Here is a 115,490-nt window from a genome sequence, read left to right on the forward strand (position 1 = left end):
TTAAAATGTGAATAATTTTTTTAATATAACACCGATTTCAATGAAACTTCTTCCATTAGATGGTGAGTAAGGTGGGCCAAAAATTGTTGCGCTACCATGTACCGTTTTGGCTGTAGTTCAGGAACAAACAAACAAGAGTTTTAGTATATTGAAGATGGATCAAAATTATAACGTGGAAACAAATCTCAAGTAGCAATTCTAGTTTCATAGAAACATAGAAACATATAAAATAGGTGCAGGAGTAGGCCATTCGGCCCTTCGAGCCTGCACCGCCATTCAATATGATCATGGCTGATCATCCAGCTCAGTAACGTGTACCTGCCTTCTCTCCATACCCCCTGATCCCTTTAGCCATAAGGGCCACATCTAACTCCCTCTTAAATATAGCCAATGAACTGGCCTCAACTACCTTCTGTGGCAGAGAATTCCACAGACTCACCACTCTCTGTGTGAAGAAATGTTTTCTCATCTCGGTCCTAAAAGACTTCCCCCTTATCCTTAAGCTGTGACCCCTGGTTCTGGACTTCCCCAACATCGGGAACAATCTTCCCGCATCTAGCCTCTCCAACCCCTTAAGAATTTTATATGTTTCAATAAGATCCCCTCTCAGTCTTCTAAATTCCAGCGAGTACAAGCCTAGTCTATCCAGTCTTTCTTCATATGAAAGTCCTGCCATCCCAGGGACCAATCTGGTGAACCTTCTCTGTACTCCCTCTAAGGCTAGAATGTCTTTCCTCAGATTAGGAGACCAAAACTATACACAATACTCCAGGTGCGGGCTCACCAAGGCCCTGTACAACTGCAGCAGAACCTCCCTGCTCCTATACTCAAATCCTCTTGCTATGAATGCTAACATACCATTCGCTTTTTTCACTGCCTGCTGCACCTGCACGCTTGCTTTCAATGACTGGTGCACCATGACACCCAGGTCACGTTGCATCTCCCTTTTTCCTAATTGGCCACCATTCAGGTAATACTCTGCTTTCCTTTATATATTCAGTTAATATATCAATGTAAAAATTTACATTTTGATCTTAAATTTCAATCAGTCAGAATATTGTCATGCAGCGTGGAAATAGGCCATTCAGCCCACAACTGAGTGCCCACAACGGGGGGAGGGGATAGAGGGAGGCTGCACAACTGAGTGCCAACCAATAGTCTACTCCGCCATTCAATCATGGCTGATCTATCTCTCTCTCCTGACCCCATTCTCCTGCCTTCTCCCCATAACGAGATTTACAAGCACCCAGATTTGCTATTATTCACCCTTTTTTGGAGATTGGTCTTGAAGTGGTCACTGAAAATCAACAGTGCTCTGAATATTCATATCAAACAATGGATTGAATCTATCCAAAAATATTAAGGGAACAGTAGCAGATATGGAATGTTGCCTGATTTGTTTTCCCCGCATGGCTCATTAAATACAGGGCTAATAACAAGAGATTTTAAGTTGGCAACTGTTGATCCAGTTTTTAAACAAGGTCAGGAGTGTAATCTTGGGAGTTATAGCTCAACGTTAAATCACTGAAAACACTGGTCTATTATAAAGGAAGCACTTAAAGTGCTAATAGCAAAGGTAAAGGTAATAATTCCTAGCTAGCATGAGGTTTCTAAAAGGCAGGATATGCCTCACAAATCTGGTGGAATCCATGTGGTTCAAAAGGTCTGCACTGGTCCAAGTGCAAAAATGTGCCGCAGATGCTAGAAATCAGAAATAAACCAAAAAATGAGCAAAAATGTCCACAGGTCAGATTATACAGTTTCTGTTGAGGGTGAAACGAAGTTAACGTATCAGGTTACATTAAGTCATTAATGGTTCAACGGTGCTTTATTTGTCACGTAAGCAACTGCACAGCAAAATTCTTTTGGATATGTTACACGTGCTGGTGCCGCCATTTGTGGTGCCATTATACAAAGTCCAAACTCCAGTCGGCCCGCACGAGCGATGCACAGGAGCAGTTCCTGCAAGCCGACGTCCCTCTCCTCTCCTGGTTAGGTAAACTGTGGTTACTTAACTGTGGTTAACTAAACATGTTATGTTAAAATGGAGTCATGGTGCCTCTGCCTCCGAAGGCAGTGGAGGCCAATTCTCTGAATGCATTCAAGAGAGAGCTAGATAGAGCTCTTAAGGATAGCGGAGTCAGGGGGTATGGGGAGAAGGCAGGAACGGGGTACTGATTGAGAATGATCAGCCATGATCACATTGAATGGCGGTGCTGGCTCGAAGGGCCGAATGGCCTCCTCCTGCACCTATTGTCTATTGATTTCCACAGGCTTTTAATAACATTTCTCATAAGATGTAAAGACTAAAGGACATTGTAGCTCTGTTGCATACTTGTGACCAGCTCTGTCCCGTGGAGTCAATCCTGCAATCAAAAAGCAAACAAAAACTGCTAACGCTAGAAATTTGAAAAATAAATATAAAGCACCAACAATATTCTAGAATTGATGAAAGACCGTTGACTTGAAACATTAATTTTGTTTTTTATCTCCAAGGGTACAGTGATACCTGCCTAGTATATCTAGCAATTTTTGTTTTTACGTCACTGATATTATCCAAGCTAAAATCTTAAATGGACAGTCACCAACATTATTTTGGAAGTATGGGAGAGATTGAAATAGAGTTGCAAACAAGTAAATTAGCAGAGATCAGTCAGCAGTTGTGGGAAGCTCACGTTAACACTTCACGTTGTTAATCTATGCTCAGATCAAAATATTCAAGGTTGACAAATATATAAATATTTCCAAGATCTTCCCCTGACCAACTTTTGACTTGCATTGATTGACCCAAGTTCCTCGGTCCTCATGTGTTTCATCACATTAAAAACAGAGGACAAATACTCACCGAGGACCTTACCCATCTCCTTTGGCTCCACACAGAGTTGCCCACTTGGGTCAGAGAGCCTTTTAAAGAGAAGGTTAGAGTTATCAGGTTTAGTTAGGGAGTTCCGATAAAGTCCAATTAAAGATAGTTCAAAGATCTCTAATGGGGTAGATGGGAGGACAGGACCGCACTCTAGCTAATGAGAGGACTGTTCAGTTGCCTGATAACAGCGGAGGCTCTGGGAGGTCGGTAGGCCCCATTGGTCGCATCCTCGCTGGTCCAGGAGTTGTTCCAGGAGATAATTTGGTCCCAGGAGTCGGAGAATCAACAAGTCTGAGAGGAGACACAAAAAGCTGGCATAACTCAGCAGGACAGGCAGCAACTCGGGAGAGAAGGAATGTGTCTGAAGAAGGGTCTCAACCTGAAACGTCACCCATTCCTTCTCTCCAGAGATGCTGCGTGTCCCGCTGAGTTACTCCAATGTTTTGTGTCTACCTTTGGTTTGAACCAGCATCTGCAGTTCCTTCCTACACAAGGCTGAGAAGAGATTATTTCCGCCCTGTGGTATCCTGGAATATTAAACTGCCAATCTTGTCCCTCCCGCCTCAAATGTTATATGTATTGTGAAGGGCAGGCCACATCAGTGGTGAGAGAAACAAAGAGTCAATGTTTTCAGTCAACCTTTGTTCATCAAAGCCTTCCTAAATTTAATAGTGCCGCTTCAGCTCTGGAACTCCTTGTCTAAACCTGTCTGCTTCACGTCCTCTTTGACCAAATGTATGATCTTCGTTGGTCATAAATGGTTCAATGTCAAATCCTATTTGGTAATGCTCCTGTAAAATGTCTTGCAAAATTGAACTAATTTGTCTGTGCAGACTGTTCTCATTGAAAGGTAATAGTTGATCACCATCAACATTGGGAAAAATGTTCCTAATACTGGGGGAGTCCAGAACCAGGGGCCACAGTCTAAGAATAAAGGGGAGCCCATTTATAACTGAGATGAGAAAAAACATTGTGAATTTGTGGAATTCTCTGCCACAGAAGGCAATAGAGGCCAGTTCACTGGAAGAATTTAAAAGAGAGTTAGATAGAGCTCTAGGGGCTCGCGGAATCAAGAGATATGGGGAGAAGGCAGGCACGGGTTATTGATTGTGGATGATCAGCCATGATCACAATGAATGGCGGTGCTGGCTTGAAGGGCCAAATGGCCTCCTCCTGCACCTATTTTCTATGTTTCTATGTTTCTATGTAATACAGAAAATACACAACAGACACTGGCTCTTCCACTGGCCAGCTTCCCACTATTCCAGGAGGGGGGAGGCAGGGGTTCCTCAAACTCCCAACATTTTGGTTAACATTTACATTTTACTTGAAATGGAAAAGGGGCCTTAAAGCCTTTAGTTCTGCATCTAATTTTTAGCTGGCTGTGTCCTTCTCAAAACCATTTTCAATAGTCCCTGTTGGCAGGGTGCAGACTCAGTAAGTAGGTCGTTGCTGGTACATAGCATACCCCAACTTAGATGCTTCACGAGCACCAGATATTGCAGTTAAAACGTGTAGGAAGGAACTGCAGATGCTGGTTTAAACTAAAGATAGACAGAAAAAGCTGGTGTAACTCAGCAGGTCAGACAGCAACTCTGGAGAAAAGGAATAGGCAGTTAGTCAGGTAATTAAAGCTGTAAGTGTATCATCATATTTAGTGCTCTGGGTGCCTCATGGAAAAAGATCCTCTGTGCTTATGAACATTTGATCAAAGGAAGTCTTCAAATCATCTTTGTCTGCAGATGCCAACTTCCTGATTTATATTTACATTAACTTCAATGCAAGCAATCCAAAATAAGCAAACAATTGCTTTCGGCCATTTTACACCTACCCCTATAGGTCCCTTGAAAATGTCAGTAATCTTTTTATAATTGTCTCAAAGTTGATACTGTAGATAATATTTGCATTAACTCTACAGGTCACTCTATTTGTGTATAATTACTTCTATTAATATTTTTTACAAAAGGTAAAGGATTTCTATAGTGTTTACACTGACCTGAGGGCTGATACCAGCATGTGAATAATGTTAGCAAGAACCAGGTCTTATCCCCTGACAACCATTTAAACGCAACCCACTGTGTAAGCCATTAAATGAATTCAATTCCTCTTGGGGTTTTTGACACTGATGTCTATCTCCCAGTAAGAAACACAACTGCACATTTCCTTCTTTGGCAAAATATTAACAAGCAATTCAAAGTCAAAGACATTCTCAGGTTAGGCTGTACAACCTGGTTAATAATTAAATAAATAGGAAAAAAATACATTCCCAGGGAGTAAATCGCTGTAAAGGTAATGACTTTAGTGCATTATCTTAGTCCTCAACATGGTGCTCCAGTCCGAGACAGAGATTAGCCTAAATAAATTGGCCTACGATGCACTCAAATTAACACATTTTAATTGAAGCAAGTTAATTGAAGCAAGTCTGAAGAAGGGTCTCGACCCGAAACATCACCCATTCCTTCTCTCCCGAGATTCTGCCTGACCTGCTGAGTTACTCCAGCATTTTGTGAATAAAAACCTTCGATTTGTACCAGCATCTGCAGTTATCTTCTTAAACATTTAGAAATATAGACACCTGCATGTAGGAGTTTAAATATAAGTTCACTGAAGTCCAAATTAATTTTCATCTTTTACTGTACAAGTCATCATCGGTTCAGTGCCCGGGCCTCATGGGTCGGAGGTGGAACCTCATGAGTCGACGAAGCCCACGGGTCGGCGCCACGGAGGGATCCGGAGAAGACCTGGCAGCGGTAGTGGAGAGGTCGGTGCTGCGGCCGATAATGAGGACGAACGAGGACGGACATGTGGAAGTGAGGACACTGCTGCCGGGAGAAGGAACAATGGAGGAACCGGCGTGCGGGGACTGCAGTGAGAGGGAGTGGGGAACAAAGAGGGACCTGGCACCAGGGTACTTTGCAACTTTGTAAGCTTCCTTTATGGGTGACTGTTTCCATACCTTGGGTATGCAGGCAAAGAATTTCACTGACTTGTCACATGTGACAATAAAGTATTCAATTCAACTCAATTCAAATAAGCTAATGTTATGCCTTTTGTATCCAGAGGGATATGCAGACGAAACTCACATTTAATACATTATCCTGAATTGCATTAACTGCAATTTGTAGCAAAGTGCACACCTCTGACCCACAAGCTACAAATGATTGAAAAAAATAACCGCTTGTCTGTGCATTCAATGATCTTAGGTGAGAAGAGATAGTTGGGAAGAACAACCTGCACATCTTGGAATAGTCCTGTGGAATTTCTAATATCTACCTATTGTGGCAGAGAGAGCTTTGGTTTAACACACCTTCATGGACATACTGTACTTGGAGGAAAGATTGGAAAAACTGGGCTTGTATTCACTGGAATTTAGAAGGATGAGAGGGGATCTCATAGAAACATATAAAATTATAAAAGTCCTGGATAAGCTAGATGCAGGAAAAATGTTCCCAATGTTGGGCGAGTCCAGAACCAGGGGCCACAATCTAAGAATAAAGGGGAGGCCATTTAAAACTGAGATGAGAGAGAAAAAAAATTCACCCAGAGTTGTGAATTTGTGAAATTCTCTGCCACAGAAGGCAGTGGGGGCCAATTCACTGGATGCATTTAAAAGAGTTAGATAGAGCTCTTGGGGCTAGCAGGCTAGCGGGGTATGGGGAGAAGGCAGGCACGGGTTACTGATTATGGATGATCAGCCATGATCACAATGAATGGCTCGAAGGGCTGAATGGCCTCCTCCTGCACCTATTTTCTATGTTTCTAAATATAAACAGGTTACACATTGCTTGTGTGTTTTAATAGGGTAGAGAAACAAAGGAATTTGCGAAAACTGGTCATTTAAGGTCATACAAGGTCATTTTTTTAAAAACAGTACTCGGCTTACTTAGTTTCTTCATGTGCGGAAGTTATATGGAAAGTTGGTTGGAGCATATTTAGGGTAATGTGAACTATTCTGGTTTCTTAATATTATAAAACTAAGGGAGGGGCATGGAACGAGGTAAAACTATTTGCGATAATGATACTAACAATGAGAGGCTACACACAAGTTTGGCCAGGCTGGTGTTTTCTCTCTAGGAATAATAGACGTACTGCACTCCACAAAATGTCTTGAAGATTATGAAAGAGCCAACATAAAATAAATGCTTTAACTTGTAGATGAGACTCGATTACCAGCTAAAAAATAATCAGAGTCCAATATGGAATTCAGAAGGTCATTTTTTATGTAGACAAATTAATTGAAGGCCTGGCACTGAAATAAACAGAGAAGCTGATGCATGGCTTGACAGAAGTAGTTGAATTGTACGAGTCATCCGTCAAAGGTCACTGTGGATTTTGCAGTACTTGACATTAACATGCATCTTTCACATCAAACATGCCAATAACGTATTCAGTACTTATCCTTGATGTGCCTGAGCAGTCTTATCAAAATGCATTACTCTCATTCTTAGTTCAAATGTTTCTGGGTCTTCAATCCGCCCCAGCTCCGTAATCTCGATCTTACAACTTCCTGCAATATCTGCACTCCTCAAACTCTGGGCTCTTGATCATTCCCAAATTGCTCTCACCATCAGTGGTTACTTCAGTTGAACTAGGTCGCAGACTTCGGATTTTCCTCTTGAACTTTTAACAAGCCCTTAAACCCTCTCCTGAACAAAGATTTGGTCACTTTTTCAAAAATCTTCATCAGAGCGTAGAAACAGGCCCTTCGGCCTAACTTGCCCACACCGATCAACATATCCCATCTGCACTAGTCCCACCCGTCTGCGTTTGGTCCATATCCCTCCAAACCCATCCTATCTATGTACCTGACTAATAAAAGAGGCAGAGGTGACATAGACAGTGGTAGGATAGACAAGACAGTAGACGAGACAGAGGTTCATGTGCACCTCCTCTAACCTCATCTGCTGCATTTGGTGCTCCCGACGTGACCACCTTTTCATCAGTGAAACCAAGCAGGCCTAAGTGACAGTTTTGTTAAACGCTTAGCTCACTCGCCAAGGTCCGCTGCATCTCCATGGGGTTGCTAACCATTTTAACTCCCCATTCCCATTCTGACCTTTCTGTCCTGGGCCTCCTCCACTGCCAGAGTGAAGCCACACACCAAGTGGACAAACAGCACCTCATATTAAGCTTGGGTAGTTTACAACCCAACAGTATGAATATTGAATTCACCTTATTAGGTAGCTAATTAACACCACTTTCTCCTTCCCCTTCCACCCAAATCCTCACCTCTGGCTTCACATTTCACACTTCTCTCCTTATAAGATCATAAGTTATCGGAGCAGAACTAGACCACTCCTATAAGATAGGCATATCTATCTTTTCCTCTCAACCCCATTCTCCTACCTTCTCCCCATAACCCCCGACACCCTTACTAATCACGAATCTGCAAACTCCGCCTTAAAAATATCTGTCGACTTGGCCTCCACAGCTGTCTGTGGCAATAAATTCTACAGATTCACCGTCCCCTGATGACAGAAATCCTTCTTCATCTCCTTTCCAAAGGTACGTCCTTTTATGCTGAGCCTTATGGCCTCTGGTCCTAGACTCTCCCAATAGTGGAAACATCCTCTCCACATCCACTCTATCCAGGCCTTTTCTTTCACGGCCTTTTCTCTTGTACCTATCTCTGGCCTTTGACTATCCATCTGCCAAGCTCAACCACCCCCACCCTTCCCCTCCACCGCATCCACTGATCATTTGACACACTTTGTCATGCCCCCACCTCTCTTCCAGCTTTCTCAAAGGAAGCAAGCATCAGGAGAGGTGGTGCACATCAGGATACAACAGCTTTTATTTTGCCGTGTTCAATTTCAGGTCGCCAAACTGGTCAAAATTATTCATTATTCTGTTGAAGAGTGAATATGGAAGAAATAACATATGAAGTCCTGGATGAATAGGACCTCATATTCAGCTTGGGTAGGTTACAACCTAATGTTGAATTCTCCATTTTAGGAAGAAAACCAACTACAGCACTTTCTCCTTAACCCTGAAATATGAATGAGGTCTAATTATAGTATCTTCCCTAAAATCCTTGTGCTAGAAAATAACTGAAAATTGCAAAGAAATTTGCTGCAGACCCAACAGAAGTATATACAAAATCATTTATTTTTCCAATGGTACAAGTTATAACATTTCATCACATTTTCATAATATCCAGCGTGCATGCATAAAAGAATGAGGGACTAGATATCCTTTCATAATGGAATTAAGCCTTAGATCTTCCATTTTTCCGTGCGAGCTTCGATGGACTTCACTAAACCAGCTCCAAGAATTTCAATGTCTTCAATAATAGCCTCCACATTGGGGATAATTTGAAGTCCATTTTCTCTTGTTTCCAACATCCTGGCATTAACGTGGGAGGTCTGTAATTGCAGAATGAAGTACTCATTGAGGCAAGATTTAATAATTTTACTTACATGTGAAAAAATAGCTGAACATGTTAGATATAAATGAGAGAGAAACAAAACAGTGCAGCACAGGAGTAGGCCCTTTGTTCAACGATATCTGTGCCAAACATGATGCCAAGTTAAATTAATCTCCTCTGCCTGCATATATCTCTCTTTTCTCAGCGTTTCCAGGTATCTATTCCAAAGTTTCTCCATTGTCCGAGGTGTGGACATGAGATTCTGTGGCGACAGCGAGACTCGAGGATGGTGTGTTGTCTCCCTGGTGCCAGGGTCCAAGACGACATCTCAGACCGACTTCAGAACATCCTCGAGAGGGAAGGTGAGCAGCCGGAAGTAGTTGTGCATGTAGGCGCAAATGACATGGGTGAGAAGAGGAAGGAGGTTCTGCAACGTGAGTATAGAGGACTAGGAAGGAGGCTGAAAAGCAGGATTCTAGGGTGGTTATCTCTGGGTTGCTTCCAGTACCTCGTGCTGGTGAGGGTGGGAACAAGGAGATAGGGGATCTGAATGTGTGGCTGAGGAGTTATTGCAGGGAGCAGGGATTTAGATTTCTAGATCACTGGAATGTCTTCTGGGGCAGGGATGACCTGTAGAAAAGGGACGGGTTGCACCTTAATTGGAGGAGGACCGACATTCTGGCAGGCAAGTTTGCTAGTGCTACACGGGTGGGTTTAAACTAAACGGGGGGGGGGGGGGGGGGTGGAGTCAACAATGTGGGAGCTAATAGGGCAGAGGGATGGGAACCAATGCAAGGAGACAGAGGGCCATAAAAGGAGGACAGAACCAAAGGGTAAAAGGGAGATAAGAAAAACAAACCTGAAAGCTTTGTCTTAATGCGAGGAGCATTCGTAATAAGGTGAATGAATTGAACGTGCAAGTTAGTAGCTAAGGAATATGATATAATTGGAATTATGGATACATGGCTCCAGGGTGACCAAGGCCGGAAGGTAAACATGCAGAGGTATTCGATATTCAGGAAGGATAGACAGAAAGGAAGAGGAGGTGGGGTGGCGTTGCTGGTTAAAGAGGAGATTAATGCAATAAGAGAGAGCAAGGAGAGACATTAGCTTGGATGCTGTAGAATCGGTATGGGTAGAACTGCGAAATAGTCAAGGGCAGAAAACGCTTCTTGGAGTTGTATACAGACCACCAAACAGCAGTAGGGAGGTTGGGGATAGCATCAAGCACGAAATTAGGGATACGTGTAGCAAAGGAACAGCAGTTATCATGGGTGACTTTAATCTACAAAAGATTGGGCCAACAAAATTGGTAACAGCGCTGAGGAGGAGGATTTCCTGGAATGTATACGGGATGGTTTTTTAAACCAATATGTAGAAGAACCAACTAGAGGGCAGGCCATCCTAGATTGAATATTGTGTAATGAGGAAGGATTAGCTAGCGATCTTGTTGTGCAGAGCCCCTTGGGCAACAGTGACCATACTATGGTGGAATTCTGCATTAGGATGGAGAGTGACACGGTTAATTCAAAGACTAGGGTCCTGAACTTGAAGAAAGGAGACTTTGATGGTTTGAGACAGGAATTGGCTAGGATAGACTGGCAAATTACACCTAAAGGGTTGGCAGTGGAGATGCAATAGCAAAGATTTAAAGACCGCATAGATGAACTCCCAAAATTGTTCATCCCTGTCTGGCGATAAAATAAAATGGGGAAGGTGGCTCAACCGTGGCTAATGAGGGAAATCAAGGTTAGTGTTAAATCCAAGGAAGAGGCATATAACTTGGCCAGAGGAAGCAGAAAACCAGAGGACTGGGAGAAATTTAGAACTCAACAGAGGACTAAGGGGTTAATCCGGAATCTTGGAATCATCCTTGATCAAACCCTCTCCTTCGACAAACACATCAAACACATCACAAAGACAGCCTTCTTCCACCTCAAAAACATTGCCCGTCTCCGTCCATCCCTCGCCTCCACAGCTGCAGAAACCCTCATCCACGCCTTCATCACCTCCCGTCTGGACTACTGCAACAGCCTCCTCTATGGCGCACCCTCAAAAATCATCAATAAACTTCAATACATTCAAAACTCCGCTGCCCGTCTACTCACACACACCTCGATCCGTGACCATATCACCCCCGTCCTTTATAAACTCCACTGGCTCCCCATCCCCCAGAGAATCCAGTACAAAATCCTCCTCATAACCTACAAAGCCCTCCATAACCTGGCCCCATCCTACCTGACCGACCTCCTCCACAGGCACACTCCCACCTGCACCCTCCGCTCTGCCGCTGCCAATCTCCTATCCCCCCACATCCGGACTAAACTCAGATCCTGGGGGGACAGGGCTTTCTCCATCGCTGCTCCCACCCTATGGAACTCACTACCCCAAACCGTTAGAGACTCCCCCACACTCACCACATTCAAAACATCGCTGAAGTCTCACCTGTTCAGTACTGCCTTCAACCACTGAAGGTCACCTCACCTACTGTCTCCTTTCTCTGTTCATTTATTTATTTACTTATTTATCTATTTATTAATTTCCCTATGTTCTCAAAATCTCTGTAAAGCGTCTTTGAGTATATGAAAAGCGCTATATAAATAAAATGTGTTATTATTATTATTAATTAAGACGGGGAAGAAAGAGTATGAAAGAAAGCTTGCAGGGAATATAAAAACAGACTCTAAAAGCTTCTGTAGATATGCAAAAAGGAAAAGATTAGTGAAGACAAATGTAGGTCCTTTACAATCAGAGACAGGTGAATTTATAATGGGAAACAAGGAAATGGCAGAACAGTTAAATGAGTACTTTGGTTCTGTCTTCACTCAGGAAGACACAAACAATCCCAGAAATACTAGGGGACCAAGGATCTAATGAGAGGGAGGCACTGAAGGGAATCCACATTAGTCAGGAAATGGTGTTCGGTAAACTGTTGGGACTGAAGGCAGATAAATCCCCAGGGCCTGATGGTCTTCATCCCAGAGTACTCAAGTAGGTGGCCCTAGAAATTGTGGATGCATTGGTGATCATTTTCCAATGTTCTCTCGACTCTGGATCAGTTCCTGTGGACTGGAGGGTGGCCAATGAAACTCCATTCCATTTCATTTCATTTTATTTTATTTCGAACATGTTAAAATACATCAATTAAAAAACAAAATAAACAAAAAACCAGAAGAAATAAGGAATTTCATCCATTACTTAACATGTGCAAAAAGGAGTAGGAAGAAGTGTGAACTTATTTAATCCTACCCCCATTCCCTAATCAATATTTATCAAGTATCAGATATTAATACAAAAATACTCATACACCCTTATATGTTCATATGGATATACTTATTTAAATAATAAACTTTTTAAGAAAGGGGGGAGAGAGAAAATGGGGGAAATTATAGATCAGTTAGCCTTACATCAGTAGTGGGGAAGATGCTTGAGTTGATTATTAAAGATGTTATAGCAGTGCATTTGGAAAACAGTAACAGGATCAGTCAAAGTCAGCATTGATTTATGATGGGGAAATCATGCATGACTAACCTTCTGGACTTTGAGGATGTAACAAGTAGAATGGATAAGGGAGAGCCAGTGGATGTGATGTACCTGGACTTTCAAAAAGCCTTTGCCAAGGTCCCACACAAAAGATTAGTGTGCAAAATTAGAGCACATAGTATTGGGGGTAGGGTATTGACATGGATAGAGAACAGGTTGGCAGAAGGAAGCAAAGAGTAGGAATTAACCGGTCACATCATGTCATATCATATATATACAGCGCGGAAACATGCCTTTTCGGCCCACCAAGTCCGCGCCGCCCAGCGATCCCCGCACACTAACACTATTAACACTATCCTACACACACTAGGGACAATTTTTACATTTACCCAGTCAATTAACCTACATACCTGTACGTCTTTGGAGTGTGGGAGGAAACCGAAGATCTCGGAGAAAACCCACGCAGGTCACGGGGAGAACGTACAAACTCCTTACAGTGCAGCACCCGTAGTCAGGATCGAACCTGAGTCTCCGGCGCTGGTCCTTTTCAGAATGGCAGGCAATGACTGGTGGGGTGCCGCAAGGCTCGGTGCTGGAACCCCAGTTATTTATAATATATATTAATAGACAATAGACAATAGGTGCAGGAGTAGGCCATTCAGCCCTTCGAGCCAGCACCGCCATTCAATGCGATCATGGCTGATCACTCTCAATCAGTACCCCGTTCCTGCCTTCTCCCCATACCACCTCACTCCGCTATCCTTAAGAGCTCTATCCAGCTCTCTCTTGAAAGCATCCAACGAACTGGCCTCCACTGCCTTCTGAGGCAGAATTCCACACCTTCACCACTCTCTGACTGAAAAAGTTCTTCCTCATCTCCGCTCTAAATGGCCTACCCCTTATTCTTAAACTGTGGCCCCTTGTTCTGGACTCCCCCAACATTGGGAACATGTTTCCTGCCTGTAATGTGTCCAATCCCCTAATTATCTTATATGTTTCAATAAGATCCCCTCTCATCCTTCTAAATTCCAGTGTATACAAGCCTAATTGCTCCAGCCTTTCAACATACGACAGTCCCGCCATTCCGGGAATCAACCTAGTGAACCTACGCTGCACGCCCTCAATAGCAAGAATATCCTTCCTCAAATTTGGAGACCAAAACTGCACACAGTACTCCAGGTGCGGTCTCACCAGGGCCCGGTACAACTGTAGAAGGACCTCTTTGCTCCTATACTCAACTCCTCTTGTTACGAAGGCCAACATTCCATTGGCTTTCTTCACTGCCTGCTGTACCTGCATGCTTCCTTTCAGTGACTAATGCACTAGGACACCCAGATCTCGTTGAACATCCCCTCTTCCTAACTTGACACCATTCAGATAATAATCTGCCTTTCTATTCTTACTTCCAATGATTTAGACGAGGGAATTAAATGTAACGTCTCTTAAGTTTGCGGATGACATAAAGCTGGGTGGCAGTGTGAGCTGCGAGGAGGATGCTATGAGGCTGCATGGTGACTTGGATAGGTTGGGTGAGTGGGCAGATGCATTATAATATGGATAAATGTGAGGTTATCCCCTTTGGTGGCAAGAACAGAACAGGTTATGTGCCATCATGCAGCAGACACAAGATGGAGATTAATCTCTGCCGGTAACTGCGTGAAAGGATGCTCCACACCTCCATTAAAGGCTTAGAATCAAAGGCTTTTGATTCTAAAATCGTCACACCTGGTGACTGGTGGTGCCCTCTGCATTTCCCTGGTGATGGCGCAGTCAAGATTCGACCCACTGTGACTCAAGATGATTTGGCGAATAGCTCTTGAGGAGACAGTCAATTAGCAAGTTGGCAATGACCTTTCCCACTTCAGACAGCAGAAACGTCTCTCAGTCACTGTATTTCAATGATTCAATTATACCTTATTTTCACATGTACGCAGGTGCAGTGAAATGCTTTGTTTCGCAAACATCCCAGTAAAATCATACAGCAGACCTCACCTGGGGGGGGGGCATTACACAAGAGTCGCCACGTTTCTGGGGCCGTTACATAAGTTCACCGAACAGTCCTATCCAATTCTATTTGCAGTCTTTTCTGGAAGATGGTTACAACTGTAGTGGCTGTGGTTTCCTAGCATTGCCTACAAAAATTAATCTCCATCTTGCATCTGCTGCAGGATAGAAGCAATTAAATAAATTCAAATAATTGAACAACAAAACCTCGGTGCTAACACTTAGCTGGATCCCTTGCAATGATTCTCCTTCACTAGATTAAGTGGTGGGGAACTTACTGTACTGGATGTAATCTAGCCCAAATTCCCAAGTCAATTCCCAGCTTCTGCCTGCAAGATCCATCCAATTGAATATAAACTGTACCAATACCAATGCTCAGGTAATTTGTTTCAGTATCATTCAATTATTCCAAAATCATACCTTGAAAGGTTGCGGAGCAAAAGCCTGAGGTTTCCAAAGTACACCGATCAATTTTCCTCCGTATGTATCATAGAAGAACAAAGCAAATTCCCCAAAGGCACTCTGTAATAGAGCAAATTATTGCAATTAATCAGGGTTTAGAAATATTTGCATAATGAAAGGCAAGAGATACAATTGGATTTCAAGTTGGAATTATAGCAGAAAATTACAGGATCAGAAATAAAGTCATGTAACCTAATGGCACTGAAATCCTCTGAGAACCAAACATCATCCCAAAACCATTACTCCAATTTTATGCACAAGATTCCACATTGTGCAAAATTTTGAAGAGCTGATGGTTTTGGTAAGGAAAGACACAAAATCCTGGAGAAACTCAACTGGTCAGAGAGCATCCCTATAAAACATGGATAGGTGACATTTCGTGTTGGGATCCTTCTTCAGACTGTCGAGACCCGATCCAAAAGGTCACCTATCCATGTTCTCCAGGATGCTGCGTGACCCACTGAGTAACTAATAATATATTGCTTTATTCGTCGCACACCGGGGAAATTTACAGTGTTACAGCAGCAAAGTGGATAGCAAGAGATCATTCATTATAAATAAAAAATACATAAATTGTCGTCGGTTTTCTGTGTGTTCTTAGCTGTTATTGTTGACTCGTCTGCTGGGGGCAGTGCTGGTTGTGAAGTCTCACAGCAGCGGGAAGGAAGGACCTCCTATATCTCTCCTTCACGCACTTGGGGTGTGACTGCAGCATTTTGTATCTTTCCTTGGTAACAAAGCATTTGCAGTTAGTCGAAACAAACAACTACAAATGCTGGTTAATATAACAAAGGGTATAAAGTGCTGTAGTAACTTAGCAAGTCAGCCAACATTTCTGCAGAACATGGATAGGTGATGTTTCTGGTCAAAAGGGTTTTGACCCGAAACGTCACCTGTCCATGTTCTCCAGAGATGTTGCCTGATCTGCTGAATTACTCCAGAACTTTGTATCCTTTTAAGCACCTACAATTCCTTGTTTCTGCATATTGACTGATGGTTTGGGTTATTGATGAACGTTAATGCAATACAAGGACCAATTAATCTTTGTTCACAAACCAACTTTTTTATCCTCTCATAGGATGTGGAGATTGCTGGGATGACTAGTATCAATTACCCATCCTCCACTGCTCTGACGTTGATGGGACCTATCCAACACCTTCAAACTTTGTGGATGATGCTATGCCAATTGTGAACAACGACTTGAAGCAGCAACAAAAGAACAATAAAATCTTCCAAAGTAAAATGGTGTATTACTTCATGGAGAATTTGCAAGTGGTGGCAGTCCTGTGAGTCATTCCACTTTTATCCTTCTCAAATGGGAGCGGTCACAGTCAAAGACGTGTTGGTGCATTGTTGCAGTGTAAGAACAGTAGACACTGCGAGAAAAGGCGGGATGGTACATAGGGGATGGTGGATGGGATGCCAATTAAGTAGGCGTCCATGTTCTGGATAGTCCAGTTTTCTTGACTATTCCTGAAATCAGTCACATAAGGAGATGCAGAGTCCTCCAGCACACTCCTGAAGAGTCCTGTGGACGGTGAAAAACCAAATTTGTTTTATGGTTGACAAGTGCGTGGGTGTGGGGACAGGTAGTGCTTGATTAGTCCTTGCAGAAGAATATCCAGCTTCTATGGTAACCAAAGCACGTAGATGAGTAGTTCATTTAAGTCTCTGATCGCTAGCAATCTCCCAAGGTGTTAATAATTTAGAATATAGCAGTGGTAGTGCAGTTGAATGTTACGAAACTGGACAGACTGGCATGAAAATAGTAACTTAGTAATTAAATATTAAATAAAATAGTACAGTAATCCTTAAATAGAAACACTCCTGAAAAGGCAGTTATGCAGCTGTAATCATGCTACTTACAAAATCCCACTTGTAGCCTCATGAGTGTAACACGTGAAGTGCAAGCTACACTATGAAAAATAAACCAATTCCATCAACAGCTAACAAGTTCTGACAAATATGCATTTTAAATTGAAAGCACTATTTCTGCAACTAATCCACAGAGATCTGACCTTATTGCTTTAGAGGCAGGGAATTCAAATCCCACCAAAGATATTTAAATTCAGATACCTTAATTATTTCTGAGATTAAAAGAAGGACTCAGTCAATGAAATCACAAAATCATAAGCCGTCATAAAATGCCACCGGGTGTCATGGAGTTGAAACATATTATTCTGTTTACTTTCAACACGTCATCTAATTTCATCTAATCTGCAAGTCAAATTGGTAGTAAGGAAGGCAAACACAATGCAGACATTTATTTCAAGTGTTAGAATACAAAACCAGGGTTGTGATGCTGAGGCTCTGTAAGGCGCTGGTCAGGCCGTAATTGGAGTATTGTGAGCAATTTTTGGCACCATATCTGAGGATGTACTGGCTCTGGAGAGGGTCCAGAGGAGGTTTACAAGAATGATCCCAGGAATGAATGGGTTAACATATGATGAGCTTTTGACGGCACAGGGCCTGTACTCGCTGGAGTTTAGAGGATGAGAGGGGACCTCATTGAAACTTACCGAATAGTGAAAGACCTGGAGAGAGTGGTGGTGGAAAGGATGTTTCTACTAGTGGTAGAGTCTAGGACTATCGGTTATAGCTTCAGAATTAAACGATGTTCCTTTGAGAAGGAGATGAGGAGGAATTTCTTTAGTCAGAGGGTGGCGAATCTGTGGAATTCATTGCCACAGAAGGCTGTGGAGGCCGTCAATGGATATTTTAAGGCAGAAATAGGTAGATTCTAGATTAGTACGGGTGTCAGGGGTTATGGGGAGAAGGCAGGAGAATATCATTAGGAGGGAGAGATAGATCAGCCATGATTGAATGTCGGAGTAGACTTGATGGGCCGAATGGCCAAATTCTGCTCCTATCACATGACCATATGATCTCCCTGAGACATACAGTAACATTAGTTTCTTTATTGTTAATTGATGTATTGCACTTCCAAAAGCATACCCAATAAGACAGTCATGCATATTTTCTAAGGAAACAGAGACTCTACACATTAGTGAGAATAATTACTTCCATTTGCATCATTAACATGAAGTACGTACCCTTAGCTCACGGAGATAACGCTGTACTGGGTCATAGTCCACCACCGGTAGTTTTAAGAACTTCACTGATGCATTACGTTTTAATGTCCCTCGGCAGTAGGTTACTTTTGGTGTATCAACTGCTTCGAGATACCTTGGTATATGTTTGGGGTTCAGGTGAATAACAACATCATAAATCTCCAGAGGAGGCCGGAATACCATCTAATGCAGGAAAAATTAAGAAAATCTTTCATTTCTAAGATATGAATTCTCTTTTCACATCAATAAAAGCTTCTAAACCATCAGCACCATGTTTATTTTGATAACTGACAGCGTCTTTCAGATTGAGTCCGAGTACAGAATGTGATCATGCTTACAGTGCCCACAGAAGCATTTGCAAACAACTGACTTTAACAACGCTCTCCAAAAGTGTCCTAGCAATTTTGGGTGAAGTCCTCATTAGTTTAATGGCATTTCAATTTAAAATATCTATTATAGCCTACTATTTATTGCCTAATAGTAGTGCAGCTGGTAATTTGGCAGCTAGAATGTGATCATGCTTACAGATTCTCACAAAAGCATTTGCAAACAACTGACATAAACAATCAATCGGATTGTATTCCAATACCAAATATTTTAAAATCACCAAACCATAAAAACAAAAATACAGTTGTTCTTTCTGTACTATCCACAAGTTTGAGTTCTGGGGAAATCATAGGATTACTGCAGATAATTGGGTGTACTTGCACTGACAATATACGATAATTGTAGACATCAAATGTGAATTAAGGCAGGATACATGCAGAAGCTGAAGGGAATGTTGCGAGATATATTCTTACTGTGACATGTCGGAGCTTGACAGCCTTAATCCCAGCATAGAACAGCCCCACCCGAACACCAATTACTTTAGGCTGTCAAATTCAATTGATTAAACATGGGATAACATGCAGATGAAGAATGATGTCCCACCATTCCGGGAATTAACCTAGTAAACCTATGCTGCACACCCTCAATAGCAAGAATATCCTTCCTCACATTTGGAGACCAAAACCGCACACAGTACTCCAGGTGCGGCCTCACTAGGGTGCATTGAATTGGTGGAGAAATTTTTTGTTTTTTAGCTAAATCAATGATGCATTGCAGATTGGAGATGTTTAGGACATCCCTTATGTAGTGCATGAAGGCTATTTTTGAAACATGCTTCAAAACTATTGAAATGAATAGTTTTGGTAACTTAAAAGGCAATTCATTAGCAGCTGGAATGCTGCTATTTGTGCGGCAAGGAAGCAATAAATAAAATAAATTAAAATAATCTTGTGGTCTAAGTCCATAACTCTCTGAAAGTAGCAACACAAATAGACAAAATGATAAAGGCGGACTATGGTATGCTTGGCCTATTGGTCGAGGCATTGAGTGTAAGAGTCAAGTAGTCACGATGCAGCTATATAGAAAGAACTTTGTTGAGGCTGCAGTTGGGAGTATTGCGTGCAGTTCTGGTCACCCCAATACAGGAAGGACAAAGCGGCTTTGGAAAGGGTGCAGAGTTTTACCAGAATGATGGCCAGATTAGAGGATATTAGCTGCAAAAAGAGGGTGGGCAGACTTGAAAATTTGCTTTAATGTCAGAGGTTGAGGGGAGACCAGATGAAAGTAAATAAGACTATTGCATAGATAGGGTAGACAATCAGAAAATAATCCCAGCGTAGAAATATCAAATACCAGAGGGCGTAGTTTTGTTAGAGGACCAACATTTAAAGGAGATGTGCGGGGTAAATTTTAATTTTATATATGGTGGGTGCCTGGAATGCGTCGCCAGGGATGGTGGATGAGTCAGATATGATAGTGGATGAAGACAGAAACATACCTGTTTTATGGCTTTATTTACCAGTGATCTCAGGTGAGGGAAATAAATGACAACGATAGATATTATATATGTACAGCACAGGATCAGGCCCTTTGGCCCACCATGCCTGCACAGACCATGATGTTAATCTAACTTAACCCACCTTAAGTTTAGAGGTACAGCGCAGAAACAGGCCCTTCGGCCCACTGAGTCAATGCCGATCAGTGATCCCCACACCTGCTTGCACATGGAGGAAGAAACTTATTTACCCGCCCCCATTTTTCAATATTCTCAGACATTTTTTTCATCTGCACTTTCTCTGCCATTGTAAGACTATATTCCGCACTCTATCTTTTTCTTTGTGCTACCTGGTGTACATATAAAGCTTGAATATGCCCCTGTATGGTATGACTTGACTGGATAGTACACAAAATAAGGGTTTTCACTGTGTCATACACTTAACAATAATAAAGCACAATTTCAGAATAATAAAGTATGATTTCTGTGGCTTTTTTTAAAAGAAAACTAGAATGCAACAACTTTTAAAAAATAACATAATTATTGCTGACAGGGAGATATTTTTCCAATGTTCAATAATTCACATCATTTAGAAGATTTGGCTCACATTATTAACATAGTTTATATAGCAAGATAACGGAAATGAATAATGTTTGCAATATTCAGACATTACCTTAAGATCATGGTTAACAGTGGGATCCTGCAGCTGGCTTTCCAGTATTTGCAATGAATGGCTTGCTAGCTCTATCAATCGTTGGAGAACCTGAAAATTAATATTAATTATGGATTGCATTGATCAAAATTAAAAAGTACCCAGTTTAACTTGCCCGTCCGTGCCTTGGGCAATTGGTCACATGCACTAGAGTGAACATTTAAATTAGGTTTACCAAAAATCAGTGGGTTAATGTCTTGACAAAAGTGTTTTAATGTTATATGTCACAGATAGAATAATGAAACTCTTACTTGCAGCAGCACAACAGAATAAGTAAACACAGTACACTGTAAACAATATAACAAACGAGAAAAATAGTTCACCGTGAACTCATCGTCTTTTAATCACAACCTCAAAAATCAAATTCTCGGCTAAACCACAAAACAATGGGGTAAAAATAGTGTCATGGGTTATGGGGAGAAGGCAAGAAAATGGGATTAGGGGGCTGAGATCAGCCAAGATTGAATAGCAGAGTCGACTCGATGGGCCAAATGGTCTAATTTTACTTCTATAACTTGTGAATCTGTGATAAACACAATTCTGTCCCATGGTAAGAATAGGAAGGCAGATTATTATCTGAATGGTGTCAAGTTGGGAAAAGGGGACGTACAATGAGATCTGGGTGTCCTAGTGCATCAGTCACTGAAAGGAAGCATGCAGGTACAACAGGCAGTGAAGAAAGCCAATGGAATGTTGGCCTTCATAACAAGAGGAGTTGAGTATAGGAGCAAAGAGGTCCTTCTGCAGTTGTGCAGGGCCCTGGTGAGACCGCACCTGGAGTACTGTGTGCAGTTTTGGTCTCCAAATTTGAGGAAGGATATTCTTGCTATTGAGGGAGTGCAGCGTAGGTTTACTAGGTTAATTCCCGGAATGGCGGGACTATCGTATGTTGAAAGACTGGAGCGACTAGGCTTGTATACACTGAAATGTAGAAGGATGAGAGGGGATCTTATTGAAACATATAAGATTATTAAGGGGTTGGACACATTAGAGGCAGGAAACATGTTCCCAATGTTGGGGGAGTCCAGAACCAGGGGCCACAGTTTAAGAATAAGGGGTAGGCCATTTAGAACGGAGATGAGGAAAAACCTTTTCAGTCAGAGAGTTGTAAATCTGTGGAATTCTCTGCCTCAGAAGGCAGTGAAGGCCAATTCTCTGAATGCTTTCAAGAGAGAGCTAGATAGAGCTCTTAAGGATAGTAGAGTCAGGGGGTATGGGGAGAAGGCAGGAACAGGGTACTGATTGAGAATGACCAGCCATGATCACATTGAATGGTGGTGCTGGCTCAAAGGGCCGAATGGCCTCCTCCTACACCTATTGTCTATTGTCTATGAACATGGGACCAAATTCTGCCCCCTGCGCATGCTTGAGAACATGTCGATATTTTCTTAAGTTAACTCCCAGTATTTGGGTGCTCACATTTATTGCCCATCTCCACCCAATTGCTCAATTTTCAGTTTGATACAAGTAGGCTTTGGGCCATTTTATCACATTGGTGCTTTGACCAGTGAGTATTTCCAGCATTTTCTGTTTTGGAGTTTTACAGAATTCACAAGGAAGGTGAGACACAATGAGGATTGGAGATTTCCTTCCCTTCAGCATGTTGGGTTTTCAACAGAAATTCACAGGTTAATAGGTCACAGTTAATGCAACCAACATTATATTTCCATGTGGTAGACACAAAAAGCTGGAGTAACTCAGCAGGTCAGGCAGCATCTCAGGTGAGAATGGGTGACATTTCAGGTCGAGACCCTTCTTCAGAATCGACCCGAAACGTCACCCATTCCTTTTCTCCCGAGATGCTGCCTTACTCCAGCTTTTTGTATCTACCTTCGATTTAAACCAGCATCTGCAGGTTTTTTTTCCTACTTATATTTCCATGCATTTTTTTAATTTTAATCAATTGCTATTAAGTCTTAAAATCCAACATGATGGCTAGGACACAAAATGCTGAAGTAATTCAACAGGTTTGGCAGAATCTCTGGAGAACATGGATAGGTGACATTTTGGGTCGAGGCCCTTCTTCAAACTGACTGTAGTGGGGGAGAAGAAAGCTGGAAAAGGGGAGAGGCAGGACAAAGTGTCTCAGGTAATCGGGGTGGGCAGATAATGACGACTTGGACTTGGTTGAGCACAGCGGGTGCTGAATCACTCATCAATTGCCATTGTTTGTCATGGGGTTGCCCTGAACTGTCGGCACTATAATTGCAACCCAAAGAAAATGCCTGCTCACCGGTGCTGACGGCCGCCTTTTGGTCCAGATTGAGGTTTTCCTCTCATTGGGGGTAGCGATAAACATAACAGGAAGCTGAATCCGTGCGGCACTAAAGTTGTTCTTAATCTCAGCATATTCAGTATCTGTAAAACATACCAAAGTTAGATAGTCTTTTCCCACAACACAGTATTCCTCACAAAGACAAGTCCAGTTTGTAAACAAACATATGGCAGGCAGACCAACTAATGGTGAAAGGCTTAGATAGAGTGGATAGAGTGGATATGTAGAGGATGTTTCCACTAGTGGAAGAATCTAGGACTAAAGGTCGTAGCCTCAGAATTAAAGGACGTTCCTTTAAGAAGGAGATGAGGAGAAATTTCTTTAGTCAGAGGGTGGTGAATCTGTGGAATTCTTTGCCACAGAAGGCTGTGGAGGCCATGTCAATGGATGTTTTAAAGACAGAGATTGATAGATTCTTGATTAGTACGGGTGTCATGGGTTATGGGGAGAAGGCAGGAGAATGGGGTTAGGATTGAGAGATAGATTAGCCATGATTGAATGGCGGAGTAGACTTGATGGGCCGCATGGACTAATTCTGCTCCTATCACTGATTACTTTATGATCTAATGGGCCAATTCTCTTTCTTGATAAAATTAAGCACAAGCTTCATCTAACAATATCCCTTGGGTTATCACTTTGTTGTCTTGATCATCTCCTTCCATCTCAAAGGAGCATATAAATTCTGTAGAGTGAAGAAATATCTAAAGATTATATGTACTGCAATCAGAAGATGAGTAGGGAAACAGATGGTACAGATAATGTGCTTTTTTTAACATTCATGATTGGATTGCAGATAAGGCTATGGACTTTTTTGCAAATACTTTCATCTACAACATTGCAACACCACGGGATGGATGTGACTGCACTGGAGTGGGTTCAGAGATAGAACACAATGCTGCTTGGCTGCAATGTTTCAGTTCTTTGGAGAGATAAGATGTAGACACAAGGAACTGCCGATGCTAGTTTACAACAAAAAAAGTGCTGGAGTAATTTAGTGGGTCGGGGGCATTTCTAAAGGACGTGGTTATGTGATGTTTGGGGGGGGGGGGACGGACTCTTCTCCAGACTCTGCAGTAAGCAGTAGAAAACTGGAAGAGAGGTGGGGATAGGATGAAGCCTGGCAACTGATACCTGGATACAGGCGAGGGTTTTTAAAAAAAAATGACTTATGGGTGGGCATAGACTAGAGAAAAATGGGGATTAAAGTGTAAAGATAAGGAGAGAAGAGAAGTGAAATGTAAAGCCAGAGGAAGGGATATAGGTGGAAGGGGACAGCTTACAACCCAGTGTTATGAACATTGAATTCTTTAATTTTAGGTAACACCCTCCCCTTCTTTTTCTCAATTTTTCCCTGTACTCCATCTGGGTACCCATCCATTTTTCCAACTATCCTGCTCTCCTTATCCATTCTCTTTGTCCCCCTGTACCAAAAGACTCTCAAAAGGCAGCCAATATCAAACTTATCAAAAAGCAAGATTTAGTCTAACATTATTTAAGCAGCAGCTGATGGGAGCACTAAATTTCAAGAAGCCAAAAACCTAACTTTGCTTAATTAAGTTAGACACAAAATGCTGGAGTAACTCAGCAGGTCAGGCAGCATCTCAGGAGAGAAGGAATGGGTGACGTTTCGGGTCGAGACCCTTCAGACCAGGTTCCGACAGTCGATGGAACAGTTGCTTAATTAAGCGATAGATTACACAATTCTAATTAACCATTGCTGAACTCAAGTCTGGTCAACTGTTGTATGAAAGGTCCCATTTATCAATTCTTCTGCTGCATAAATAAACATTGGCTTAACTTCGATTTTTACCAAATCTGGTCAGTTTAATCTGTAAAAGAATGATTAATGACAGTAAAACAGCTGAATCATCAGTGTGTACATCATGAGACCTCACCTTTAATCTCGCCATTCAGATTCACAATCAGAGGGTTTATCTTCCAATCAAACGTTGATAGCAAATTCAGAAAGCGAAGGAAGCCAGTTTGTGGAGAGCTATTAACCAAAGGTGAAATATAAAGGAAAAAATCATTCAAAGCTCTAATGTAATCGAAGTGTGGATTGCTATGAATTTAAAGAGCTAAAAATAGGGCTAGTCTATATGGGCTATGAAATCTATTCACCCATTTCTGCTTTAACTCTGCCTGACCCTTGTATTTCTCATATCTTTAGTATTCAAAGATCTGTCAATTCCTTTCCAGTATCTACCGAGTATCAGAGTATGCTGGAAGAGTGAATCTAACCAATTAATAATTTGGGCAAACAAGCTCCTCTTCATCTCAGTCCTAATATACAATCCCTTATCCTAAAACTATACCTTAAATTCTACTCTCTCCAGCCAAGGAATACACCCTCTTAGCAGTTACCTCTTCACACTCTCCACAATGTTTGTGTTTCAGTAAAATCACATTTCATTGTTAACTCCAGAGAACAGACATCGAAGTGACCTCTCCGATTTGTCCCTTGAATTTCTCAAACGTAATCAATGACTAATATAATTAAATAACACAGTGCAGAATAACATAAATTTTCAAGAGCAAAAGGGCAAAAGTGTCTTTGACAGATTGAAACAAGGAAAAGACTGCCAAATAGATAGTGCGAGTGAATACACTCACTATACAAAGGTGGACCATGCAGAAATTAAATTGCAGTACAACATTCCTACGAATAAAAGTGTGTTCTTACGCGAGTGGTGAATAAGGTGCAGGCTGGGTGAAGAGGTAGGCTGCAAGAAGATCAATACACTCCTCACCAACTTCGTCACTGAGTAACTGAGCACTGATCCAGCGCTTTGCAAGTCTGCATGTTCCACTGTATGCGGAATGTTGCTGTTGAAGCCTGAGGAGAAGAGATTTACATCAGAATTTCAATAGTTGAACACTCAAGATTTTTTAATATAGGATATTAGATAAAAATAACTTTTTCAAATCAACAACCAGCACATGAAAACAGCAAGAGTAGGCCTTTTAAGCTTGCCCTACATTTCATATGATTCAGCATGGTCAAGTCAAGTCAAGTCAATTTTATTTGTATAGCACATTTAAAAACAACCCACGTTGACCAGTGCTGTACATCTGATTAGGTACTAAGGAAAAAAATGAAACATACAGTAGCACGCAAACAGTTCACAGCGCCTCCTCAATGAGCCTCAAACGCTAGGGAGTAGAAATAGGTTTTTAGCCTGGACTTAAAGGAGTCGATGGAGGGGGCAGTTCTGATGGGGAGAGGGATGCTGTTCCACAGTCTAGGAGCTGCAACCGCAAAAGCGCGGTCACCCCTGAGCTTAAGCCTAGACCACGGGATAGTGAGTAGCCCCAAGTCGGCCGACCTGAGGGACCTGGAGTTAGAGAGGGGGGTTAGAAGATTTTTGATGTAGGGGGGGAATGTCCATTTAGGGCTTTATACGTGAATAGGAGGAGCTTGAAGTTGATTCTGTACCGTACAGGGAGCCAGTGGAGAGAGGCCAGAATCGGGGTGATGTGGTCCCTTTTACGGGTACCCGTCAGGAGTCTCGCTGCGGCGTTTTGGACCAGTTGCAGGCGGGACAGGGAAGATTGGCTGATCCCAGTGTATAGGGAGTTGCAGTAGTCTAGGCGGGAGGAAATGAAAGCGTGAATGATTTTTTCTGTGTCGTCGAATTGGAGGAAAGGTTTGATTTTAGCTATGGTTCGAAGTTGGAAGAAGCTGGCTTTTACCACAGCGTTGACTTGCTTATCAAATTTTAATGCAGAGTCAAATATCATGCCGAGGTTTTTGACATGCGGTTTGACTAGGCAGGATAGACTTCCAAGACTGCCTGTTATCGATTTGATGGAGTCGGGGGGGCCGAATAGTGGTTGGAAAGGTGAAAAGGGCATGTGTCAGACACGGAGTGTCACACAGCAGAGAGCACGGGAAAAGTCCAGAAAGTCCAGAAGTTACAATATACCTAAAAACCATTGCCAAATAAACAAGAATGTTTTATAAAATGTAGAATAAAAGATGTGTAGGAAGGAACTGCAGATGCTGGTTTAAACCGACGATAGACACAAAGTGCTGGAGTGACTCAGCGGGACAGGCAGCAACTCTGGAGAGAAGGAATGGGTGACGTTTCGGGTCGAGACCCTTCTTCAGACTGAGTCGGGGGTAAAAAAATGTTTTAGCTTGTAGGGACAAACATTAATTCGTAGCTCTTAAAAATACCTTACTTTAGAATATCCTGCTGGAAAAAGACTTTGTTATTGGAAGTCTGAAAATCCCGAGCCCCTCCCATTAACAAAATTGTTCTTATAATGTTATTTTCTGTAGCGTGAGATTTCTTAGGAATGCGATCATCACATTATCACAGAAGCGCCTGTAATTTGGTCTAGAAACCGTTGGACATGATGTTAGGCAGCAGATTAAACAAAATTAACCAGGCTTCAGAAGCAATCTGAGCAGTTGGATCACCTGACATTGAGAAACTTACCGCTGGCATTATAACAGCAACATCAAAATAGCTTCCAATAACTTTTGCTGAGCTAGAGGGGAGGGGAGATACTGAAACTTCCCTTTGATATTGTATGGTACTTGAAGGAAAGGAATTTTTACATCTTTTGGAAGCCATATTTCGCTTGGGCAGCTTACACCCCAGCAGTATGAATATTGACTTCTCTAACTTCAAGTCACCCTTGCTTTCCCTCTCTCTCCATCCAATAGACAATAGTTGCAGGAGTAGGCCATTCGGCCCCTCGAGCCAGCACCACCATTCAATGTGATCATGGCTGATCATTCTCAATCAGTACCCCGTTCCTGCCTTCTCCCCATACCCCTCCCTCCCCCCCCCATAGCCATCCCTCCCCCCATACCCATCCCTCCCCCCTTCCCAGATATCTGGCCAATCTGACTGTCCTCGATTACATTTTATCTCTGTTTGTTTTATTGTTACCTTCTCCTAGCTAACAATGATCTATTCTACATTTTCCTTGATCTCCATCCCCTTTGTCTCGTTTTCACGCCTTATCTCTGTATTTCCTTCTCCCTGACTCAGTCTGAAGAAGGGTTTCGACCCGAAACGTCACCCATTCCTTCTATCCAGAGATGCTGCCTGTCCCACTGAGTTACTTCAGCATTTTGTGTCTACCTTCAGTTTAAACCAGCATCTGCAGTTCCTTCCTACACACCATACCACACATGATTATAAACAAGCCAGACACGTACTAAAGGTAGGACAAAAGAAAAATACCAGGGTGCAGAATGTTATGTTGCGGCATTAAAGATCGCAGATCAAAAAAAGTGCAAGGGTTGCAATGAAGTAGTTTCAATAGACTGATAACAACAAGGAAGAAGCTGTTCCTGAATCAGGTGGTGCGTGCTTTCAAGCAGATGTACCTTCTGCCCACGTGAGTGGGGAGAAAAGGAAATGCCCAGAGTGTATTTGGTCCTTGAATACGTTAGCTGCTTTCCTGAGGCAGCCTGAAGTGTAGTGGAGTGGATTGGGGAGGGTGGAGTCCATTGGGAAGAGGGAGGGCTGAAGGTGTTTTTTCATGATGGACTGGGCTACATCCACATCGCTCTGCAATTTCTTATGGTGTCCAGCAGAGCTGCTGCTAAATCAAGTGATGCATCCCAATGGGGTGCATTTCTTCGGTAAATCTGTAGAACTCTTTTTACGAATGTCTCCACTAAAAAAATTATGATGTCAATGTTGTAGTGTATCATATTGCATTGAATAAACATAGCAAAAAAGGTAGTGTTAAGGAACTTATTATCTTGGAAATGGATAAATGAGCAAAACCAGATTAAATAAATCACAGGAGCCAAGTGCAGAATCACTGACTTGAAACATTCAGTCTATTCAGGCAAAGGTGGCTGTGCCAGAGGACTGCTATTGTTATACTATTGATTAGGATGCAGCGATAACTCAATTATAAAGGCAGTAGAGTACATTATCAGAATCCATTCGAAGGGACGTTGTTAATGGATTTATTAACAGATGATAACTAACTTGCTTGAATTTTTATTTTGAAAGAGGTAACCAGGATGGTCTTTTGAAGAAGTCTCACCCGTCCTCCTCCCCAATCGACCTCACAGCACTTTGCACTGCCTCAGGAAAGGGGGCTAACATAATCAAGGACCCTTACACTCCAGACATTCCCTCTTCTCCCCACTCACGTGGGCAGAAGATACAACAGCTTGAAATCACGTTCCACCAAATTCAGGAACAGCTTCTTCCCTGCTGTTGTCAGACTATTGAAACTACTTAATTGCTGGTGGATTTTATCAAGCCTTTTGACAACATCTTTTGTCAGACAAAGGGTAAAAGCCCATAGGATCCAAAGGAGCTCAGAAATTGCATCGAAAGAAAGATCCAAGGCAAGAAGCAATGTTTTAGTCACTGGAAGGCAGTGATGTTCCACAGGACTCTGTACTTGGTTCCCTGCATTTGAAGAAGTTCTCGATCTGAAACGTCACCCATTCCTTCTCTCCAGAGATGCTGCCTGACCCGCAGAGTTACTCCAGCATTTGGTCCATCTTCGGAGTAAACCAGCATCTGGCAGCTCCTTCCTACACATTTCACTGCTTTAGAAATATGCATTAATAATTTGGACCTAAATGCATGGGATAAGATAAAGAACTTGGCAGATGATACCAAACTGATCACGCAGTTGACAGTGCAGAGGAAAGCATGATGTGAAAGAACTGAGAGGTCTCAGAATAATTTGCAGATCCTTAAAGCGGAATTAATAGGGTGTTAAAAGAAATATGGGATACCTTCTCTTAGTCAAAGTATACACTGTAAGGGAAGGGCAGTTAAGCTACTTGGGTAAGAACATGAGTAATATATACAGTTCTGGTCACTGCATTCCAGGAAAGATGTGATGGCAGTGGAGATGGTGCCAAGGAGTTGTACAAAAGGTCTGAAGAAGGATCCCAACCCAATGTTACCCATCCATATTCTCCATGGAGGCACTTTGTGTCTTTTTGATTGGTAAACCAGCAAATGCAGTTCCTTGTTTTATGCAGTTTGTACAGAAACATTGCTAGGGATGCAAAATTCCACACAAGTAAAAGACTGCACGAAAACCATATGGACTTCTCATAAATTACATCAGCGCTTAAAAAAAACAGGAACAGAAGTAGGCTAATCGGCCCCTCAAGTCTACTCCACCATTCAGTAAGATTGCAGTTGCACCAATTTTCACCACAACATCAATTTCCTACTTCCTGCCCACATTCCTCAACTCTGCCCCCAAGGCGTCAAAAATGTACAATCTTACCTAAAATGCAAATTAACTTCAAATAAATAAATAATGCCCAGCAATGCATCACGTGTAATGTTTTTGCTGAACTTCAATTACCCGTGCAATGTGCTCGTTAGGTAAGGCAGATAAACAGTTTCCCATTCCAACTGGACAGACTCTTCAGTATCCCGATATTTCAGCATTCCATCTGGTGTCTGCATTTCCTTCAGAATCAGAGGTTCTCTATGATATGCAACTTGAATTCGAAAAACAAAACCATCCTAGGAGAATCAGAAACAACTTTAAACATCTTGTGAAAGGAAATGATCTGAAATTAAACTTTCAAAGCTAGTTAACATACATTAAATACACCACTGCACATTTTGTCTCACATACTGTAAATGTATTTAAAATTAGCTTTAGTTATATTTCCAAGTAGAAATTATTACAGATGGCATCAATTGCAAAATTACATTTATACAACTATTTAACATTCAACCACCCACAAATTGTTTTAACAATAATTTTGGTTCAGGTTTATTATTGCCACATGTAGAAGTTTTACTTAGTTTAGATCAGTGATACAGCGCGGAAACAGGCCCTTCAGCCCTCCGAGTCGACCAGCGATTCCCACACATCAACACTATCCTACACCGCCACTAGGGACAATTTTTATATTTGCCCAGCCAATTAACCTACAAACCTGTACGTCTTTGGAGTGTGGGAGGAAACCGAAGATCTCGGAGAAAACCCACGCAGGTCACGGGGAGAACGTACAAACTCCGTACAGATCCATCGTCAGGATCGAGCCCGAGTCTCTGGGGCTGCATTCACTGTAAGGCAGCAACTCTACTGCTGCGCAACCGTGACCGCAAAACCTTGTGTTTGCACGTATCCAAATATATAAAATAATATTGTACATGAATACAATTAAGCCAAATACAAGGTTTGGTTTGATAACTCAAATGCCCAGGAAGGAAGAAGGCTGCAGAAAGTGGTGGACAGCTATGCCAATGTGCCACCCCTAACTCAAAAGCCTAGTACTAGCTGAAAAGCCTCCATAATTTTGTTTTCTAGCATTTATTAGCAACATTGTTTTGTTTAGATATATTAACACTGTGATGCCAATGCTTGAAACAAATTTGACTCATGTCAATAACATCTGTAATTTAACACACCTTATACACATCTACGTGAGTGGCCGAGGGTTGGCAGGTCAGTTCATGCTGTTGGTCCAGGAGATGTCCCAGTCGGATGTGAAACGCCGCTTTGATACGTTGAATAGCGTCTTTATTCTGAGGCCATTTCCCACTTCCTTCCATGTGACAGATCACTAATGTCAAAAAAATAATGTTGCACATTATACAAAACTCAAAGTCAACTCACCACTGAAGCAGTGCCTGTAAGAAAACAACTTTGGGTAATCGTCAATGGCAATACACCAAGGGAAAAAGACACAGAACATGGATTATTCAGCCATCAACAACGTAACCTGCATTGGCCAGGAGACAGTCCACAATGGTTTAATGACCCCAATGGCATGATCTCCATGGTTTTCGCCATGGATGATTCTGCCATGAATTCAATGTAGTAAGTGCCCGTAGGACTGCATCCAGAACGGCTGCAGCACAGCTTTAGTGATGCTGTTTAACATTCTTAGTCTTTCTCAGTAGTTCTTTTCTGATATTTTATGTTACTAGACTGCCCAATGTGAAGTAGCAATAATCAAGACCAATGTCAAAGGGATAATCGCTCTGACATCCTGCTGGAAATCTAACTGATGCCTCTCAGCCCCAAAACCTTCTTCACCTAATCACCGAGTTCTACGTCTAACTTAATAGCTCCGGCAGCGGCAGAGGCAGCGTGTTCGCCTGCCCCGAATCGCGGGGCTTGGGTCGGCCCGCCGCGGACTTTTCACCGTCCGGCGGGGGCTTCAACGTCGGGAGCCCCGACGGCCCCGACGTGGCAACTCCAACAGCCTGACCGCGGGAGAAGACGGCAGGGGAAGAGAAAAGACATTCTGGCTTTCCATCACAGTGAGGAGGGGACTGGAGGAGACTCACTGTGATGGATGTTTCTTTTTGTTTGGTGTTAGTTTGTGATTGTATGTGTTATTGCATTTTTATTGATTATTCTTATTGGTCTTATTGTTCAACTGCGGGTAATGTTTCATTTCACTACACATTTATGTGTATGTGACAAATAAACGACATTGACTATTGACTATTGATATTGTTAAAGTATAACGTTGTAGCAGTACAAGACTTTGATTAGGCCGCATTTGGAGCAATATGTCCAGTTCTGGTCGCTTCGTTTGTAGATGATTCCACTGTAGTGGGCCAAATCACAAACAATGAGATGGAGTACAGGAAGGAGATAGGAACTTAGTGACTTGGTCAGGAGAATAACCTCTCCCTCAATATCAGCAAGATGAAGGAGCTAGTTATTGACGTCAGCAAGCCTGGTGGAGTGCGTGCTTCAATCAGCATCAATGGTGCGTGCGGCAGTGGAAATGGTGGAGAGTTTCAGGTTCCTTGACGTTAATATTATCAACGATCAGTCGTGGACTGACCACATTTAAGCCACATTCAAGAAGACATGCCAACGCCTCTACTTCCTGAGGAAACAAAGGCAATTCAGCACATCTACAGTAACTTTTTCTAACTTCTACAGGTGCACCATAGAAAACATACTGTCTGTTTGCATCACTGCTTTGTTTGTGAAGAAAGATAAAGAACTTCATAACATGGTGTCAGGACAACCATCTCTCCCTCCATCTACACTTCATGCTGCCTCAGAAAAGCAGCCAAATTAATCAAAGACTTGCCCCACCCTGGTCATTCCCCCTTGTCCCTGTTCCTGTCTGGCTGAAGGTACAGAGGCTTGAAAGAGCGCCCCACTAGACTCTGGAACAGCTTCTTCTCCTCTGTTATCAGATTTATAAATGGTCCTTCCATTAGTTAGGGTACTGTCTGAATCTGCATTGAGGGCATTGCACTTTATCTATGGACCTGATACGCTACAATGCTGAGATCTCCAATCTGTTTGGATAGCATGTAAAATAAAGCTTTTTGCTGTACCTTGGTACATGTGACAATAATAAATCTAAACCTAAACCATTACAGGAAGGATGTGGAGGTTTTGGAGAGGGTGAAGAGTTCAGAATGCTGCCTGGATTGAGGTTATTAGCTATATGAAGAGGTTAGACAAACTTGGGTTGTTTTCTGTGGAACATCAGAAGTTGAGGGGAAATCTGATGAAGCTATATAAAATTATGAGAGGCATAGATATGGTAGGGTGGACAATCCTTTTTCCCCAGGATGGAAAAATCTAAGACGAGGAGCATAGCTTTAAGATGAGTGGGCCAAAGTTTAAAGGAGATGTGAGTGCAAGTGTTTTTGATTTACACATAGAGTGGTGAGTGCCTGGCAGGAGCTGGCAGTGGTGATGGTGGAGGCAATTATGATACCATTTAAGAGGGAATGGAGAAGTATGGATCACATGCAAGCAGAAGAGATTAGTTTCACTTGGAGAAACAACTTTAGATAGTTCCTGTCTCACTCTTTCCCCCCCCCTCCCCCTTCCCAGTTCTCCCACTATCTTCCTGTCTCCACCTATATCCTTTCTTTGTCCCGCCCCCCTGACATCAGTCTGAAGAAGGGTCTCGACCCGAAACGTCACCTGTTCCCTCTCTCCTAGATGCTGCCTGACCTGCTGAGTTACTCCAGCATTTTGTGATACCTTAGTTTCGCTTGGTATCATGTTCGGATTGGAAATTGCAATGGAAAGGCCTGTTTCTGTGCTTTTCTGTTCTATGTTCCATTTCCAGCATTTTTAATTTTTATTGCATCATGAAAGATGATTGGTGAAGATCACATGAATCACAGAGTCAACGATTCCACACTTCTTTACCTTTTAACGCTGGTAAATATACAGGGCATGGTTTGTCCTCTGAAGGAAGCAAGCATTTATTCTCCTTATCCCTCTTATAATAGGAATAATCTGGTTTCACTGGTTCCGGCGGGAACACCTGCAAGACATATCAAAATGACAATTGCAAAAGCACAAAATCTTATGAATTAAATACTAAGGCACACACATGCTTCTTTCACTGTGCCTCTGATGCCATTTAAGGCTGAAGAAAATGTTATGGATGTATCATTCAAAAAAATGGAATTAATCTGTTGAGAACAATTGTTTGTGTCATTTCTCATTTCCTTCCAACCACCCCCACCAACTAATCATCCTCCCACCCCCGTGGTCTCACACACAGGTACACTGGTGGAGAAGGTAACACAAAAGGTGTCTTGCCAATTATAAATAAAGGTGAACACAGGAATAACTTGCATTCACACAGCAAAATGCTCAAGGTAAGGGAACAGCTTGGAGGTAGTGGCCATAATATGATTAGTTTTAATCTGCAATTTGCAAGGGAGAAGGTGAAACCAGGAATGTCAGTGTTGCAGTTGAACAAAGGGGACTATGAAGGCATGAGAGAGGAGCTGGCCAAGGTCAAATGGAAAAGAATCCTAGTAGGAATGACGGTGGAACAGCAAATGGCAGGAATTTCTGGGCATAATCCAGAAGATGCAGGATCATTTCATTCCAAAGAGGAAGAAAGATTCTAAGGGGAGTAAGAGGCAACCTTAGCTGACAAGAGAAGTTAGGGATGGAATAAAACTAAAAGTAAAGATGTATAACATAGCAAAGAGTAGCAGGAAGTCTGAGGATTGGGCAAAGGACAACAGAAGGTAGCAAAAAGGACAATACGGGCTGAAAAGATGAGGTACCCTCCCTGTGGATTGGGGAGGGTAGCTAATGTTATCCCACTTTTCAAGAAAGGAACGAGAGAAAAAAATAGGGAATTATAGACCAGTTAGCCTGACATTGGTGGTGGGGAAGATATTGGAGTCAATAATTAAAGAGGTAATAACAGCGCATTTGGATAGAGGTAAAAGGATTGGTCCAAATTAGCATAGATTTATGAAGGGGAAATCCTGCTTGACTAATCTTCTGGAATTTTTTGAGGATGTGACAAGTAAAATGGATGAAGGAGAGCCAGTGAATGTAGTGTATCTAGACTTTCAGAAAGCCTTTGATAAGGTGAGCAAAATTATTGGGGGTAGGGTATTGACATGAATAGAGAATTGGTTGGCAGACAGGAAGCAAAGAGTAGGAATAAACGGGTCCTTTTCAGAATGGCAGGCAGTGGCGAGTGGAGTGCCGCAAGGCTCGGTGCTGGAGCCGCAACTATTTACAATATAAACATAGCACAAAAAGTAAGGAAATTTGTGTTTGGTAGATTATTTCTTTGTTGTAACTATGCTTCTTGGCAATAAATCTTATATCGTTGGAAAGCCTGTTTATTTCCCTTTTAAATGGTGCCACATTTGTAAAGAACATGCATTTGTGGGATGAGCAGCAGAGCTGAGTATATGGGTTGCGCCCATGAAAAATTTGCCAAATCTTCTCTGCCAATGCCAAACAGTTTATTCTGCTGTTGCTATTGACTCTTGTTTTGAGCTTCTGGTACCCCCAGGTGCTGACAATCAGGTGCCTGATTGGCACCTGATTGGCAGCATCTGTGAGCATGGGCCCTGCTACAGTGGTCAGTAGGTGTCTGCTCCAAGAATCGGCATGCCACGTTTGACTGATCTGGATAGGGCCCGTGCGATAGGGCAACTTCAACCTGGTGTTCCGCAAAACCAAGTTGCGGCATTATTTGGAGTGAGCCCTAGTACCATCTCCAAAGTGAAGGCCAAGTTCCATATAACGGGGGATGTCAGAGACAGGCCGCGAAGTGGGCGTCCCAAGAAGACGACACCCGAAGAAGACTGTTTCCTCACCCTGTCAGCACTTAGGAACCGTAGGCTGTCTTCTACAGATTTGCAGTCAAGGTTTGCAGGACGATATGGCCGACGGCTCTCTGCCCAGACAATTCGGAACAGACTGCACGCAGCCGATCTCCGGTCTCATAGGGCTGCCAGGAGGCCTGCCATGACTGCCTTTCACCATCAGCCCCTTTCGCGCTGGTGTCGGCAACACGTGCACTGGAACCTGAACATGTGGAGGAACGTTATGTTCAGCGATGAGTCCAGATTCTGCCTACGGCAGTTGGATCATAGGGTCAAAGTGTGGAGAAGACGCGGAGAACGCTATGCTGATTGCTGCACCGATAGAGTAACATCTTTTGGTGGAGGCAGTGTGATGGTGTGGGGCGGCATCTCCCTCACTGGAAAAACGAGGCCTGTCATCATTGGAGGCAATCTCAATGCAGAGAGATATCGAGATGAGATTCTGCAACCAGTGGCAATCCCATATCTCCACAGTCTGGGACCGAACTCTATCCTCCAAGATGACAATGCTCGCCCCCACAGAGCAGGGTTTCTCAGAGACTACCTCCAGAATTTGGGAGTGGAGAGGATGGAATGGCCTGCCAGCAGTCCTGACCTCAACCCCATTGAACACTTGTGGGATCAGCTTGGGCGTGCTGTTCGTGCCAGAGTGACCAACACAACCACGTTGGTTGACTTGCGACGAATGCTGGTTGAAGAATGGGATGCCATCCCACAACAGTGTGTGACCAGGCTGGTGACCAGCATGAGGAGGAGGTGCCAGGCTGTTGTGGCTGTGTATGGTTCTTCCACACGCTACTGAGGCTCCTGTTTATTAAATGAATAAATTGTTAAATTGCCAATATGTCTTGTTTCTTCAGACTTCAATCATCCAATCCACCTCACAACACCGAACAAGAGTCAATGGCAGAATAAGCTGTTTGGCATTGGCAGAGAAGATTTGGCAGATTTTTCATGGGCGCAACCCACATACTCAGCTCTGCTGCTCATCCCACAAATGCATGTTCCTTACAAATGTGGCACCATTTACAAGGGAAATAAACAGGCTTTCCAACGGTATAAGATTTATTGCCAAGAAGCATTGTTACAACAAAGAAATAATCTACCAAACACAAATTTCCTTACTTTTTGTGCTATGTTTATATTAATGATTTGGATGATAGAATTGGAAGTAACACTAGCAAGTTTGCAGATGACACAAAGCTGGGTGGCAGTGTGAACTGCGAAGAGGATGTTAGGAGGTTGCAGGGTGACTTGGACAGGTTGAGTGAGTGGGCAGATGCAGTATAATGTAGATAAATGTGGGGTTATCCACTTTGTCGGCAACAAGAAGGAAGCAGATTATTATCTCAATGGTGTCAGATTAGGTAAAGGGGAAGTGCAACGAGACCTTGGTGTCCTTGTACACCAATCACTGAAAGTAAGTGTGCAGGTACAGCAGGCAGTCTTCTTCTTGCGTTTGAGGCAGCATAACTTATGTAACGCCCTCAAGGCGCTGTAGCCAGTGCAGTCAAAAATGACATGCTGCGCTGTTTGCTGGTCTGCTCCACACACGCAGGCTGCTGATGGACGCAACCCCCAACGATGCATGTTGGCGTTGAACCGGCCGACCCCTGTGCGGAGCCAGTTCAGGGCGACCCACTCTTTGCAGGTCATATCTGAGCCGGGTGGGGCTGTGGTGTTCGGTGCGACAGTGAATTGAGGAGGTCGTGATGTCTGTTCCCAGCTGGTTCTCCATTCTCCTAGTATGTTGAAACCAGAGCCACAGAGGGTCGCTGCATGACGGGAGAAAGGGTGACGAGATGACAGGCGTTGAGGTCCCAGTTGCTGTGAATCCTGGGCGAGGTGGTGCAAGGGATGTTTGGCATCCGATGGGGCCTTGCACACCAGCCTATGAGTGAAGAACTCTCTGCGAAGCTTGGCGGGTGCGATACCTGCGAGCACCGGCAGGAGATCCGTCAGAGTGGGCCGTAGGCAGCCAGTGATGATCTGCACGGTGTTGTTGAGGGTGGCGTCTAGCTTGCTAGTATGAGCGCTGCGGCACCATGCGGCGCTGTACACGAGTGCAAGAGCACTGGTTCGAAGAGTAGATGTCCTGGCGCCCCATGATGATCCGGCCAAGCAACGCAGGAGGTTGTTCCGTGCCGAGACTTTAGCACGGAGAGCTTCAAGGTGTTGCTTGTAGGTCAGCTGCCGATCTAGTTTCACCCCGAGGTATGTAGGAAATGGGTTGTAGGGTAGGGGGTGACCCATTGAGGGTGACGGTTAGCTGGCGTTGAGCTTCCTTGTGTTCAGGTGAAAGGCCGTTGTGGTGGTTTTTGCCACACTCAGTTTTAGTCTCCAGGTCTTAAGGTAGTCCGCGACAAATTCCATATCCGCCGAGAGCACATCCTCAACATTTGACCAGCTCTTGTCCGAGTGCAGTAGGGCCAAGTCATCTGCGTATCCATACTGGCACGAGGTCGTGAGAAAGCTAATGGTATGTTTTTTTGGGGGGGTTTTTTCAATCAAAACATTTATTCAAAAATAATATTTACAATGCAATAAAACAAAACAGAACCCACCACCAGGATACAATACAAACAAATATACTAAATGAAACTATTATACAATTATATTACAATCCCTAACCAGGATGGACCCAACCCCCCGCGGTGCCCAATGGTCCCGGAAATCCCCCAGGGTACCCCTGGACAGCGCATTATCCCTCTCCAACCACCCGGGGGGGGACGTAACCCCGGAAATGAGGCAGGCAGCTGGCTCGGGCAGAGCCCTCTTCCGCCTGGCGCCGTGACTCGCGTATGACCAGCTTGGCCAGGCCCAGGAGCAACCCAACCAGGACATCTTTGGCCCTACCCTCTCCCCTACGCACAGGGTGTCCAAAGATGAGGATGGTGGGTGAGAAGTGCAGCCAGAAGGCAGGGAGCAACCCCTTTAGATATTGGAACAGGGGCTGCAACCTCACACACTCCTTATACACGTGCAGACCTCCCAACATTTGATTTTACAAATTCATAATTTTGATGTCCAAAATTCAGAATTTTACATCGAAATTCATTATATGGTGCATATTGCAACTTTTCAGCAAAACAAAAAGTATGCACGCCAAATGCGCTTTCGCGAGCGGCGGGGCAAACGGCAAGACATGTTTTGCGGAAAAATGTGAGGCCAAATCGAAATGGCGGAAATGAAATAAGAAAGCGGAAACATTCTGCCAAATTCGGAAGGGTTGGGAGGTCTGCACGTGGTACATAGACTCTTCCAGCCGCAAAAATGGTAGGCGGCTGGCGAGTCTGTGAACCGCGAGAGAAACAAGTTACAGGGGACTCCTCGGTGCAACACCCTCCACCCCAGGTCCCCGATGGAGAGGGGCAGAATCCCTGCGTAGAGGGACCCCCACCGCGGGGCCCCCTCGCGACCGGAAGGCAACACCGACCGCCACTCAGTGTCCGAACAATGGACCAGGGCGAGGAAGTGCGGGGTGCGGAGGAGGAACCCCTACAGGACACGCCTCCCTGCGTCTCGGAGGGAGATGAAGGGTGTCAAGGAAATGCTGCTCATGTTATGTGGGACCGGCTCCCGGGAAGGATTACAGTGCCTAGGTCCGACGAGTGCTTCCAGTTGAGCGGGGGTTTGAACAGCCGCAAGTACTCCACTCGTTTGAATCCCACCAACACCCGGCGGGGTGGGACAAGGGCCGGCTGCTCTCACGCCCGGGCCGTCGCCCTCCGCCGGCAGAGGGGGGCACCCGGTCGACAGCAACCAGGTTCCAGATTCTCAGCAAGTCCCGCTAGAAGCCGGGCATCCCCAGCAGGACTGACGCCCACCATCGGCATCCATATACCTCCTTGAAGGCAGCGGCCCCATTGGAAAAAGTACGTCGCCAGCACGTGCCACCTGGGAGGACGCTCCGAGTACAGGTATCTCTGCAGAGTCCTGAGGCGGAGAGCCGCCAACTGGGTGCAAATGCACACCAGCGACTGACCGCACTCCTCAATCGGGAGACTCAGGACCGCTGCATCTAATGACATGTTGGCCTTCATAACAAGAGGATTTGAGTATAGGAGCAAAGAGGTCCTTCTGCAGTTGTATAGAGCCCTGGTGAGACCACATCTGGAGTATTGTGTGCAGTTTTGGTCTAATTTGAGGAAGGACGTCATTGCTATTGAGGCAGTGCAGCATAGGTTCACGAGGTTAATCCCTGGGGTCGAGGGACTGTCATATGAGAAAAGAATGGTAAAACTGGAGTTTTCACTGGAGTTTGTATTCACTGGAGTTTAGAAGGATGAGAGGGAATCTTATAGAAACGTATAAGATTATAAAAGGACTGGACAAGCTAGATACAGAAAAAATGTTCCCAATGTTGGGGGAGTCCAGAACCAGGGGCCACAGACTAAGAATAAAGGGGAGGCTATTTAAAACTTTTTCACCCAGAGATTTGTGGAATTCTCTGCCACAGAAGGCAGTGGAGGCCAATTCACTTGATGAATTTAAAAGAGAGTTAGATAGAGCTCTTGGGGTTAGTGGAATCAAGGAATATGGGGGAAAGGCAGGCACAGGTTACTGATTGTGGATGATCAGCCAAAATCACAATGAATGGCGGTGCTGGCTCAAAGGGCCAAATGGCCTCCTCCTGCACCTATTCTCTATGTTTCTATACAAATATAGTAAAATCAATTAAGATGCTTAATAAAAGCACTAACAATAGCATTTGACATCCAAATGCATCGCAATACCATGCCTCAGTCAAAGAGAGGGAATTCCAGAGCTTAGGATCAAGGCAGCTATGGGGATGGCCAAAAATCAGGGATGACCAAGAGGCCAAAATGGGAAATATGTCAGCAATATAGGCTTGGATAAATTCCAGTGGGAAGAAGAAAGTGAGCCAAGATTAATTATTTTAGAAATATGTATTTGTCAAACTCGGCACCATCAGGGCAGCACGGTAGCGTAGCGGTAGAGTTGCTGCCTTACAGCGAATGCAGCGCCGGAGACTCAGGTTCGATCCTGACTACGGGTACTGCACTGTACGGAGTTTGTACGTTCTCCCCGTGACCTACGTGAGATTTCTCCGAGATCTTCGGTTTCCTCCCACACTCCAAAGACGGACAGGTTTGTAGGTTAATTGGCTGGGCAAATGTAAAAATTGTCCCTAGTGGGTGTAGGATAGTGTTAATGTGCGGGGATCGCTGGGCGGCGCGGACCCGGTGGGCCGAAGGGCCTGTTTCTGCGCTGTATCTCTAAATCTAAAAAAAATGCAATATAGCTGGCAATTAGGTAAGGATAAGGTAAGGGCGGCACGGTAGGATAGTGTTAATGTACGGGGATCGCTGGTCGGCACGGACTTGGAGGGCCGAAAAGGCCTGTTTCCGGCTGTATATATATGATGATGATGATGATGAAGGCGGCACAGGAGGTGTGGTGACTCTTTGTGTACTGCCTCAATGAAGTCTCAATGAAGTCTACTATTCTTACACTGCAATCGTTGCACTCTTGTACTAATGTATGATTGTGCTTGTGTATGATAATAATAATAATAATAATAATACATTTTATTTATATAGCGCTTTTCATATACTCAAAGACGCTTTACAGAGATTTTGAGAACATAGGGAAATTAATAAATAGATAAATAAGTAAATAAATAAATGAACAGTAGGTGAGGTGACCTTCAGTGGTTGAAGGCAGTACTGAACAGGTGAGACTTCAGCGATGTTTTGAATGTGGTGAGTGTGGGGGAGTCTCTAACGGTTTGGGGTAGTGAGTTCCATAGGGTGGGAGCAGCGATGGAGAAAGCCCTGTCCCCCCAGGATCTGAGTTTAGTCCGGATGTGGGGGGATAGGAGATTGGCAGCGGCAGAGCGGAGGGTGCAGGTGGGAGTGTGCCTGTGGAGGAGGTCGGTCAGGTAGGATGGGGCCAGGTTATGGAGGGCTTTGTAGGTTATGAGGAGGATTTTGTACTGGATTCTCTGGGGGATGGGGAGCCAGTGGAGTTTATAAAGGACGGGGGTGATATGGTCACGGATCGAGGTGTGTGTGAGTAGACGGGCAGCGGAGTTTTGAATGTATTGAAGTTTATTGATGATTTTTGAGGGTGCGCCATAGAGGAGGCTGTTGCAGTAGTCCAGACGGGAGGTGATGAAGGCGTGGATGAGGGTTTCTGCAGCTGTGGAGGAGAGGGATGGACGGAGACGGGCAATGTTTTTGAGGTGGAAGAAGGCTGTCTTTGTGATGTGTTTGATGTGTTTGTCGAAGGAGAGGGTTTGATCAAGGATGATTCCAAGATTCCGAATGTGAGGTGAGGTGGATTCTGGGAGACCATCAATGTTGAGGATGAAGTTTTGGGTGGATTTGGTGAGCATTTTTGGACCAATGATGATGATTTCAGATTTGTTGCAATTGAGTTTGAGGAAGTTTGATTGAAGCCAAGATTTTATTTCAGTAATGCAGTTTGTCAGTGTAGAGTGTGTGGTGGAGGAGATTGACTTGGTGGAGATGAGGAGCTGGATATCATCGGCGAAGCAGTGGAAGTTGAGACCATGACGGCGGATTAATTGACCAAGGGGGAACAGGTAGAGGATGAAGAGGAGAGGGCCAAGGACTGAGCCTTGGGGGACACCTTGGGGGAGGGGAGCGGTGGGGGATTTACAGTTGTTAATGGAGATGAACTGGTGTCTGTCAGAGAGGTAAGATTTAAACCAGGATAGGGCTGTGCCGGTGATGTTAAGGGAGGTTTCAAGTCGGGTGAGGAGAATGGAGTGATTTATGGTGTCAAAGGCGGCGCTGAGGTCAAGTAGGATGAGGATGTTGAGGTTGCCAGCGTCGGAGGAGAGGAGAATGTCGTTTGTGATTTTGAGGAGCGCAGTTTCAGTACAGTGGTTTGAGCGGAATCCAGATTGGAAAGTTTCATATAGTACGATTTTACTGAATTGTATGCAAAATAAACAATTTCACTGGAAACAAGGAACTACAGATGTTGGCTTAGCAAAAATAATTTCACTGTATCTCGATACATATGACAATAAAGTACCGTTGAACCAAATATCAACCTATGCTAATCCCATTAACCAACACTTTGTCCATAGCCCTCCATGCAGTTACAATTCAATGACTCGTATAAATACAAATAATGCACGAGAAAGCTGACATGCCAAATATTAACTTACATCTGTGTATCGAAACGCAGCGTGCGTCCCTTGGACTGCTGTGACATTCAAAGGAAGTCCATTGAGATTCCAAAGCTTTCGACTCAGATCATCATATGACTTCACAACACTGATGCTCCTCTCCTCAAACCCTGCAGACTGCGGAAAAAAATATTAAAATTAGGCGAATTCTATTGAGGGCATTATGACTTGGAAAGAAAAAGATTAAACATATCGTGACTCGTTCTTAGTCCTTACTGATAGCATGCAATTATTACGAGACTAATTGGAGAACCATTTTTTTTTAATGAGGAATCTTCAGAAAAATCGCTACCCAATTACCTTAATAGAGGGAATACAAAGCCAGCTTCAAGGTTTTCTCAACACCACGTTTATACCATGCACAAATGAAACTCTAGAGAAGTTAGAAATGGCACAGAATGCATTTTAATTTTCCCGTAGGAAAGAAAAATAGGTTTAGTTTTTGACTCGACTATAGGTAAAGTGACTTTGGAAGCACTCTGGGTGTGCCGAGGTGGATTGCGTTAAGCTTCCCAGGGCAAGGAGACTGAGCGGCAGCCATGTTCGTGGCTTGAAGTGTCCAGAATATTGCGCTGATGGAGGTCTTGCAGCAACCTGAGGCTCATTTAGATTGGGCGCTGCTCCAAGAGGCTGAGCATACGGATTGGATGCGGCTTTCTGTGGCATGGAACGGCAAAGCAGCGGTGGAGGACATAAACAAATCGTCTGGCCAGGGTGACCTAGTGCCACTGTCAGGGCTATAGGCCTTGATAGGCTTAAGATTGAGGGGGGATCTTATAGAAACTTACAAAATTCTTAAGGGGTTGGACATGCTAGACGCAGGAAGATTGTTCCCGATGTTGGGGAAGTCCAGAACAAGGGGTCACAGTTTAAGGATAAGGGGAAGTCTTTTAGGACCGAGATGAGAATGTTTTTTCTCACACAGAGAGTGGTGAATCTGTGGAATTCTCTGCCACAGAAGATAGTTGAGGCCAGTTCATTGGCTATATTTAAGAGGGAGTTAGATGTGGCCCTTGTGGCTAAAGGGATCAGGGGGTATGGAGAGAAGGCAGGTACGGGATACTGAGTTGGATGATCAGCCATGATCATATTGAATGGCGGTGCAGGCTCGAAGGGCCGAATGGCCTACACCTGCACCTATTTTCTATGTTTCTATGATGGCCAAAGTAAGACTCCAACATTTTAACAACTTTGAACTTGAAGGATACAACATGGTGCTGAAACATAGCGACACTTGCATACTACCTCAGTAATCTACTATTCTTACACTCTTGTACCCAAGTATAATTTGATTATTTGTAAGAATTTTACTGAACTGTTAGGCAAAAAATGGATTTTACTGTACCTGTACATTAAACAGGCGAGCACCATTAAAATTTTGTTAGCAACTCCAGTAAACCTTTGAAAATGTTTTTCTCTGCCACTATATCACTGCATCTCAGGGTTGCTTAACCAGCCTGTGCCATTACAATAATTCCCACTTATTCTGTAATGCCATCCGGAGGTCATTTTACATATTGCAACTTTACAAGATATACTCATTCTTTTAGTTCAGTTGAGTTTAGAGATACAGCATAAAAACAAGCCCTTTGGCCCACAGAGTGGAGAATACTAACATGCAAGGGCAATTTGAGATCAAGGAAGAAGTGGTGTTGGGGCGTGTAGATAGAATGGTAAAAAAGGAACATGGTGTGCTTGCTTTCAGAGGTCAAGCGTAATACATCCACTGACTTTACCTCCACAGCCTTCTGTGGCAAGGAATTCCACAGATTCACCACCCTCTGACTAAAGAAATTCCTCCTCATCTCCTTCCTAAAAGAATGTCCTTTAATTCTGAGACTATGATCTCAAGTCCTAGACTCTCCCACTAGTGGAAACATCCTCTCCCCATCCACTCTATCCAAGCTTTTCACTATTCGATGAGATTCAATCATCCTCATTCTTCTAAACTCCAGTGAGCATAGGCCCAGTGCCGTCAAACATTCATCATATGTTAAACTACTCATTCCTGGGATCATTCTTGTAAAACCTCCTCTGGACCTGCTCCAGAGCCTGCACATCCTTCCTCAAAAATGGTGTCCAAAATTGCTCACAATATTCCAAATGTGGCCTGACCAGCACCTTAGAGCCTCAGCATTACATCCCTGTTTTTGTATATAAACCCTCTCGAAATAAATGCTAGCATTGCATTTTCTTTATTTACTACAGATTTGACTAGCAGATTAACATTTTGGGAATCCTGCACTAGCACTCTGAAGTCCCTTTGCACCTCCGATATCTGGATTCTCTCCCCATTTAGAAAATAATCTACGCCTTTATTCCTGCTACCAAAATGCATGACTCCACGCTTTGCTACACTATATTCCATCTGCCACTTCTCTGCCCACTCTCCCAACTTGTCCAAGTCCTTCTGCAGAGTCCCTGCTTTCTCTACAATACCTGCCCCTCCACCTATTTTTGTATCATCCGCAAACTTGGCCACAAAGCCTTGAATCCCCTCATCCAAATCATTAATATACAAAGTGACGAGTAGCGGCCCCAGCACCGAGCCCTGCAGAACTCTGCTAGTTTCTGGCAGCCAACCAGAAAAAGCCCCCATTATTGCCACTCTTTGCCTTCTGCCACCCAGCCAACCTAATGTCCATGGTAGTATCTGGCCTTTGGATACCATGGACTCTCATCTTCATTCGCAGCCTCCCATGTGGCATCTTATCAAAGGCTTTCTGAAAATCTAGGTATACAACATCTACTGACCCTGCTTTGTCTGTCCGGCTATTTATTTCTTCAAAGAATTCCAGCAAATTTGTCAGACAAATTTTTCCTTCACAAAGCCATGTTGACTTCCGCCTATTTTTATCATGAACTTCTAAGTACTTTGTAACCTCATCCTTAATAATATGGACTCTGAAATATTACCAACCACCGAAGTCAGAAGAACCAGTCTATAGTTCACACTATTCTGCTTTGCTCCCATCTTGTGCAGCGGGATAACATTGCCAATTTTCCAATCAGCTGGAACCACTCCTGACTCCAGTGATTCCTGAAATATCACTGTCAATGCCTACACAATCTCTAAAGTCACCTCTTTCAGAACACTAGGGTGCCGTCCATCCGGTCTAGGTGACTTTTCCACCTTCAACCCTTTCAGCTTCCCAAGCACCCTGGTAATAGCCACTCCACTAACTTCCACCCCGACTCTTGAATTTCAGGCATGTTGCTGGTATCTTCCACTGTGAAGACTGATGCAAAAAAATTATTCAACTCTTCTGCCATTTCTTTATTGCCCATTATCACTTCTCCTGCATTATTCTCCAGCGGTCCAACATCCACTCTTGCCTTTCTTACTCTATATATAACTGAAGAAACTCTTACTGTCCTCTTTTATATTATTAGCTAGCTTATCTTTGTATTTCATCTTTTCTCCTCGTATTGCCTTTTTAGTTACCTTCTGTTGTTCTTTAACAGCCTCCCAATCCTCTGGTTTCCCACTAATCTTTGCAATCTTCATGGTAATGGGGAGAGAGAAGGGTAATGGCCTTGTGAGATTGCACTACTTAGAGCCAGCATATAAATGGGGCTTTTTTGTGTCCTAACATAATCTATCATTGACATTTAAACCAGACAAATGAGTGCCATCCTGTCAAATCTCCCAAAAAACACATGCCACTGAAAGATACACCAAAAACACCAAAAGCAATTCCTTTATTCAAAAAGGGAGGAAGACAAAAAGCAGGAAACTATTGGCCAGTTTGCTTAACATTTGTCATCCGGAAACTGTTAGAACCTATTATTAAATACATTAAACCAGGGCATTTAGAAAAGTTCAAGGTAATAAGGCACACTCAATATGGTTTGTGAAAGTGAAGTCACGTTTGACCAGTTTAGTGAAGGTCTTTGAAGCAGTAACATGTGCAGTGGATAAAGGGGAACAGGTGGAAGTGCCACATGTAGATTTCAAAAGGGCATTAATAAGGTACCACAAATGTTATTGCGGAAAATAAATGCTCATGTTTTTAGAGGTAGTGTATTGGCATGGATGGAAGACGGGCTGACTGAAATAGAGAATGTATAAACCGGTTCTTTTATACATGTAACTTGTGGCCACAACTTACAATTTCTGTCAACAATAAAAACACTGAATGGACAGCTGCTAAATTTGCAGATTACACATATCAGAAAGTAAATCGTGAAGAAGACATAAAGGAGACTACAAAGATGGCTGGGCAAAGATCTGGCAAATTGAGTATAATGTAGGAAAATCTGAACTTGGCAGGAAAACTAAAAAGGTGCACATTGTTTAAATGGTGAGAAATTGCAGAACCCTGAGATCCAGTGGGATCAGGTGCCCAACAAAAGGCTAATAGGCAATTTGGAAAGCTAAGAGATGTTATTGTTGACGGAGAGGAGAGGACACACTTTATTTATGCAGGGCACTGGTGAGGCACTAGCGGACTGCGTACAGCATTGGCTTCCCCAAGGAAGGAAACAGGTCAACTCATAGGAGGTGGTTCAGAAAAGATCTCGTTGTAGCTCCCCTTTACCTAATCTGACACCATCCAGATAATCCTTACCTTCCACCCCATCAGCCGTCACATATAACACATATAAGGAAACAGGTCACAAAGATGTGTTATATGTGTTATATGCGACGGCTGATGGGGTGGAAGGTAAGGATTATCTGGATGGTCAGATTAGGAAAAGGGGAGCTACAACGAGATCTGGGTGTGCTTGTACATCAGTCACTGAAAGATACAGCAGGCAGTGAAGAAAGCAAATTGCACATTGGTCTACATAGCGAGAGGACCAAGGAGGACCTACTGCAGTTGTACAGGGCCCTGGTGAGACCACACCTGTAGTACTGTGTGCAATTTTGGTCTCCTAATTTGAGGAAGAACATTATTGCCATTGAGGGAGTGCAGCGAAGGTTCACCAGGTTAATTCCCGGGATGACGGGACTGATATATGATGAAAGAATAGGCTTATATTCACTGGAATTTAGAATGAGAGGGGATCTTATAGAAACATGTAAAATTCTTAAGGGATTGGACAGGCTGGATGCAGGGAAAATGTTCCCGATGTTGCGGGAAGTCCAGAACCAGGGGTCACAGTTTAAGAATAAGGGGTAGGCCATTTAGGACTGAGATGAGGAAAAACATTTCACCCAGTGTATTGAATCTGTGGAATTCTCTGCCACAGAAGTCAGTGGAGGCCAATTCACTGGATGTTTTTAAGAGAGTTAGATATAGCTCTTGTGTCTATCTCACGGTTCAGCCTCCAGAATCAAGGGATATGGGGGAAAAAGCAGGAACGGGTTACTGATTTTGGATGATCAGCCATGATCATATTGATTGGCGGTGCTGGCTCGAAGGGCCGAATGGCCTATGCATGCACCTATTTTCTATGTTTCTATGTTTCAATGTTTAAACAAGATTCTGAATGGCCTTGACAAATACGTGTAATGTGGGCAAAGAAATGGCAGATGGGGTTTAATCCAGAAAAGTGTGAGGTGTTGCAATTTGGGAGATCAAATGTATGGGTAAAGTATATAGTTGATGGCAAGACTTTTAATGGCATTAATGTACATAGGGATCTTGGGGTCCAAGTCCATTGTTCATGTAGATATATAAAGCGGGTGGTATTGTAGTTAACGAAGATGGCTGTCAAAGATGACAGCGAAATCTTAATCAGTTTGGCAAGTGGCTGAGGAATGATGAATGGAGTCTAATGCAGACAAGTGCGAGATGCTGCATTTTGGGAAGTTAAACCAGGACAGAGAAACATAGAAAAATAGGTGCAGGAGTAGGCCATTTGGCGCAGCACCATCATTCAATATGATCATGGCTGATCATCTAAAATCAGTACCTCGTTCCTGCTTTTCCCCCAAATCCCTTGATTCCTTTAGCATTAAGAGCTAAATCTAACTCTCTCTTGAAAACATCCAGTGAATTGTCCTCCACTGCCTTAACATTTCGATAGCATTAAAATCGAATTTTCTGAAACCACAATCGATTCTCAGTGTTGGGATCTGGCCCAGTTATACTGGATTGTCAGCATTCAATCTCACGGTTCAGCCTCCAGATTCAGGAACAGTTTCTTCCCAGCTGATATCAGGCAACTGCACAGTCCTCTCATCGTCTAGAGTGCGGTCCTGGCCTCCTATCCACCTCATTGGTGACCTTTGAACTATCTTTACTTGGACTTTATCGGACCTCAATGTTATATCCTGCACTAAATGTTGTATCCTTTATCTGTGTACTGTGGATGGCTTGATTGTATTCACACAATGTATTTTCTTTGACTGGGTTCCACAACAAATAAAATATTTTCATTGTTCTTCAGTACACGTGACAATACTAAACTAAACCAAATATTTGACAATGTCCCTATTCCCTGCTGATCATTTCACAGATGCAAAACACATTCCCGAAATAGACACGTTCCCGAAATAGGATAATTCTAAGATCACAATGTGCACGTCTCCCAGTTACACAATTCCTTCATTAATGTGGAGACACCAGTTGCTGGAATCTGAAGCAATAAACTATCAGCTGGAGGAACTCAGCGGGTCAAGCAGCATCCGTGGGTGGTAAAAACTAGTTGTGATTTAGTTCACAACTCTATCCTATCCTGATGCAGGGTTTTGACCTGAAACATCGACAATTTCTTTCCACCCACAGATGCTGCTTGACCTGCTGAGTTCCTTCAACAGATTTTTTTTGTTGCTTCTTTGTTAACATCTTTCAAATAAACTACTTACCCCCTTCTCTACTTTGATGACAGAGTCCAGTAAATCACCAGCATAGCACACTGTTGAATTTGGGAGATCCATGTGCCTTCAAGAAGGAAGCAGAAAGAGAGGAAAAAAAACAATTCCGTCAGTACCGTCTATAGTTTCTATGTATCGCGTGCAGCAGGACATGAGAGGACCTTTAGCTCCTTTCTTCTGCCACAGATTATGGATAAATGCAGTCAGAACAAGCCATAACAATGGAACAATGGCACGGTGGCGCAGTGGTAGAGTTGCTACCTTACAGCAAATGCAGCGCCGGAGACTCAGGTTCGATCCTGACTACGGGCGCTGTCTGTACGGAGTTTGTACGTTCTCCCCGTGACCTGCGTGGGTTTTCTCCGAGATCTTCGGTTTCCTCCCACACTCCAAAGACGTACAAGTATGTAGGTTAATTGACTGGGTAAATGTAAAAATTGTCCCTGGTGTGTGTAGGATAGTGTTAATGTGTGGGGATCGCTGGGCGGCGCGAACTCGGTGGGCCGAAGGGCCTGTTTCCGCGCTGTATCTCTAAATCTAAAATAAAATCTAAAAAAAAAGAACCACAGAGCAAATAAACAGGTCTTTTGGTTGATCAAGTCCATGCCGACCACCAAGCACCCGGCCTCATCAATCCCACTTCCTTCTCCCCACATTCACATCAACTCCCTCAATTCTCGAACCACTTCCCTATCTACCAGGGGCAATTTACAGTTGCCAATCAAATTCCCAACTTACATATCTTTGGGAAGTGGGAGGAATCCAGAGCACATGCAGGAAGCTCAAGTCTTCACAGGGAGAAGTGTATGAAGGAACTGCAGATGCTGGTTTAAACCAAAGATAGACACAAAATGCTGGAGTAACTCAGCGGGACGGACAGGCAGCATCTTGGGAGAGAAGGAATGGGCGACATTTCGGGTCGAGACCTTCTTCAGACTTCACAGAGAGTATAAGCACACTTCACACAAACAGTACCAGAGCTCAGGATTCAACCGGGGCTGCTGAAGCTTTGAGGCAGCAGCATTATTATCTGTACCACTGCTGACCAGACAAATTTCACATCACAGAAGAGTGACCCCTGTTATTTAATGTGAGATTTCTCTTACGAAGAGAGGATGCTGAAGTATGGCCCTCTCAAATATGAATGAAATAAGACACTGCAGTACATGGCGAAAAACATTAACAATGTCAGAAAATTAAACGAACCATAGCTTTAAGGTGAGAGGGGAAAGAGTTAATAGGAACCAATGGACAAAGGTGCAGAAATAGGCCATTTGGCCCTTTGAGCCAGCACCGCCATTCACTGTGATCATGGCTGATCATCCACAATCAGTATCCCATTTCTGCCTTCTCCCCATATCCCTTGACTCCGCTATCTTTAAGCGCTCTATCTAACTCTCTCTTGAAAGCATCCAGAGAATCGGCCTCCACTGCCTTCTGAGGCAGAGAATTCCACAGATTCACAACTCTGGTTTTTCCTCATCTCCATTTTAAATGGCCTACCCCTTATTCTTAAACTGAGACCCCTGGTTCTGCACTCCCCCAACATCGGGAACATGTTTCCTGCCCCTCGCGTGTCCAATCCCTTAATAATCTTATGTTTTAATAAGATCCCTTCTTATCCTAAATTCCAATGTGTACGAGCCCAGTCACTCTAGTATTTCAACATATGACACTCCAGCCATCCCGGGAATTAACCTCGTGAACCTACGCTGCACTCCCGCAATAGCAAGAATGTCCTTCCTCAAATTTGGAGACCAAAACTGCACACAGCACTCCTGGTGTAGTCTCACCAGCGCCCTGTACAACTGCAGAAGGATCTCCTTGCGCCTATACTCAACTCCTCTTGTTATGAAGGCCAACATGCCACTAGTTTTCCACACTGCCTGCTATACCTGCATGCTTACTTTCAGTGACTGATGTACAAGGCCACCCAGATCTCGTTGTACTTCCCCTTTTCCTAACTTGACATATTCAGATAATAATCTGCCTTCCTATTCTTATCACCAAAGTGGATAACCTCACATTTATCCACATTAAACAGCATCTGCATGCATCTACCCACTCACCGAACCTGTTCAAGTCACCCTGCATCCTCATAGCATCCTCCTCACAGTTCACAATACCACCCAGCTTTGTATCATCTGCAAATTTGCTAATGTTACTTTTAATCCCTTCATCTAAATCATTACTGTATATTGTAAATAGCTGCGGTACCAGCACCGAGCCTTGCGGTACCCCACTAGTCACTGCCTGCCATTCTGAAAGGGATCCGTTAATCCCTACTCTTTGTTTCCAGTCTGTCAACCAATTTTCTATCCATGTCAGTACCCTACCCCAATACCACGTGCTCTAAGTTTGCCCACTAATCTCCTATGTGGGACCTTATCAAAGGCTTTCTGAAAGACCAGGTACACTACATCAACTGGATCTCCCTTGTCCAATTTCCTAGTTACATTCCAGAAGATTAGTGAAGCATGATTTCCCATTCGTAAATCCATGCTGACTCGGAACGATCCTGTTACTGCTATCCAAATGTGCCGCTATTTCATCTTTTATAATTGACTCCAGCATCTTCCCCACCACCGATGTCAGGCTAACTGGTCTATAATTCCCTGTTTTCTCTCTCCCTCCTTTCTTAAAAAGTGGGATATCATTAGCTACCCTCCAATCCACAGGAACTGATCCTGAATCTATAGAACATTGGAAAATGATCACCAATGCGTCCACAATTTCTAGAACCTCCTCCTTAAGTACCCTGGGATGCAGCCCATCAGGCCCTAGGGATTTATCAGCCTTCAGTCTACCTAACACCATTTCCTGCCTAATGTGAATTTCCTTCAGTTCCTCCGTCACCCTAGTTTCTCTGACCACTAGTAACTCTGAGAGATTGTTTTGTGTCATCCTTAGTGAAGACAGATCCAAAGTACCTGTTCAACTCGTCTGCCATTTCCTTGTGCCCTATAATAAATTCACCTGTCTTTCTGTCTTCAAGGGACCCACATTTGTCTTGATTAATTTTTTCCTCTTCACATACCTAAAGAAGCTTTTACTATCTGCCTTTATATTCTTGGCTAGCTTACCTCCGTACCTCATTTTTTCTCCCCGTATTGCCTTTTTAGTTATCTTCTGTTGATCTTTAAAGGTTTCCCAATACTCTGGCTTCCCGCTCATCTTTGCTATGTTATACTTCTTCTCCTTTATTTTGATATTTTCCTTGACTACCCTTGTCAGCCACCTCTTACTCCCCTATGAATCTTTCTTCCTCTTTGGAATGAACTGATCATTCCACCGTTGTTCCACCGTCTTCCCTGTTTGGGTCTCTTTTCAGTCAACTTTGGCCAGCTCCTCCCTCCTCCCTCATGCCTCCATAGTCCCCTTTGCTCAACTGTAATACTGACACTTCCGATTTTCCCTTCTCCCTCTCAAATTGTAGATTAAAACATCAGATTATGGTCACTACCTCCTAATGGTTCCTTTACCTCGAGTTCCCTTATCAAATCTGGTTCATTACACAACACTAAATCCAGAATTGCTTTCTCCCTGGTAGGCTCCAGTACAAGCTGCTCTAAGAATCCATCTAGGAGGCACTCCACAAACTCCCTTTCTTGGGGTCCGGTACCAACCTGATTTTCCCAGTCTACCTGCATGGTGAAATCTCCCATAACCACCGTAGTATTACTTTTGCGACATGCCAATTTTAACTCTTGATTTAACTTGCACCCTATATCCAGGCTACTGTTTGATGTGAATGTGAAATAAGTTCTAGTCAACGCTAATTGGTACCTTCATTAGTAATAACATTAGCAAACCAAAGCTCACTTCCCCATTATCAGATTTATTCACCAGCCGTAAGCCTGATTTTGTCAAACTAATACAATGCCTCCATCTTATCTCCCCCGTTTCCTGCTAAAGAAATCCTGCATTCACATCCTCCTTTATGAGCACGTGGACTTACAACCCTCATCTTTCATACCACCACAACAGAAGAAATCAGTTCAATACTTTGAAGAAATGTAATAAAAAGGAACTGCAGATGCTGGTTTATACCAAAGATATTCACAAAATGGATGCATAACTGAAACACAGTAAACCGAAACATAAATTTATCACATTTTCATTGTGGTTTCTCCAGAGCAAACCCATGAGTCTGGTAGTGACTTTGTGATCTGTACAAATGAATACCTCTTTATTCCCCTGCATTGCCCATGACTTTAATTCTTGAGTCATGCAAATTTCAATTGAAAATATTTTTTTGTGAGGTATTAGATTACAGTCACTTTATTCAACAGCAAATACCTTTCTAAAAGATTCTTGTCCTTTCCCTCCTTTGACCATATTTTTCCTTTTTAAAAGACGTTGAATATTTTGATTATTTGTTGTGTATATTGTTCGTTTAATGTGGTAGGGGGTTGGCCAAATATCAATGGTGTCAGGGGAATTTTGAATGTTATTTATCAAAGAGAGTAACTTGACAAAAAATTTCCCACAGCCGTCGCTTGCCGACTTTCATCAGGCTTTTGAAGTTGTGTTTGTGGATCCCTCAGGAATTGTAAACCTCTGTGCTGAGATGACAACAAGCAAGTACAAGCAGGTACGGAATCTGCCATGGTTACCAGCTGTGTAGGAAGGAACTGCAGATGCTGGTTTATACCAAAGATAGACACAACATTTTGCGTAACTCAGCAGGTCAGCTAGCATCTCTGGAGAAAAGGAGTTTCCCTCTCTGATTCTCAGTTTGAAGAAGGGTCTCAACCCGAAACTTCACCAATTCCTTTTCTCCAGAAATATTGCCTGACCTGCTGAGTTACTCCAGCATGTTGTGTTTATCTTAGATGTAAACCAGCATCTGCAGTTCCTTTCTACACACATATCTGTAGAAATGGTTAAGTGACATTTTAGGTCGGGACCCTTTTTCAGTCGGATCCATTTCTCCAGAGATGCTGCCTATACTGCTGAGGTAGCCCAGCATTTTGTGTTTATCTTTAAAACTTTGAAATTGATTTAGATTTGTGAATTTTAGTTCATTACTTCAATCAGTTTTTTTCAATTCTTTAGTACATCTGGTGGGGAAAAGATGAAAGGCAACCCATCCTTTATTGAGGTTACATTTGAAAACATATTCCCACTCACTTACCGATGAAGAAGATATTTAATAATTTGCTCAGAAATACGTCGACAATCAGAAGTGTTGCCGCCTTTCCACAGGACTGCCTCACAAATGGACCCATCCTGGAACCGTCTCAGCTCAGAATTCTCTCCCCAAAATTCCCTGAATTCTGCTGCCTGTTAAGAAAACAAAGAACTTATTGTTACCCTAAAACTCATTTACCAAAACTTCTGGACGGGTACATGGATAAGCAAGGTTTAGAGGGATACGTGTCAAACGCAGACAAATGGGACTAGCTCAGATTGGGCACCTTGGCAAGCTTGGGCCAAAGGGCCTGTTTCCGTGCTCTACGACTCTATCAATACGAGTTGAAGCAGTAACAACATTTAGTTGTCAAAATGTACGTTGAAGCTAAATAAACTAAAGATGTGGCTGGTGGTGGTGGTGGTGTTAGCTGAGCAAGGAGTGAGCAGCCAGGAGAACTTTCAGCTTCTTATACAATTTTCAGGGACATTATAAAGTCTTCAATTAAATGACTGTATACAACAAATTAAAAAACAATCGAATCTGGTAAATCCTATCTCACTCTCACTTGTTACAGATGCTGCAGTGTCTGGCTATGGCTATGAAGTTGACTTATAGGGTCACATAATTTGAGGGCAAACATTCAGCAATGGGACATGTCACCAGGAAATATTTTTTTTAAGTTAGTTCAGAGGTACTTCTGGGCTGTTCAACTCTGATTAGTTTAAAACCTCAATATATTTAAAGGTAAATTATAAATCATTGGATAGATTAGAAAAGTTTCAAGGCATTTAGCGTGCCATAGTATCTGTGGTTCAATAATATAATGTGCCAAGTAAACAGTGTCTGATGTTTATGTGGTGCCTCTCATAACATAGGACGTATCCAGGGGAGGCACAAAGTAGCTCCAACAACCATCCATAGAAAGGAAATCACCATCACACTGTGTACAGGAACAAACGGCTCAGCTATAACAAATATTGTAAACAATAAAAATATTTTGAAAAGCATATTAACCTAATGATCTGAGAACCAAGAACAAGATCCCTTGTGGCTGAAGGGATCAGGGGGTATGGAGAGATCAGGGGGCAGGTACGGGATACTGAGTTGGATGATCAGCCATGATCATATTGAATGGCGGTGCAGGCTCGAAGGGCCGAATGGCCTATTCCTGCACCTATTTTCTATGTTTCTATGTTTCTAAATCCAGGGTTAGGAAATCAAGGACCAGGGGACATAGGTTTAAGGTGAGGGGGGAAAGATTTAATAGGAACCCGAGGGGCAACGTTTCCCCCCCCCCCCCCCCACACAAAGGGTGATGGGTATATGGAACAAACTGTCAGGGGAGGTGGTTGAGTCAGGTACTATCAAAATGCTAAAAAACATTTGGACAGGTAAATGGATAGGATAGGTTTTGAGGGATACGAGTCAAATGCCGACAGGTAGGACTACTGTCGGTGGGGCATGTTGGGCTGAAGAGCCTGTGTCACTGTATGACTCTTGAACCCTCTATGACATTTGAAAGAAATATAAAAAGCACATGCACAAACGACACATTCTTCTCCTGCAGCAGCAGTCTCTCGACTCAGCATGAAGATAACAGTATAACAGTATAACAGTATAACAGAACTTTATTGTCATTCGGTATAAATACCGAACGAAATTTCAGCAGTCACAAGACACAGCAAAAAAGAAAAGAACACAGGACACACGACCCCAACACAAACATCCATCACAGTGACTCCAAACACCCCCTCACTGTGATGGAAGGCAACAAAACTTCCACTCTCTTCCCCCCGCACCCACGGATGGAAGGCCCCGCGGCCGAGCCGCCCCGGGCACCGAAACGTCCCGCGGCCGCACCGGGCAATGTTAAGTCCAGCGGCCGAGCCGCGCCGGGCGACGGAAGGCCCCGCGGCCGCTGCTAAGTCCCGCGGCCGAGCCGCACCGGGCACTGAAACGTCCCGCAGCCGAGCCGCACCGGGCACTGAAACGTCCCGCGGCCGAGCCACGCCGGCGATGTTAAGTCCCGCGGCCGAGCCGCACCGGGCACTGAAACGTCCCGCGGCGGAGCCGCGCCGGCGATGTTAAGTCCAGCGGCCGGGCCGAGCGATGTAAGGCCCCGCGGCCGATGGAAGGTCCCGCGGCCGAGCTGCGCCCCGGGGAAGAGACCTAATAAAAGAAAGGTTTCCCCCACCCCCACCCCTACACCCACACATACACAGCCAAAAACAGAAACAAAAACCATCCCAACACCGACACAAACAAAAAAAAGAAAAAAAGACAAACAGACTGCCAGAGAGCCGCAGCCGTTAGGCGCAGCCACGTGACCAAGTGGTGTGCTCAAGCTCCAAGAACCTTGTGATCAATAGCTTTCTGGCTCGAGATTGCAGTTCAGTGATAACAGTTGGAAGGTCATGGGTTTAACTAAACTAACACAAGATCTAGGCTGATAGTTCAGTGCATTTCTGAACAAGGGTCAGATCTTCGTAGGTGTGGCTGGTAAACACTCTGTGGACATACTGATCCCATGGCAATCAAAAATCAGGAGAGTCATTCCTTGTATTGTGAGCAATACTTATCCCTTGCTCAATATCAAATCTGTCTGTGCAAACTTTATATACAAATTTAATGCATTGATTTCAACAAATGAAAATTGACTACGCCTTCAAAGTAATTCACTGTCTGCTTGAGAAGTCCCAAAACTGAAAAACTTGAGAAGTTCCGAAACTGAAAAACACACTGTACAAACACAAACTGTTCTTTCTGATCAGAGAACAGAATCCCAAAACCTCACACTGAAAAATGTTTTCAACCCAAGCCCACCTATATATTAAGATTTTTTGGTTTTTTTAAACTTAATTTCCATTCAAAAAAGCCAGGTAGAAAGCATGAGAAATCCAAAAATGATCCTGCGGGGAAATCCTCAGAAAACAAAGGGTAATTATCTCTGGGGCTTTGTAGTAATTGCAGGGAGGAGTGGAGGGGCAGTGAGAATGTTGTTCTCAGTGCAAATAAATGCTCATGTAATGAGAGAAGAGGACAGTTGGCACTCGAAGTGTAAATATACTTTCATACTTCATCTTATGGCCACAGTAGCGCAGAGGTAGAGTTGCTGCCTTACAACGCCAGAGACCAGGGCTCGATCCTGACTACGGGTGCTGTCCGTGCGGAGTTTGTACTTTCTCCCTGTGACCGCATGGGTTTCCTCCCACACTCCAAAGAAGTACAGGGTTGTAGGCTAATTGAGCTTCAGTAAAAATTGTAAATTGTCCCAAATGTGTAGAATGATGCTAGTGTATGGAGGTGATTGCTGGTCTGCATGGACACAGTGGGCTGAAGAGTCTGTTCCCACTCTATATGTCTAAAAGTCTTAAAAAAATCTTATACTTATTCAGATTTCAGCCATTCTAGTGACAGTCGAGGAATTTTATTTGCACTGCCGACATTGTCCAAGATGTCTAACAAACCAATGGACTCCACCTTAACCCAATGCTAACTACTTAAGCCTCGTCAGAAAATTAACTTTCTACCTGAACAACAGAATGGTAAATGTCAAACATTGTTGATGCTGATGCAAAACAAAATGCTGGAAGAACTCATTCATTTTAGCAGCATCCGTGTAAGGAATGAACTAACAGTATCTCGTATCGAGCTTTATTCCGAATCAGTCCATTCTCTTCATAGTTACTGATTTTTGATCCACTGAATTACTCCTACATTTTGTTTTGGGGGAAAAACCTAGTCGATTCTTCAACCTTTCACAATCTTTTTATCTGTTATCTCTCTGATTAGCACTGAACACAGTATTACAAGGGACCAATTTATTCCATGAATGAAATTCGAAAGAACTGAAGATGCTAGAAATCTGAAATAAAAAACAAAGTGCCCAAAATACTCAGTAGGTTAGACTGTGGAAAGAAAAAACAAATGAACGTTTCAGGTTTGAGACCCTTCTAATTTGTTCAGTGTCAGTTCAATTGCTGTTCTTTTTTAATGTGAAAAATTTTGCAGAAAAATTCTAAAAAATAATTTATTCTGAAACCCAGTGTTGAACATTTGCTGTTATTCCACTGGCAAAAAGAACAAAGGATAACCTACAACAAAATACATTCATTACAAATAAGATTGAAAAAAATATTTACCTCGGGAGTATTTGCTGGAGGTCCTTTTTCCAAAATATTCATTGAAAACTGAGGGTTCAGTAAAAGACCAAAAGATAGATGTTTGGAATCCTTGTGTTTTGGAGGATCTGCATCGATAGGCCACTGTATAACGGGAATAAATGAAAGGCTAATATAAATCCAAATGTGATCGTATACAGATTTGTAAATTGAAGATAGACTCAAAAAGCTGGAGTAACTCAGCAGGTCACTACAGCTTTTTGTGTCTATCTTTGGTGTAAACCAGCATCTGCAGATCCTTGCTACACGTTCTCCCCGTGGCCTGCGTGGGTTTTCTCTGAGTTCTTCGGTTTCATCCCACACTCCAAAGAGGTACAGGTTTGTAGGTCAATTGGCTTGGTAAATGTATAAATTTTTAAAAAAATTGTCTCTGGTGGTTTTAGGAGAGTGTTAATGTGCAGGGATCGCTGGTCAGTGCAGACACGGTGGGCCGAATGGCCTGTTTCTGCGCTGTATCTCTAAACTAAAAACTAGACTAGTTTTATATGTTAATAAGCATGTTGCTTTCCTTAGTCTACCATAATGAAAGAGAACTGTTCAAAAATATATTATCTTTGCTGTTGTAATTCCCATAGCTGGAACAGCACAATGCAATTAAAATGTATCAATCTTAACTACACTGCTGTTTATCAGTCCTCAGCCATGAAGAGTGCATCCACAAGCAATTGCAAACAGGAACAGACTTTAATATCAGTAACTCCCAAAAGCATAATGGACATGCAGTTCTTCAGAACCAGCAGTCTCCTGGTGCCTCATCTTGATCACCATTCTTCTTAGATTACACATGACCATATCCACTGGGCTTTCCATTCATGGCAGTCTGTCCTTGCCTGTATCCACATCCCTGTAGCTCATTAATTGGAGCACAAACCCTGGATGTTTCACTCGAAGGACACCAAGGTCATAAGTGGCGTATCCATCACTTCCACCCTGTTCCACTAACTCAGCCACAGAGGAAATTAAGCCTGGAATCTGTTGAGTCAAATGCATCAGCTAATCAACACTCGATTCTGCCATTATATTCTCACTTGTACTTACTTGCAGATATCACTAGAGGGCAACATGACACAGCAATGTTCTTTCTATCCAAAACCAATAGTCTATCTTCGACAGGATGTTTAGTTTGTCATGGAAAAGAAGCCAGATCTTTCAACTCAAACTATTTCCCAGATGTTGAGAAAATTTTAGCAGACTAGATTTTAACAGAGTTGACTGAACATCAATTACTTGGTTGAATTTGTATGTCCAATATTCATTTTCTTGCTTCACACAATTGTTTTGTTTTCAATAATCTGGTGCGACGACGTAACGCTTAATTTGGTTGGCTAGTCGATAGGTTTCCAAACTATCCAGAGACATCAATTTGCTTTTTAAAAAATAATCTACTCTTAACATTCTGTAAGCACCGAATTCTTCAATCATTTTCAAGAATCCATCTGGTTCACCTTCAACTGTTATGGAAAACCACAAAAGCTTTTCACTGTGACTCAGTACACGTGACAATAAACGAAACTGAACTGAGAATTGATGGGGAAAGCGCAAATTAAGCTAATGAAGAGACTGGAGTTTCTTTATTTTAAAAATGTGCGTATATTTCCGTGAGTCTTTGTAACTCAGCACCACAAGAGAAAGCAGTTATTTCTCAACATAACGAGAATAGAAAATACTATTTTAGAACAGAAACCTTCCTTGTTCAAAACACTAATGTTTAAGTTATCAATGACCAAGATCATGAGACTTACTTCAGAGGTTTGAATAAGGGAATGAGAAAGAAGGTGAACCCGTTGTCCCAGTCCATGGGTTAGTAATGACAGAAGGTGTGGCAAGATTGCCACAATATAGTTGCCCCCATGATCAACCAATTCATTGAGCAGTTTCATCTTTCTGCAGCCTTCTTGCAGCTTGACCAGGTTCTTCAGGCTATTGAAACATTTTGAAATGAAAAGTTGCTCATACACAAAAATACTCTTTCAAAATGGACAAAAATACATTTACAGATTAGTTTATAGTCATATACATCAGGGTGTAATGACATTTTCTTGTTCATACGAGACTCACAATATAACCAAGATACATATAGTAATGATAAATGCAATAAAGACAACGACAAAATGCAAAACAACAGAAAGGTGCAAGATTGAACCGCATTTCAAAATAGTGCAAAATTTTAATGTATAATAATGGAGTAACTCAATAAGGTAGGAGTTAAAAGTAAGAGTATGGGTTAATATCAGCAGAATGGGGTGTGAAAGAGGTGATTGGTTTAAGCAGCAGGGGGAAATAACACTGAAATGGGCAGAAAAAAATAATGTTCTTACAAAACGACATGGTCAAACGTTTGAATAAAATGTTTCCGAGTCATCAAGAGCATTTCAAAGCCATCCACTGTCTTACTGTCGAGAATTTCCATTGATTTCAGCGCTTCATATTGAATCTGAAAGGTTACCATACAAAATAGAAAAGGTGCAGTAACTAAGCATCAACAAAACTGCAAATGTTGGAAATACAAAATAAAATAGAAAATTCCTGAAAAACTCAACAGGGCAGGCAACATCTGGGGAAAGGGAGGCAGTCAATGTTTCGGCCCGAGACCCTTCATTTCTTGCCGGCAAATGTTGCCTGAAATGCTGAGATTTTCCAGCATCTTGGGTTTTTATTTGTAACTAAACATCAACTGATTGCAAAACTCCAGTTGCAAAAGCAGATGCTGGAAAGAAAAACAAATTGCTTGAAATATTTAGCAGATATAGATATCACCGAATGAACACAAAAATGTACATATTTATTTTTAAAATATCACGCTGATATGTAGCTATCTATTAATTTTTTCTCTTTGGTTCATGCATTGCTTTTATATCTTTCCTGGATAGTTTTTGGGGGGAATTTAAGTTGTAGGATAGACAATGGTAAAGCTCCTGGTAGTGATACAACTTGGTTTTCAAAGGTCATTTGATAAGATACAAGGCGAAAGATTGTTATAGAAAATTAGGACTCAGAGTACAGATGGAAAATGGCTAAAGAGCAGCAAACACGTCTCTTTCAGGTTATTTGGCTGTTATGAACGAACATACTTTGTGGAAGATATAGAGGTTTGCCAGAATGACAGCAGAAAAGAGAACATTGTTTATGTTAAGGGATATTCTTTTGATTGCAGAGGTTTAGAGGGAGGCCTATAATAGAAAACAATATCAAAAATGATTTTGATATAGGGTGAAACACAGCACTGGCAATTAGAGATCAAAGTAAAATAACCAACAAAGGAACTATAAAGGAAATGAGACTATTCCATCTGTAACCCCTCTGCAGATGATCCACAGAACACATTTAAGATTTGCAATACACTGTCTGAAATAAAGGTAGAATCAAATTCCGTAAGAGCTGTGAAAAGTTCATTTTGCGAGTCTAATTTATTTCCATTATTGTGCAAATTGAACACCTCTTTCCCACGAGCTAACGGAGTCAACATGGACAGATGAAGTGAAGTGTTATTTTTACCCCATTTCATTATGTACATGCTTTTCAATGAAGAGAACACACTGGCCAAAGAGATGGTTAAAAGCTGCCAGAATACGCAGTCAGGAACACGAGTTAAAACGAGACGCAATAACGGCAATGTAAAAATAACCACTTCATCGTGGGTGGCCATTTCAAATTAGAATTAACCTTCAGGGGGCAGGAAAGAAAGTTTGGTGGCGGGCAAAAGAAAAGAGCATTGATTTAAACCAATAGCAAATACTAAATCTGGCACCAGATAATGTTCTTCATAAAAATATTCGAACTAGAAACTTTTTCTTCTAATTTAGACACAACACACAATGAATGAAGCTGGAAATTAACACAAAAAGCTGGAGTAACTCAGCAGGACAGGCAGCATCTCTAGAGAGAAGGAATGGGTGACGTTTCTGGTTGAGAACCTTCTTCAGTCTGAAGAAGGGTCTTAACCCGAAACATCACACATTCCTTCTCTCCAGAGAAGCTGCCTGACCTGCTGAGTTGCGCCAGCATTTTGTGTCTATCTTTGGTACAAACCAGCATCTGCAGTTCCTTCCTACACATGAAAGAAGCTGGTAACCATGGCAGATTTCATACCTGCTTGTACTTGCTTGTTGTCATCTCAGCACAGAGGTTTACAAATCCTGAGGGATCCACAAACACAACTTCAAAAGCCTGATGAAAGTCGGCAAGTGACGGCTGTGGGAAAAATGTTGTCAAGTTAGTCGCTTTGATAAATAACATTCAAAATTCCCCTGATGTTTGGCCAACCCCCTACCACATTAAACGAATATACAGATAATAAATAATAAAAACATTCAGCGTCTTGGTTTAAAAAGGAAAAATATGGTCAAAGGAGTGCAGGTGGGAAAGGACAAGAATCCTTTAGAAAGGTATTTGCTGTTGAATAGAGTGACTCTGCTATTTAATGCCTTAGAAAAAAACCTTCCAATTGAGATTTGTATGACTGAAGAATTAAAGTCATGGGCAATGCAGATGAGTAAAAAGATCTTCATCTGTACAGATCACAAAGTCACTAGCAGTCTCATGGCTTTGCTCTTGAGGAACCACAATGAAAATGTGATACATTTATGTTTCAGTTTACTGTGTTTCAGTTATGCCTCCATTTTAGACACCAGATCTCAAGAAAGATATGATGGTAATGGACTGAATATAGGGCAGATTCATTGGGATATAATTGCTAGAGATTAGATAGTCAAAACCAAGACATTAAATGAAATTTTGGGGAAAGGTATGAAGGGACTGAAGCTGAGGGACAGATGAACCCTGAATTAATTTAAGGCAGAACACACCCAAAAGTAGAGCGACACAGTGGCGCAGCGGTAGAGTTGCAGCCTTACAGCGCCAGAGACCCGGATTCGATCCTGACTATGGGTGCTGTCTGTATGGAGTTTGCACTTTCTCCCTGGGACGGGTGGGTTTTCTCCGGGTGCTCCGGTTTCTTCCCACATTCCAAAGACGTGCAGGTTTGTAGATTAATTGGCTTCTGCAAATTGTCCCCAGTGTGTAGGACTAGAACTGGTGTGCAGATGATTGTTGGTTGGCACAAACGCGTTGGGCTTAAGAGCCTGTTCCCACGCTTTATCTCTAAAACTAAAAACTAAATGAGCTATGGGGTTCTTATTTGAATAAGTATTGGAAAGTGAATACTTCACACAGGCATTCAAACATTGAAAACAACCTTCAGAGTAGTTAGGTCATTCAATCACTACCTTTAAGGTAAAGAGAACTGGGTAAGAAATAAATTAATTACATGGTATGTAGCAGAGAGAAGGGAACCAGTCCATGCCCCATTCTAGCCTCGTCTTGTCTTTCCTCTTGCATCAGCATAACTCTCTTCCCTTCTCCCTCATGTGCTTATCCACTCTCCCCTTGAATACATCTGTACTGTGGCAAAATATTAATTGGCTTCTGCCACTCTTTGGGTAGTTACTATTCACTATTGGATGTATTAATAACATATAGCAAAAGCCTCAATTCCACAAGTGGAAACATTCACACTATCCACCCTATTGAAACTTCATAATTTTAAAGGCATCCAATTAGTATAATTCTTTAATTCGCCATCAATTCTTCAATCACACGCCCAATTACCCTTCAGTTTCATTTTGTTCATCCTTTATAGATAATGGACAATAGGTGCAGCAGTAGGCCATTCGGCCCTTCGAGCCAGTATCACCATTCAATGTGATCATGGCTGATCATTCTCAATCAGTACCCCGTTCCTGCCTTCTCCCCATATCCCCTGACTCTGCTATCTTTAAGAGCTCTATTTAGCTTTCTCTTGAAAGCATTCACAGAATTGGCCTCCACTGCTTTCTGAGGCAGAGAATTCAACAGATTTACAACTCTCTGACTGAAAACGTTTTTCCTCGTCTCCGTTCTAAATGGCTTACCCCTTATTGTTAAACTGTGGCCCCTGGTTCTGGACTCCCCCAACATTGGGAACATGTTTCCTTCCTCTAACGTGTCCAATCCCTTAATAATCTTATATGTTTCAATAAGATCCCCTCTCATCCTTCTAAATTCCAGTGTATACAAGCCTAGTCGCTCCAGTCTTTCAACATACGACAGTCCCGCCATTCCGGGAATTAACCTAGTGAACCTATGTTGCACGCCCTCAATAGCAAGAATATCCTTCCTCAAATTTGGAGACCAAAACTGCACACAGTACTCCAGGTGCGGTCTCACTAGGGCCATGTACAACTGCAGAAGGACCTCTATGCTCCTATACTCAACTCGTCTTGTTATGAAGGCCAACATTCCATTGGCCTTCTGCACTGCCTGCTGTACCTGCATGCTTCCCTTCAGTGACTGATGCACTAGATCACCCAGATCTCGTTGTACGTCCCCTCTTCCTATCTTGACACCATTCAGATAATAATCTGCCTTCCAATTCTTACCACCAAAGTTATTGATAGGTATTTCCTCACATTTCCACTGATAGCCTAGTAAATCTTCCCTGCACCCCATCAATTAAGCATAATTGCATATAGTACTCTAAATGTTCTTTAACCAAGGTTCAATTATAGATTCAGTGTAAATTCACTATTTTTGCTGTTTCATCATTGCATTTTTAATGTTGCAAAAGCACCAATACAAAACACAAAATGTCATCTTACCGCTGAATCATCAGTGCCCTGGAAAAGGCTGATGCCATTTTGAGAGAGATCAGTAACAGCTAAACAAAATTAAAAAGACACAGAAGCATTAGAGAAATGTAAAGATCAGGTATTAAACTTCACGTAGTCACAATGGGACACGGGCAGAGGGTCAGAAATCTCTGCCTTTATCTGGTCAGGGCGGATGGAAGCACAATACCCCCAAATATTAAATCATAAGGAATAAAAATAAAATTTGGCCATTCGGCCCATCTACTCCGCCATTCAATCATGGCTGATCTATCTCTCCCTCTTAACCCTCAAATAGCCATTATTTAACCTGCCAGTCTAATCACCAAGAATCTGCAGGTTGAAATACCAACAAAATGTCAACCTGCTTAATGTTTTTTCTTGTATTTTCTGCTTCCGTTTATAATTTTGAGATCTGTGGTATTGTAACTTTGCTGATGATCAACAATAAACTTTTCATGCATTAATTAGCTTATCATATTATAAGGTTTCTCAAAATTCCACTCAGAGGCAGCTCATGAAGCATTCAAATGTAAATGTAATTAATTAAGAATTTCTTCTTGTACAGAGCGAGATAGGGAAGAAAATAAAATCCAAGGAATGGTAACATGACTCGGGTGGGTTTAAACAAGATTAGCAGGGGGACGGGATCCAGTGCGGGATTGACGCAGGTGTGAGGCTGGAAGCCAGGATGGAAGGTGATGAAAGCCAGTTCAGCCATAGGAATGGCAGGAGCACAGCAGGGAACGAAGGACTGTTGGATTTGTTTTAATGCAAAAGGCCAGACAGGTAAGGCAGATGATCTCAGGGCGTGGATGGGTATGTGCAACTGGGACAATGTAGCCGTTACAGGAAACTGGCTAAGATAGGGACAGGACCAGCAACAATAATAATAATAATAATATATTCCTTTATTCGTCCCTCACCGGGGAAATTTAGTGTTACAGCAGCAAAGTGGATAGCAAGAGAGCAAGAGATCATTCATTATAAATAAAAAATACATAGTCATCAGTTTTCTGTGTGTTCTTGGCTGTTATTGTTGACTCGTCTGCTGGGAGCAGTGCTGGTTGTGCAGTCTCACAGCAGCGGGAAGGAAGGACCTCCTATATCTCTCCTTCATGCACTTGGGGTGAAGGTGTCTGTCACTGAAGGAGCAAAGTGCAGTGACAGTGTCCTGCATGGGATTGGAGTCGTTATCCAGCTGCGATGTTAGCTTTGTCATCATCCTCCTCTCTCCCACCACCTGCACCAGGACAGAGCTAGCCTTCCTGACCAGCTTGTCGAGTCTCTTCCCTTCCGCATCTCAGTTCTAAATGGCCTACCCTTATTCTTAAACTGTGGCCCCTTGTTCTGGACTCGCCCAACATTGGGAACATGTTTCCTGCCTCTAACGTGTCCAACCCCTTAATAATCTTATACGTTTCGATAAGATCTCCTCTCATCCTTCTAAATTCCAGTGTATACAAGCCTAGTCACTCCAGTCTTTCATTAGCTACCCTCCAATCCACAGGAACTGATCCTGAATCTATAGAACATTGGAAAATGATGTCCATTGCGTCCACGATTTCTAGAGCCACCTCCTTAAGTACCCTGGGATGCAGACCATCAGGCCCTGGGGATTTATCAGCCTTCAGTCCCGTCAGTCTACGCAACACCATTTCCTGCCTAATGTGAATTTCCTTCAGTTCCTCCGTCACCTTAGGATCTCTGGCCACTAGAACATCTGGGAGATTGTTTGTATCTTCCTTAGTGAAGACAGATCCAAAGTACCGGTTCAACTCGTCTGCCATTTCCTTGTTCCCCATAATAAATTCCCCTGCTTCTGTCTTCAAGGGACCCACATTTGCCTTGACTATTTTTTTCCTCTTCACATACCTAAAAAAGCTTTTACTATCCTCCTTTATATTATTGGCTAGTTTACCCTCGTACCTCATCTTTTCTCCCCGTATCGCATTTTTAGTTATCTTCTGTTGCTCTTTAAAAGAGTCCCAATCCTCTGGCTTCCCACTCTTCTTTGCTATGTTATACTTCTTCTCTTTTATTTCTAATGCTGTCCTTGACTTCCTTTGTCAGCCACGGGTGCCTCTTACTCCCCTTAGAATCTTTCCTCCTCTTTGGAACAAATTGATCCTGCAACTTCTGCTTTATTCCCAGGAATACCTGCCATGTGTGGGGAGTAAGAGGGTGGCGTGTTTAGATGGCCTCACAGGAGAAAACAGCAAAAGCAGCCACCACAGTGGCACCGTGGCCGGCTCTGTTGAACAGTGGGGTAGGCAAGAAACGGTGAGCGGGACCCTATAGTCAGGGAAATAGACAGGCATTTCTGTGGCTGTAAGCGAGACTCCAGGATGTGTGTTGCCTCCCTGGTCCCAGGGTCAAGGGTGTCTCTGACCAGGCACAGATCACTCAGAAAGGGAAGGGTGAGCAGCCAGAGACTGTAGTGGAATATAAAACGACTCTTTAAAGATTATGAAAGTTGTAGGGCCCTAACAGCATTGACGGGCAGTGGAATCTTGGAGCCCAAATCCACAGTTCCCTGGACATAAATAGATACAGTGAACATAAGTAGAAAGAATGGTCAAGAAGGGATGTCTTGTCTTCATCGGTCAGGCCATTGAGTATAACAATCAGGAAACAATCACGTTGCAGCTTTGGTTAGGATGCATTTGGAGTATTGCATGCAGTTCTGTTTGCCCCATAACAGGAAGGATGTGGAGAGAGTGCAGAAGAGATTTACCAGAATGCTGCCTGGATTTGATTTTAGGTTTACAGAGAGGTTGGACAAGTTGATAAAATTATGAGAAGCGTAGTCAGAATCTTTTCCCCAGGATAGCTTGTCTGCTACGATACATTCCACCCTAACATGCAAAGAATTTGCAAGCATTGAGAAACTGAACTAAATTCAAGAAGAGTACTCCCAAGATTTTTTTTAGATTTAGATATACAGCGCGGAAACAGGCCCTTCGGCCCACCGGGTCCGAGCCGCCCAGCGATCCCCGCACATTAACACTATCCTACACCCACTAGGGACAATTTTTTTATTTTTTTTACATTTGCCCAGCCAATTAACCTACATACCTGTACGTCTTTGGAGTGATATAAGACTGATATAAGACGAAACTGAGCTAACATGTTCCAAGAGTTAAGAAGTGGAGGATGTCAAATGTTGAGACAAACAAAATCAACTTGCGATCGTTATACTTGGAGAATGCAAGAAAGATGTGGCAAGTTTAACTTAGAAATGTAGAAACATCTTCCGGTGGCGCTATGCTCTGATAAAGCCACGCGTCAACTAGCTCTGAAGAAAATCCAATCTTAAAGGGGAAAGAACGGGACGGGTCCACTGAAATTTGCCGATAACTTTCAACGAAGGGTGAGTGAAGTCATTAGACCGTGACTCCTACCGTTTATATGTCGATAAGTCGCACTCCCCCGTTAAAAACTGCTGCAAAACGAGCTGGCAAGGCCAGGCTGCCGGAAGAGGAATCAGGTCAGATGGAAGCATCAGCCTCAGCCTCAATTCCAGTGCCGACCCAAGAAGAAATTCCCAAACAGTCTCGAAAGCCTAGGCCTAAAAAAATTGGATTGGAGGAATTTCGAACCATAGTTGGTGAGGAGCTTTCAAGTATGAAGGATGATTTTCAAGAAATGAAAGATGAATTAATATCGTTGAAAGGATTGAAGGGAGAAATATCAACTATCATCAGTGAGAAGTTATCATCAGTGAAGAAAGAAATATGTGATAGTATGAACGAACATATGGTGGAAGTAAACTCTAAACTACAAAAGCTGGATTCCGACTTTACCAGTAAGTTGGAGCATATTACTACTACGGTACATCAACATGACGAGGCTATACGCGAGTTGGAAGTTCTAGCTGAGACAAGCGCTGAAACAACAAAAAGGGTATTAACGGAGACTCAACGCCTATCTGATCTACTAGCGAAAGTAACCGAGAAATGCATTGACTTAGAGGGTCGCTCTAAACGTCAGAACCTAAGGATTGTTGGAGTTAAAGAAGGCCAAGAGAAAGATTAAAAAACCTCTGCGATTTCACTGCTGAACTCCTACGGGATGTTTTGAAACTGGACACAAAACCTTTGCTGGATCGAGCCCACAGAGCACTGAGAGCTCAGCCAGCTGCTGGCGCTCCCCCAAGGCATCTGATATTAAAGGTACACTACACTCACGTCTTAGAAGATATTCTGTCGAGAATCGCTATCAACAGCGACAATATCCGTATTTTTAGAGATTATCCTGCTGAGGTGGTTAAGAAAAGAGCACTTTTTAATGAGACAAGATCAATTCTGAGGAAGATCCCATCGCTCAGATTCGGAATGTTGTACCAGGCCAAACTGCGAGTCACCTACAAGCAGACAGAAACCTTTTATACTGATCACAATAAAGCATTCAAATTCGCCCGAGAGATTGAAAACTCGCAGAAGGGATGAATACCACTTCACGGCTGTAATCACTTTTAACATTTAACTAATACACCCGAGGGGGGAAAACTGGCCTATTTTGGATTAAATTCCTTTGGGCCTGTCCTGTTTATTTCCCCTTGCTTCTAAAAATTTTTATTTTTTTTAAACCGGAGCTAGTATTAATTTTGTCACAAGCTACGGAAGTCCTTAAATTTTTTGCCACCATAGGGTGGCTTTCACTAACTGCACTAATTGTAGTTGTAGTTTTAGATGTTTCTTTTCTTTTCCTGCACTCTTTTAACTCTCTACGTTCTTATCTTACTTCTAATTTTTTTCACTATGTTATTATTAAGTATTTATATCATTTTGGGAGATACTTTCGGGTGATACTCCGAATATCACAAAAGACCACCCAACCTCCACTCAAGAAGAATGCTATGGTTCGTGTGACAAACCATTTACTTTATCACAGACCATTTAATCTTTAAGATGCAAGATACTACTACGAAATCTGGGGGTAAAGGTATTACATTTTGTAGCTGGAATGTCAAGGGCATTAATGAACCAATCAAAAGAGGTAAAGTACTTTCACATCTAAAATCAATTAATGCTGATATAATGTTTCTTCAGGAAACCCATCTCAAAAACGTGGCACATAATAGACTGAAAGGCAAATGGATTGACAAATTATTTCATTCATCATTCTCCTTTAAATCAAGAGGGGTAGCCATTTTAATCCGTAAGGGTATACCATTCAAACATACCTCTTCTATTGTTGATACTGAAGGTAGATATGTCATATTAGTGGGTGAACTGTATTCTACAAAACTGATATTGGTGAATATCTATGCACCAAACTTTGACAACCCTTTATTTTTTAAGAAAATATTTAATACTATTCCAGAATTTGGACAATACAATTTGATAATTGGAGGAGATTTAAATTGTACATTAGATCCGTATTTGGATAGATCGTCAACTCAAATGAAAATAAAATCCAAGTCATGTGAATTATTAAATTCATATATAAACAGTGCAAATATAAAAGACGTTTGGAGAATTGAAAACCCCTCAGGCCGTGAGTATTCTTTTTATTCACCAGTGCATAAAACATATTCAAGAATTGACTACTTCTTAGTGGACTCCAAACTGACTTCCTTATACGTATAATTCAAAATATCATAACATTATTATATCCGATCATTCCCCTCTAACATTTAGGGTAAAACTACAAGGAGTAACGGAGAAACAGACTAATTGGAGATTCAACCCACAAATCTTAAACGAAACAGCATGTTACGACTATCTTAACCTGCAGATTAAAACCTTTTTTCAGACAAATGACCTCCCTGAAACATCTGCCTCCCTGCTTTGGGAAACATTCAAAGCGTTTGTGAGAGGATGTATTATTGCCTTTCAGGCATCCCAAAACAAGAAGAACCGAGCTGAACAACATGAGCTAGAAAGACAGATAAAACAGCTAGACACAACAAACGCGATCGCTCCTTCTATTATAATACATAATAAAATTGCTGCTCTTAAATATAGGTTAAATCATATACTTTCAGCTCAAATCTTAAGGCTTTTTCAGCATACTAAACAAATATATTTTGAATTTGGAGATAAGCCACAGAAATTGCTAGCTCGACAACTCCGTAAATTAGAAGACGAATCCACAATTCATAAAATCAGATCAGACAACGGAGACTTGCTTAAATTACCCAAGGACATTAACGAGAGATTTTTGCAACTTTATCAGACATTATACTCATCAAACATAATAGATAACCCTGCAAATATGCAAAACTTTCTGCAGAAATGTAACCTCTCTGGTTTAAATGACAATGAGAGAAATTTACTGGGCGCAGAAATAACTACGAATGACATTGAAGAGGTCATTAAGTCCTTGAAAAATGGGAAGACCCTGGGTCCTGATGGCTTAAATAATGAATTTTATAAAAAATTTAGTGACTTGATCTCCCCACGCTTACAAACTGTATATCATATCATATCATATCATATATATACAGCCGGAAACAGGCCTTTTCGGCCCTCCAAGTCCGTGCCGCCCAGCGATCCCCGTACATTAACACTATCCTACACCCACTAGGATACTCAAATAGAATATTAAACGAAGACTTAGCAATCATTTCGCTAGACGCTGAAAAAGCATTTGATCAAGTGGAATGGCCCTATCTTTTCTCCGTGATGGAAAAATTCCAACTCGGTGAAAACTTTTGCTCATGGGTGAAACTTTTATATAAACCTCCAACAGCTAGAATATTGACAAACCAAATGTTGTCACCAAAATTTCACTTATCCAGAGGTTGTAGACAAGGATGTCCACTATCTCCGCTTTTATTTGCCCTTGTTATAGAACCACTCGCCGAGAGTATCAGATCACACCCAGACATTCACGACTATAACACTAAACATACAATTAACAAAATTTCCTTATATGCGGATGATGTACTATTATACATCACAAACCCTGAAATTAGCATTCCGAATTTACTAAATCTCATAACTCAATTTGGCTCATTCTCCGGATATAGAATTAATTGGTACAAAAGCGAAATCATGCCAATTACGGAACAAAATCCGGCTATACTTCAACAATTCCCTTTTAAAATTGCCTATGAAAAGTTCAAATACCTTGGAATCTACGTGACTAGGAAATATACTTCTTTATTTAAATCAAATTTCTCTTCTTTAGTTACTAAATTACATAGAAATATCCAATTTTGGAAAACACTCCCCATTTCACTAGCTGGTCGAATTAATGCTATAAAGATGATCTTCCTCCCACAGCTACTATACTTATTTCAAGCAATTCCGATACACCTTCCAAAAAATTTTTTCAGAAAAATTGATTCAATTATTACTAATTTTATTTGGGATTATAAGACCCATAGAATAAATAAAAGACATTTATGCAAGTCTAAAACTAATGGAGGATTCACTTTACCAAACTTCCTATTTTATTACTGGGCGGTTAATATTAAAAATATAACCTTCTGGCTGAACGACATTGATCGGCAACCAGATTGGTTAAAGTTGGAGAAGGAGGATTGCTTACCATTTGACATTGGTGCGATCTTATTCGCCCCAATAACTTTGAATAAAAAAACATATGGAGGAAATCCGATTATACATAGTGTTATCCGTATTTGGAAACAATTAAAACTCACTTTAAAATTGAGTAATTTATCTCTCTTCCTACCCATTGCAAATAACCCTTCTTTCAAACCGTCCGTCTCAGATAGAGGATTCATTCAATGGAAAAGTTATGGAATTAAAATGGTGGGAGACCTCTATCATAAGGGAATTTTTCTCTCTTTTCAGGAATTACAACAGAAGTATGGATTACATGCTAATATTTTTTTTAGATATTTACAAATCAGAGATTATGTAAAATCACATACACAAGAATATAGATTTAGAGGCCCAGGAATTCTTGATGAATGCTTGAACCGTCACTACAATACAAATAAATTAATATCTTATATTTATAACACTCTTTTAGATACCGACATTCCGTCACCAGAATCATATAGACGAGCATGGGAGGACAAATTGGCTCAACCCATAACGCAAGACATATGGGACGAAAGTTTACAACACATACATCAATGCTCGTTAAACACTAGACACTCATTAATACAATTTAAAATATTACACAGATTACATTATTCGAAGACAAAATTAAACAGGATCTTCCCAAGTATCTCTCCTATTTGTGATAAATATCAATTTCAAGAAGCCAATTTAACTCACACTTTTGTGACTTGTACAAACATGCAAAATTTTTGGATCGATATTTTAAAAATCATTTCTAAAGTTATCGATAACCAACTGGATTTAGATCCAAAATTAATAATTTTAGGATTATCAGAACACATTACAAACTTTACACTAAGTCAGAGACGCTTTCTTGACTACAGTTTAATAACTGCGAAAAAATTAATACTTAAATTTTGGAAAAAACCAGTAACCCCCACAATTAAAATGTGGATTATGGAAATGACCGAGACCTTGCATTTGGAAAAAATAAGGTTTGCCTTAATTGACAAACCAGATCAATTTTTTTTAATATGGTCTCCATTTATTGAATTTTTAAAAAAGTAAATGGGTTTGTCACAAAACTAAAATTTAAAACTAAAGTTAAAACTTGAGTTTAGGGTTGGATGTACAACTATACTCATTAACTCCCGGATCTATCCCCATAATCTTTATGTTAGTAATTCTCTTTTTTCTTTGCTCTCTCTCTATTAGTTTATAGTCTTTTTTTCCAGCCTCTTTTCATCTTTATTTTTTCTTTAAAAATTGAAGCTATGTAAGAACTCTATAACCAGTTTGTCGTTTATTATTATTTGTACATATGCTTTAAAAAAATTAAAAATTTTAAAAAAAGAAATGTAGAAACATAAAAAATAGGTGCAGGAGTAGGCCATTCGAGCCAGCACCGCCATTGATCACATTGAATGGTGGCGCTGGCTCGAAGGGCCGAATGGCCTCCTCCTGCACCTATTGTCTATTCAATAGCAGATCATCGAAAATCAGTACCCCGTTCCTGCTTTCTCCCCATATCCCTTGATTCCATTAGCCCTAATATCGAACGGCACGGTGGCGCAACGGTAGAGTTGCTGCCTTACAGCGAATGCAGCGCCGGAGACTCAGGTTCGATCCTGACTACGGGTGTTGTACTGTAAGGAGTTTGTACGTTCTCCCCGTGACCTGCGTGGGTTTTCTTCGAGATCTTCGGTTTCCTCCCACACTCCAAAAACGTACAGGTATGTAGGTTAATTGGCTGGGCAAATGTAAAAATTGTCCCTAGTGTGTGTAGGATAGTGTTAATGTGCGAGGATCGCTGGGCGGCACGGACTTGGTGGGCCAAAAAGGCCTGTTTCCGCGCTGTATCTGAAATATGAAAATAATAAAATAAAAATATGGAACTCTCTCTTGAATACAACTTACCCAAGAACTGAAGGACGTTCCGCAGCACCTGGTACCCACTCATCATTTTGTTTAGTTTCCGTTTAGAAAGTAAGTATGCCACTAGCATGGAAGCTACAAATCCATTAAAACTCCCATAGCCCTAGAGATCATGAAAAAATATTTTTTTATTTTCCACATTTAAATTGAACATTAAACTGCACATTCTTGGGGGGTATTTACAATCAAATATTTAAGCATAATTAAGTAATGGCAAATAAAATGTGCAAGAAGTGTAATCCTTTCATGGGTAGAGTTTAATTTCTCATTCGCTTCAGATTTAAACCACCATCTTAAGAAAACACAACATACATTAACTAGCACATTTCCCAGCCTATGGCTCATGGAGCATTCAGATCAATGATAGCAGCAATGTTACATTAGACCTTGAGAGGATCTCTCTAAACTAACTAAAGACATATGTTATTTTATTGAAATTCTCTTCCGGTTGCAAGCTTTTTGATATAACCTACATGTCATCAAAATGCTACTCCATCAACCATTGGTTTACAATTAAATTAGAATTATGGGCGGCACGGTAGCGCAGCGGTAGAGTTGCTGCTTTACAGCGAATGCAGCGTCGGAGACTCAGGTTCGATCCTGACTACGGGTGCTGCACTGCAAGGAGTTTGTACGTTCTCCCCGTGACCTGCGTGGGTTTTCTCCGAGATCTTCGGTTTCCTCCCACACTTCAAAGACGTACAGGTATGTAGGTTAATTGGCTGGGTAAATGTAAAAATTGTCCCTAGTGGGTGTAGGATAGTGTTAATGTACGGGGATCACTGGGCGGCACGGACTTGGTGGGCCGAAAATGCCTGTTTCCGGCTGTATATATATGATATGATATGATATAAACTTATTTTAAAAGGAATAAATATGGTGAAAGTTTAACAGCTAAAGTCTATCCAGGTTCACTAAAATGTTATGTCATCCTACCTTGTTAAACTCCCTCTGAAGGAGCCACACTTTAAGAATTTCAATTCCATCTTTCATTCCAGGAAAGTCAGTGGCAATATTGAAGAGAAAATTAAGATGTTGCTCCATCACCAAATCAATAAGTATGCTGTTATTATAGTGGGGTGTCGGAGGATCATCATTTCCTGAAAATATAAATAATGTCTATTTACCCGCTTGCCACAAAACATGCTCATTTTCTCCATTTGCAAATGCAATGCTTACCAAGAAAGTCATGAATAATCTAAGTGTGAAATATCAAGATTCAAACACAGCACAAAATCAACCAGGCTGCATTGATCAACACCTTCCTCTGTGTCTCTAGGATTTGAACAACCCAGAATAGACACTTCGAAGCATTGAAAAAACACCACTGACATTGTCTTTGCAAAGACCTTCAAAACCACTGGCAGGATATGCTGCAACGTCAGCATCAGAATCCTCCTCTGGACGAACATCCTAGCATTGAAACAATAATTATCTTCAGTCGACACCACTGGACAGTGTTATTATTGATAGTTTCCCCAGGATGGCTTCAGTCATAGACACGACCTGTTGTAACAAGAAAGCCTTTTCCCTTTAAGAAGCATTGGCTCCTCCAAGAAGCATTGGCTCCTTTAAGAAGCATAATACAGTTATCAATGGTTCTCACAAAAGGACATTATGTCCTGGAGTAACTCAGTGGGTCAGGCAGCATCTCCGGAACACATGGATAGGTGACGTTTCGGGTCGGGACAATTCCTCCAACTTGTCACTCAGGACGTTTGGCTACTCCTTGTCCATATAACCAATGATAGGTGCGTTTAGCACTGGCACATTATTGTAATGCATTAGCAGCACCAAATTAGCATACCTCTTTTGCCGTCAAGAGATCAGAATCCCTATTTAAGTACCATTGAGAATAGCCTCCACTGGTAATATTTACCTCAATATTGTCATTTTGAACTTTTTTTCTTAATTTCCTTTTTGCAAATGATTAATTCGTGATTGTTTGTATAGAAATTCTGCAGAAAAATTAGCCTTGAAAAAAAATAGCTGATTGGTAAATTGCAAGGGCAGCAGATATATTCTTGGAAAATCCATTTCAGAGCTGAGTAACCTTTGAAGGCCAACATAAAGTCATTTATTAAATGCCACAATTAGTAGCTAAACTTCGAATAGCAGTGCAGTCGAACGTAATATTAAAGGCTGGATGGCCAACCTGTTAATCAATGGCTTCCCATCTGAGACCAACAGCCAAGAGAGTTTGGAGTCAAATTGAAACACAAGGAACTGCAGAGGCTGGAATCTTGATCAAAATATAAAGTGCAGGATCAGGCATCTTCTGTGGAGGGAAGTTATGATACAACGTTTCGGGTCAGCACCCTTCTTCAGCCTTTTTGGAGTAACGATAGAAAGCAGGAAATAACGAGGTTGAGCGGGAAAATGCCTGGCAGGTGATAGGTGGATGCATGTGAGAGGGGTGGTGGGGGGTCGATAGGCAGATGGTTCGACAAAGACCAGAAATTAAGACAAAAGATGTGAGATAAGAATAGAAGAGGCGAGAATTGTTAAATGAGAGGAATGCATGCAAGTGGAAGAGGCGCGGAAAGGAAGAAATGGGTGCAAGTACAGGTGAGGCACAGGGAAGGGGGCACAGAAAGGGTTGCATGTAGGTGAGTTACCTAAAATTGCAAAATTCAATGTTCATACTATTGGATTGTAAGCTACCCAAACGGAATGAGGTTTTGTTCCTCCAGGTTGCTTGTGGCCTCACTCTGGCAATGGAGGCTGCCCAAGACAAAAAGGTCAGTATGGGAATGGGAAGGGGTGTTAAAATTGGAGTTCAAATAGCAACTGGGAGATCCAGCAAGCCTTGGCAGACTGAGCACAATGTTGAGCGAAACAGTCGCCAAGTCTACACTTGGGCTCGCTGATAGAACAGAGACCACATCAGGGACACCAAATGCAGTAGATGACAGTAGAGGAGGTGCACATGAACCTGTCTCACCTTTAAGGACTGCTGGGGTCCCTGTATGGAAGGGGGGGGGGGGGGGTGGAGGAGGTAGATGAACAAGTAGATGGATAGAGCTGAGGAGTGGGGGTGGGGATGATTTACAGATGGGCAGAGTAAATGATGACTAGAAGTGAAAAGGAGACAAAATGGTGTCAGATAAGGAAAGAAGAGGGGTTAAATGTAAAGCTGGACAGAAGAATATGGATGGAAGTAGAAAATCGGTGCAGGAGGAGGCCATTTGGCCCTTCGAGCCAGCACTGCCATTCATTGTGATCAAAAGGAGGAGATAAAAGGGAAGTATGGAGCCTGGAGATGAGCAATGGAGGGGTTTAGATTTATTATTGTACTGAGGTACAGTGAAAAGCTTTGTTTTGCATGCTATCTAATCAACTCCAGGACGGCACAGTGGTAGAATTGGTGCTTTACAGCACCAGTGACCCAGGTTCGATCCTGACTATGGGTATTTGTCTGTACAGCGTTTCTACCCGTGACCTGCATGGGTTTTCCCCGGAGTTCCTGTTTCTTCCCACACTCCAGACATACAGGTTTGTAGGTTAATTGGCTTAGTAAAATTGTAAATTGTCCCTCGTATGTGTAGAATAGTGTTAATGTGCAGGAATCGCTGGTCGGCTTGGACTCGGTGGGCCGAAGGGCCTGGTTCCGCGTTGTATCTCTAAAAACTCGCATGATATATACATAAATACAATCAATCCAAACTAACTACAATACGCAGGGAAAGAAACAGATTGGAGAACATAGTTTTCAACATTGTAGTGCAGCAATTCCAGAGATAAAGTTCAATAGGGTAGAGGTGAATCAGACTGTCCCTAGCTTATAGAAGGAATTACAGAAAACCGTTAAGAGGGGAAGAAGCTATTCCTAAGTTGGGCGAATGCTTTCAAGCTTCTGTTTCTTCTTGGAAGGAATGCCCGGATTGGAAAAGATCTTTGATCAGGTTGGCAGCTTTCCCAAGGCAGCGTAAAGTGTAGATTGAAATAAGTTAGGCAATGTTGCCGGGGGTATGTTTAGAACGAGGACTTTTCAAAGTAACCAACACAAAAGCAGGAATAGCTGGGGCCCATTCGGGTACTCACGGCTACATCTTTGATTCAAAGAAAGTGAGAGGAGTCAAAAGGGAAGTTGTTACAGGTGAGGACAAATTCTGCCCGGCAGAGGAGAGAGTTAGTTGAGGGAAACTGATTGGGTCTGTGTTCAAGAAAGAAGCAGAGGGCACTGAGCTTCCTGATGGGGAATAGAGGCATAAAGGCAGCACAGGTGGCAGAGTTGTTGCCTTACAGCGCCAGAGACCTGGGTTTGATCCTGGCTATGGGTGCCGTGTGTTGGGAGTTTGTATGTTCTCCCTGTGACCTGCAGGATCTCTGGTTTCCTCCCGCACTCCAAAGACGTACAAGTTTGTAGGTTAACTGGCTTGGTATAAATGTAAAACTGTCCCTTATGTAGGATAGTGTTAATGTGTGGGGTCACTGGTCGGCGCAGGCCGAAGGGCCTGTTTACGTGTTGTATCTTTAAACTAAACGGACCAGACATCCATAGTGATGAAGCAAAGGAGGCTTAAGAAATGATTTATCGCAGTGGTGAGGAGCGTTTGAGGCGTTTCGGATGCAAGTCAGAAGGGACTTGACAAGGGAGAGAAAGCTAGAATCAAGGTATTTGGAGATGTTTTCAATGTGGCAAGAGCACACGGCAGTCCTGCTTATAGATTTTGGGAAGGAGCCAGAAATGGGCAGTGCGAGGTTGGGGGAAGTACAAGGTTGTAGGCTGCAGAGTGCAGATCATCAGAGGCAAGATCTGGAATGGCTTGAGAGATAGTGACCTGGTGTTTGCCTATGTGGCCCTGCTCAAGGGTAGGTAGGTGGTGTACAGGAGCTAGCGGCTGGCCTCAGCACGGTAAAGGTCAGCCTCTCAGGCCACAACAGCATCTCCCTTATCAGCAAGTTTGAGGAAAATATTGCGATTGCTGTTGAGTATGCATTCAGTGGAGTGGGCATTATTAAGCCCACTATTAAGGACATCAATAAGGAATTCTTAAGGGATTGTACAGGCTAGATGCAGGAAAATTGTTCCTGATGTTGGGGACTTCCAGAACCAGGGGTCACAGTTTAAGAATAAGGGGTAGGCCATTTAGGACTGAGATGAGGGAAACTGTTTCACCCAGAGAGTTATGAATCTGTGGAATTCTCTGCAACAGAAGGCAGTGGAGGCCAATTCACTGGATGTATTTAAGAGAGAGTTAGATGTGGCTCTTAGGGCTAATGGAATCAAGGGATGTGGAGAGAAAGCAGGAACGGGGTATTGATTCTGGATGATCAGCCATGCTCATATTGAATGGCAGTGCTGGCTCGAAGGGCTGAATGGCCTACTCCTGCACCTATCTTCCATGTTTCTATGAGTGGAGAAGTCGACAGTTGATGTTGCATATACGGTCAGAGTGCAAAGGTTGAGAGAATGGTGAAAGTCAGCAGGGGGAGTCCATGAGGAGAAGGAGCGTTGAAGGCGGGAGAAAGGATTATCACAGGAGGCGAAGACTCCTGACCAGCGAAAAAAGCCCAGAGACGGAGGAGGTGGAAGCAGAGCTCCACATCATGGCGGTCTCAGAACTCATTGAGGTGTGGGCGTATGTGTACAAAGGCAAGGCCTCTGCTTTGGTCTGGCTGCTCGGCATTGGAGCGGGGGAGGCCAAGAAGGACGGTGAAAACTTGACAGGGTTTGGAGTTGGGCGTCAGACACAGGGTCTGAGGAAGAGCAAAGTCCAAACAAATGTCAGGCGATCTATCTGTTTTACATGGAATCTCTGTTGCTTTTCTATTTTATCTAATGTTCCTATGACCATGTCCTTCATAAATCATTTCAAATAATTCAGTTCCTTGATAACACTTAAGCTTTCAAAACTTAAACTTGACATCACTATGGATCAACAAAATTTATCTCGCGCTCTCGCCAACTCATCAACCTTGGTGAGAATTTGCTTTGCCCAAATCAAATCAGCTTTGCAACTTAAGAAAACTAACAAATTCTTGAAAGCTACTGTATGAAGCCACCATTACCATTACATGATTGAAAAGGGAACATGATAAAGATCGCAGCACAAACCTCCTTCGGCAGCCTCTTGATCCAGAAACCAGGACACACGAATGTTGTTTCTGCTGGGATGAAACCGAGTCAATTTGAAGAAAGAAGCAGGAGCACAGGGATGGAGCCTCACTGTGACAAGCTTCTCATCCTTACCTAGAATTAAAACATGATTTACTGAGGGTCTGACAATTTTACTTAACTAGAAAATGCCCCCCTTTAGCTATTTAAAGTATTTTTCAGTCATTTAAAAACAGATTATTCCTAGCCTTAACATAACATCAATGTTATCAATAAATTAGACCTGCTCTTCACAAAAGCACCATGGGACACTAGACTTCTTGATTAGTAAGGGTGTCAGGAGTTACGGGGAGAAAGTAGGAGAATGAGGTTGAGAGGGAGAGATAGATCAGCCATGATTAAATGGTGGAGTAGTCTTGACGGGCCAAATGGCCTAATTCCGTTCCTCTAATTTATGAATTATGTGGCAAAATGTTCCTATGGCACAGATGTGCTCGGAACGTCTGCCTTTCTCCTTTGACTTTACGGAAAAATAAACTTTTCTGCCACAGAAAAAAAGTTAGTTCGGAGGCGCACTTTGAGCACAAACTGTGAATAAATACTTGTTCAAAATGCTGAACTAAAAAATGCAAGAAACTCTCAGCTGATCAGGCAGCATCCATGAAGTTAACATTTCAGATCCACGACCTTTCGTCGGAACTGTTCTGATGAATGGTTCTGGGCTTGTAAGGTTAACGGTTTCGGATTCCACAAATGCTGCCCGACAGAATCCGAGAAGCATAGCCTCAGAGTGCCCGCAGCATAGAGGACAAAGACAAGAGAAGCTAGGCCTGTCCTCCCTGGAGTGGAGGAGGTTAAGAGGGAACATGATTGAGGTGTAGAAAATTGACGGGTGGAGATAAGGTAAACTGCAGGAAACATTTTCCCTCGATTATCATAGATTTAGGTTTAAAAGTGAAACAATTTAGGGGAAATGCAAGGGGATCTGCTTCACCCAGAGATTAAAAATGCACTGTTTCAGAGAGTGGTTGAAGCTGGGCCATTAACAGCTGTTAAGAAATGTTTAAATGTGCAGTTGCACCACAGACATTGAGGGCTATGGACCAAGCATTGGTCAATGCAATTAATATGGAAAGGTGCCCACTACTCAACATGGATGACTTCTGTCAAATGGGCCGTTTCCATGCTGTATTATACTATTCTATGAATATAAACCAATGTCTTCAAGAGAAAAGAAACTGCAGCAAAGGAAAACGGCTTAGTCGTAAAGGGTGAATAATACGCAATCGCCATCCTTAGCAACAGTACTTTATCCACTATGTGCTTCTCCCCAGCAATGCATGTATCATCAATAGATGCTGTGAAGTGTTTCCTGAAAATGTAGGCTGTTGTTCCCCAAGTCATGGGGAGTTGGGGAGTCATGCAGCAAAGAAACAGGTCTAACTTGCCAATGCTGATCAAGATGCTCTATCTACACCTGCCCGCATTTGGCCTATATCCCTCTAAACCCCAAATCCATGTACTTGTCCAAATGTCTGTTAAAGGTTGTGAGAGTACTCACCTCAACTACCTCCTCTGGCAGCTCGTTCTATATACCCACCACCATCTGTGAGAAAGAATTGCCCCTCAGGTTCCTGTTAAATCTTTCCCCTCTCACTTAAAGCCATGTCCTCTGGCTTTTGGTTCCCCAACTCTGGGTAAAAGATTCGGTCCATCTGTCCTCTCTATTCCCTTCATGATCTTATATGCACTCCAATGAATAAAGTCCTAACAGCTCAACCTCTCTCAAAAGCTCAGGACTCAAGATTCCAACATCTGCATAAATCTTCTCTGCACTCCTTCCAGCTTAACACCGTCTTTCCTATAGCAGGATGTCCAAAGTGAACACAATACTACAAAGGTGGCCTCACAAAAGTAATTATTACATTAAAAAAATACATAAAATGAAATCACAATAGTAAACTCAGTGTAATGTTAAAAAAGAGAGCCTGTGCTTCTAAATTGCTTCAACACATACTGTTGAGCTGATACAACAAAAGATCAACTCTTAACTCCAGAATAAATGCATTGTGATTTTGTCTGAAGGATGACACAAGTCATTCGCAATGATCAGTCACTTTAACCTTCATGCCTATTCCAAATTGACATCCAAATTAGGTTTTCTTATTGTAGTAGATGACAGACTATTTAAATGCACAGATTATTATCAATGATCTGAATGAAAAAATATAAAAATTCATCCTTTAAAGATTGCTGACGGTGTATTACAAGCATCTTGTTTGAATCTAGCAATTGTGACTGCAGTCCAAATCTTTATTTGAAACAAACCTTGCGGAGATAGATACAGGATGGGTTTCAAGTGGTTGCTATTGAAGCAGCCAAATTTTACAGATCCAAAGATCTTGTTCTTGGATAAGTGATGGGCAATGTGAACCAGGTAGAGTGCACGTTTCCTCAGATAGCGCTGGTTAAAGTTGTCCTTTGTTTGCAGAATTTCCTAAAAACAAGTAGATCAGGGTCAGTTTTGAAATCATATCAATCAGATTTCATTGTATTATTCCACTTTCCTCCATTCCTTTTTGCCATATTTTCCTTCTTAACCTGGCACCATGACATTAAAGGAATCTATCCGCCTTTGCTGAAATAGAAAAATTCTAATGGCAGAGGCAATCTACAAAAATGCTTACAGGACAAGAAAATAATTAATACGGTCACTGGATAATTTTCAAATTTTGTTCTTACTAATAATTGCATGACAGCTTTCTCAAAATATGTTAAAAAGTGTAAGCAACTCCAGGACAACAATGGAATCTCAACCGCCATTTAAGGTTACAATGACATTTCAAAAAGATACACAATCACATTAAGAAATGAAATTAAAGACCCATTCCTGTGAACACTATTCACTCTTATTTCACTATAATCTCAGTCCTGTGAATAGGAATTTTGGGCAATGTTACAAAGTGCTGCAGAAATGTTAGATTAAAATCAATCAAATATACATTTCTTTTTAACTAGAACCCGCTGCTTCCTGTGTTCCAGTTGATTCTTTAATGGATTCCAAATTCAGGGCTGCCTGACCCTCTGAGTCCCCCGCCATTTTGTGTTTTGCATACAATTCCGGCATCTGCTGTCTCTGTTGTCTCCACTTAATTGTCATTTTGGAAATTGACAAACTGAAAAAAAGTCTAAAGAAAAAAAAAACTTTTTCCATGGAAGACAGAGAAATATGAAACTACAGGTGCTGGAATCTAGAGTGAAAAAACACAAACTGCTGGAGGAACTAACAGTACAACCTCCCCACAGGAACGAGGCACTATCATCTCTTAAGAACACAGCTGCCACTTTAACTGCAAGTGGCCATTGAAATTGAGAAGCAATTGCTTCCAGGCACATGCAATCATACTCAATTAAACAATGTAACATACAGCCTTTAATATGTTTTGTGTGGGAAGGAACTGCAGATGCTAATTTACACCAAGTGACACGAAATGCTGGAATAACTCATCGGGACAGGCAGCATCTGTGGAGAGAAGGAATGGGTGACGTTTCGGGCCGAGACCAGACTGAGAGTCGGGGGGAAAAATGTTTTAGCTTGTAGGGTCAAACATTAATTTGTAGCTCTTAAAAATACCTTATTTTGGAATATCCTGTTGAAAAAAGACTTTGTTATTGCAAGTCTGAAAATCTCAAGCCCCTAACCCCCTTTTTCTCCTCCCATTAACAAAATTGTTTTTATAATGTTACTAGACCAAATGGACCTGTTGGGCCCAAACCTCTCCTGCATTGGTGCAGCACCCTCTCCTCCCCCCCCCCCCCTCCCTCCCGACTCCCTTCTCCCTCCCTCCCCCCCACCTTCCACTCCATCCCCTCAACCCCCCTTATCCTCCCTCCCTCCCTAGGAGATTGATTTAAACTTTAAAATGTGAATAACTTAAAAAATATAAGACCGATTTCAATGAAACTTCTTCCATTAGCACCCAAGGGACGACGATGAGTAAGGTGGGCCTAAAATTGTCGCGCTATTGTGTACCGTTTTGGCTGTAGTTCAGGAATAAACAAACAAACGAGTGTTTTAGTATATAGATTTTCTGGAGTGAGAGGTTTCTTAGGAATGCATTCATCATATTATCGTAGAAGCGCCCGTAATTTGATCCAGAAACTGTTGGACATGATGTTAGGCAGCAGATTAAACAAAATTAAATAAGCTTTGGAAGCAATCTGAGCAGTTGGATCACCTGACATTGAGAAACTTACCGCTGGCATTATAACAGCAACATCTATATTGATCTGTGGTTTAATGCAGGTACCAAGTAAATAGCTTCCAATAACTTTTGTTGCACTAGGGGGAAGATACTGAAACTTCCCTTTGACATTGTATGGTACTTGAAGGAAAGGAACTTTAACATCTTTTGGAAGCCAGGATTGGTCTGTAATCTGTTGGAATACAAAGCAGAGTTACAAAAATGAACCTATTCTTAACAAGATGCACTTTTGGTCATCCTGCTATAGGAAAGCTGGAAGCTGTACAGAAAAGACTTAAAATAATGCTGCAAGGCCTGTTATAGGAGGAGAATGGATAGGCTAGGACTTTATTCTTTGGAATGAAGGGATGATCGCATGGCTGTGTAAAACTCACAAGAGGTATAGATAGGGTGAGTGCAGAGAGTCTTTATCCAAGAGTTGTGGAATCAAGAACTAGACCAAACAAGTTTAAGGTGAAAAGGGAACCAATTTAACGGGAACAGTTTTCCAACATACAGTGGTCCATATATGGAACGAGCTGCCTGAGAAAGTGAATGAGATAGGTACAATAACAACATTTAAAATCTATTTAGACAGGTTCATGGATAGGAAAGGTTGAGAGGGTTATAGGCTAAATGCAGGCAAATCAGACTGACGTAGATGGGCAACTTGGTTGGCATGGAGGAGTTGAGCTGAAGGGTGTTTCCATGCTGCAGGACTCAACTATTCTATAACCCAATGGCCTGAACATTGAATTTTCCAATTTCAGGTAACCCACCACACTTTTCATCTGTCAACCCCGAAATACATCCTCATTTCCACTTCCCCACCTCCATCACTCAGATAAATTGCTCTAAGTACTCAAAAAGAGATTTGGAGCTACGCAGAAGAACAAGACGGTCAGGGTAAGGAAGTGAAAATCAGAAGGAAAGAACAACAAAATCTTACATGGATGTGTAAGCACTAAAATTTGTTAAACAGCAGCACAGAAAACTCGATTTAAATTATGGGTGTAGTCCATGCTACCATCAAATTTAATTCCTCTCTTACAAATATCAATACACATAACATCGCTATTATAAATATGTTTAATTTCCTTACATTAACTTGCTCAGTTGGTGGTATTTTTTGGAGAAGATCATTCACTTCATGGAGGAAAGTGTCAATAGCCTTGCGTTTCTTCTCCTTCAATTCTACTTCTTTTAATAGTTCTTCAATCTGCAAGTAATAAATAATCCAAATGAAAACAGACACAAATTGCATTTACCACTTCAAAATAACAGTTCTGACTGTTTATCTTATCTTTTTGAGTGACAAATTTTGCAGTGATTTGAATGATTCATTGCCAAATATGTTGCTAATATATAGCTCAAATGACATTACACAAGCTGAGTTCAATCACTGGGAGAATAGATAAATGAGGAAGTTTGAGGGGAAAAATTCCAAACCTTTCAAATAATGTTGCCAATAGAATCCTCACGGTGCAGGTCTTCATATTTTAATAATCTTTAGGCGAGGAATGTTAGTCAATGGAGAAATGACAAAAACCAAGGCTGTCGGGGTACGATTATCCTACTCCAGCACTCGGCTATCTATTGTGAATAAATGACTAGACTCTATCGTAAATTATTTATTACACTTGCATAGAATTGCAAGGACCAGGAAAACCTTAATCGAAGAGCAGCATACCACAGATGCACAAAATCAGATAACAACAGGCAAATACCCAGCATGTTGAATAGCATCTGTGAAGGGTGAGTTTTAACATTTTAGATCGATACCATTCGGTTCAATAAAATGCAAAGCATTTCTATGTTTATTTCAAGGAATACCTGAATTTGATTTTCAGCTGTGCTTAGAAAGCTGCCATTAACAGGGACAATTCAAAAATATTAAAGTAGAATCAACTATATTAACATGTTTTATGAATTGCTTCTTTACCATCATTACTACTTTGGTAATCCTCATCAGCAAGATATCAAATTAAATTAAAATATCCATATAATCTGACATTGGAAAGTCACTTGAATTAAAATGTGGCTCAATTATGGTTCAGATTAAAATAGCCGCTAATTTATTTGTCAATGCATAAAGATAAACCCTCCTTTACTTTTGTAAATTTTGTGCAATTATTTAAAAATTCAAGGTGTTCATAATACTTGTGATGCTATTAACGCAAGTTGACTGATGTGCACCTTAAATTAAGAGTTTTGATCATTTCTGTTTACCTCTTTCTTGATTAATGAAGTATAATCAAAATTAGATCGGCTTTTTGGGAGTTAATTTGGGAAATGTTTTTACATAAGGAAGGGGAAGATGAAGAACCAGTTTTAATTTTGCTATCATCCATTTAAAGTTTCTTTTGCAAATGGCTGTTTAAAAAACTTACTTATGGCAGTTACAGATCATTTGATTTCATCAGTTACAGCAAAACAGCTAGAAGAATTTTAAATAGGATTAAAATTAAATCTTTAATTAATATAGTTTCAACAATCAATTCTGCCATTCTTCAGGCATTTACAATGATGTTTATTGTGTAGTGATGTCCTAACTTTAATAATTTTGTTTGACAACTTTCTATTCTTGGCTTTGGTTTCTATTTTTGGGCTTCATGGTACAAAATCTCAATATACAGTTCATCAATTTCCTTTAAATAAAATCACTGTAGTAAATAGTGCTTTATTCATGTAAGAAAGTATTTGTTTTACCTTGATCAACGGGAAGATTGTTCCCGATGTTGGGGGTGTCCAGAACCAGGGGTCACAGCTTAAGGATAAGGGGGAAGTCTTTTAGGACCGAGATGAGAAAACATTTCTTCACACAGAGTGGTGAGTCTGTGGAATTCTCTGCCACAGAAGGTAGTTGAGGCCAGTTCATTGGCTATATTTAAGAGGGAGTTAGATGTGGCCCTTTTTGCTAAAGGGATCAGGGGGTATGGAGAGAAGGCAGGTACAGGCTACTGAGCTGGATGATCAGCCATGATCATATTGAATGGCGGTGCAGGCTCGAAGGGCCGAATGGCCTACTCCTGCACCTATTTTCTATGTTTCTACCCCCATCAAGATGCATAAGCACAAGTTGCAGAGAAAAGTCAATTATATGTGGTGTCAACAAATCTACAATATGCTGCCTATCCAAACAGATTTTGTAACTAAATCTGGACAATATATTTAACTAATAGTCAAAGAATGATCACAATTAAGCTTGGTTCTGTTGTACAATTTCAAGAATGCTCCAACAGCAAAGACTAAGAATGTAAACTTGATTAAATGGATTCAAAAGCTTGTGCATAGGAACAGCAGTTCATAAAATCATAAGTGAAAGGAGCAGAATTAGACAATTCGGCCCATCAAGTCTAGTCTGCCATTCAATCATGGCTGATCTATCTCTCCCTCCTAACTCAATTTTCCTGACTTCTCCCCATAACCTCTGACATCCATATTCAAAGAATGATAGTTAGCAAATATTAAAACATGTTCATCATCTTCTCCTGTGTGTAAAAACATATCTCACTTAACTCCCCAAAATCAGCTCTGATTTTGATTATACCCATTAACCAAACAAATAGACAGAAGCTATCATCAGTCAATACCCGTTTCAGCCTACCAATTTGAGTTACAGCCCACTATCCCTACGTCTAGTCTTCCGTTAAGGTTGTAATGCAATAAAATGCCTTCAATTCCTTCAGCTTTAACTTTAGTAAATGGAACATAGAACAGTAGAGCACAAAAATAGGCCCTTTGGACCACAATGTCTGTTTTCATTTTTAAAGTTATTAAAATAAATGCCTTCAAGAATCAATCTTCAAAAAATATTCTTCTATTTTGTTTCTAATCATCACCGAAAAGATCCAATGCATGTCAGAGCACTTTACATCACAACAAAATAAAGTTGTGTTCAGTGAAGATGACTGTAAAAGGATAAAGTGGGATATAATTCACTTACAGATATGGGCAGAGAAATGGCAGATGGAATTTAATCCAACTAAGTGTGAGATGTTGCTCTGTAGGAGGTCAGCGGTAAGGGGAAAGTATACAGTTACATTTAAGATCCTGAATGCCATTGATGTGCAGAAGGGCCTTGAGGTACAAAACTACAGCTCACTGAAAGTAGTAACAACTGTAGATAGTTTGATGAAGAAAACATATGGTATGTATGCCTTCATCAATTGGGGCATTGAGTACAAGTCAGAAAGTAATTTTGCAGCTTTATAAAACTTTGGTCAGGCCGACATTAAATATTCTGTGAAGTTCTGATCACCCTATTACAAGAAGCATTTGGAATCTATGGAAAGGGCGGCACGGTAGCGCAGTGGTAGAGTTGCTGCTTTACAGCGAATGCAGTGCCGGAGACTCAGGTTCGATCCTGACTACGGGTGCTGCACTGCAAGGAGTTTGTACGTTCTCCCCGTGACCTGCGTGGGTTTTCTCCGAGATCTTCGGTTTCCTCCCACACTCCAAAGACGTACAGGTATGTAGGTTAATTGGTTGGGCAAATGTAAAAAAAAAAAAATTGTCCCTAGTGGGTGTAGGATAGTGTTAATGTACGGGGATCACTGGGCGGCACGGACTTGGAGGGCCGAAAAGGCCTGTTTCCGGCTGTATATATATGATATATGATATGATATGAAAAGAAGAGGTTTACCAGAATGTTGCCTGGATTAGAGGGTATCAGTTATAAGGAGAGTGAACAAACTTGGATTGCTTTCTCTAGAGCACAAGATTTTGGTTCTATTGAGGATATTGTTAAGAAATTAAATAGTTTCAATATGAATTAAATTATTGCAGGAATTAATAACGCATTATTATTAACTATGGAACTATTGTTAAGCATCAACCCGTTTAAAAAAAATTTGATTCTGAAAAAGAAAATCACTAATATGATGACATGTACGTTAGATTCTTGTGGAATGAATCAAAGAGAAAGAAAAGGAACATTAAATATTGTGAGAACTGTTGAACATGCACTTTTGAAGGCAGCTCTTATAATAATCTTTTCAGACATTACATTTTGGAAGCAGATAAAGGAAATGGGAGTTAACATTTAAACAGAAACATTTAAAACACAAGAGATAACACCACAGATGCAGTACCTGCATTCTTAGTAGAGAGGAATGAAAGAGGTTCTCAGTTTCTTTCAGCTGATTGAGTTCTTCACTAGTTGGTGGCTTGTATAGTTCTCTTCTGCTTAGTTTAAGAGTTCCTGTTACTCTAACATCTACTTTTTGCTTTTTTTCCATAAATTTGCTCTTCTTGCCAGATGTTTTATTCCTGTCATCTTCTTCCTCCTCCTCCTCCTCCTCCTCAATGTCACTACTTTCATCATCTTGTAATGGTTCTAAATCCTTCAAATTTAAGCACAGAAATATAAAATTAGAGCACAACTTAATAGATATACACTATTAAATGATGACAGCAAGTGTGAAATCTGTGACTGCACAAGCCACATACAGACTCTGCTGTTTCTGGGCGTGATCACGTTTTAAATTCTACAGGAAGCATCGCAAATGAATAAATAGAACACAACACTTCCACCAGATATGCCAGTTTTCAACATTTTCTGGGCTCTAAAACATGTCAGGAATGCTAGCTTACTTCAAGATCTTTCTATGTAAGTGGGGTGTCATGGTCTCACGAAATGCTGTAAAAACTTTGATCAACAACTGGTGACACAGAACAGAGGAAATACTAATAATCACCTTCTCAAAAACTCTGATGGGATCCTTCCTCAGTACTAATCTTATGCTGACCATTATGCAAAAGAAAATGGTGCAAGTATATTGAACTAATTTATAGCTGTGTTCTGAGCCCCAGGCTCTACTCCCTCTTCACACACGACTGTGTTCCTGCATTCGACACCAACACCATTGTCAAGTTTGCAGACAACACAACGGTGATCGGGCTGATCACCAACGGTGATGAAACAAAATACAGTGCGGAGGTGCAGAACCTGGCGGACTGGTGCTCTGATAACAACCTGTCCCTAAATACCACCAAGACCAAGGAGCTAATCATCAACTTCCGTAGGTCACATAATGGTGAATATGCCCCGATCTTTATCAATGGGGACAGTGTGAAGAGAGTGTCCAGCTTCAAGTTTCTGGGCACTCACATTTCGGAGGACCTAACATGGTCCAATAACACTGCTGCGCTGGTCAAGAAGGCACAGTAACAATTGTTCTACCTAAGAACACTGAAAAAGTCTGGTCTACCCCAACAGCTGCTGACGACCTTCTACCGCTGCACCATAGAGAGCATCCTAACACATGGCATCCCTGTGTGGTACCTCAGCTGCACGGAGGCAGAAAGGAAAGCTCTTCAGCGGGTAGTCCATAGAGCTCAGAGGACCATCGGAACACAGCTACCAGCCTTGGAGAGCATCTACAACACACGATGCCTCAGAAAAGCCACCAGCATCCACAAAGACTCTTCACACCCCTGCAACAGTCTGTTCGAACTCCTTCCATCGGGCAGACGATACAAGGCCTTCTACGCCCGCACCTCCAGACTCAGGAACAGCTTCATCCCCAGGGCCATAGCGATGGTCACATCGCACAGTGATCCGTCACAGATCTACTTGCACTTTATTCTGTCTTAAAACTGTTACAATTTGTTTCGTTGGGTTGTTGTTGTTTAAATTAATTAAATTATTGCATCGTATGGGAAGCGCATTCCCAATCTCATTGTACCCCTGTACAATGACAATAAAGATATATTGTATTGTATTGTATTGTATACAACCATAAGATTACGGTACGGTACGGTAGGCACGGTAGCGCAGCGGTAGAGTTGCTGCTTTACAGCGAATGCAGCGCCGGAGACTCAGGTTCGATCCTGACTACGGGTGCTGCACTGTAAGGAGTTTGTACGTTCTCCCCGTGACCTGCGTGGGTTTTCTCCGAGATCTTCGGTTTCCTCCCACACTCCAAAGACGTACAGGTATGTAGGTTAATTGGCTGGGTAAATGTAAAAATTGTCCCTAGTGGGTGTAGGATGGTGTTAATGTACGGGGATCGCTGGGCGGCACGGACTTGGTGGGCCGAAAAGGCCTGTTTCCGGCTGTATATATATGATATGATATGATATTATGACTGAAAATTAGAATGTCAAATACTGATTAAAATTATCCAATGTAATGGGAATCAGAAGAGATATGATTAGTCAAGAGACTTGTGACTAAGTTTTGTACTACACAACTTTACTTACACATGTACATGCAGAACTCATTCAGAAGTCAACAAATGTGCATACAGCCTGTGGCCGTGGACTGGTATAGTAAGTGAAAACCCCACAAATACTTTTCATATTATCTATTGACAGTTATAGAAATCATACATGTCATTTCATTCTTCCCCCCTCCCCACTCCAAAACAAAAACAACAACAAAATGGTTGTTATTAATCGTCACGATCACGCTCACTCACCAAAGCGGGCCAGCAAGCGACCAAGCAAAAACCCAATTAAACATCAAAATCATTGTAGTTTTATACAAATGAACCATAAATACACCTAGTTAATAGTTTTGAAAGCAGTATTTTCTTACCTCGAAGAAGCAAAACTGAAAAATACGTATGAAAAGCAGGTCTGTATACACACAATAGCTCAGCTGGCGAGAACGTTTATCCCGAATGACCCACGACCTGGGCATGCGCAGTTCTAATAACGAACTCACTTATTGACTATTGATACCTTCACAGAAAAATATGGAAGCATGGCAGCCTCGCCAACGGTCTGTCTGTCTTTTCGTCTTGTTATTTTTTGTGTGTTTTAAAAAGTGTGTTAATGCTCTCTGGTTTGTTGTATGTGGAGGGTGGGGGAGGGGTTCAGGGGGAACTTTTTTCTCAATCTCTTACCTTGCCGGAGATGCGATTGTTTCCCGTATCTCCGGTCACTGTGCAGCCTAACATCATGGAGCTGGCGGCCTTGCAAGGGACTGACTTTGAGCTCCATCGCGGGGCCGTGAACTTACCATCGGAGCCTGGGATCGACGCTCCAACTGCAGCCTAAGGATTTCAACATCGAGGAGCTCGCAGTCTCGGGTGGAGACTGATGTCGGAAAGCTCCAGTCGCAAGAGGTTCGACCAGCCCCGACCCGGGGTCCGATTGCCGGATGCGGGGGAGCTGAGATCCTCCCGATGCGGGAGTTTGATCGCCCCAACACGGAGGGCCCGACCGCCGGCTACCGGAGCCAAGATCGTCCCGTCAACGGAAGGTTCGAGGCCCCCGACCGTGGGAGAACAAAGAAGGGAAGAGATTGAACTTTTTTTTCGCCTTCCATCACAGTGAGGAATGTGGAGGAGTCGCTGTGGTGGATGTTTATGTTAAAATGTATTTTGTGTCTTGTTGCTTTTTATTGGTATGATTGTATGGCAAATCAAATTCCTCGTATGTTGCAAAACATACTTGGCTCATAAAGTATGATTATGATGGTTATGTCTCACTTAAGAAGACTGCAAGAAAAAGCCTGGAAAGATACAGACTGGTGAGCCTTACACAAGTCATGGAAAATGTTTTGGAGAGGGTTCTGAAAGACAGAATTTACACATGAAAGCCATAGCCAACATGCTTTTGTGCTTGAGAAAATGTGTCGCACCAATCTGAAGAGATTTTTCTTGCGGTGTTGGAGCTGTTCCAAGCCATGCTTTGATGCAGCCTGATAAAATACTTTTTCTGCCACATCTGTAGAAGTTGGTGAGAGTTGGGGACATGCCGAACATCCTAAGCGTTCTCAGGAAGTAGAGACGTTGGTGTGTTTTCTTGGCCATTGCTTCAATGTGGTTGGTCCAGAACCAATTGCTGGCGATATTTATTCTTTAGAACTTGAAGCGTTCAACCATCTCTACTTCGGCACCATCAATGTACACAGGGGTGTGTTTACTGCTTTGTTTCATGAAGTTGATTACAATTTCCTTTGCCTTGCTGACATTGAGGGAGAGGATGTTGTCTTGGGACCAAATTATGAAGTTCTCAATCTCCTTCCTGTACGCCATCTAATCATTATTTGATATCCAGCCCGCCACAGTAGTGTCATCTGCAAATTTGTAAATTGAGTCGGATCGGTATTTGGCGGCACAGAGAACACATCCTTGCAGGGACTCCATTGTTGAGGATTATCATTGATGAAGATTTATCACCTATCCTCTCGGATTTGTTTAGAGATACAGCCGGAAACTGCCCTTCGGCCCTCCGAGTCCATGGCGACCAACAATCCACGCACATTAACACTATCCAACAAACACGAGGGACAATTTTACATTCATACCAAGCCAATTAATTTAGAAACCTATACGTCTTCAGAGTGGAGTGTGGGAGGAAACTGAAGATCTCGGAGAAGACCCATGCAGGTCACGGTGAGAATGTACAAACTCCGTTCAGACAACAATCGTAGTCAGGATCGAACCTGGGACTCTGGCGCTGCAAGGCAGCAATCTACCGCTGCGCCACCTTGCCACCCTTAAATTGTGGTCTGCGGTCAAGAATTCAAGGATCCAGTTGCAGAGGGGAGTGCTGACTCGAAGTTCAAATTTGGAAGTGAGGTTAGATGGGACAATGATGTTGAAAGTAGAGCTCTGGTCTATGAATACGAGTCTGAAGTAGGTGTCCATTTCATCCAGGTGTTCTAGGGATGAGTGTAGGGCTAAGGAGATGAAATCGGCCATGGACCTGTTGTTGAGGTAGGCAAACTGCAGTTGGCAAGGTGCTTGCTAGACTGGATTTAAAGTGTTCCATAACCAGCCACTCAAAGCACTTCAGGATGGCAGTCAAGGCTACTGGACGGCAGACATTAAGGCATGAAATCATGCTTTTCTTTGACACTGGAATAATAGTGGTCTTCTTGAAGCAGACACAAAATACTGAAGTAACTCAGCGGGACAGGCTGCATATCTGGACAGAAGGAATGGGTGACGTTTCGGGTTGAGACCTTCAGAAGCAGGCGGGTACTTCAGAACAGAGTAGGGAGAGATTAAAGATGAGCATGAATATTCCCACTAGTTGGTCCATGCAGTACCTAAGGACACAGCCAGCGTCTCCGTCCAGGCCAGTTGCTTTCCGTCAGGAAGGACTATCTAATTTCTGCAACAGTGACCCTGGGAAAAGTACACTCTAGTCTGATGGGATGTCATCACCTTGTTGGCCATCTGCTCAAAGGGAGCATAGAATGCATTGTTCATCAGGGAGGGCCACACTATCACGAGTGATATTGCCTGGTTTCGCCTTGCAGCCAGTTATAGTATTCAGGCCTTGCCACACCTTGCAGTTGTCCAAATGATTATACTGAGATTGTCCTGGTATTTCCTCTTGGCATGCCTGATGGCTTTGCGAAGATCGTAGCAAGCTTTATTGTACCAAACGGATTCTCAGTTTGAACATAGCAGTAATACTACATCTGAATGCTGTACTAGGCCATTGTGGTGTAACTTTTGTAGTTGACTTTTGTCAAACATTTTCTTGCAAGGAAGACGATAAGTGACAACGACTTCCACAAGTCTCGACCCTCTTGGAATTGCATACGTGACAACTTAATGTATTGTCCTCCGGCTGACGGGTTAGCATGCAACAAAGGCTTTTCCCTGTACCTCGATACATGTGACAATAAACTAAACTTAATGATGGCAGGTAAAGACACGTGAACATAGTATACCGAACTCCTGCCCCCCCCCAAAAAAAAACCATTCTGATCAATGACGCTGGTGCACATACCTGCTGCTCGACAGCTTGCAAATCGACATCCCGTCTCTTTCTCTTCATGTCCCCCGTGTGCTTTAAAGGGTTTACCAGGACGAGTAGCTCTGCCTCCACATGTGCTGCCTGCAGTTCCGCTCAGTATGACCCGGTGCCTCCAGACGCCCGATTAGTCCAACGCCGTGACGTGTGCTTCCTTTTCACGTCAATCATCGCGGATCGAATGTTTCCCGGGAGCTTCCGCTGCAAGCGCCTGTGCACAGCTCGCGACAGATTTACCACATTGCCCGTTTAAAAAAAATGTTTTAAAGCTGCTTACATTATTTTGAGCGAGTGTTTCCAGCTATGAGTTAGTGCTGGGTGATTTAACTTGCTTTTATTGTTGAAACAAGGAACTAGAGATGCTGCTTTACAAAAAAAAGGACAGAAAGTTCTGGAATCACAAAAAAATTGAAACAAAGACCTAATTGTTGACAAAGACATGCGTATAGTCATTGCTTATGACACGGCAATTGTTCAATATGCAACTTGTCATGATTTAATAGTGTTTGGAATTCTGCTATGTCAGTAGAGAAGAGAGCTTCTAATGCAGATTAATTTTAAGCAAATGTTTAACATGGCATTTTAAAGGTCCTGTCTTAATTGCAATGGGGTCCTTGCACGCAGGCGAGGTCACGACCCCTGACCCGTACTGTTGCTACGCAACGCCTTCTGAGGGGCAAGCCGTGTACTGCAGGCAATCACAGTGCAGCGGGCCCTCTTTGATAAGTCTTTTTCTTCTATTTTATGTTTGGAACGACTTCTGTTGTGGAACAATAGTGTAAGAAAATAACTGCAGATGCTGGTACAAATCGAAGATATTTATTCACAAAGTTACTCACCCTGTGGCTGAGCACTTCAACTCCCCCTCCCACTCTGACCTTTCTGTCATGGGCCTCCTCCAGTGCCTTAGTGAGGCCCACCGGAAATTGGAGGAACAGCACCTCATATTTTGCCTGGGCAGCTTGCAGCCAACTTTAGATAGTTCCTCTGTCCCTCTCTTCCCCTCCCCCTTCCCAGATCTCCCTCTATCTTCCTGTCTCCACCTATATCATTCCTTTGTCCCGCCCCCTGACATCAGTCTGAAGGGTCTCAACCCGAAACGTCACCCATTCCTTCTCTCCTGAGTTGCTACCTGATCTGCTGAGTTACTCCAGCATTTTGTGAATAAATACCTTCTGTTGTGGAACAATTCGCCAGTCCTAATGAGAGGGTGTTGCAGTTGAATGTTGCGGCTGCACTTTGCTGCAGCTCGGCTTCACCCGTCTTCACCCATCAGCGCGTCTCCGGCTCCCTCCTAGCGCTCTGAGTGCCCCGCCACCTCTCCCCGTTCCTGCGCACCTCGCTCCTCCAGGCTCGGCGCCCCTGTTCCACGCCTCGCTTCCTGCGGCTCTTCAGGCCCCTCGCCGCTCCTGCTGCCCCTCCAGCCCTTCTCCCCACTCGCCATCTCCGTTGCCTGGGCTCCGTGTCCACTTGGAAATGAACACCTCATGGCTGGGGCCGCCAGGCAGAGCCGTGGCCAGCTCCTCTGCCTCGGCTCCCAGCGCCCAACCCAGCTCTCGCTGCTGCTCGGCCTCCGCTGCCGATCGGCCTCTCCCTGGTCCTCTTCCTCTTCGGGCTCGACACTCCACTCCTCCTCCTCTTCCACCGCCTCCTCCAAGGCCATTGAGCACAGTTCCTTGGGCCCTTCGCCCTCAGATGGGTCGCCGACCTTTAGCGCTTGCTGCTTCTGCCCCTGCAGACCCTCCAGGCCTCTCGGCTTGGGTTCTACCCGCTACACCTCTCCCAGCTAGCTCAACCCCGTCCTTACCTCCTCATCCTCTTCTTCTCCCCCCTCCAGCCAGTCGGCGGCCCTCTGCTTCTCAGCCTTGCTCTCCTCCCTCCCTTCCTGGCCGCGTTTCCCCTTCTCCTGCTGGCTGGCAAGATGTCTTCCCAGCTGCTTCTTGCATCCGTGGGCCTGGCAGTTCCACGTCTTGTACTGCAGAGATAGTCGCTTGTTTTTGCATGGGGGTCAAGCTCTCTGCTCTCTCGCGTCTCCATTTCCATTGGCACCGTTTCCAATGTGACAGCCGCGGTGTTGATAAAGTACCAGATAAATCATCGTGATGAGAAACGCAGTATAAAAGAACACTGAAGGCTCGCTGTACAGTAAGTGTTCAGCATTTCAGATGCTTGACCCGCTGAATTACTCCAGCTTTTTGTGTCTCATCTTCGGTTGAAGCCAGCGTCTGCTGTTCCACCCTACACAAGCGTTCAGCGTTGTCAGTGTGGCACCGCTGGACTGATACAAAGCTGGCTTGTAACGCACAGTCATCTCATTCATCCTTCTCTGCAATCAATTCCCGGGCACAGCCTGTTGCTAACTCAGTGCATTCTCCTCCTCTCTCGTTGGAGAGAGGAGGAGAACTTCTTCAAAGCAGACATACCTTGAGGAGATTTTGCAGTGGAACAGCAACAGAACAGTGTAGGAAAGAAGTACAGATGCTGGTTTAAATCGAAAGTAGAAATGGACAATAGACAATAGGTGCAGGAGTAGGCCATTCGGCCCTTCGAGCCAGCACCGCCATTCAATGTGATCATGGCTGATCATTCTCAATCAGTACCCCGTTCCTGCCTTCTCCCCAGACCCCCTGACTCCGCTATCCTTAAGAGCTCTATCTAGCTCTCTCTTGAATGCATTCAGAGAATTGGCCTCCACTGCCTTCTGAGGCAGAGAATTCCACAGATTTACAACTCTGACTGAAAAAGGTTTTCCTCATCTCCGTTCTAAATGGCCTACCCCTTATTCTTAAACTGTGGTCCCTGGTTCTGGACTCCCCAACATTGGGAACATGTTTCCTGCCTCTAACGTGTCCAACCCCTTAATAATTATATATGGTTCGATAAGATCCCCTCTCATCCTTCTAAATTCCAGTGTATACGAGCCTAGTCGCTCCAGGCTTTCAACATATGACAGCCCCGCCATTCCGGGAATTAACTTAGTAAACCTACGCAGCACGCACTCAATAGCAAGAATATCCTTCCTGAAATTTGGAGACCAAAACTGTACACAGTATTCCAGGTGTGGTCTCACTAGGGCCCTGTACAACTGCAGAAGGACCTCTTTGCTCCTATACACAACTCCTCTTGTTATGAAGGCCAACATTCCATTGGCTTTCTTCACTGCCTGCTGTACCTGCATGCTTCCTTTCAGTGACTGATGCACTAGGACACCCAGATCTCGTTGTACGTCCCCTTTTCCTAACTTGACACCATTCAGATAATAATCTGCCTTCCTATTCTTACCACCAAAGTGGATAACCTCACACTTATCCACATTAAACTGCATCTGCCATGCATCCGCCCACTCACACAACCTGTCCAAGTCACCCTGCAACCTCATAGCATCTTCCTCACAGTTCACACTGCCACCCAGCTTTGTATCACCTGCAAATTTGCAAATGGTGCTTTTAATCCCTTCATCCAAAGACGTACAGGTATGTAGGTTAATTGGCTGGGTAAATGTAAAAATTGTCCCTAGTGGGTGTAGGATAGTGTTAATGTACGGGGATCGCTGGGCGGCACGGACTTGGAGGGCCGAAAAGGCCCGTTTCCGGCTGTATATATATGATATGATATGATATTAATGTATATTGTAAATAGCTGCGGTCCCAGCACCGAGCCTTGCGGTACCCCACTAGTCACTGCCTGCCATTCTGAAAGGGACCCATTTATCCCCACTCTTTGCTTTCTGTCTGCCAAACAATTTTCTATCCATGTCAGTACCTTACCCCCAATACCATGTGCTCTAATTTTGCACACTAATCTCCTATGTGGGACCTTGTCGAAGGCTTTCTGAAAGTCAAGGTACACTACATCCACCGGCTCTCCCTTGTCTATTTTCCTAGTCACATCCTCAAAAAATTCCAGAAGATTAGTCAAGCATGATTTCCCCTTTGTAAATCCATGCTGACTCGGAACGATCCTGTTACTGCTATCCAAATGCTCCGCAATTTCGTCTTTTATAATTGACTCCAGCATCTTTCCCACCACTGATGTCAGACTAACTGGCCTATAATTTTTCCGTTTTCTCTCTCCCTCCTTTCTTAAAAAGTGGGATAACATTAGCTACTCTCCAATCCGGAGGAACTGATCCTGAATCTACAGAACATTGGAAAATGATCACCAATGCGTCCACAATTTCTAGAGCCACCTCCTTAAGTACCCTGGGATGCAGACCATCAGGCCCTGGAGATTTATCAGCCTTCAGTCCCATCAGTCTACCCAACACCATTTCCTGCCTAATGTGAATTTCCTTCAGTTCCTCCGTCACCTTAGGATCTCTGGCCACTAGAACATCTGGGAGATTGTTTGTATCTTCCTTAGTGAAGACAGATCCAAAGTACCGGTTCAACTCGTCTGCCATTTCCTTGTTCCCCATAATAAATTCCCCTGCTTCTGTCTTCAAGGGACCCACATTTGCCTTGACTATTTTTTCCTCTTCACATACCTAAAAAAGCTTTTATATTATTGGCTAGCTTACCCTCGTACCTCATCTTTTCTCCCCGTATTGCCTTTTTAGTTATCTTCTGTTGCTCTTTAAAAGAGTCCCAATCCTCTGGCTTCCCCCTCTTCTTTGCTATGTTATACTTCTTCTCTTTTATCTTTATGCTGTCCTTGACTTCCCTTGTCAGCCATGGGTGCCTCTTCCTCCCCTTAGAATCTTTCCTCCTCTTTGGGATAAATTGATCCTGCAACTTCTGCGTTATTCCCAGGAATACCTGCCATTGCTGTTCCACCGTCTTCCCTGCTAGGGCCTCCTTCCAGTCAAATCTGGCCAGCTCATGCTTCTGTAATCCCCTTTGTTATACTGTAATACTGACACTTCTGATTTTCCCTTCTACCTCTCAATTTGTAGAGTAAAACTTATCATATTGTGATCACTGCCTCCTAATGGCTCTTTTACCTTGAGTTCTCTTATCGGATCAGGTTCATTACACAACACTAAATCCAGAATTGCCTTCTCCCTGGTAGGCTCCAGTACAAGCTGTTCGAAGAATCCATCTCGGAGGCACTCCACAAACTCCCTTTCCTGGGATCCAGTACCAACCTGATTTTCCCAGTCTACCTGCATGTTGAAATCTCCCATAACCACCGTAGCATTACATTTTCGACATGCCAACTTTAGCTCTTGATTCAACTTGCACCCTATGTCGAGGCTACTGTTTGGGGGCCAGTAGATAACTCCCATTAGGGTCTTTTTACCCTTACAATTCCTCATTTCTATCCATACTGATTCTACATCTCCTGATTCTATGTCACCCCTTGTAAGGGAGTGAATATTATTCCTTACCAACAGAGCGACCCCACCCCCTCTGCCCACCTGTCTGTCTTTTCTATACGTTGTGTACCGCTGAATATTCAGTTCCCAGCCCTGGTCCTCTTGTAGCCATGTCTCTGTAATTCCCACATCATACTTGCCAATGTCTAACTGAGCCTCAAGCTCATCCGCTTTATTTTTTATACTTTGCGCATTTAAATACAACACTAACTTCGGTATTTACCTCCCCTCTCACACCGGTCACCATTGGCCCTGACCTTACTCTCTTATCCCATCTCGAACTTTCCTTCCCATTTATTCGAGAGTCCTTTGCAATTTCTCCTGTATTCGCTTCCCCTTTAACTCCATCTTCATATTCCCAATTTGTCAACCCCTCCCCCCCACTACTTAGTGTAAACCCACACGTGTAGCACTAGCAAACCTGCCTGCCAGAATGTTGGTCCCCCTGCTGTTAAGGTGTAACCCGTCCCTTTTGTACAGGTCACCCCTACCCCAGAAGAGATCCCAGTGGTCTAGAAATCTAAATCCCTGCTCCCTGCACCAGCCCCTCAGCCATACATTCATATCCCCAATCTCTCTGTTCCTGCCCTCACCAGCACGAGGTACAGGTAGCAATCCAGAGATAACCACCCTCGACGTCCTCCTTCTCAGTCTTCTTCCTAACTCTCTAAACTCACGTTGCAGTATCTCCTTCCTCTTCCTCCCAATGTCGATCGTGCCCACATGCACAACTACTTACGGTTGATCGCCTTCCCTCGCTAGGATGTTCTGAAGCCGGTCCATGATGTCTTGAACCCTGGCACCAGGGAGGCAACTGACCATCCTCAAGTCCCGCCTCCCACCACAGAATCTACCTCAGACAATGGAGTCACCCACTACTATGGCTCTTCCTGATTTCGGTCTCCCTGGTCGAGTCTTCTTGCCTAGATTAGAGCCACCAACCTGTCCGCCGCTCGGACTGGAAGCGTCTTCTGCCCCGACAGCTCCCAAAAGGGTGTACCTGTTTGCAGTAGGCACAGCCACCGAGGTCACCTGTAGTCCACGTTCACTCCCCTTTGAAACGGTCTCCCACCTTCGCTCGACCCTTGGCGTGACAGCCTCACAGTAGGTCCTGTCCAGGAAACTCTCGCATTCCCGGATGGCCCTGAGGTGATCCGGCTGCTTTCCCAACTCCACCACACGTCCATTCAGGAGCTGCACCTGGACACAGTTCTTGCAGGTGTAGCTCCCAGAAGCTCCAGCTGAGTCCCCACCTTCCAACATCCTGCGGGAAATACACTGCACCAACTTGTCCGCCATTACTTTAGTGTCAAAAAACAAATCAGGCCCAAAAACAAGTGTATCCTCCTCAGTGGAACAGGTGAAATTGACAGGATGGGTTAATTGATTTATTACTGCTTGTTTTTATCCTCCGTATTCACCCATCAAGAAACTCCAATTGCAAGGTGCCTTTCTGCGTATAGGTATGTGGGAGTTGCATTACACAGCTAAGGAGGACAAGCCAGCAGCTGGTCTTGTGTTCATGCTCTGCATTTTGCAAATCCTACGTTCTTTTACTTTTTCACCCTCTAACTGCTCCCATTCATTAGATGACCAGATAACTTTAATTACAGTTTATCTGCATGGTCACTCTGGTTTTACCCTATCAGAGATACTCCCCTCACTGCAGTTTCAACAGATTCTTTTGTCTCCTTTTCATTTCTTGCAAATGGTCTTCAACCTGAAACATTAACTCTGTTTCTCTTCATATAGATGTGACCTGACTTGCCGAGTAGAGTCATAGAGTGATACAGTGTGGAAACAGGCCCTTCAGCCCAACTTGCCCACACTGGCCAACAATGTCCCAGCTACACTAGTCCCACTTGCCTGCGCTTGGTCCATATCCCTCCAAACCTGTCCTATCCATGTACCTGTCTAACTGTCTCTTAAACGTTGGGATAATCCCAGCCTCATCTACTTCCTCTGGCAGCTTGTTCCATACTCCCACCATCCTTTGTGTGAAATAGTTACCCCCTCGGATTCCTATTAAATCTTTTCCCCTTCACCTTGAACCTATGTCCTCTGGTCCTCGATTCCCCTACTCTGGGCAAGAGACTCTGCATCTACCCGATCTATTCCTCTCATGATTTTTTTATACCTCTATAAGATCTCCCCTCACCCTCATGTGCTCCATGGAATAGAGACCCAGCTTACTCAACCTCTCCCTATAGCTCACACCATCTAGTCCTGGCAACATTCTCGTAAATCTTTTCTGAACCCTTTCAAGCTTGGCAATATCTTTCCTATAACATGGTGCCCAGAACTGAACAGAATATTTTAAATGCGGTCTCACCAATGTCTTATACAACTGCAACAGGACCTCCCAACTTCTATACTCAATACTCTGACTGATGAAGGCCAAAATGCCAAAAGCCCTTTTGACCACCTTATCTACCTGCGACTCGACCTTCAAGGAACCATGCACCTGCACTCCTAGCCTGCACCCTCTGCTCTACAACAGTCCCCAGAGGCCTACCATTTACTGTGTAGGTTTTGCCCTTGTTCGGTTCCAAAATGTAACACCTCACACTTATCTGCATTAAATTCCATCAACCACTCCTCTGCCCACCTTGCCAATCGATCCAGATCCTGCTGCAATCTTTCACAACCATCTTCACTATCTGCAAAACCACTCACTTTTGTATCATCAGCAAACTTGCTAATCTTGCCCTGTATGTTCTCATCCAAATCATTGATATGGATGACAAACAGTAACTGGTCCAGCACCTAACCCTGAGGCACACCACTAGTCGCAGGCCTCCAGTCCGAGAAGCAACCTTCCACCATCACCATCTGCTTCTTCCATGGAACCAATTCTGCTATCCATTCAGCCATCTCTCCTTGGATCCCATGCGATCTAACCTTCCAGAGCAGCCTACCATGTGGAACCTTGTTGAATGCCTTACTGAAATGATTCAGCATTTTCTGTTTAGGTGCTTCAACAACTATTGCTTGGACAAAATGTGTAGGAAAGAACTGCAGGTTTAAATCGAAGATAGACACAAAATGCTGGAGTAACTCAGCGGGACAGGCAGCATGGGTGACGTTTCGGGTTGAGACCCTGCAGACTGATATTGCTGGGGCAAGTCATTCAAGCTGAGACCAAGTGGGTAAACTTACTACAAAGATGTCTTCGTGGAAAATGACTAACAGAAAGTAGTAGAAAATATGAGCAAATGAAGATGAAATAGGAAATAAGAAATATGGGGTGGAGGGGGGGGTGGAAGTAACAGGTCATCATTTGGTATGCATAGAAACACAGACAGATTTGAAGCTATCACTTCAACGTTTTCAAAGGTCTTTTATTATCACATGTACCAATTAAGGTACAGTGATATGCGAGTTACCATACAGCCATACGGAAAAAAAAGCAACAAGACACACAACTACATAAAAGTTAACATAAACATCCATCACACCGAATTCCCCACATTCCTCTGTGATGGAAGGCAAAAAATTCCAATCTCCTTCCTCTTTATTCTCCCGCGGTCGGGGCAGTCGAACCATCCGTCAGGGAGATTGAAGCTCCCACAGCCGGCGGTCGAAGCCCCTAAGTCGGGGCGATCAAAGCTCCCGCATTGGGGCGGTCGAAGCTCCTGCTGCTTGGAATTCCCAAAGTCGGTCTCTGACCAGAGACCACGAGTTCCGTGATCTTAAGTCCGCAAGCACCCACGTTTGGAGCTCTGAGGTCGATCCCTGGCAAAGGGATCGCGGGCTCCACAATGTTAAAATCCCGTTGGCTCCCTGCGGTGGAGCTCTCAAAAGTCGGTCTCCTGCAAAGGCCGCCAACTCCTCGATGTTAGGCCGCAGTGGGGACGGAGATACGAGGTAAGAGATTGCAAAATGTTTCCCCCACATAAAACATGCTAAAGAACACTAAAAACATACATTTAACACATACTATTAAAACACAAAGAAGGGAGGGACAGACAGACTGTTAGCAAGGCTGCCATTGCTGACGCCACCCGTGGGATAAAAACTAACTAAAGGACACAAAGTTAAAAAAATACCTTTCTAAAGTAATATATTGATGATGAAATCCATCATATTTACTGCAGCAGCGCAGCTTTTGGTCATTTGCAGAAAAGTGTATTTAGAGGCCAAAACTGCAGGCCATACACTAAGATCATGATCCACTAAAATCCATCTTCCTGTATGTGCAGACAGGATAAGTTACAAAGGTACCTAAGATAGTAACGGAAAAGTACCAACAATGTTACTTTCCCAAAATCTTCCAAATGTACAGCCAGGATAGGAAAACCGATATCAGTGTTCTCTTCCACGCTTCCCCGAGATGCGGCCTGACTGGCTGAGTGTTTAGAGTTTTTGTCCTTTTGTTTTCGATTTCAAGCATCTGCGAGGTTTCTTTCAATTCTCCCTGCTGATCTCACCCCACTCTGTGTTGGAATGAAAGGCAAATCTTAGATTTAGGTTAAGATTTAGGTATATTATATTGTCATGTCTACCGAGGTACAGTGAAAAGCTTTGTTTTCCAGAGCTATCCAGTCAGATTAGATAAAACAATACATAAATACAATCAAGCCAAATTCAAGTACAATAGCTAGAACAAAGGGGGAGATACAGAATGCAGAAAATAGTTCTCAGCATTATAGTATACCAGTTCCAGAGACAAAGGATGCCGTTCCTCCACCAACCGTCTGTTCAACGTGTGCGTGGAATACGTTGAACTGATCAGGAATGGACATTGCCATTAATACTGCCCACCTTCACTTATTCTCACCACTTTTTCAGAAAATTGTGAGTTTAAATTTACTCAGGAAGTTTGAATTTGATCTCAGATTTGATAGATTGGTTTCCAGTCACTAGTAAATGAAAGAACTAATAAACATGCATCTCAGCAATTATATTGGCACAATGTATAAATCCAAACTTTAAATTTTCTGCTTTTCTGCTGAAAGGAGACCGTTCCAATGGTGCTGCTCCACTAAGCAGAATCTATCACTTCTCGTGCATTGATAAATGTCCTTGGGTGATGTTCTCGAGACTTTCATCTTATAATTGAGCATAAGTAACTCCTTTGTGGAACAAGCTGGAAACATTGGGGAAGCAGTTTTTTAAAAAATCATTTATTTTTGCAAAAATGTATACATTATAATCTGTTCTGCATCTCTCTAGTTCAGCGTTTCTCAACTGGGATTCCCCGGAACGCTAGGGTTCTGCTAGAGGCTGCTAGGGGTTCCGAGAGAAACAGCCGCTAATCATTTCAAACCAGATCAAATGCACTTTTTAAAAGTTGAGTATTGCATGCAAATCTGAAAAGATTGGGTAAAAATTTGCAGTGATTTATTCAGGAGGGTAGGAGGGGGGGAGGGGAGAGGGGGAGGGGAGGGGGGATGGGAGAAGGGAGGGGGGAGGGTGCTGCACCAATGCAGGAGAGGTTTGGGCCCAACGGGTCCACTTGGTCTAGTTTCATTTTAAAGTATAATAATCATTGGGAATATATTTAGCGATGTCTATATGGCGCTGGTGTGAAACAGCCTTTAGTGGTCAGTGGACAGGAGTTTAAGTTTATGAAAGAGAAAGAAAGAGATTAATAAAGATATAAATTAATTTTTAAGTAGCGGTTCCCTGAGACATAAAAAATATTTCAAGGGTTCCACAAGGGTAAAAAGGTCGAGAATCATTGCTCTAGTTTGACTTGTGGTCTGTTGTTAAATACAGTTGCGATCAATGTTTTTTCAAGAGACAGTTAGATTTAGCTCTTTGGGCTAAGGGAATCAAGGGATATGGGGAAAAAGTCAGAACGGGGTACTGATTTTGATTGATCAGCCATGATCATATTGAATGGCAGTACTGGCTCAAAGGGCCGAATGGCCTACTCCTGCACCTATTTTCTATGTTTCTAACATGATCTGTACCAACCCGGATCTGACTACCCTTTCCTCGGATCTTTCCTTGTACCAAATGATAAATTTCTGCGCTGGACGTTTGTGTAACGTCAAGGGATTGACGTAGCTAGACCACAGTTTCAGCATAGCTTTTGTATATATACAGCTTTCAAAAGACATTTTTTAAATTCTCTGAATTGATGCACACAATACTGCAGATGACCATAACACTGTATAAAAAGGAGCAGCCCCATTGCAGACAACACAGACAGGTGAATGAAGACATTATGGTGTCATCAACATATAAACTGCATTACGTAATGCAGAGTGCACTTCTGTAAAAACAAAAACACAGATGTATTGATAATACACAGTAGTTAGGTCATCAACTTATAATAGACGTTGTTGCCTGTCTGGGGAGTTCAAAGAGTTTATCCTGTGACTAACCGAGTTAATCTACACCAAGCAGATCCCGTGTGACCAGTTATGTTGATTTAACTGATCGTCAATGGGAAAATGTTAGGTCAGCTCAAATGGTCTTTGCCTTCACATAAATAGAGAATGAAAAATTCTGATGAGCTTCTGACTTGTTTGCTGTTCAGAATAACCTACAGTTTATGTAAATCTTCCTAGGTAAGGGCCGACTCCTGTGGAAGGAGAGGGAAAAGAACAAAACTGTCAAAAGGACAAAGTACCTTAATGTACGGGGATCACTGGGCGGCACGGACTTGGAGGGCCGAAAAGGCCTGTTTCCGGCTGTATATATATGATATATGATATGATATGATATGATATGAACAAAATTATTTTCATGTTCCAAAGATCATGGGACTTGAAGCTACATTGATTCTATAGATTCAGGATCATGGGACTTTGAAGCTACATTGATATCAGAACACCTAACCCGCTGAGCTTTATCAGAAGCAAGGAACTGCAGATGCTGTTTTATAAAAACAGACACAAAGTGCTGGAGTAACTCAGCAGGTCCGACAGCATCTGTGGAGGACATGGATAGGTATCGATTCGGATCAGGACCCTTCTTCAAAGTCCCTCAGCAGTTTGTATCTTGCTCTTTTTCTAATTTTGTAGTACTTTAACTTTTCAATTGCTTTGTTGTATTAACCCGTGTCAAATACCTTGCCAAAGAACATTGAATCACATCAAAAGAACAACCCTCATTTTGACTTAACATTTTGAGACAAAAATGACCAGTTTGATTTTCCTAAACATTTGCCAGAACATAGGAGTTTTGTATTAATATCTAATTCAACTATACACGGTGAAGGTGTTGATACTATTCTTCATGACTGTTCCATACAATTCCCGTTAGCAGGTCTTTAAATATGAATGAACAACAGTGAGGTAATTTGTTCCATTGTTCTATAGGTTACCTGGATACGCCACAATTAGTAATCACTCCACAATATGGCAATTATACATTTTTTTAATTTATGGGTTTCACTTTCTCATTGTCTTAACCAGGTTAATCAGGGCTGTCAGAATCTTTATCTCTACATTATTCCTCCTACGTTCAGCCTGTATAGGGTGACGGAGGAACTGAAGGAAATTCACATTAGGTAGGGAATGGTGTTGGGTAGACTGGTGGGACTGAAGGCTGATAAATCCCCAGGGCCTGATGGGCTGCATCCCAGGGTACTTAAGGAGGTGGCTCTAGAAATTGTGGCGCATTGGTGATCATTTTCCAATGTTCTATAGATTCAGGATCAGTTCCTGTGGATTGGAGGGTAGCTAATGTTATCCCACTTTTGAAGAAAGGAGGGAGAGAGAAAACAGGAAATTATAGACCAGTTAGTCTGACATCGGTGGTGGCGAAGATGCTGGAGTCAATTATAAAAGAAGAAATTGCGGAGCATTTGGATAGCAGTAACAGGATCGTTCCGAGTCAGCATGGATTTACGAAGGGGAAATCATGCTTGACTAATCTTCTGGAATTTTTTGAGGATGTAACTAGGAAAATGGACAGGGGAGAGCCAGTGGATATAGTATACCTGGACTTTCAGAAAGCCTTCCACAAGGTCCCACATAGGAGATTAGAGAGCAAAATTAGAGCGCATGGTATTGGGGGTAGGGTACTGACATGGATAGAAAATTGATTGGCAGACAGGAAACAAAAAGTAGGGATAAATGGGTCCCTTTCAGAATGGCAGGCAGTGACTAATGGGGTACCGTAAAGCTCGGTGCTGGGACCGCAGCTATTTACAATATACATTCATGACTTGGATGAAGGGATTAAAAGTAACATTAGCAAATTTGCAGATGACACAAAGCTGGCAGTGTGAACTATGAGGATATGAGGTTGCAGGGTGACTTGGACAGGTTGTGTGAGTGGACAGATGCATGGCAGATGCAGTTTAATGTGGATAAATGTGAGGTTATCCACTTTAGTGGTAAGAACAGGAAGGCAGATTATTATCTGAATGCTGTCAAGTTAGGAAAAGTGGAAGTACAATGAGGTCTGGGTGTCCTAGTTCATCAGTCACTGAAAGGAAGCATGCAGGTACAGCAGGCAGTGAAGAAAGCCAATGGAATGTTGGCCTTCATAACAAGAGGGGTTGAGTATAGGAACAAAGAGGTCCTTCTGCAGTTGTACAGGGCCCTAGTGAGACCACACCTGGTGTATTGTGTGCAGTTTTGGTCTCCAAATTTGAGGAAGGACATTCTTGCTATTGAGGGAGTGCAGCGTAGGTTCACAAGGTTAAGTCCCGGAATTGCTGGACAGTTGTACGTTGAAAGACTGGAGCGACTGGGCTTGCATACTCTGGAATTTAGAAGGATGAGAGGAGATCTTATTGAAACATATAAGATTATTAAGGGATTGGAAACGCTAGAGGCAGGAAACATGTTCCCGATGTTGGGGGAAGTCCCGATCCAGGGGCCACAGTTTAAGAATAAGGGGTAGGCCATTTAGAACGGAGATGAGGACAAACTTTTTCACTCAGAGATTTGTGAAGCTGTGGAATTAGAAACATAAAAACATAGAAAATAGGTGCAGGAGTAGGCCATTCGGCCCTTCGAGCCTGCACCGCCATTCAATATGATCATGGCTAATCATCCAGCTCAGTAACCTGTACCTGCCTTCTCTCCATACCCCCTGATCCCTTTAGCAAAAAGGGCCACATCTAACTCCCTCTTAAATATAGCCAATGAACTGGCCTCAACTACCTTCTGTGGCAGAGAATTCCACAGACTCACCACTCTCTGTGTGAAGAAATGTTTTCTCATCTCGGTCCTAAAAGACTCCCCCCCTTATCCTTAAGCTGTGACCCCTGGTTCTGGACTCCCCCAACATCGGGAACAATCTTCCCGCATCTAGCCTCTCCAACCCCTTAAGAATTTTATATGTTTCTATAAGATCCCCCCTCAGTCTTCTAAATTCCAGCGAGTACAAGCCTAGTCTATCCAGTCTTTCTTCATATGAAAGTCCCGCCATCCCAGGGATCAATCTACTGAACCTTATCTGTACTCCCTCTAAGGCAAGAACGTCTTTCCTCAGATTAGGAGACCAAAACTGCACACAATACTCCAGGTGCGGTCTCACCAAGGCCCTGTACAACTGCAGTAGAACCTCCCTGCTCCTAAACTCAAATCCTCTTGCTATGAATGCCAACATACCATTCGCTTTCTTCACTGCCTGCTGCACCTGCACGCTTGCTTTCAATGACTGGTGCACCATGACACCCAGGTCACGTTGCATCTCCCCTTCTTCTAATCGTTCACCATTCAGGTAATACTCTGCTTTCCTGTTCTTGCCGCCAAAGTAGATAACCTCACATTTATCCACATTATATTGCATCTGCCATGCATTTGCCCACTCGCCTAATCTATCCAAGTCACTCTTCAGCCTCCTAGCATCCTCCTCGCAGCTAACACTGCCACCCAGCTTCGTGTCATCCGCAAACTTAGAGATGTTGCATTCAATTCCCTCGTCCAAATCATTAATCTACACTGTAAATAACTGGGGTCCCAGCACTGAGCCTTGCGGTACCCCACTAGTCACTGCCTGCCATTCCGAAAAGGACCCGTTTATTCCTACTCTTTGCTTCCTGTCCGCCAACCAATTTTCTATCCACCTCAACACTGAACCGTCAATACCGTGTGCTTTAAGTTTGTACACCAATCTCCTATGTGGGACCTTGTCGAAGGCCTTCTGAAAGTCCAGATATAACACATCGACTGGTTCTCCCTTATCCACTCTACTAGTTACATCCTTGAAAAATTCTATAAGATTCGTCAGACATGATTTGCCTTTTGTAAATCCATGCTGACTTTGTCCGATGATTTCACCACTTTCCAAATGTGATGCTATCACATTTTTAATAACTGACTCTAGCATTTTCCCCACTACCGATGTTAGGCTAACTGGTCTATAATTCCCCGTTTTCTCTCTCCCTCCCTTTTTAAAAAGTGGGGTTACATTAGCTACCCTCCAGTCCTCCGGAACTACTCCAGAATCTAAGGAGTTTTGACAAATTATCACTAATGCATCCACTATTTCTGAGGCTACTTCCTTAAACACTCTGGGATGCAGCCTATCTGGCCCTGGGGATTTATCTGCCTTTAATCTATTTAATTTACCTAACACCACTTCCCAACTAACCTGGATTTCCCCTCAGTTCCTCCATCTCATTAGACCCCCGGTCCCCCGCTATTTCCGGCAGACGGTTTATGTCTTCCTTAGTGAAGACAGAACCAAAGTATTTGTTCAATTGGTCTGCCATCTCCTTGTTCCCTATGATCAATTCACCTGTTTCCGACTGCAAGGTACCTACTACATTTGTCTTAACTAATCTTTTTCTCTTCATTGTCTTAACTAATCTTTTTCTCTTCACTGTCTCAGAAGGCAGTGGCCAATTCTCTGGATGCTTTCAAGAGAGAGTTAGATAGGGCTCTTAATGATAGTGAAGTCAAGGGATATGGGGAGAAGGCAGGAACGGGGTACTGATCAAGTCAAGTTTATTTGTCACATACACATACACGATGTGGAGTGAAATGAAAGTGGCAATGCCTGCGGATTGTGCACAAAAAGGAACGTGTTGTGCATGTGTTGTGATTGTGCATGATCAGCCATGATCACATTGAATGGCGGTGCTGGCTCGAAGGGCTGAATGGCCTACTCCTGCACTTATTGTCTATTGTTTATAACTTAGCTCAAAGCACAGGAAAGCACAAAGTTAATTTATATCATAAATTCCTTCATGGGTTTTTTCAATTAATTTTCATTATCAGCAGGTAAAACAAAATTAAAAGCATAATTTAACACCCATTCTCCCCTCATTTACTTTGCATTTGGTAAATAATCATATTAATCTGGCAATGTTTAAATTATGTTTTATTTTTAATTGGCTTCTGTATATCGTGCTTCTATCCGAGCAAGCAAAGCACCAAGGTAAATTATTTGTATGTATACATACTTGGCTAATAAAAAATTTATTCATCGTTCATTCAATATATTTGCAACTGAGATGTTTTTTGACAATCAAGGCAGGTGGACGAATCTGTTTAATAATAATATATTCCATTATTCGTCCCACACCTGGGAAATTTTCAGAACATCAATTTTCATATGCATGTCAACAATACCTAATTTTATTATTTCCTTCAAGCTGTTAACTGCCTCTATGGTGTTACTTTGCCTGAAGCTATCTCATTGAAATCCTAAAATTCAATGGTGAAGAGCTGTAGTCACAAATTCATAACCTCATTGTTTACATTTGGGAAGAAGATATACTTGGGAACTTAAGAAATGCAATGGATTCTGACCAACTTCAATAAGGGTCATGTTCAATCATGATAACCAAAGAGTGGCCTCCCTGTCCTTCAGATCCACCTTCTCCCAAAGGCCAAAGAACTGATCCCTGAATCACAACATGGATCCCATCTTTAGGAAAAATGGACACAATCTTCATCATGAGGCAAAGCCGTGGAAAAATCAGCTGCTCTGATGGCACTTTTTGACCACGCAAAAGCCCCAGTCAGGAGCATTTTGGAGCACCCCAAGGAAACCCTTGTAGTCCCAGAGAGAATGCAAAATCAACACAGACAGCACCCGAGATCAGGACCAAAACCCTGGTCTCTAGGTCTACCAGCTGCACCACTGTGGTGCCCACTTGCATTGGCTCTCCATACAACCATATGCAGCCATGCACAAAGGTGACCATCAGGATAAGATTAGGTACGGTTTTGTCCCCTTTATTTGCAAACGTCCATTGTGACTCCTACTCACTCCATCTATAATGTCCAGCTGAACTGAAAGCGGGCAACGTACGTGTAAGGGAAAGAAGCAATTAAGGCCTTCTACACAGTAGTGTAAAGAAGCAATTAGATAGGTACATGGATAGGACAGGTTTAGAGTGATATGGGCTAAATGCAGGCAGGTGGGGCAAGTTGGGTCGAAGGGCCTCTTTCCACATGTAAATTCATAAGCTCTTGGAGCAGAATTAGGTCATTCAGCCCATCAAGTCTACTCCGCCTTCCAATTATGGTTGATCTATCTTTCTCTCTCAACCCCATTCTCCTCGCTTCTCCCCATTACCCCTGATATCTTTACTAATTAAGAATCTTTCAATCTCTGCCCTAAAAATATCCATTAACGGCCTCCACAGCCATCTGTGCCAATGAATTCCACTCTATGAATTAAAATCCGTCACAATATCAGCGAGTCACTTATTAAGTTTTTGTAAAATGAAATGAGGAATTTAGGATGAGAGGGAATCTTATAGAAACATATAAAATTCTTAAAGGATTAGACCGACTAGGTGCAGGAAAAATGTTCCCGATGTTGGGGGAATCCAGAACCAGGGGTCACAGTTCAAGAATAAGGGGTAGGCCATTTAGGACTGAGATGAGGAACATCTTTTTTTACCCAGAAAGTTGTGAATCTGTGGAATTCTCTGCCACAGAAGGCAGTGGCTAATTCACTGGATATTTTCAATAGATTTAGCTCTTGGGGCTAAAGGAATCAAGGGATATGGAGCAAAAGCAGGAACGGGGTACTGATTTTAGATGATCAGCCATGATCATATTGAATGGCAGTGCTGGCTCGAAGGGCTGAATGGCCTACTCCTGCACCTATTATCTATCTATCTATTTATTTATCTATTTCTAAAGACCTGGAGAAGCTGGTTTACAAAAAAAGACACAAAATGGAGTAACTCAACAGGTCAGGTAGCATCTCCGGAGAACATGGATGGGTACAAAATGCTGGAGTAGCTCAACAGGTCAGGCAGCATCACTGGAGACCATGAATGGGTACAAAATGCTGGTTTACCAGTCAGGCAGCATCACTGGAGAACATGGATGGGTACAAAATACTGGAGTAGCTCAGCAGGTCAGGCAGCAATTCTGGAGAACATGGATGGTACAAAATGCTGGAGTAGCTCAGCAGGCCAGGCAGCATCTCTGGAGAACATGGGTGGGTACAAAATGCTGGTGTAGTTCAGCAGGTCAGACAGCATCACTGGAGAACATGGATGGGTACAAAATGCTGGAGTAGCACAGCAAGTCAGGAAGCATCTCTGGAGAACATGGATGGGTACAAAATGCTGGAGTAGCACAGCAGGTCAGGAAGCATCACTGGAGACCATGAATGGGTACAAAATGCTGGAGAACATGGATGGGTACAAAATGCTGGAGTAGCTCAGCAGGTCAGGAAGTATCTCTGGAGAACATGGATGGTACAAAATGCTAGAGTAGCACAGCAAGTCAGGAAGCATCACTGGAGACCATGAATGGGTACAAAATGCTGGAGAACATGGATGGGTACAAAATGCTGGAGAACATGGATG

General features: G+C 42.7%; 1 protein-coding gene across 1 annotated transcript; it reads right to left on the bottom strand.

Annotated features, from left to right (window-relative positions):
- Positions 1-8,977: 8,977 nt before the first annotated feature.
- nol6 (nucleolar protein 6 (RNA-associated)) lies at positions 8,978-96,672 on the bottom strand. Its single transcript, XM_078430714.1, has 26 exons — positions 96,457-96,672; positions 90,849-91,100; positions 86,858-86,974; positions 85,769-85,948; positions 83,840-84,008; positions 81,512-81,646; positions 76,387-76,550; positions 75,433-75,553; positions 66,023-66,081; positions 63,477-63,578; positions 61,706-61,821; positions 61,130-61,307; positions 59,349-59,471; positions 55,207-55,355; positions 50,061-50,136; positions 43,283-43,420; positions 34,175-34,292; positions 31,441-31,595; positions 30,380-30,543; positions 25,746-25,898; positions 24,958-25,055; positions 23,021-23,145; positions 20,749-20,838; positions 18,236-18,436; positions 15,141-15,242; positions 8,978-9,231 (listed from the first exon to the last, which is right to left on the bottom strand). The coding sequence occupies exons 1-26, from the start codon at positions 96,502-96,504 to the stop codon at positions 9,082-9,084; spliced, it is 3,483 nt and encodes a 1,160-aa protein (XP_078286840.1). The 5' UTR covers positions 96,505-96,672; the 3' UTR covers positions 8,978-9,081.
- Between the last annotated feature and the right edge of the window lie 18,818 nt (positions 96,673-115,490).

This window comes from Rhinoraja longicauda, chromosome 1 (assembly GCF_053455715.1).
Source record: "Rhinoraja longicauda isolate Sanriku21f chromosome 1, sRhiLon1.1, whole genome shotgun sequence".
In the NCBI taxonomy this organism is placed as follows: domain Eukaryota; kingdom Metazoa; phylum Chordata; class Chondrichthyes; order Rajiformes; family Arhynchobatidae; genus Rhinoraja; species Rhinoraja longicauda.

Bases quoted from the DNA above. Each gene is read 5' to 3' on its own strand.
- nol6 (XM_078430714.1), bottom strand. From the start codon at position 96,504: ATGAAGAGAAAGAGACGGGATGTCGATTTGCAAGCTGTCGAGCAGCAG. The intron at 59,472-61,129 runs GTAAGTCTCATG...CCCGTTATACAG, and splicing joins CCCTTATTCAAACCTCTGAA to TGGCCTATCGATGCAGATCC. The intron at 18,437-20,748 runs GTAATGTCTGAA...TTCCTGCATTAG, and splicing joins CTGTTAACCATGATCTTAAG to ATGGTATTCCGGCCTCCTCT.